At 33.9% G+C, this 102,168-nt stretch overlaps 9 protein-coding genes, 1 long non-coding RNA gene and 2 other non-coding genes across 18 annotated transcripts; 5 read left to right on the top strand and 7 right to left on the bottom strand.

Moving 5' to 3' along the window:
- Positions 1–4,167: 4,167 nt before the first annotated feature.
- On the bottom strand, positions 4,168–7,317 carry LOC108485635 (uncharacterized). 2 transcript variants are annotated; one of them, XM_017789488.2, is made up of 9 exons: positions 7,082–7,317; positions 6,401–6,739; positions 6,185–6,218; positions 5,852–6,076; positions 5,616–5,705; positions 5,025–5,090; positions 4,835–4,926; positions 4,706–4,753; positions 4,168–4,467 (listed from the first exon to the last, which is right to left on the bottom strand). In XM_017789488.2, coding segments are annotated over exons 1-9 (1,008 nt in total). In that variant the 5' UTR covers positions 7,084–7,317; the 3' UTR covers positions 4,168–4,355. The 2 variants fall into 2 exon arrangements, with proteins under 2 accessions (XP_017644977.1, XP_017644978.1); XM_017789489.2 differs by lacking the exon at positions 7,082–7,317 and having other exon boundaries at positions 6,401–6,986.
- A 1,342-nt stretch (positions 7,318–8,659) lies between these two features.
- On the top strand, positions 8,660–9,329 carry LOC128293982 (uncharacterized). Its single transcript, XR_008284146.1, has 3 exons — positions 8,660–8,718; positions 8,814–8,862; positions 8,949–9,329. It is a non-coding gene; the product is annotated as an uncharacterized LOC128293982 (long non-coding RNA).
- Positions 9,330–22,737: 13,408 nt separating this feature from the next.
- On the bottom strand, positions 22,738–22,810 carry TRNAE-CUC (transfer RNA glutamic acid (anticodon CUC)). Its single transcript has one exon. It is a non-coding gene; the product is annotated as a tRNA-Glu (tRNA).
- Positions 22,811–40,486: 17,676 nt separating this feature from the next.
- LOC108484049 (heme oxygenase 1, chloroplastic) lies at positions 40,487–44,121 on the top strand. The gene is made up of 4 exons (XM_017787668.2): positions 40,487–42,199; positions 43,087–43,310; positions 43,555–43,662; positions 43,790–44,121. The coding sequence occupies exons 1-4, from the start codon at positions 41,767–41,769 to the stop codon at positions 43,880–43,882; spliced, it is 858 nt and encodes a 285-aa protein (XP_017643157.1). The 5' UTR covers positions 40,487–41,766; the 3' UTR covers positions 43,883–44,121.
- Positions 44,122–49,199: 5,078 nt separating this feature from the next.
- On the top strand, positions 49,200–49,272 carry TRNAR-CCU (transfer RNA arginine (anticodon CCU)). Its single transcript has one exon. It is a non-coding gene; the product is annotated as a tRNA-Arg (tRNA).
- A 381-nt stretch (positions 49,273–49,653) lies between these two features.
- Positions 49,654–52,550, bottom strand: LOC108486297 (protein BUNDLE SHEATH DEFECTIVE 2, chloroplastic-like). 3 transcript variants are annotated; one of them, XM_053029679.1, is made up of 5 exons: positions 52,395–52,550; positions 52,209–52,306; positions 51,576–51,639; positions 50,665–50,761; positions 49,654–50,020 (listed from the first exon to the last, which is right to left on the bottom strand). In XM_053029679.1, exons 1-5 carry the CDS (start codon positions 52,450–52,452, stop codon positions 49,918–49,920), a joined length of 420 nt encoding a protein of 139 aa, XP_052885639.1. In that variant the 5' UTR covers positions 52,453–52,550; the 3' UTR covers positions 49,654–49,917. The 3 variants fall into 3 exon arrangements, with proteins under 3 accessions (XP_052885639.1, XP_017645757.1, XP_052885640.1); XM_017790268.2 differs by having other exon boundaries at positions 49,654–49,996; XM_053029680.1 differs by having other exon boundaries at positions 49,953–50,226.
- Positions 52,551–52,644: 94 nt separating this feature from the next.
- On the top strand, positions 52,645–55,413 carry LOC108486295 (uncharacterized). Its single transcript, XM_017790267.2, has 9 exons — positions 52,645–52,832; positions 53,000–53,127; positions 53,330–53,402; positions 53,904–53,986; positions 54,225–54,263; positions 54,515–54,585; positions 54,659–54,773; positions 55,018–55,148; positions 55,226–55,413. Exons 1-8 carry the CDS (start codon positions 52,784–52,786, stop codon positions 55,084–55,086), a joined length of 627 nt encoding a protein of 208 aa, XP_017645756.1. The 5' UTR covers positions 52,645–52,783; the 3' UTR covers positions 55,087–55,148; positions 55,226–55,413.
- A 98-nt stretch (positions 55,414–55,511) lies between these two features.
- Positions 55,512–57,652, bottom strand: LOC108486294 (uncharacterized). The gene is made up of 2 exons (XM_017790266.2): positions 56,827–57,652; positions 55,512–56,186 (listed from the first exon to the last, which is right to left on the bottom strand). Exons 1-2 carry the CDS (start codon positions 57,439–57,441, stop codon positions 55,827–55,829), a joined length of 975 nt encoding a protein of 324 aa, XP_017645755.1. The 5' UTR covers positions 57,442–57,652; the 3' UTR covers positions 55,512–55,826.
- Positions 57,653–60,510: 2,858 nt separating this feature from the next.
- On the top strand, positions 60,511–64,992 carry LOC128294171 (uncharacterized). Its single transcript, XM_053030168.1, has 2 exons — positions 60,511–60,685; positions 61,601–64,992. The coding sequence occupies exon 2, from the start codon at positions 63,578–63,580 to the stop codon at positions 64,166–64,168; it is 591 nt and encodes a 196-aa protein (XP_052886128.1). The 5' UTR covers positions 60,511–60,685; positions 61,601–63,577; the 3' UTR covers positions 64,169–64,992.
- A 480-nt stretch (positions 64,993–65,472) lies between these two features.
- LOC108485845 (uncharacterized) lies at positions 65,473–66,868 on the bottom strand. 3 transcript variants are annotated; one of them, XR_001871368.2, is made up of 4 exons: positions 66,655–66,868; positions 66,363–66,449; positions 66,051–66,267; positions 65,683–65,970 (listed from the first exon to the last, which is right to left on the bottom strand). XR_001871368.2 is itself a non-coding variant. In XM_017789692.2 (3 exons), exons 2-3 carry the CDS (start codon positions 66,380–66,382, stop codon positions 65,727–65,729), a joined length of 561 nt encoding a protein of 186 aa, XP_017645181.1. In that variant the 5' UTR covers positions 66,383–66,449; positions 66,655–66,868; the 3' UTR covers positions 65,473–65,726. The 3 variants fall into 3 exon arrangements, 1 of the variants encoding a protein (XP_017645181.1); XR_008284407.1 differs by having other exon boundaries at positions 66,122–66,267; XM_017789692.2 differs by having other exon boundaries at positions 65,473–66,267.
- A 3,425-nt stretch (positions 66,869–70,293) lies between these two features.
- LOC108484848 (protein NRT1/ PTR FAMILY 6.2-like) lies at positions 70,294–73,045 on the bottom strand. 2 transcript variants are annotated; one of them, XM_053029929.1, is made up of 3 exons: positions 71,734–73,045; positions 70,894–71,384; positions 70,294–70,802 (listed from the first exon to the last, which is right to left on the bottom strand). In XM_053029929.1, exons 2-3 carry the CDS (start codon positions 70,973–70,975, stop codon positions 70,303–70,305), a joined length of 582 nt encoding a protein of 193 aa, XP_052885889.1. In that variant the 5' UTR covers positions 70,976–71,384; positions 71,734–73,045; the 3' UTR covers positions 70,294–70,302. The 2 variants fall into 2 exon arrangements, 1 of the variants encoding a protein (XP_052885889.1); XR_008284319.1 differs by lacking the exon at positions 70,294–70,802 and adding an exon at positions 71,462–71,662 and having other exon boundaries at positions 71,072–71,384.
- Positions 73,046–73,354: 309 nt separating this feature from the next.
- On the bottom strand, positions 73,355–76,721 carry LOC128293835 (protein NRT1/ PTR FAMILY 6.2-like). The gene is made up of 4 exons (XM_053029384.1): positions 76,596–76,721; positions 73,954–74,065; positions 73,506–73,720; positions 73,355–73,444 (listed from the first exon to the last, which is right to left on the bottom strand). The coding sequence occupies exons 1-4, from the start codon at positions 76,719–76,721 to the stop codon at positions 73,355–73,357; spliced, it is 543 nt and encodes a 180-aa protein (XP_052885344.1).
- Between the last annotated feature and the right edge of the window lie 25,447 nt (positions 76,722–102,168).

Genomic DNA, 102,168 nt, shown 5'->3' with positions numbered 1-102,168 from the left:
CATACCATGTGTATTGGTAGTAGAAACAGGAAGAAGAAAGACACGCTCAGCAGGAACAACTAAAGTAGCGGGAGCCTCTTCTTGAACACCAGTCCCTGAGGGAGCCGCTTTTTGAACACCAGTCCTTGAATCATCTAGTAAATTTACAGAACTATGAGGAGAAGCATCATACGGAGCAGAAGAATCACGCATAGCAGAGTGATCAGCAGGACTTCGTAGAGCACCCTCCGGTGGAGGTGCAGAAGGCAAACCAGTGTTCGTAGTGGTAAACGATCGAACAACAGGAACATACATAGGATTACCCGGAGACGGCTGAGCACTAGTAGGAGACGAGAGTGGAAACAGAAATCGAGTTTCATCAAACACAACATGCTGAGAAACAATAACCTTATCATCAGGTGTTAGACAAAAATAACCTTTATGATGCGCACTATACCCTAGAAACGTAGATGGTTGGGACTGAAACTCAAGCTAGTGTTTAACAACCAGGCGTAAGTGTGGAAAACAACAACAATCAAACACTCTGAGATGATCATAAGTCGGTTCATGACCAAACAAACGTTGATACGGAGATTGTCCAGTCAAGACAGGAGTAGGCAAGCGATTGATAAGATGGACAGCACCACAGAACGCATAACCCTAGTACTTCATAGGTATATTAGCCTAGGCCAGAAGAGCAAGACCAGTCTCCACAATATGTCTATGTTTAAGCTCAACGACACCGTTCTGCTCAAACATGTAAGGACAGGAAACACGATGAAGAATCCCCTGACGAGCCAGCACCGAAGAAAAAACACGAAACTCACCACCCCAATCGCTTTGAAATTTCTTAATACACTTCTCGAACTGAGTGTGAACCATCTTCTGAAATTGACCGAAACATTCTACAGCTTGAGATTTGCGATTTGTTAGATACACCCAAGTAAATCTACTAGTCATATCAACGAAAGAAACGTAATACAAATTCCCTTCACATGGAACCACAGCCGGGCCCCACACATCAGAAAAAACCAATTCAAACAAATCAACATACTCAGTACTGAAACGAGGAAAAGACAATTTATGAGATTTTCCTTTCTGACACGCAACACAAATATTATCAAGACGATTTTTATTTACAGTAATATGACACAATATTAGGAGCAGGATGACCCAATCTCTTATGCCACAAGCTACAAACATCATCCGCTGTAGAGGAACATTGAACAACAGCACTATGAGCAGACGGAGACAAACTACTCGATCCTGCTGAGAACTGATAGAGTCTATCACGAACTTGGCCTCGCATTAAGATTTCCTGTGTCTAGATGTCCTTAATCACACAATATGAGGGGTGAAATTCAAAAAACACATTGTTATTAGTAGCAAACTTAGATACAGACAATAAAATTTTCCAAATGCTTGGCACACATAGCACATTCGAAAGATGGAGTAATTTCAGCGTCGTAGGAATAGTTGTACTCCCAACAGATGAAATTGGAGTAGACACCCCATTACCTATTAAAAGAGATGAATTACCTGTATACGGAGTGGTTCCATGCAAATCCGAAGCATTGCGACACACGTGATGAGTAGCCCCCGAATCCGGACACTAGGACGTGCCTCCTACCGGAACATAAGAATTAGTAGAATTAAAATTAGAGTCATTCACAGTAGCACCAGAATAATCAGAAGCGTGCAACCCAAGAGTCTGGGAGGAAGCCTAACAAATTGAGATGAATCATATAGAGACGAGGCAACACTAAACACACGAGCACGCGATTTTGTTCGCCATAGGGCCTCACGAACAGTCTGCCAAGAGCGGTCAATATCAATACAATTGGCAGAGGGCTCAGGCACAAATTGTCCATCAGTGGGACGGGAGCGAACGGACCTACTAGGCCCACGTGGCCTAGAATCCATGTTACCACACAATCGGCCCAAAGCCTCATTATTAAATTGGAACCCCATGGCATATTGTCCACTATCAAATTCACGCCCATTACCAAATGAATTTGGGCCAACATTATCATACTGTCTAGGTCTATGGGAAACAAATGGATTCCCTGCATGTGACCCACGTGGGACACCACCATCAAAGTCAGAATTCGGCCAAATAGATGGCCTCCAATTTTGACCAAAACAATTTGCTCCAAACTGACCATCATTTCGATCATCACTTCGCCCAACCATTCCAGGCACAAAACCACCCCGTCGAACCATAGGTGCGTCGATCGACGATTACTCATCACGAATGTACCGATAATAACACCTCTGCACAAGATGGCCATACCTACTGCAAATTTGGCACTGGACTCTCAGACGAAACGAATGCCCTCGACCTCGAACAGACGAATGGCCTCCGCCATGAAAGGGACCATCCGTGGGTGGAATGAGCGGCCCCTCCACCACATTCGCAGCAACCAACACCTCTTGAGCGGACCGGACTTGGCGGGCTTCACACTCAAGCAAAGCATCAACGATGCGTTGAAAGGACAACAGGCTCGTGGAGAGAGACACAGACGAAATGATAGCATCAAACTCAGAGGAGAGACCGGCAAGAAGAACCGCCGTCTGTTCATCCTCCGAGATCTGAGATCCCGACGCTGCAAGAAGAGCACACAAGCTTGTGATTTTATTCACATACGAACGAATTGAGAGGCTACCTTTACGGAGAGAATGAAGCTCATGGTGCAACTGTGATTGCTTCGCACTGGAATCAGCCGCAAACAAATTGGTCGCCATGATTCAAACATCACGAGTAGTGCGAACATCCGTGAAAGAGGACAGAAACGAAGAGCTGATCGTCAATAACAACTAAGAGGTAAGTAAACTGTCTTGTTGATCAAAGACCGAAACAGCCGGATTAACAGCAAGATCTCTATCGAAGGATTGAACAAATAGCGCCGGAGCCGTCAACGAGCCATCAAGAAGTAAACAGTCCGTAGAAGCCATCAACAAGCCAAACTTGCTGCTGCCATTGGACAAACGAGCCTTCATCCAGCTTGACCACCTCATGTCGAGGAAATGAGGTGACCACTCGATCACCAAGAAACACCGAGCCATGAGGCTCAACAGAGTCGGATTCAGCAGAGTGCGTGTTAGAATTGCCCAAGGATCACCAAACGACTGATACCATGATAAAATACTAGAAGAACAGCACGATAGAACTATAGTAAGAAGAAGAAATATTCTCAAGGTAAAGAATTTTAACTCTGGTCTAATCTGTTTACAATACAAGGTTATATAGAAAAATGAAGTCTAAACTGCTACTAACAGAAATATAACAAATACCAGCTTTGTAACTGTCTGCCTAACCACTAAGCTATTTACACACTAATCACATGTGTATTTGATACTATAACACTTGGTCACCCTAAGTTATCTTCCATCTGAACATGAAGCTTTCTTGTTCAAAAGTCTGACTGAAGAAGCAATATTTTGATCACATAAGAAAAAAGGTCCAAGAAATTTCCAGTAATCAACACGCTAAAATCCATTGATACCGACTGTTGGATCTGTACCGAGGAACACAACTAAGTCAATCAGCCAGGATCTAGCAATGCTACGTTAGGAACATCAAAAGATGCAATGGTCATTTCAGAACCGGAACCTGGGGAAGTCAACAGAGACGCCTGTGGCACCAAGGTTGGCACAAAGGCGAAAAGCAATGTACTCCAAGGAAGTTCCGGTGGAGCAAATGGAGATTTGGCTGTTTCTCCCAAAGTTTCAAGCACCAAAACTGGCACATCATCCTTTCAAATGCTATCATTTGATATTTCAAAGGTGAAGAACAGCAAGCATCTAACAGATCTTGGAAGCTCTATCCAGGATGGTCGGAAAGACAAGCCATTTCCAAGTGACTCAAAAAGGCAGTGCCGCTCACTGGCCTCTACAGACCAAGCCAGGGAAGTAGACTCATTTCTTGGCTTTCAGAGTGTTTTTTCATTCCTCTGATTTCTTTTTACCTTTCAGCCCTACAAAATTGGCAGTTGCGTTTTTCTAATTTCTCAATTTCATCGGAAAATTTGTAGTATTTCATTGCTCTTTCTATCTTCATTTTCTTTAATAGGACTGAAAACTGATAAATGAAACTTGGCTGAATCCTGGTAATCGCGTTTTTTGTCGTGTTAATATAGTCAAGAACAGGCTAAAGTTCAGTAATTTTAATCAAGCACTAGAAAAAAATTACTTAAAATAAACTGAGTTTGTCTTTTATATACATTGGCTCTTGTTTCCAAAATTTTGTTTTAGTGCAAAATTTGAAGATAGTAATGGTAGGCAAAAACATCTGCTTAAAAATTGTTTGAATCTGCAGAGAAACTTCGGCAAAGTCCATCAGCCTTTTGACAAATACAAAGCACACATTTTTTATATTAACATCGGTATGACTGAGGGAACCATTTTGACAACAGGTAATGCTTGGTATTTACTATTAAAGTAAATATGCCGTAGCATGGTATATGCATGATTGCCAGCAAACAATACCTGCCAAAAAAGGGGGAAAAAGAAAAAGAATGAGAGAAGCTTAACATAATTAGATACCTGAACTATACATCTTTTAACATTTTGTACCTAAAACAAAAAATCAACAATAACTTAGCAGATTATCCCAAAGGACTAATTCTGTAAAATACTGATGTGAATGCCATGAAGTATATTTGACAAGATCTGAACCATTTAAAAGTTCATTTAGAAGTAGAACTTTAACTAGAAAGAGATGTACCAAAATGGAGCACTAGGTGACGACAAATCAAGAAATGGGTATGGCCACCTGTAACAGAGAATTATCACAGTTCTTGGATAAGAAAGTTTTGTGCATTATTTTGAAAGATAATAGTAAAACCGACATTACCAGATCGAGACACAGGCATGAACAATCCACTGGAAAATAACAAAGGCACCCGTCCATAAGATGAAGTAAGAAATTCGAAACCAAGGGAACCGCTGGAAGGTAGTTGATAGATATACACAATTCAATGTTATTATGATGAAAAGAAAAGCGGTATCAGTTAAACAAGATTGAAAAACAACAAATATTTTACCAGGCTATTCAAGGCTGTATCACCGAGAAGTAGGATGACATTGAGTGTATGCATGTTCACGGTCATCTGAAATACAGAGACGTGGATTAACTTTTGTCTTGGTAGACTACAAGCAAGGAAGAAAGACAAAACAAGTTCAAGTTGAAACATCAACCAACAGTTTTGATATAAGTATTATTAGAAAAATAATGTACCGAAAAAAGGTATTATTACAAAAAAATAGAATGAATGGATCTTCTTTTACTGGAGATGAGGAGATATAGAGATATGGCTATGAAATCGTCCTCTAAACTTGCGTTACTTGGATTTTATTGCTAGTGTCAGACACCTGTACGTGTCTGATTGTATTTGGAGGGTCTTTGAAGGATCATATCCTTATACTCATGTTTGGATATGCACTGAACATGGGTATTTCGAGAAAAAAATGAAGAGATGGAACAGCTTAGTATGATTCTATGAACTTCAACTACATGATGTGATGATCATTTCTAAACTTTGGATGTGATTGAATTCCTATTATAACGAACATGTTCGTATACAGGCAAGATATTGTAAGCAATAACCAGATGAACAAAGGGATACAGAACTCACAAAATTCAATGCATAATCTTCGATGGTAAGAAAAGGAAAAATAAGGCACCAATAAATGAGGTCAGTAAGCATCACTGCTCCAGCATTCATCTACATATGAAAAATCAAAATGAGATTTAACATAAAAGTTCTGAGTACTGTAAAAGCCGCATGAAAATCTCAAAGGATTTGCAGTGCTACAAAAAGTGATTTTAGAGTATCCGTATGGTTCTGTTGAATGGCGAAAAAGAATTTACCTGGAATATAACTTGAAAGAGATAACTAATGACGCCTGCAGCTTGTGAAACATCGCATTGTTCCTGCAGATTTAAGGCTTTTCTCCGTACATCAGCATCTTTTCTATTAGTTAAAGGTGTGTAGTATCCTTGCTCGGTATCTAAGTTAACATGCTGTTCATTAGAACCGCAGCTGCTCATTTTATGATGCTGGTAACACCCGTAAATAGAGAGCATTGTTCCGAACTGCAAAAAAAGAGGTGAAAATCAAACAGTCATATGGATACAACAGTTTTGTTGTGGAAGCAGAAACATTGGCACAAAGACTAGGAAAAGAAAAAGTGTAAGGCATACCCCAAAATAAATGGTAACCAACGTAAAAGTCCACCTGTCCAGAACCGAAACTTGAAGTTAGAACATTTTGTTTTACACCCTCCAGAATTAGCTTTTTGATTCTAATCGACATGAACAATACATTGGATTTAAGCTCATTCAATTTAAAAGCTACATTAAATAAACAGTATAAGTAACTTAATACAAGGCAAGTTCAAAGAAGAAAGATTTGCTTACTGAGTATAATAGTAAAATATGCGACCTCCATTGGTGATGATTTTTAAAACAATGGTTGCAAGAGCTAAACAAAACGCAACGAACCGATAACCCAGCAGCCAAATGGGATGGATTTGTTGAAGACAAGGCCTCCAAACATCATCATCGTATAACTCATCGACACTTAAATCTTCATGTCTTTCTTTTCCATCACGTTTAACTTGTTTCAATCCTTCATATTTCCAAATTATAAGCAATGATACGACAAGTGGTGTTGAAACTATAAATGAACATATCAAAACCCTCCAATTCAACCAATAACTCAAGCTCGTTGTATCTGAAGTAGTCAACAGCTGCATCCTGCTAACCCCAGTATAAGTAGCATCATTTATATTAAATTTGTTACTACAACAAAATGTTCAGAAAGCAAACTAATTCATAAGCTTCGTTGCTGCATGGCTTAAAATGCAGTTCTTGAATTCCATTTGTATGTATTCATGAATCAAAACAGAAACAGAAATGGGCATTTGAGATCAGTAACCATTTAATTGATGAAACCCAAATCAATTAAATTAAAAACTTCATTACATATTTCATCAAGTGAAAAAAAAAAACCAAACAAATTTTAGTTTTCATTGCTATTGCATCATATTCCCGTAAACTAAATGAAAACGAAAAAGAAAAAGATAAGAGATTACTTACATAAAATACAAAGAAACAAAATGGTTGCTTTGATTAAAATGAAATCTCAAAATTTTAGTTAACAAGAAGCAATGAGAAAGAGAGGCGTGTTATGTTGAGGAAAATGGATAATTTAAAAAGTCGGTGTTGGGGAGCGGCGCAAAGTAGGAGGTGGCGGCATATGCTGACTTCTCTTGCTTCACTAGGATGTTATGATTACGATGAATTTTTGTTCAACTGATAACGATGAAATTGTGTAGATTACTCTCATATATATATATATATATATATATATATATATATATATTGTGAATCCACTATATTTAGATTTTTTATGGAAATATTATGATTATCATTTCGTAATAGATTCTGAGAGGATTCATATGAGTAATAATTTTTGCATTTATTTTATTTTATTAAATTTGTTTGTTCTATAAATTTAAATATCCTATAATAATGTTAATTCAAGAATTTAGATGTTGTCATAGGTAGGAACATACAAAAATTGACTCGAAAAAATTGAAAAAATTTTAAATTGAGTAAATCAAATTGAGTTATTTGGTTTGTTTGAGTAATTCAAATAATTAATCTATTTTTAGTTCGAGTCGAGTTAAATTTTACAATTTGGATCACTCAAATAACAGATTGGTGTAAATATTCATTTGATTTCCATTATTTAAAAAATAATCAATTTGATCCCTTACAACAAAACTTACAAAATAATTTTCAAGACTTTTAGAATAATTTTTCAAATTTTCATAATTTTTAAAAATATGAAAATAAAAATTATAAAAAGAAATTCAAAAGAATATAAAAAGTTTTTTTTAAAAAGAATTCCAAGATAATAAATTTGAGGACTTAAAGAAGTGAATTACTAAATCAAATTTATCATACTAAAGTATATTGTCTTATTCTCATATTTTGCTTTGAAAGAGTTTTTAAATATATATGATTTCAAATTTATGTGCTCTAAAATGACATTAGTTATATTATAACAAAATTGTAATTTAACATGTTTAATTTTTTAATTTAACTCAATTGATTTAACTCAAATTTCATTTCACTCAACTCAATTTGAAAAAATGAGACTCGTCAATTCAACTAATTCGAAAATTTTCATTTGATTTAATTCAACACTCACCTCCACTTTAAAAATTATATCAATTGAGTTATTTTATTAGTAAAACTATTAATTTTACACTAATACAATATATATGCATTTAATTTTTAATTTTAAATTATTTCACACTAGCTAAAAGATTTTATCATCCAATATTACTAATCACATCATATTTTTATCAAATTGATTAATATCATGCACTTTTGATTACTAAATTAACTTTATTTAACATTTTAACCCAGTTACTTTAAAAGATTTAATTATATTACGCTGATAATAAAACTAAAAACTTCACATCAAGTGGCCCTTAAAAATATAATTTAAATTTAAAAAAAAAAACATAAATAAGATACGAGTCACTATTTTAACTTGCGATTTTTTATATCATACATATATTTTAGTTAGAATTATTATAAAAATATATTATTGGGTTAACATATTTTTGTGTGAAAATTATCGGTTTTCACTCTTAAAAACTTATGTAAATGATGCATACCTCCTTTCATTTCTTCTAGTCTGAGTTCTCTTCTACACCAAGGTGATTTTTTCTTGGTTTCTTATCTTTTCTTTTTTCTTTTTTCTTTTTTGCCTTCGGTTTTCTTTAGTTTTTATATTTATTTCTTCTGTGTGCAGCCCCCCTGAGTTTATCTTCCACGAAGCATAGAGGTTGACGAACCACATTGTCGGTTTCTTTCTTCATTTCATTTCCTTTTTATTTGTTCTTTGTTTCTTGTCTAACAAGAAGAAGCGACGTGCGGTTGGAATCAGCTTAATGGACCCAGACTCGGACTCTGAGGACCCTCTGACTGAGTCGGTAGGGTCAAATGATGTTGATGTTGGAGACAGAGAGCACTTGGATATCGTTGATGACCAAGAGAATGCGGTTGATGTTGCACAAGGGCAAGATGATGTTGCTGAAGAATAAGAATCTTCTTGATGGCCAAGAGCCGAAGTTCCTTTTGGAGCAGATCGGTAGGAATGTATACGAAGATGTCAAGCAAAAACTGTGGTATTCCGTGTATGCCATAGGTGCTGTAGTGGTTTGTTCTGCCATAGGATACTGCTTTTACTACAAGAAGTACACTTGTTACATGTAGATTACATTTTTTAGCGGATAAAGAATAAATTAAATACTGTTAAGGGAAATAATTTAGCATTCAAAATGTTGTTAATTCTATTGCTTTCTTTGTTTCTGTTGCTTTATAGTTAAAATGTTGCGTTTAGGAATGTTTTTTAATGGAATGGTGAGTTTTGAGGGTGAGAGCGAAACGGGACATTTTGACATTGACCATAACAACTTTTAACTGAAAATCAAAATCGTGCTTTCACTCTCATGTTTAACAACAGGGGAAAAGAAAGAATGGTTACATGTTATGGGGCTAGAACTTAAGTCTAGCAAACCACATGGCTTTAAGCGATTTTTTCACTTCAAATTTGTCTAATTCAGCCTAATCCTCGAAATTGAGAATTCTCTTAAAAATTCTCTAAGACATCGAAAAAATATGGTGGAAGTTACTTAAAACGAAAAGAGCAACAAGAGAGAATTGAAAAGCCACAAGCAAGTAATGTACATAAAGTGTTTGAGTAAATGCTCTTAATATATTTTTAACTTAAGAATAACTGAATACAATGTGATAAGTACAAATGAAGGGGGAAGCCTTTATTTATAGTTGAGCTCCCCTAAAACCAACGGTACAGATTAAGTTGCATTGATGGTCAAGATTACAGCCTATATACTATTGAGTGTCCTAAAGTATTTAAACTCTATACATCTTATCCTTTTAGGATTTACACTATTTGCCCTGGTAACTCTAGTTTTATTATAGTGTTTCACTGGGCCACCAAGGCTTCAAGTAGATAGGCTTCTCCATAGGTTCTACGAATCGATTCAGTCCATGGCTTCTCCACAAGTTTTGTTTGCAATGGTCACGGGCTTTGATCCATGACCTAAGACATTCTCCCCTACCCATTCTTGCAACGCCATTGTTGCATCCTCGGAATGACACTAGTTGGACTCGTTTTAGAATTGCCTCAATGCCTCGACTGAATCCCAACTCGTCTCTCTATTAGGAAGTTCTACCCCTCGAAACATTTGTCTTGACGTCGCCTAACTCGAACCTTTCATTTCCTTTGTACATATTGTTTATAAGAGCTTGCTGCTCTTACTTGCATTGATTTTTCCTTGCCTTAATCGGAATCTCCTTGATCCACACAAATAGGCTTCGATACCTCCACATTTAACATCGGGTTAACCTTGAGTCTCGCTGCTAACTCTGGTTTGTAAACTCTTCGGCTTACTTGCTTTCGAACACTAAAAGGGCCCTTATGTCCTTGCCAAGCCAACAAGTCAGAATGAAAACACTACCAAAGTGTTTGAGATGTACCTCACTCATTTCATTTACTCGTTTCAGTTGCCCAATTTGCATTTCCACTTTTTCCTTAAAGTCTAATGTACAACCCACCTCTCATTAGGTGGTAGCCCCACTGATAACTCAATAAGCTTCATATTAGTCTGTCGCTCCTCTATCATTTCTAAAGGGGTTTTTTGTAGCAATCTTTCGATCTACCGAGTCAATTTTATTTCTCACATAGAAATCCTCAGCTAGTTGGATTGCTGACAATACCTTCGTTCCGTCCTTCATGTTTCAACTTACCGGTATAATGCATTGTTGTTGTCTAGTATCCAAGATGTACATACAGTCGACAAAAGGAACCAAAAAAGTATTAATCTTATCAAGAAAATTTAAGCCAAGAACAAAGTTGTAATCATCCAAGTGAATTACCTTTAAGTCTTTCTTGCCTTTCTATTGACTGATCTGTTGCTCAACTTTTTATGCCACGTACTCCCATAGTTGAGACCTCTTTAGAACTAACAATCTTGATCTTCTTAGTTGATTCACTAACTGAGAGACCAAGTTTACCCACGACTTTTTTTGATATGAACAAGTCTGATGCCCTCGTATCAATAAAAGCACTCTTCCTCTGACTTGTGATGTTTATGTCTACATGCATCAACTATTTCTACTTGTGATCCCTCTTCACTTTCACAGAATTGAGTATCATTGATCCAAGCTACAAATCGTCACTCTCTAGCTTCACTTCCACTTCCTTACTAATCATGGAAGTCTTGGATCGCTCTGGACAATACCACATCCTATGCAAACCACAACACAAGAAGCATTTGATTAGCTTCTTCTCATTCTCTTTAACTTTCTTGGCTTCAGTGGTACGTATAATCAAACCAAGTCTCATCGATGCTCTATCTGGTTCATCATCCCATTTGATAACAAATAGCATGGATCATTTCAAGCAATCCTTCACAATATGCAGACCTTTGTAAAGGAAGCGCCTTACTGGCCCATTTGGTTTGCTATTGGGCTTCCACTTCCCATTTTGTGGTTTCCTATTACCACCATTTTCATTGCTATTCTCAATCGGTCTTGTAACACCCCTTACCCGACCTGATTGTCAGATTTGAGCTACAGGATATCACATTTGTCATCGGAGCAACTACAAGCATTTAACATTCAATTTGATTCACAGCTTAATCCATGCAAACATAACATTTCCAAACCATAAACATGACATACAACCTTTCCCAAGTCTTATACAAACCTATGTATGATCTAAAGTTAGTTCGGAATTGAACAAGTATTAATTTACAACATTTTCAAAACTTCGGGTCGACGTCACGACATAAAGGAGTTCCTCATCGAGACATGACATATTGACTTATCCGTTGTTGTGACGACACCACATACAACACCGATGAGCCATCTAGCTGAACAATTCGGCATAGAGGCTTACCTTGAGTACAATATCGTATGCAACTATGAGTATGAAAAGGTGATAAGCCATCTAGCCGAACAATTCGACATAGAGTCATTCTAATGCCCGTAACCTTCACCATTTTGGGCAAACCTTATCCAGCACAACCCAACCAGCACAACCCGAACCATCAACTGCTCGAGGAAAAGAGCTAAGAGCCATCTTGGACAAGGGAAATGACTCCGAGGAGTTCGATGCTGACAACCTTGCTGACGGTTGAAGGAGTGAAAACATATATAAATTATTATATATATTTTTTGTGTGTTTTCCTTTTCAGCATAGGAACCCTACAAATTATGAGACACTACAAATTCGAGCCAAAACCACAAGGAAGAGACAATCCCACCATTTGCAATAGACTTTCAAAGCTTATCAGGTAACCTCTTTCTTTATTTTTTATAGCACATTAGGGACAATATGTTGATTAAAGTGTAGGGGTGACAGAGAAAATTTTAGTAGTTTTTAAAATTTTTATTTTGTGTTTTGTTTGTGCTCGAGCTTATAGAAATACAAATGATTGATTAGGAGAATGTTAATAAGATTTTATGCTTAATAAGATTTTATGCATAAATTGTAAATTTAGTTTGATAATAATTTATTCTAAATTATTTATTTTTAGACTAATTAGTTCAATTTATTACACTGTGAAAAGATTTAAGATGTTAAGTATACCACATGATAAATAATAACATGCATGTTTAATTGAACTATAGGTTATAGAAATTGATAGGCTTGCCTAATTTAATCCATGTATAGAATTACCTAGGGATGACCTATGGTATTGTTTGTTAGACAATTTTTTGAGCCAAAAAGCTATCCCGTGAATATTTTCCCTAGTACATATTTTGAGCCCTAACCCATTTTCTTGATGAACCATAAATGAAACTTTAAGCCTATTATATATTCTATTTGATCCTTTATTTCTTGGTCCTTGCACGGATTTAGATGTCTGACCATTTATATAGAGGGATTAGGTAGATACATCACTAAGGTTCCAAAAGAGAAAAAAATGAGTGAAGCTAAGGACTTGTATGGTATAATGAGTATAAGATTTCTTGAACTTGTAGAAAAATAAGCCAAAGTGGCAATTGAGAAAATCTCGAAGAAAAAGAAAAAAAAAGATAAAGTGAGTTGGAAAAAAAGTATGCTCACATTTGTTTGGAAAAAAATATGAGCTCAGATAATTTTACTCATGAATACTATATGAGTCCCTAGTGATAGAGAGAAAAGGAATGTGAGAGAAGTGGATATAAGGTGGTGATTTTATTCAAAATTGAGGGAGTATCAAGGATAATATAATGTGTCAAAATACTTTCGTACGTGATTAGCCGTTTTGTCGAGTTTGTTCTTTTAATTCCAAGCCAACTTAAGTCGCAGAACATTACAAGACGAAAAGTCCTATGTGACTTAGGTAGTATCGTATATGGATGAAATTGTGCTGAGTTTTGATGTTTTTACCACTTATTTTCATTGGAACATACGTGTATATTTGTATATATGTCTTGATGGAAACCTATACTTAATATTCTTTTATTTGTTTGCCTTGTAATTTATTCAAGTAAACCGTTTAATTTTAGAAGTTGTGAGTCAATTATGTATCACTCTAGAATTATATGTTTATTTAAATTATCGTGTTAATATATTTCTATCCAATTTCCTGTATTAAGTTAGCTCAAGTACATTTCTTTTCTTACATGTTTATTTTTTGTTTTCAGTTTGTTTTGTTTTTTGCTTTTATTTTGTTTTTGTTTTGCTTGCTTGAGGATAAGTAAGGAATTAAGAGTGGGGATATTTGACCTGACGTCAAATGTAATAGTTATTTTGGTCTATTTCTACACTTAATGAGCTTGTTTTCTAACACTTTTAGTTTTAATTATTACATTTTCAATATTAGTATGTTAGGAATAAAATATTAATAAAATAAGCATTTTTATGTATTTTCTACTATTTCGATGACCCATAAGGTCGACTCGGGCCTCGTGAGTGCCTAATCGGCTAATTAAGTGTGTAGGATGCCAATTCAGGTTTAAGAATACAATGGATGATGATCATGCCGCGAGATAAGGAAGCTTGATAGAGCAATGAAGCCGCCAAGGCCAAGAACCTTGTTACGACGACACGATGATTTTGGGAAGAAATTCACCGTGGCAATGTCTTGACAAGGAGTCTTCCCACGTCACGACGACGCGACGATGGCAAACCAAAATATGGTTGATTCTTTGGACGACACTTTTGGGATATTTCCTTATTTGGACCCTAGCATTTAGCAGAATATTGCATTAATTGGTATCTAATTGTATCTAGGGTTAAGTGGTCACCAAGTACTCTGTTGCCTATATAATCAACTGTAGGGTCACCGAAATTGTGGGAAGACTTAGACAGACAATTTTTTCTATTTAATTTTCTTCATATTTTCTTTTCATAATCGTGTAGTCGGAACTTTTCTATTCCAATATGAAGACAATTGCGAGCGAAGATTGCTCCGAGATTATGCTTCAATATATATTCATAAGCATTCTCTTATCTTTTTATTCTATTATTTTATTTATATTTCGTTGATTTGGCCAAATAATATTCGTACGAATATTAGAATAGATTATTGCGCTTTACTCATATCTTGTATGTTTTGGTTAATAAACTAATTTACCTGTTAAGTGATTATTTATCTGAAATTGGTTGTTTATTCAAGAGTGCTTAGTATATTAAGGAATGACGCCACTAATAGAATATTTAGATAGGTGAGACCGAAAGGATATCCTATCGTGTGTAACTTGTACCAAGCGGTGAGACCAAGAGGGTACCCGTATGCCTAGAAAGATACCGGAAGGGTGACTTAAGTGGTAATCCTTAGTGTAGAAGAGGCCAGAAGGGTATGATCTTACTAAGGGTGATTAATAACTCAATTTAGGATAATTAATCATTTAATTAGATAATTAGAGATTTAATCGATCATAGGTTAGAGGTTTGCATTATCGACACTAGGATTAGGAAATTCCATTAGGTTAATTTAGTTCTATTAATTTAATTTGTTTAATTTAAAAATTAGTTTAGATTCACACTACTAATTCGTTGACTTGATTAGATTAGTAATTACTTTCTATAATTAATTTAATAATAATTTCTTCAATCTTAAATCTCTTAGGTACAATCCTCGAAATATTTATCAGTGTTTTGTTGTAAACTTTATTATATTACATTTGACCTGTATGCTTGCGGACACCGCCGACTTAATTTTATATTGTCTTAATTTTATATTTTTTCATATGATATTTTTACTATAAATTATAACAAGTTTATAGATTATATCTACACAGATGATGGAGCTCAAGTCAGGTCAATTTCAAGGGCAACTATAAGCGTTTTATACTTGAAAAGGATCAACCAAATCCAACTCCAAAATCAGACCGACAATGGAGGTGGATCAAAAGTGTCAAATCCAATGACACCCAAAGTAAATGATTGCATGCAACTTATTTAACGTAAATGATGCTTGTTTCTGTAAGCTTTATTATTTAACGAAGTAAACTGGCAATGCAGTCTTGTTCTCATATGTCCTTTCCTCTTCTTCCTAGATATCCCTTGGTTAACATTGTTTTCAACAATGTTGCATAAGTTTTGCATAGTGGTAACAATTCTATTCTTATAATTTCAGAAAATAAATGCAATAAATGCTAGTATCAGTATTCAAGCACCGCTTGCCAATCACAGAAATGAGTTCCTGCAAAAGGAATCTCTTGTACGCCAACAACAATACGAGCAGGCGATGATGGACTATTATCGTCATAGCAGCGTGGCTTCGGCTAATACCATGCCAACCGATAATATTTCTTATGGTTACGGTAGCGTTGCGGATTCCGCTGCTATTAGAGATGGACAGTAAGGATATAACCCTGAGAACTTTGACAATTGACTCCTACAAAGGGAAGTCTCGATATCTTGGGGCCGGTAGAGGTTCATACCAGAGGAGCGTCCGCGTGATGCCAGTTCACGTTATTACTGACTTTGCTTATCTACATCCTCAAATATAATTTTGATATTTGTACCCCATGCATGGATGCTGGTGTGCTATATCCTTAAGTTTACGTTATATTTTCTCCAGTTCTCTCCCACCTGTTGGTTTCTTCTTTTTGCAGTTTCTACAGTTGTAATATAACTGATGCTCCATTTCAATATCTTAATAGCATCTCTTTTTATGAATGAGACATAGAGATCACGATTAATAGATGTATGGTAAAGTTATTGCAAAAATTAATTTCACTCAAATTAATATTTTATATTATATATTCAATATTTTTTATCCGTTTTATTATTTATATTCAGAATTCGTAACCATTGTTATTGAATTCTTTTAAAATTGTAATTGTATTCTATATGAACCTGAAGCAGCAGCGTAGTTTCTGTTTTGAACAGGCGTAACGGTTCCAGCAAAGCATAACAAAAATTTTACTTTTTTTAAAAGTACATATATATATATATATATATATATATATATATATATATAAAAGTAAATAAATAAACTATCTACGCTAACTGCCCACGTAAAAGAAAAGTTGAAAAGGAGCTTCTCTTTTTTACTCTGCATTTCCCTTTGACCTATTTCCCTTGTTCTCGAAGACGAAAAACGAAAGAAGGATTCAGTTTGAAGAGAGCAAGAGACGAAGTTAATCTGAAATGCATGGGGGGCGAAATGACTAAGTACAAACAATTCCTTTTTCTTTTTTTTTTCTTTCTTGATTCCAATCAAGTAATAGTAATAAATAAATTGTTCTTCCTTTTTTTTTTTTTAATAATTGTTTGAGCAGTTGGAGTAGTAGGGTGGCTGAGAGGCTGCTTCTGTTCATTGCCCGCTTGTTAATTTTAACACCATTTATCATGTTGGCATTCAGTATACACTGTAACATATTCAGTCCCTCCTATACGCTTACCATTCCGATGACTGACCTTGTATATTACTCCACCTATTTCCGTATCTACTACATAAAACGAAATCCGTAAGTTCTTTTTTTTTTTCTTTTAATTATAACCTTTTTTTTTATATTTTACAATTCTTTTTTTTCTTGGTTTGGATTATTTGTTAGAATCGATCTTGAGCTAAATCTGTTCTGCTTTGATGCTGATTGTTTCTTTTTTCTTTCTTGTGCTCCATTTTGCGTTATTTAAAATATATGAAATTGGTGTGCGCTTTTCTTCTACAAAACTCACAATTGCTTTATTGTGTGAACTAGGGGATTACTTCGATTCGTGATGGAATTTGCGCTATCAGTAGCAGTGCTCGGCGTACTTCACATCAATGGGGCATTGCGTTTATTTGATTAGTACCTTATTCTCACTTCTAACTTCTAAGGGGTTTAAAGGGAAATTAATTGTAATTACACTTGGTGAATATTGCAGGGCTCCCCTACAGCCTCCAATAGTTTGAAGCTAAAAGAGTGAGGAAGATGAACAGCCGTTTTGCTTTTCAAAAAACCCTAGTTTGTAAATATGCCTCAACTCTTTTAACTATCTTGTGGAGGAAATGTTTGATATGATTCACATTTTGTTTTGGCTCATTATTGATATCATTCAATTGATTGGATGTATCATAGGATCTGATCCTTTCTTCAATTGAGTAACAACACTATAATAGGTTTTATGGAATTACATTCTTTTTAAATATTATTGGTACAATTGGTTAAATTGATTTTTTTTTATTCTTAATGTATATTAAAAGTTTTACGTTTTTAATAATTAAATTGGAATAATAGATTGAATATGACCAATTTAACCATCAAGTAACATTAATTTTCATTAAAAAACATATTTTAGGTTGGTATTTTTTGTTGTTTATGATTATGTAAACAGAAAGAATATTATTTGATACATAAATGTTGGAGTTTTTTAACTTGAGGTTAAAACATTTCTATGTGTCCCATTTATTTATTATTTATTTATTTTTAAATATCAATTAATGACATGTGATGGCATTGAAATTAAAAAATTTACTCTCTATCAAATAATTATCTTAAATATAATTAGGAATGAAAATTATTTGACACATGAAATGATTTACAAATATAATTTTATGATGTTAATCATGTTTAAATGTGTCATAATATATTTATATTATTTTTATATTTATTAAATAAATTTTATTTATGTTCCCTTATCTTATAATAGTTTAATTTTTCAATTTTCTTAAATAGCATTAGAACTTGGAAATAGGAGAGAGATTAAGCTGAATTTTTTGATTGGTTGGATCGATTTTTAGGACGTGATCGACTATTTTCAAATTTAACTGATTAATTGACTGATATAAGTCTTAATGGATCTAATTGAGCTAACTTAATATTTTTTGATTTCGTCAATTAAATTTATTAACCTACTTTTAGTTGTTATGTTTTACTAATAAAATTAATCATATATAAAAATTTATTTCCAATGAAGTTGTAACAGCCAAATTTTTCAGTGGTGTCGGAAACAGTGATTCGAGATCACTAAATCCGACGAGTAAGTTTAGAAATTTTAACAAATAATAATTATAGGCCAAGCGCGAACTTAAAAGAATTATTTTTAATTAGTGAATTTTGCGATTTTAAAAGAATTAATCAGGTAAATTTGGGGTGAAAACGAGGTATCGAGACCTCGGATTTATAAACCGAGCCATAAATATTTTTATAAATATTTATGGAGTATTATTAAGTTAGTATTAAAGTTTCGTTAGAAAATTTTAATGTTTGGATAGTCAATTAATTAAAAAGGACTAAATTGAAAATAGTGCAAAATTTATTAAATTGTGATTAAATAGTTTAAGTGATTAAAAATGAGGGATTTAAAAGGTAATTGGACCCAAATTGTATGGGCTGGACGGTTGGGCAAGAAAATCAGCAAAAAAGACAAGGAGAAATAAGGGCAAAATGGGAAATTTTGCAAATTAAACATATAAAACAAGACAAATTTGAAAAATCTAGAGATATCATCATTTTCTTCAGCAAAAACGCCATGGGAGGTCTGAAAGCTGCTGGTTTTTCATACTTTGACATATGTGAGTTCAATTCTTACCCTTTTCTTTGAGATTTTTATGTTTTTGTAACTTTTACAATTAGGTCCAAGTGTTTAATTCATTAGTTTTTGATTTTATGAACAAAATTAAAAGCTATCATTGATAAGTGTTAGCTGTTTATGATGAAATAAAATGAATTTGAAGCTTTGATTTTGTTGTTTGTTGATTTTATCAAGTAATTTCAATAGATATTAATTTTACGACCTAATTGTGAAAAAGTTGTGAATTAAGGTTTAGTGTTAAAATTCTGATTTTCAAAGATTGTGTAATAGTTTAGAATGATGGAATAAAATGTTAATTGAGAAAAATTAGCTTAATAGATGGGCTAATTGAGTAAGGACTGAATTGTATGACCTTTGAAATTTAGAGGAAAAATGGTAATAAACATCTTGAGCTAAAACAATATTGGACAGCAGAAGTAGACTAACTTTGAAAAATCACCTTAAATTTTATAAATCGAATTAGAAGATGAATAAAATATGAAATTAAAGCTTATTGAGTCTAGTTTTTCATAGAAGAAACGGTGTAAGCAATGGATTTGTAAATTATGAGATATAATGAATTTTGTGAGACAATGTTAGAATGAATTCGGGTTCCCCTGTTTTGACTTTGTAAAATCACCAAAAATTGGAGAAAATTAATTAGAGTCTCAAATGTATATGCTTAGAATCCTTAATGAGTCTATTTTCAATAGAAATCAATGGGAACATTATCCGAGTTTTGTACTGTGATATAATTAATTTTTAGTGAAGAGAGATCAGAACTGTTGGATAGTGAAACAGGGGAAACTTAAATGAATAAACTGTACTAATTGGCTAAACCATAAAATTTTAAAAAATTCTTAAAATTTTATGGTGGAATGATATGTGAGTCTAGTTTTAGGGAAAATTTACGGATCTTAATTTTGAGCTCTGTAGCTCAAATTATAAATAATTGAGTGACTATGACTCGTGTGAACAGATTGATGTGAGCATTAATAAGTAAATTGTGAAATCGTACTTACAAGAATGTTATATACATTAAGGATGTGGAATGGAGAGGAGGAGGAGGAAAAATATATATGAATATTCAGTTAGCATGGCTAATTTGCATGTTTTAAGCTCATAAACTAAATTGAATAAAAGTAAAACTTTAGGGGGTAATTTTGTAAAAATGTAAAAAATGACTAAATTGAGGGAATAAATTGTTTTATTATCTAAATTAATAAATTGAATGAAATTATCAATTTAAGATTGGGTGAAATTTGGGAAAATGGTAAATTACTAATATGCCCCTAAATCTTGGTATTTTTGCAATTTAGTCAAGTAGGTTCGGATACCCTGAATGAGCATGTAAATATGACAATTTAAGTATTGTATCATATTTTATATGATATTTTGAATTGAATATATGAAAAGGATGTTACATGAAACATGAAAATGAATACCAAATAATATAAATTAATTAAAATTATTCTGAAAATTTCGATAATGCCTCGTATCCTATCCCAGTCTCAGGTACGGGTATGGGGTATTACAGAAGTTAAGTTGTATTAATCAAGAAACGAGACAATTCTTGATTACAAAGTGTTGATACATAATATCAACAGAAGTGGAGAAGGAAAGGGGCAGTGTCGAAGGAGGTTGGTTCACTTATTTTAGGCCAAGAGCCGAATAGTGGAAGTACTCAAGATGACTGCTTAGCTTATTAGAGATTTGTGTAGAGAGGATTCCCCCTACTAAGCGGTATCTTGAAGTATTTGTAGGAGTAGTGAGGGCCCAATGGAAGGTCCATAATAGGTTAGGACTCAACCGAGTCCAAATTGTGGTATGGATATAACAATAGTCCCATTCAGTCTAGAGGTAGGTTATAAAAGTGACTGTGCCTTGAGACTATTCGCAGAGTTTCCTCGTCTTGTAGTTGTTGCAAATGAAATAACAGGTGGTCAGTTGGAATAGTTTACCTTTATAAGGAGAAGATTTTCCCTTGATGAAAGGAAAGTATGGGAAAATGCTTCCATTTTGAAATTTCCAAAAACTTCAATTTGTAGTTCGATGGGAGGTACAATTATCTTTAGGTGGTCTCCACTTCAAGGAAAGCGCATTTGCTAATAGAGGATGGCTTAACGAAGGCTCCAATTAGGTGATAAGGATAGACGATCATTTCTCGCAGGTGATATGAGGCATGCAGGTAGTCGATCACTTAGTGACCTTTTGGTAGGGGCGGAGGGTCACTTGCAGGTTTCTTTTTGGTTTGCTTCTCATGTTGCCACGTGTCCTAGTTAGGTGGTGGGAAAACAATAGTCCCCCCAATTGAGAGGTAGTTTATAAAGTGACTGTGCCTCAAGAACATCCTCAATATGTCCTCGTGGGTCATAGTTGTTGCTAATAAAGTAGCGAGGTAAAGGGTACAATTTGTCGGTCAAATGACTTAGGAATATACAATACCTTACGAGGCAATTAAATTCATGCCTACCCCCTTTAATAATTCGCTTTGCGGATGGTATTTCTATTCATAGTTAACTTATAAATTTCGTTTTGTGATTTAGCAGGTAGATGGTCATTGGCTCGACAATCCGAAAATGTATGACATATACTTGAGTGGTGCAGTTGTCAATTAGAGGATCCGAATTTATACGACGACGATGTGACGTATATATATCGTGGGTGAGATTATTAGAAAATGTAAAATAGAGGATGTTCAAGCAATCCATTGGTAATATAGAATGTAAGAGATGCAACCCATTTATTGATAATATAAAACATAAGAAAATGCATACTATCCTTCGGCGATATAAAACGTAAGAAATGTGTAAGGCCCATTGTACATAAGAAATGCATAAGGCCCATTAAAATGTGAGCAAGAAGACTATTCATTATTATAAATATAGTGTTTGGCCCTAGTTTTTGGAACAATCGGTTTTTAGTGGTACCAAAAACGATGGTTTCGGAACCCCTTTTTTAATGATTGAGCCCGTAAATATTATTATTTAATATTTACAATTTAATTATAATATTATATGAATTGTGGTCTGATGAATTTGCTAATTGGAAAGTTAGTCAAGGTATGTGTATTGACCTTAAAGTCAATGGTTTTCGAAAATGCGATATCAGGACCTTGTTCCCGTAAACCGAGCCCGTAAATATTTTTGTTAAATATTTATGAAGTTACGATATAGGTGATTTGAATTTTGGATAGGTAATTTTACCGGATTAGTGACTAATTAAGGTATAAGGACTAAATCATAAAAAACTATAAAAGTTAATTATTATGAATTTTTTTAATTGTATAAGGACTTATAAGGTAAATAAAAAGGCCTAATATGGCGTGTAGACCATTTTAGGAACTTGTATGGAGGGTTGGTGAAGGATTTTATATTTTATAAAGGTTAAATTTTAGTTAAATATATTAGAAAAAGTAGAAAGTGGAGAGAACGAGAAAGCATTTTATTCTCTTTTATCTTCACCACCGAAACACCATAGCCAAACCTTGAAGAAGAATCGGTCAAGGGCTTCCAACTTTATGCTTAATCTGGCTCGTTTCTTGTAACTTTAACTCCTCTGCAAATAGAGACATGGAACAACATTCTTGTTCTTGAACATGCAGTCACCCAATTAGTTTAATCTTAGTCTTAATAACCTATTTCAACTTTCTGGATTTTTGTTTTTGTAATTGTAGATTTTACGTTTATCTTTTATGCAAAAAAGAAAATTCCGTTGCCGGGCCTTGAACCCGGGTCTCTAGGGTGAGAGCCGAATATCCTAACCAACTAGACTACAACGGATTTGTTTAGATACTTTTCTTTTTTACAATTTTGAATAATAAGCTTGGTGCGTTTGGTGTCCCAACAAAGTGTATACTACTTTAATGTATACTAGTTTTCAACTGCCGTGCAACGAACGCGATTTTATGCATTTATTTTTATAATTTTAAAATATTTTCTAATTATATGAGAACAGGTTTAACTTATAATAAAATTCTATTAATTTTAAAAATAATTGAGAGAATAAAATAATATTTTAAAAGTAATAAAAATGAAAACAATCAATAATAAGAATATTAAGTAACTAAATAAAATAATTTTTCATCTAAATATGAGTCATAATACTATTTCACAACACAATAATAAAGCGTTCATAATGTAAATATTATTAAAACAAATAATAGTAAAACTACCCAACATAAAATAATAACTAAACATCTCAAATAATAATAAAAACTATATCTTTTTGGTGAAGGAAACAAAACTAATTAAATAATGGTAAAATATGATTTAATTATTTAGATGTTATTTTGAATGAAAATGTGTTGGTAATGTATATATATATTTATAATGATAAATATTAGTTTTAATTAGTTTATAATTATAACATTAATTAAGTGATAATTAATTTAAAATAATAAAATTCGAAATTTAATTAAGTGGTAATAATTATTGTATCGATAATGAAAATAATATTTATTTTTATTAGTAATTTATTATTAGCATAATTTTATATTTAAGATTTAATAGAATCTTTCCTTATTTTGTTGATTTTGGAGAGAGTACGTTGTAATGAAATTTCATTACATTCATGAGTTTTAACTTATAGAAATGGCTAAGTGGAAATTAATATTAGATTTTAAATAACTATGTGAAATGGTTAATGATAAGGGCAGTTGTGGTTAAATATTAAGAAAATGACATGCCTTCAATAATATGAGGAGAAATAGTATTTGTTTAATGGAATAAGATAAATAAGATTGGATTTGAATTTTATTATTATTCTTTATGAATCAATGTATTTAAGAATTGTCACGGAATATTAAAGAAATAATTAATGAATCTATATATATACACGTGTATATGAGGTTTATTATAAAACTTTTAAATCGTACAAATGATAAATAATAAGAACAATCCTTATAAATTTGGGAGTATAGTTAGGATTTGATTGGTATACTAATAAAGATTAATTAGGTTCTTGAAAATATGATATTAGAATAGAGATATAGCATAGCACTTAGGTGGATATTAGGAAAGCAAACCGATTTCAAAGAAAGAAAATATGCCTAATCAGAGCTTTGATACTCGGTTCACCAATCTAATGTGCCAAAACAAATACGTGCTCTACATTATCACTTGCTACAATGATTTTTCGAAAGCCACTAGTCCAAGCAACATGGAGACACTAATTTATTCGCACCATCGGTGTTGATTCTAATCCAATCATCGGATGGCGGAAGCCATGTCCCTAGCTTCAGTATAGCATGTTAACGTACTCAGTGTAACATCTCGATTTTGGGCCACGTCAGAATAGTGGTTTCGAGACCATAAATCTGAAGTAAAAATAATTATTTTATGAATATGTTGAGGTCTATGATATGTTTGCATGACTGTATGAAAGTTTCGTTAAGAAATTTTGTGGATAGGGTGTCCAATATGATTTTTAGGACTAAATTGAAAAAGTAGCAAAATATGTGATTCTAGAAGCTTTAAGCATGAAATAGAAATGGATTATTAATTAGACGTGCTTAAATAGCAATTTGACCAATTTCTATTTTTATGGACAAAAATGGGCATGAATAGGTAAAATTAGAAAGTTTAGTAAAAAGGGCATTTTGGCCATTTGGTTAATAAAAGAATTAAAAGGGAAAATGAAGTAAAAATCTTGTCCATCTTCTCCATCAAGTGCCGAAATTTCTAAGGAGCCATAGTTAGGGTTTCTTCACTTTCCAAATTTGATAGTAAGTGCATCCTAGCCCCGTTTTTAATGTTCTTTACATTTTTGAAGTTGTTATCAACCGGTCTAGCTATTTCTAGCCATATTTTGAAGTAGGGTTCATGTTTGAAATTTGACCCATGTGTGACATGCATGTATTTTGATGTTTAATGGAAGAATATGAATATTTGATGCGTGATAAACATCTTTTACTAAGTGATTTTTGATGAAAACACCTAAAAATGACCATTTTGTAAAAGTTGTAAAAATGGGTTGTAGAAATGTGATTTGATGAAAAATGTGGGCTGGTACAAGCATGACATAGGTTCGGCTAGGCTTGGGTAACAAAGAAAATGAGTACATTTCATTTTACGAGCTTAGGGTCCAATTTACAAATATGTAAAAGTTTAGGGGAAACTATAATTTTGCCAAAGTATGGTTTTTTGACTGATTTGAACAATGTAATAATTAAATGAGCTAAATTTTCTATTATAGATCAAGAAAAACGGAGTCCGGATCTAGACCGGGGAAAGAACGAAATTTTAGACTAAATCGAATTAGTTGTCCATATTTTGTACCGAGGTAAGTTCGTGTGTAAATAATGCAACTTTATATTATGCATTTAATATTTTGATATTGCATGAATTGTTTAATTATTGTTATGAATACGATCAATAAGGATTCGATGTAGTAAAATTCACGGTTGAACCTTAGGAATAGATAGGATACAAATGTCATGACATTATGGTTATGTGTGATTTCGAGTAAGACCATATCTGGGATATGCCATCGATATTTGATTTCGTGTAAGACCATATATGGGACATGGCATCGATACGAGATATCGTGTAAGACTATAGCTGGGCTATTGGCATCGAAATATGTGATCCCATTTAAACCATATCTTAGGATATGGCATTGGCATATTATTATGTGTATGAGATTTTCCCGGGTATCCTTTAGTATTCCAAGTGATTCAACGGGTAATTTGAAGATTTTGCCAAATATGTGAAAGGTTATGATTATGTTATGAAGTGGTACAAGTACGTACGCAAAACTCATGAGATATGAGCTCGATTTATGATGCATTATTGGTAAGGTTGCAAATGAGTAAGATATGCCTACGATCATTTGATGATTATGTGCAAATTTATAATATGCTATGTGTATGTTAATTCATGTTTAATGTTGCTTATTATTTACATGCACACTTACTAAGCTTAAAGCTTAACCCCTTCCTTTTTATTTCCTTTTAGTGTCGCCAAGCTAGCTTAGGGATCGGAAGTTGTCGGAGTATCGATCACACTATCAACTTAGTCATTTGGGTATAATTGGTTTTGATATTTTGAATGTGGCATGTATAGGGGACTTGGTCTTTTTGTTTATGTGTCATATTAATTTGGCCCAATGCGTTGGCTAATAATAATTTCACTATCCATTTTGTATATGACCATGAGATATGGTTCATATTGATTGTTAGGGGTGTAAACGTATTCATATATCCATGCATGTGCTAAGGTCATACATATTGTGGTTAAAATTGTTTGGCATGGTTGAATTGTGAATGTGATCATGGATGTTGATGATGGAATCGTGAGTAAATGGCATGATGACAAATAAGATATGAATGTGTAAAATAGAGTAAATTGATGTTATATAGTGCATGTGATTTGGTAAACTTGACTTAACAAGGTATAGTAACATGAGCATGTATAAGTTGAGATGGAGTTGCCATGAACATGACTTAATTGATGATATTTAATCACTTAATTATACCATGTTAAATGCCTTTGAAATTATGTATGTGTTTGAGCAAATAAGGGTGACAATCAGCTTGGAAAATAACCTCAAAGTTGTCCACACGGTATGCCCCCATGGGCATGTGATCCTGCCGTGTGTCTCCTACACCTTAGTTTTGAGAAATAGAATGGCCAGTAGTAAGCACACGAGCATGAGATTCAGTCGTGTGTCTCGGCTGTGTGAAAGACATGGGCGTGTGCCCTGGCCGTGTGAAGTCTGCATCTTATTTATGAAAATTCATGAAAATTAAATTCGCCATACGGCCTAGCACAAGGGCGTGTGACTTGATCGTGTGACCTTATTTTGTTGATAATGTCATAAACAGTGAGTTATACGAGCTGAGGACACAGACGTGTCCCAAGCCATACGGGCATGTGAGACCACACGGCCTACTCACACAGGCGTGTGACCCTCCAAAACGAGAAAATTTTCTAAGTATTGTACAAGTTCTGAAATTCTTCAGTTTAGTCCCGAACCACTCCCAATATATGTTTTGGGCCACGTAAGTTAGTATAAGGGACGATATGCATATGTATGAATGGTTTTAAATTGGACGCATTTTTATTACCCGGTTTGGTATGAATGTTTATGTTTAAGTCTGGAAATGCCTCGAATCCTATCCCGATGTCGGATACATTATACTCAGTTGAGAAGTAAACTGACTTCATTTCACTCTGCAAAAGAAGAATAAGCCGAGTATTTAATACAGAAAGTCATTAATGAACTGCTAACTGACTAACCATTTAACAACTGAACTCAACTTACTATCTTAACTAACTTTTACAATTAATGCTTATTGTATTCCATAACATGCCCCATGCTTATCGACTTCTCCTACTTCTTCATGTCATCACCTCTTGTGGAAACAACTTTAAGCCTTCTTCTAAATTTGTCGAACAACCCTACTGATAAGGGCTTGGTCAAGATATCAGCAATCTGATCCTGTCCAGATACATGACCTACTTGAAAGGACCCATTTGCAACCTTTTCTCTGACAAAGAATAAGTTCAATTCAACGTGTTTGAATTTGGAGTGCATGACAAGGTTGCTTGTTATAGCAACCGCGACTGAGTTATCACACCAAACCAGTGCTTTGTTTTGAGCTAAAACACCGAGTTCAGACAAAAATTACTAAATCCAAACTATTTCTGTAGTGACATGGGCCAGACTTCTATATTTTGCCTCTGCGGTGGATCTCAATACCACTTGCTGCTTCCTAGAGCTCCATGAAATTGGATTTCCTCCAAGAAAGACACAAAACCCTGAGGTTGACCAGCGATTATCAGTGTCTGTTCCCTAACTTGAATTGGAATAGCCTTCAAGAAAGAGCTTTGAGGTTCGGGTGAACCGTAACCCATAATCTAGTATCCCTTGCAAGTATTTTAGAATCCATTTGACAGCTTTGAAATGTGTATCCAAGGGTTTGTGCATAAACTGACAAGCCTTGTTCATAGAAAAGGAAATGTATGGCCTCGTTATTACCACATATTATAAGGTACCCACAGTACTTCTGAATAAGCATTCATCCTCAATCGGGCTTCCTTCATGAGCTGACAATTGATAAGTGGTCATTATTAGGGTAAGAGAAGCTTTTGACCTATCCATGGAAGCTCGTTGAAGTAAGTCCTAGATGTACTTCTTCTAACTTAAGAAAACACCATTCGGAGTACGAGTTACTTCAATTCCAAGAAATAGCTCAACTAGCCCAAGTTTTTCAAAGAAAAGTGAACATCAAAGTCTTTGACAAACTGATCAATGCTAAGAGAGCCAGTACCAGTAACTATTATGTCATCAACATATACTAAAACATAGAGTAGCTGGGATCCTACTTGTCGAATGAAAAGAGAATTTTTAGCTTTAGAGGCGACAAACTTGGTAGCTAAAAAAAACTCTCTTAGTTTTTGAAACCATGCTCGAGATACCTATTTAAGGCCATAAAGAGAATTTCATAGTCTGCAGACAAGCTGTTGACCATCAGTTCGTTGTTGCTCAAATCTTGGTGGTTGTGTCATATAAATCTCCTCATTCAGGTCCCCATTCAAGAATGCGTTGTTGATGTTTACTTGTCTAAGGTACTACCCTAGAGAAACGGCAAGGGCCAGCACTACCCGGATCGTTGTTAGCTTGACCATAGGGCTGAAGGTCTCTGAAAAATCGATACCTGCCTCTTATTGATAGCCCTTAACAACCAACCGTCCTTTGTATCAAGCTATTGATCCATCTGTATGTTTTTTTACCTTGAAAATCCATTTGCAACCAACAGCTCGACTGCCTGCAAGTAGAGGTACAAGGTCCCATGTGTTATTGGCCATTAAGGCACCATATTTTGCTTGTGTAGCTACAGTCCAGGCAGGACTTTTAAAGGCCTCAACAATGTTAGATGGCTCCTTTTCTTCCAAGGTAGAGGAGAAAAGTTTTGGTTTAAAAATACCATTCTTCGATCGAGTGCGCATAGGATGGCAGTTGACAGAAGAAGGTGACCTTACAGGAACGGCATCTGAAGCACCGGATGCAGGTGAACTAGCCATCGTAAAAGAATCCCTAGGTGAAGGTAATGAACTAGGAGATCGTGTGATAGAAGGAGGCTGGGTTGAAGTTAAGGCATGGAGAGCTTCAAGTGGATGTAAAGAACTAGGAGAAGGAGGACTAGTCAATGCCACCATAGGAACATGAGAACTTTGATTAAGGAACCTAACAGGAGCCAAGGCTGTTGGTAAAAAAAAGCCAGCCTGAAACAAAAAAGTGTCTCATCAAACAGGACATGACGAGAGATAAACATATGACCATCTTCAGCAAGGCATTTGTAACCTTTCTAGTTAGAACCAAACCTGAGAAAAACACACTTCTGTTATCGGAATTGTAGCTTATGGTGCTGAAAGGGCCTTAGGTAAGGAAAACACGCATTCCCAAACACTTTTAGTTGAGAATAGTCAGGTTGAGCTTTATATAGCCTCTCATAAGGAGTTTGATTTTGCAAAACAGGTGTTGGTAACCTGTTGATCAGATGAGCTACATGAGAAAAGGTAGCTGACTAGTATTCCAAAGGCATGGATGTCCAAGCTAGTAGTATGAGCCCCATGTCAACGATATGTCGATGTCTCCTTTCAATGACCTCATTTTGTTCTGAGGTATAAGGACAAGTTATTCGATGTTGAATACCAAGTTGAGAGAACTTAGTGGACAAGGAATGATACTCGCCCCCCAGTCTTCTCTGTCATTTTGATAGACTTTCCAAATTACACTTAAACCATTTTGTGAAAATGAAGGAAACAACAAAGAACCTCCGCCTTGTTTTTAAGAAAATATAGCCAAGAATGTCTGCTATACATATCAACAAAAGAAACATAATAAGAGAAACCATTTGATGGCACATGTGCTGGTCCCCAAACATCGGATGCGACTAATTCAAAGGGAAACAAGTACATTGTTTGTGAAGCACTGGAAGGCAACTTGTGAGATTTGCCCAATTTACAATGTGTACACATAAAATGCAAGTTGCTATGTTTGATAGACACATTACAAAAATGCAAAACACGAGCAAATGTATTATGGTAGGGACGTCTAAGTCTGTTGTGCCACAGTTCAAAGGAGGAAGAAGCCTGTACGTTGTACAAAAGAGGAGACCCTGAGCTTTGAGCAGGACCAGGCTTATGTAAGGCAGCTAGAAAGAAGTCAAACCTATACAAGCCATTATGCATGTGGCCCTCCAGTAGAGTCCTCCTTGTCCTTATGTCCTTCACAAAACACAGAAAGGGATGAAACTCAAAATAGACTGAATTATCTCTTGTAAACTACCCTACAGATATCAAATTTTTACAAATTGTAGGAACATGTAGTATATTTTTTAGGTGTAACAACCGAGAACCAGCCATAAAGGTTGATGAGCCTATATTAGCTATGAAAACAGACTCACCATTGCCCATGGAGACTTGACTTGTACCTGTGTAAGGAAAAGCATTGGTAAGACTAGCCATGGTCGGGGTGATATGGTTAGTTGTACCAGAATCGGGGTACCAGGTTTGAGTAGGCAAGGAGGAATATAGAGCTCAAGAGGACGGGTGAAGAGCTGCAGAGGAAGGCTGTGAAAACAAGCCACAGCAGTGAGTCGATGAGAAATGGGGTGTAGGAGACTCATTAAGCTGATGATAATTGATTTACATTTAGGAACTCGAACCAAAACCAGAAAAATTCTCGTCAAATCTGTGATAACACGTTTGCACCATGTGTCCTATTTTACCACATAGTTGACACTGTTGTTTAGATTTAGACCACCTACGACCTGAACCACGAGCTCGACCACGAGACCACCCATGACCTTGACCCCTGTGTCCTTGATGAAAATCACGACTAGAATCTGAACCAGATTTCATGTTGTCGAGATTACCTTGCTATGACTGAGACACTAAGTTAGCTTGTAAAGGAACTTCTGTCAATAGGGCCATTTGTCGTGCTTCACAACCAAGAAGCATTTTAGTGACCAGTTCAAGAGTCATGCGAGTGGCAGAAGCAAGTACTCGAATGGACTCAAATTCGATGAGGAGACCTACCAAGACAATGCTGACCTATTCTTGTTCAATAACTAGGCTCCCAACTGCAATCAGACTGTCACTTAGACCCTTGACCTTAGACAGGTAATCTTTGATGGTAAGATTTGTTTTCTTGATCGAGTATAATGCATGGCGCATACTCGAGATCTTAATATTGGACTTGGCACCAAACCTTCTGTCAATGGTTGTCTAAATGTCAAAGCTGGTCTTGGCCACTATTAGATGCACTAAGATTTTATCCGTGACTGTGGACAAGAGCCAAGAGGCTAAGAACTTATCCTGCTTTTTATGCGCAATGAACGTAGGATTATCAACAAGTTGACTATCGGTCCCAAGTAGGAAAGCAGAATGAGGAAGAGTAGCACCTAAGACAAACCCTTCAAGACCATAACCTTCAAGAATCAATAGCAGTTGGTGCTTCCACAAAAGAAAATTATGTTCACTGAGTTTAATATTATCATGTTTGGAAAAGTAATGAACATCCGATGAAGAAATATTGCCAGGACCATGCTGATAGACTGCTTCACCAATATTAGTAAAATACCCAGGCTTGTCAACTGTTGAGACGGTATCTGTTGCCATGAACACGAGGAACCAGGAAAGAGAAGAAAAAAATTTATACCAAAGAATCCATGGCTCTTGATACCATGTTAATGTACTCAGTTGAGAAGTAAATTGTCTTCATTTTACTATGCAAAAGAAGAATAAGTCGAGTATTTAATACAGAAAGTATTTAACTAACTGCTAACTGACTAACCATTTAACAACTAAACCCAACTAACTATCTTAACTAACTTTTACAATTAATGCTTATTATATTCCATAACATAGCAGTACCTCATCACTAACTACCCTATTTTGAAGTATAGATGCTACTTGCCCAAGCAAGACTAACAATAATAATGTTTCTGCTACATAAGTTACCTTGACTGAACACAAAGTCATTCATGCTTTTCCATATTAACCAACAAGTAATTTCAAAGAAAATACTCCAATCTCCAGCATCTTTGAATTCCATCAATATTTTCAATATTCTAAAAAATCCAACCCTCCAAATTTAAATTGAAGAACTGAGCTTTAGCTCTATTTGGCAATAAAGAGAACCAAGATGATCTTGCAAACTGACAAACTTGCATTGAATGTAAGCTATATTGCATCCGCATAATGGCCATACTACCTCATTCGACATACCTCATCGAACTCGTTCCCCATCAGTAAGAAGCTTATCTTTATGAATAAGCCACTCAAGCTGCTTAAACCATTGAGGATCCCCACTTTTCCATAGCAATAACCATATTTTTTTTCCTATTCCCAGTTACTACTCGTAATGTGCTCATACATAGCTGCCACTAAGAACCAACCAGCTCAAGACCATTTCCAGACGATTCTATTTGCACTAGGATTTTCTCTTAGAGGAACAATCCTAGCAATTCTTAATAACATTTCCAGTGGCAATAAATCACAAAACATAGACCACTTCTAGGAGGCAGTTGAATCTGTCATTCCCTAACCGTAGTTGCTAAATTCAACGAAGCCACATCTTGAATATATTCCTGAAGCAGATTTAACTTAGGAACCCAGTGATTTGTCCAAAGGCTTACGAGCATTCCATCTCCAATAGACCTTCTAACCCTATCAATTACTTGCATCCAAACTCTGGACAAAGATTTCCGAATAAAAGAACATTTGGTAGGTGATATATATGTTTAATTTCACAAGACAAAAAGGTAAGTTAAGTAAATTCCATGAATTCTTACAAAGTAATTTCTCTTAATACGACGTTGTTTCTTACACATAGATTAAAGTTGATCACAAGAAACCTAACTCATCTTTTGGATCACATCACCACCTCAAGGCATTGAAGAGTATGATACTTTAGCATATATAGTAGGTAGTTTCCTAATGGCATGTAATTAGGAGCTTAATTTATGTTGTATATATATATATTGATTTCATATTACTTTCAATGATTTTTTAGAGCTATGATCGAATAATCGTCTGGTACTGAGATGGTTGCATGGATTATGATTATATAGCATATTTTGTTATTTGATTTGGCATGATAAGCTTGAAATTGTAGTTATTTCATGTTGGTTGAATATTAGATGTGTTTTGGTGTTTAAAATTTGGTCTTATGCTCTCAACTCTCAAGATATGACATTTAATCTCGAAACAACTGAAATAAGTAGTTTAATTTAACTTTAGGAGATCAAAGTCTCAACACGCGCAAGTGAATAGGCAATTCACTATAGTTTCATGGTCTTATCTCAAAACATAGACTCAACATCTCAAGACATATAGCCTTTGTCTAGAGACATGCAGTCATTGTCTCGAGAGAATAACCACTGCACCTACAAGTTTTGTATTTTTAGTTGTTTTGAAGTATCAAAACTTTGTTTTATGTATTCACTTAGTTCGAACACCATGGGAATAATGTCATATGTTTCTAAAATGTTTTCAAACCACTTAAGATGCTAAAATTGACTAAAGAGAATTATATTAAATTATAAATATTGATTAAAATGATCATTTTTATTCGTGACAGTTGTCAAATCTGATAAAAAGTGTCATAAATAGCAACAAGAAAGCAATAAAAGAAGCAAATAAGTGGGTAAAGAAAACTACACACATGGAAATCTCCTTTAATTAGCGTTAAGCATCCTTTTCCTTTAATTAATTTCTTTAACTGTAAATCCCTAAAATCTCAATTAATTAAATGAGGTATGAATGACATGTAAAAATTAGCTGACATGTCACTAAATGATTGGAAATGGATATAGATGACGTGACATCACTGTTTTATATAATTATTTCCTCACTGCTTGTTTAATTTTAGAATGGATTTATGTACTAAAAATAAAACAATCTTTAAATTACAACAAATACATATTTAATCAAGATTGCAACAAATAAATTAAATGGTTGTAAGAAGAAATCATAAATTAATAATTTAAAATTTAAAAACATTATAATTAATACAATTTGAAATGGACAAGTTTAAGTAAAAAATAGGTAATTTATAAAATTTCATAAAATCTTATTTTGACCCTTCAAAATTTTTTATATTATAAACACTACCTCTATTACTCATGTAGCTTCAAATGGAGCTAATCTTATAGTTTGTTTGGCAATGCTTTTGAAAAGTACTTTTGAGAAGTGCTCTTGAGAAGTGCTTTTGAAAATTTGAGTGTTTGGTATTGCTGTCAAAAAGTGCTTTTGAGAAATAAAATGTCCATTTTAGACATGATATTATAAAGTAATAAATATGTATTTAAATAATGTTCAAATTAGTTAATATTATAATATTTTAGCAATAATATAAAAATAATTTATTATAACTTATTGTAAATATTTTAATATATAATATTAATTTTAAATTTTTATAAGTAATTACTTTTAATTATTTATCAAATTTAATTAGAATATATAAACTATATTTAAATATTTAAATATAATAATTAAATATTTGTAATTAGATATTGACACAATTATATTATTTAAAAATAATTTTTTATTTTTAATTAATGCATTTAACACATTTGTATTATTTTATTTTAAAATGTACTTTGAATATATAACTTATATTAAATATTAACATAACATAGAAAACATAAACCTAGTAAATTAAAATATTACATATATTTGGATTAAAGTTTCAAAAGGGATAATATTTATATACCAAATATAAATACTAAAAATTTTACAGTAGCATTTACAATTTAAAGTGAATTCATTAAACTAGAAGCTATAGCATCTCTTGTTAATTCCATTTCAAAACCACTTAAATTGTTTGATTCATCGTCATTATCATCATCACTTTCTCGACCATGTGCATTTTCTGAATCAATAATATTCTCATATGGCCAGTTAATATCTTCGTATTCCATAAAATCTGTATCATTTTGACTGACATGTTTTCGGATAAAATTGTGTATCGTCATTGTAACAACAATAATCATCGTTTGCTTTTCAAAACTATAACTTGGCATATCCCTTAATATGGCCCTTTTTTTTTTCCAAAACACCAAAAGTTTGTTCAATGACACTACGTAATGATGAATGTGAATGATTGAATATCTTCTCTTTACCAGATACCGGTCTACCTCTACGAAAGTCAGATAAATGATATCGCTGACCTCTATATGGTCCAAGATAACATTTCATTTTAGGATATCAGAATCAACAAGATAATATTTCCTACATGTCATAATATAACAAACAATTAATTCAAGAATTTTTTTTTAAAAAAATTATCGATTAAAGAACTTATACTTTATTATTTTAAAAATAAAGAAATAAATGAAATATCTAACCATTTGGTGGGTGCGGGAATTTGTATTTTGGATCTCGAATTGTATCAAGAAATATTCTAGTGTCATGTGCCGATCCTTCCCATCCAGCCATGACAAAGGTGAAACACATATTAAAATCACACACTACTATAACATTTTGAGTCGGGATACCTTTTCTTCCGATATAAGGAATTTGTTCATTTGGTGAAAGAATAGCGGCAATATGAGTACCATCAATTGCACCTATGCAATCCTGAACAAATAATCATATTAGTCTCGTGCATATTTTTAGTCAACCAAAAATATTAAAATATAATAATATAAAATTAAATTTTAACCTTAAAATGTGGCATATATCTAGAATCATTACGTATTTGTTCGGGTACTGAGCTAAAAAAAAGATCTTCGGGTGCAATTAGATCAGTGGCCATCCTTGAAACTTTCTCAAGCACAATTGCAAAGTATCAACTTATTGTTGATCCAGACCTTTGAAATCTTTCTCGACATTGGAAAACTTTTGCACCGGTGCCCAAGATGTATAAAAAAATTCCCAACATTTCACTAAAAGTATGTTTCTTGAAGTTTGCAAGTTGTATCTTGTCTGCAAAACTCTCAACAAACTTGTGAATATCATTTTAGACATCCTAAAATTAATCATACAACGTGATTCGTGACCGTCAAGGATCTCTCGGATCCATGTCTCACCTGTTTGTTTTGAATCCATGCATGGTTGCTTCAATATATACTTCTCATAATATAATTGCATAGAAGAAGATGCAACAACAAATAATTGGTTAAAACATTCCATGCGTTGTAAAATTCTCTTTCTTTTCCCTTTCATCATCACTTTCATCACCGCTGGAATTCTCAACTATACTCATCACCTGTGAATAAATTTTATATCCAAAATCATATATAAACAACTATTGGTAAAAATAATTTAGTATAAATAAGTAGAACATAAATTTAATATCCAAAAATCAAACATAATCAATTATTGATAAAACTAGTCCTAAGCATAAATAAGTAGACCATAAATTCAATATCCAAAGACCAAATATAAACAGCTATTAACAAAACAAGATTTCACATAAATAAGTCAAACATAAATTCAATATCCAAAAACCAAACATAAACAACCATTGATAAAACTAGATTACACATAAATAAGTAGAACATAAATTTAATATCCAAAAACCAAACATAAATAACTATTGACAAAACTAGTTTAGCATTGTTGTTTAGTAACATAATAGATATCTCTGAACCCTAGAAGATCAGAAAATTTTCAACTATCCTCCATTTCCTTCTTAAGCCACAAATCTCTAATCTTGGGATTAATTGATAAAAACATAATTCGCTTGTCCTTATTGAGTAATAATTTAAGTGAGAAAAAGTATAGCGGACTAGCTTCTGGAACTTCTTCTGACATGCTGCCAAGCACTTTGACTGCTTGTGGAATACCATATGGATCCATAACAAGAGTCAAACTAGATGTGGCTTGACTCATATTGTCAGTTGCATTGCATATTTTTCTATTTGACTGGACAATCTTGCAGCCCCTCCAATTTGCTTTGAGGATTTCATTCTTCCAGTTTTAAAATGTGAACTTGATATCTCAGGGTTTTTTCTTTTTTAACCGTTTCCATCAATTTGAACACCATTTGAAATGTGAACATCATTTAAAATGTGAACATCATTTCTCACATTTTCTTCTTCATTCTCTTCAGGTATTTCATTGTTAACATCCTCAAAAAAATCACTACGGAGTGTACCAGAAGAAGGTGCCCATGCTTTATCACCTGTTGCAACTATCCCCATGAACATTTAGTTCAACTTCCCTTCGAATTTAGGATCAATGCCCAATGTTCTAAATTTTTGAGCTTCCGGCACAACCTATATATAAAATGATAGTTTAAAAACATTAATTATCAATAACCTCATAAATAAGAAGAAAACAAAAATATTCAGAACTATTAATGTACCTTTAGCCTACTTTCCCACCAATCATCTGATGCATCAACGGTTCTTTTTATAGGATTCCACCCTAGACCAGTATCTTCGCCTTTAAGTTTCTTCCAAGCTTTCCATTCTTTTTTTAGAGCATTTCACCTATTTTTAAGTTGTCTTTGTGAAAAAGCCTTGCCCGTTTCTTTCTCAAAGTTGGTCATTATTTTCAACCATCCATCTTTTGTGAAATGAGTACCAGGCCTATTGCCTTTCAATATCTCTTTAATACAAATATCACAAAATATTTCTGTCAATCTCTTATCCCATATTGCTTTGACTTTTTCACCACTAACTTCAACTGCTGAAGTACTCATCTATTGTGTATACGAACAGATTCGTTTCAGCCAGTAAAACAATCAAGAAAATCAAATGTCATATAAATATATTTTTTTACATGTGTATCAAAATCAAGATAGGATCCTAAGATTTTTTTCTCAATCAAATTCAACTTTTCAAGACCGGAATAATAACCAAGAAAGATAACACAACTAATAATAGCATCAAACACAAGTAAAAAGTCAATATTGAATGAAACCGATTGAGTTATTAAGATTGTATAGTGCACACTATGCCATAAGGCTGATAATTTTTAACATCATGTTCACTAGTTATATGGTTGCATCAACTTTTTCTCACAACTAAAGATAAAAATATTCTCCATATAACTTGGTATTTACTCTTAATTTACCACATCTAGAAAGTTATATGGATATTACAGACCAAATCATAAATCATTAAACCATGCAACTTCAATGGCAAAAAAAGCATACTAATAAAACATAGAGAGGCTGTTTAATGCTAAAACATATACAAGCTAAAACTACATATGGTCAATTGAAATCATCTATTAATTTACAATTTATGCAATACTTTTGAAGGAATAAAACACCAAATTAATACTGCATAACATCATGAAATGACCATTTGGAAATGAAAAAAAAAAATCACAAAACAAAGATCAAAATGAAAATAAAAAGTTGAGAAATCTACAACAATATTAAAAGAGTATAAATCAAACAAACCCAGAAGTAAAGGAAAAAAAATTTATACAACTTATATAGTACAAAATAAATATAAAAATTCAAACTTTCGTCTATCTATCTGTCTATATATATTACTTTATCTCGTAAATCCAAATTAGCTGAAAAAAATTTACATTATCATCCATATAATTCAAGCAAAACTATCCTAGTTCAGAACAAAAATCAAAGAAACAAATAACTTAAATCCACCAAATTTTAAAAAAGAAAATCTTGACAAGCAAATCTTTATGAACCCAAAATTTTGTTCACTAATAGTAGTAAAGCACCATAAAAACAAAATCCTCAACCTCTAAACATAGGGGTAGAGAATCCATAAAAAGTTCACTCATAAATAATGAAAAGAAGCATTGAGAAACCAAATAATATTAAACTCATAAACAAAGCAAAAACAGAGTATTTTAGAGGGGAGAAAGCAAGGAAAAGCCAGCAGAGATATTTACATAAGAAAACAGTTGAAATCTTTGAAGAGAAAAGATAACTGAAGAAAGAAATGGGAGAAAAACAGAGACAGTAGATGGGAGGGGAATGAATTACGAAGCCTGTGACGGTCTTTTATAAATATAGAGACAAAGGCCATTAATGTTTTTTTTTTTACTGCATAATAAACATTTAAAGAGAAGAAGAAGAATAGAGAGACTCACCTGTGGAGAAAAAGAAGAACCAAAGGAAAAGTAAAGTTCATACAAAAGAAAAAAAAGGGGAAAAATGGGTTCTAACATCTGAAAAAATGGGAAAAAAAAAGAAGAGAACAAATAAGGTTAAAAAAGTAATATTAGCCTCAAAAGTACTTTTGGCTGAAAAAAGCACCAAATTTCTGCTTTTTCATCTAAGAAAAAGGACTTTTCTTAAGTTGGAAAAGCTTCTACTTTTTACCTCCGTTCTTTATTATTTTTTATGTAAAAACACGTTTTTCCCTAAAAGCTCGTTTAAAAATCAATACCAAACACAACTTTATATTTTATATAGGTATAGAAGATAAATAATCAATTTAGCCATGTGTTGTTCATAAACTCAAAATTAAATGTTAGAAAATAAGTGTTAAATTTAATTTATAAAATATATTTGATATATTATTTAAAATAAATATAAAATATAATTAAATTATTTGATAAAATAACATTTTAAATTATAAAAGTAAAGTGTTTAAAAGATTATATCATATTAAATGAAAGAATAGAATAGAATAGAATAGAATAGAATAGAATAGACTTATTTTTATATTTAAATGATAAATAGTTCATCATCTACTTATTGGTAGGTGGAGCAAAACTCAATTTTTGAGTTCTGAATCGATTTGAATTTTATAATTTAAATTATTCGAATAATTTGAATAATTTAAATAACAAATTGATATAATACCCTTTATGTCCTTGATAGTTTTAAAATTTACAAATTAATCCTTTTCAATAAAATTCAAAATAATTTTCAAAAATAAAATATTTATAAAAATATTTTCCAAAATTTTATAAAAATAAATATAAGTTAAAAATAAAATTTATTATGAAATATTAAAATATATAAAATGCTAAATTATAATTTTTCCAAAAATTAAAATGATAAATTTGAGGTGTTATACAAATAAATTATCAAGTCAAGTTCATCATACTAATTTTGTTTTATTTTATTCTAAAAGAATTTTCAAATAGAGATGGCATTTATTTTTTCTTTTATTTTATTCTAAAAGAATTTTAAATACATATGATATTTATATTCAAAAATATATATAGTATCTATGTTGGTTAACTTGAAATTTAATTGTATTGTTAAAAAAAAAGCACTTTAATATGATTAGTTTAATTTTTTAATTGAGATAATGACAAAATTTACCCATTTACTTTAACAAATCTTTCAATGTGGTACTTTTAATTTCAATTTATCCAGTATGATATCTCAGTTTTTATTCCTTCTATCATTGCGGTACTTTCCTCTAACAATGTTAATTTCAGACATAGGATGACGTGTACCCCAGTGAAAGAGTGCCACGTGGCATTCTGGTGAGAAAAAAGTCAATCGGTCAAACAGAGGGGCTTCAAAACAAATTTCTCATTTCTTTTTTATAGTTATGAAGTAAAAAAACATAAATAATACATTAAATGCAAAAAAAAAAAATCTGGAAAAATAGCTGTTTTCTTCTCTCAAATTGTCATCTAAAAAATCCTATTCTCAAATTTTCATCTTATTCGATTTTCATCACCATTACCAGATCAGCTTCATGTCTCTCTTAACTCACCATCATCATCTCAAAAGATAGCCATCATCCATGCCAAAATAATTTCATCTCAAAACTCAGATTTGGCTTCTTCTTCTCTCTCTCTCTCTCTCTCTCTCTCTCTCTCTCTCTCTCTCTGCTATTTTTGGGCTATGGTTTCCTAGTTCGGTGGGGTTTTATTGGTTATGGGTATAGATTATTGATGGTGGGGTTGGGTTATCGATGATGTAGATTGAGGTGCAGAAGATGGTGGTAGTGGGGGCTCAGGGAGGGAGGTGGTGTGGAAGCTTTGATGGGGAGGGTTAAAGGGTACTGAAGAAGATGGGTTTTCTAAACATTTTGTTTTACATTTTCTTAAATATTATCGGACCATTTTCATGAATACAACAGGGATTGCAGTTAGCCGAAGGATATTGTTGTCTTCCTTTATCAACGGTGACAAATCCTTTCTTCTCCTTGAATCGGTCTTCACAGGTGCATCCATGGTATAGCTCAGCAATCTTTCAACTACATCTTTCAAGGTTTTTGTTATCCAAAAGCTATAATGGTCTCAATGGAAACTTCAACCAAATCTGCTACTTTGGTGGTTGATTGGGAGAAAAATAAAATGGAATTATTGCTCAAATGTCCCTTAGCATTTTGGTCAAAAGTCAACAAGGAATACATGTCATCACCTGAAAGATTGCCACATCATGAAAGATTGGTACTACCAAATTGATTAACTGTGAAATATTTTCACTCGGAGTCAATTGAATTCAATATTGACCCCTACTTCCACATCTGGTGTTTGCTCGAAATACTTGTAAGGTAATATATATTTTTTATTTAGATAAAACAATAAAGCAAGGTCCATGAATATGGCAGATTTTCATTTCTCCCGGATAGGCACAATCGAGAAGCAACCCATACCTTTGCCCATTATTTTAAGCAACCCCTGCGTTTTTTTTACTCTCTAAAACAATTTTTTTTATGAACACTGTTTGTTTAGTTCCAAGACAAGAGTACTGGAACCGCTAATTCAAGCCTTCTAATATATTGAAAACTTGGTTCTCCTTTTTTACTTCTTCTTCTTCACAACAACCACCACCACCACCTAAACAATCCCATATAAAAACATAGCAAGGAATCTGCGTTTCAATGGCGTCTCTGACCCCTTTTTCCCACTCCCACTCCCACTCCCTTCTTAAAATGCCCAACGTTAGACCCCCTCCTCCTCCCAGTTTCTTTTCCAGTTTCATCCTCAAGGATTTCCCATATTCCAAAACTCTGTCCCTTAAACTTCCCAGGATGGTTACTAGGAACGTCGTTGTATCAGCCACGACGGCGGAGAAGCCCAGGAAGAGGTACCCTGGGGAAGCTAAAGGGTTTGTGGAAGAGATGAGGTTCGTGGCTATGAAATTGCATACTAAGGAGCAAGCCAAGGAAGGAGAGAAGGAAGTGAAACAACCTGAAGAGCGGCCTGTTCAGAGATGGGAGCCCAGCGTTGATGGGTACTTGAAGTTCCTCGTGGATAGCAAGTTGGTTTACGATACGCTTGAAGGAATTATTGATAAGGCTCCTTTCCCTAGCTGTGGGTACCCTTTTTCTATTTTTATTGAATTTTTTTCTCTGAATTCTGGCTCCTACATATGTTTGTTTTTGGTTTTTTTATTTCATTAGATCATAGTTGTGCATGTTGAATTGTTTTTATACTTATTGTACTTAGTTTTGTTTAGGTGAAGAGTTGATTATATGATTTGACATGGGCTGAATGACATGATCTTTTTATATGAAGATGGATTCAATGTCATGGCGTTTTACTAATGCTATATTGTTGCAGTATTGTGATTGACTTTAGAATCGGATCATGTATGAAAAGAGGAGTTTAATGAGGGAAAATAAGAAAAAGAAGGTAGCTTGAAGTTTTTCACGCGATGCTCCTTAGATGTTGTTCACAACACCAGGGACTTGAAGTAATTAGACTCAATTCCATGAAAAATCTATAAGAATTCATTAAATGTGTGTTTTCTTTTTAAATGGAATCAGTTATCTCCTCCTCCATATGGGGATGATAAATTAAGAAAGCAGATTGTATGCTATTGCTATGTCAGGGTAACTGTAGTGCTTTTGAGTGCCAAGAGTTCTTTCTTTTTTAGTTTTCCTGCTTCTGTTGTCTGGTCTAATGAGGTCTGATGAAGGTAGATTCGATAGCCTATCACAGAAACACCAAAGCACTTTTACCATTAACTTAGATGATGGAACTGTAGCTTTAATTCTTGAAATGAATGCCCTTAAATGCATGATTGGTGCTAACTTTGTGTTACATCCAAACTTTCAGATGGTCTGTAATGCACCACCCTGGTTCATAGTTTGGTCATGTCATGTATGGGTTTGTATGTGTTTCTTGTGTGTGGTATTTTATGGCTTTATGATAATGCTAGAAAAGTAAAGTGATAAGCCCGATGTGGTCTGCTTCAGATGCTGAATTCAGAGACACTGGACTGGAAAGGTCTGAAAAATTGGCAAAGGATTTACAGTGGTTCAAAGAGCAAGGCTACACTATTCCAGAACCATCTTCTCGTGGTGTTACGTATGCTGAGTATCTCAAAGAATTATCTGAGAAGGATCCACAAGCATTCATATGCCATTTCTACAACATTTATTTTGCCCACTCAGCTGGCGGCCGGATGATTGGGAAGAAGGTAAGCAAGATATTAGCTTTAAGTGTGTACCGGAAAGTAAATTACTCGATCCTGATCTACACTGCATAGAAGTAATCATGTGCTGTTTTGCTCCATCTTTCTTCGCTTCCCCATTTCTTTCATTTTAACATTTGTGTCAGTTCAGCAGTTTCTTCTTATAACATGTTAAATGCATGCACTTCCCTCGATTTATATGAAATGTCCTCAAGCACTCAAGCTCCTTTACCCCCACTGGGTGTAACAGGTAGCTGAGAAGATACTTGACAAGAAGGAGTTAGAGTTTTACAAATGGGATGGTGACCTTTCCCAACTGTTACAAAATGTGAGGGACAAGCTGAATAAAGTTGCTGAGGTAATTTTCATTGTATCTTGTAAACTCCCATTGCCATTCTGTTTCTTTCTCGACTACGTCCTTGATGTATAAGTTTATAGCAGTGAAATATGTTTTACTAACACCTATGTTATTTTTTTTATTAAAGAGCTGGACTAGAGAAGAGAAGAACCATTGCTTGGAAGAAACTGAGAAATCATTCAAATATTCTGGGGATATCCTTCGACTGATATTGTCATAGTATGCCAATGCTGCTTTCTTCTTCTGCTTTTTCTGTTTTCGAATCTTCACTTCTTGTGTTTTCATATGGGATTCCAACTCATAATCAACAATGTGGACTGAACTTGTAAACATATTTCTGGAATTTTTTTTTTTCCTTTTTTAATACCATTAAGCTACTTGTAAAGTTTCATTTGTATTATTTTGATGAATATTGATTTGGGTACAATATGGATAAACTTCAAATATTTTTTAGTATTATCTCATAATTTTTTTTTCTTTCACTTTATTTATGCACCCCTCACAATGCAAACAATCATGATAATCGTTCGGTAGGAGCAAGTTCGGTCATAGGGTTCTTCATTTTTGGATTTTTCAAATAATTCATTGTAATTTAGTTGATTGAAATATGCGATAATTAGTTTTACAAATTTGGAATTTAGCTCTTTTATTTTTACTTTTAGGAATTTATTCTTTTCAAATTTTAAAATTCAAATTCAATTGTCAACATTATTATTATTATTATTTTTAAGTTTGTTAGTGCGAGATTTTGAAATTAAAAAATTAATTGCTTGATAACCATGTAACTAAAAAATATTATTTTTAATGAATTTGAATTTAACATAATAATTTTAGTAGTATTAAAAGTTGGGATTGAGTTTTGAAATTTGAAATAGTAGAAAAACTAAATTTTACAAATAAAAGTATAAGGACTGGATTTCAAATTTACAAGTACATGGCTTTATGGCATATTTTAATTTAATTTAGTTTGGTTCAGTTCTCAATTTTTAATCTTAATTTTGAGTTTTAGGTTTTGGACTTATTTTGATAAAATGAATTTGTTTTATGACTTTAAAATATTATTTGGTTAAATTTTTAAGTCTTTCATAGATATTTTTAGAAAATTTATTTTTCAAGTAAATAAAAATAATCAACAGTTCTTATTTAGTATTTTTTAGGGATAATATAAATTTTGGCCCTTGAACTTGGCAACTAAGTCCACTTTGGTACATATACTTTTTTGGTTCACTTTGATACTTGAACTTGACAACTAGATCCATTTTGGTCCCTAAACTTAGATATCGTCAAGATTTAATGTTGTGACTAGTGTTCTTGGAACATGGCTAGATTGATTTATCGAATTGATTGAATCAAGAATCGACCAGTATACTGGTCCAATTAAAGGGGTTGAATCGATTGAATAGGAAATTGCTCAAAACTGATAAAAATCGAAAATTGGGACAAAAATCAGCAGTTGAACTTGTTGAATTGGTTTAATAAATTTTTTATTTTTTTAATTTTAATTATTTATCTAATTATTGTCGATCTTGTAGTTGAATCGATTAAATTGAGAACCAATGGACTAACCGATTCAATTATCGATCCGTCTATTAGAACACTATATGTGACACTCGAAGATTGTACCACGTCATCATTTGAAAAAATATTTCTTATTTTCAAGTGATCATGTGGCACAATCTCAGAGTTTCACATTATCAAACTTTTATATTTTCAAGTTCAGAGACCAAAATGAATCTAGTTGCCAAGTTTAAGTACCAAAGTGGACTTAATTGTCAAGTTTAGTGGCCAAAAACTATATCATCCCTATTTTTTTAAAATTACATTAATCATGTTATAATACAAATATAGAAGGTGGTTTGTGATGACGGTTCACAACGTTAGAGGTGTGATAGTTTTTATTCTTAGAGAGATAAGGAGAAGATGAAAGAGGATTTTTGTTAAGTAAAGTTAAACGTGTTATCTTCCCTCCCCTATTCCCCTATTGTTGGGAAGGTATTTATAAGAAAATGAAGATTGGCTGTGAGGCTTATCTGTTGAGCGTAAGTTTTGTGGTAAAGTGGCGAGTATCAACCTAAGGTGCATTCAGACTTGACTTGAAGAGACTAAAAGAGAGGATTGATGGATATGAAGGATGTCTTTGGGGGTAGTCCTAATATATTTCTTTTAGATCATGTAGGTCTCGAAGATGTGACATTTGGGTGAGGATATGATGTTCGAGTTCAAAGGAAAGGGTGAAGTTTGCCAAGCTTAGGCTCCAAGAGCAAAGAAAGTTTCCAAGGGCAAGGTTTGCCAAGTTTAGGTTCCATGGGAGAAGCTCATTGATCTTGGACTCCAAAGACATAATAATATGAAGGTTATATCGACTAAGAGATATGAGAGTTATGTCCCCATAGGTTAGGTCAGATGGATTTGAGCCTTTTTGTTATTGGGCCTCTCATATAAAATATGAGGGTATAACAATTATCTTCCCACAACCAAAAGGTAGATTATAAAGCGACTTAACTTGAAACATTTGTGTTGTCAATGGAAATGCTCGTTTGAAATGACCATTGTTTGGAACCATCATTATTACTTCTCTAATTGTCACACTTGTTATCTTGATCTTATTGATCTCATTTAGACGAATGGTAATCTACAATTGGTGTTTGGGCAAGCTATTTTTTCTTTTGCTTTCGTTACTTTTGGGCTGATTGATTCATTTTCCTCTTTTTTCCCTATAAATAAAGAATTGATCTTGAAGTAGACATATTAATTTTTTTCATTTTTATTTACTTCTTTTACATTTTTGTGGTTATTTTTTTGTGCTAATTTTCTGTGTCCATTCCTTCTCCCCTATATGGAAGACAATTCGTTGATTAAGGATGTTATGGTGGAAGGTGAGGAATTATAAAGTACAATAATGACGAATGCGATTGTGTTTATGTTGCGACTACGATGTTTTTCACTGTCCCATTATAAGTATGAGTTTGCATGTCCATCGAGTGTCCATCGTATAAGTAAAGTGACGATGGAAGAGACTTTTTCTTTCTCCTAGATCTATTTAAGGCATGCTTTCATTTGCCCTTTTATCCCTAGTTCATAAGGATTCTGGAGGTTTACAACATCGCCCCAAGGCAACTATCAAGGACATCTTGGTATTTCATGGTGGTGTATTTATTGAATTGTATGAAGAGATTAGAGGATCCTTCTATGTCTAGCTTTAGGAATCTAATTATTTTGGCCTTCAATGACTCTTGGCATAGGGGAGTTTCTTTCATGAAATGAGAAGTTCGAGGTTTACCAATCTCCCAGAGATACTATTTTTTTTCCTCACAAATATATCATGATAAGGAATAAATTTTGGGGCTTCCTTTCTTCTTTTGATGAACCATTCTTGCTTTGTTAAGCTTGTTAGCTAAGGCAAAATGGTATGAAGGTTGTAATACCCTGAAAATCTTTACAGTAATATATTATCCTTGATATAATAAAATAAGGAAATAAAGTGATAAAAAGGGAAGTTTTGAGTTATGGCAACATTGGGAAGTAAATTATGATATCTTGATTCAGGAAAGGACTAAATTGTAAAAGTTAGAAAAGTTTTGTTACCTAAGAGTAAATACTCAAGACTTAAAGGGTTAAAGTGTAAATATGAAAAAGTTGAAGGACCAATAGTGTAAATATTTTAAGGGTAGAATGATCTAGAAACTAAGGAAAATGGATGAATTAGGACCAAATTGAATAAGTGAAGAACTATGAGGACTAAATTGCAATTTTACCAAATTAAATGATGACTCAAGGATGGAATTCTAAAAGATCATGAAGGGCAAAATGGTCAATTAGTAAGAGAGAGAATTCTAGAATGTAATGATTATGTTAATGATATTTTAAATTAATTAATTAGATAAATATTATTTTATTAATATTTTATGAGATATTTAATATTATTTTATTATTATTTATTTAGTATATAAGGAAAGAAAGATGAAGAATTTTCATCATCTTTCCTTTCCATGCAAACTAACGTGAGAGAAAGAGAGGAAGAAAGAAAGTTTTACTTTCTTTACAATTTGGTCCTTTTACCAAAAATTCACCATTTTCACCCAAAAATCAAATGAATTTCCATAGCTACCAAGAGAGAAAAATGTTAAGGAGAACATGGGGAGTTAGAATATCAATTTGGATTCAAAAATAGAAGCTGAAGGAGAGAGAAAATCAAGTTAAAGATTGGTATCAAGAGAATAAGGGGATTTAGCCTGGACTGGTAATCCCGACAATACTCTATGAGTTTATATTGCAGGGGATTTAGCCTGGACTGGTAATCCCGCTGCAAGGATGAGGTTCGCGGGAGTGTGCTCTCTGATATGAAATGTGTAAGACCATGGTTGAAAGATACCATGGCAACCTGAGTGTAAGACCATGGTTGAAAGATACCATGGCAACCTGATATAAAATGTGTAAGACCATGGTTGAAAGATACCATGGCAACCTGATATGAATGTGTAAGACCATGGTTGAAAGATACCATGGCAACGTGATATGAAATGAACAAGACCATGGTTGAAAGATACCATGGCAACATGACGAAAATGAGTAAGACCATAGTTGAAAGACACTATGGCATCATGTCAAAGATAAATAAGACCGTGGATGGGAGACGCTCTAGCATCTGTTGAACAATTGATATTCGGTAATATGTATCGATGACTAATGGTTATATGAAATAATTATGAAGATAGATAAACGAAATAAGTACAAGTACATGAAATATAATTTATGTTAAGTTTGATATAAGCTATTACCTAATAAATATACATAAAATATATAGAAATGATGGAGCATGAAATATTGATATAATGAAATAAATGATATATGCTTATGAAGAAACGGTAAGAGCATGATATGTTTCATGACATGTACATATATGATTATCTTTGATATGTTGATACAAGGAAATTATGTAATTGAGACTATTATTAAACTCAAGTGCGATATGTCGAGAAAATAGATATATCAGTGTTGAATTTATATGAGATATGTGCAAGTATACTAACAATGTTGCTGTTTGATGCTTATACAACTGTCAAACTGTTGATTGAATGGTAATATATTTATTTATATGATGCATTGAATCGGTAAGTATTTAAATTTTTTTTAGTGATCTGTAAATGGTAGTAATGCTCCGAAACCCTGTTCTGGCAGCGGATACGGGTTAGGGGTGTTACAAAGGTTGTGTCTCCATAGATTAGGTCGAGATGAGTTAAGCCTATATCAATGGGCTTTTCATATAGAATACAAGTAAGATTAGGTCGAGATGAGTTAAGCCTATATTAATGGGCTTTTCATATAGAATACGTAAGAAAATATAGAAAACAATTATAAATTAAATAAAATTCAAATTGGTTTGGGTAATTGTGAATTTTTAACTTGTATTTAAAAAATTGTTTAAATATCATAGTTTAGATCGATTTTCGGTTTCACAATTTTTTATTGGCCTTGTTGACTAGGCGAGAATTATACTTTTATCAATATTATATTTAAAAATTAATTAACATCCAAGTGCGCCCGTAGCTCAGTGGATAGAGCGTCTGTTTCCTAAGCAGAAGGTCATAGGTTCGACCCCTATCTGGCGCGGCTTTTTTTGTTTATTGCCTTTTGGGTAGATTTTTTTTGGGTGCATTCGGCATTTCCAATCCATCATGGGTCCACGTGTCCCATTTTTGTGCTGCCAATTTTATGTGGATACAGCCGCTGGCTGCCTCCATCAGTGTGAAAAAGTAAAACTTGGTCCCTGTTTCTATGAGAGTAGTTGAAGCTGAGTTTGAAGCCTCACAAATCAGAGTATTACATGTGGATGCCACCTCACCCATTTCACCACCACAAATTCAGTATCGATTTCAGAGATTATCACTTTGGAATACTTCACCACACATGCATGCATGAGCATCTTCAATGAATTTGAACTTTAATATTATGATGATGGTCTTGGGATAGAAAAAGGGATTATCCCCAGACTAAAGACACTTGAATTCCATATCCTTTATTTACTTATTTTACTGATTTAGTGACTTTAAACAAAAGAAATTGCTATGAGCTTGGCCTGTAAAGTACAAAAAAAAGGTTCTCCCCCTTTTTTTGGCTAAGTATATAACAAACTTGTGCATGCCAAAAACACAACATGAGTGAAGCAAATGTACTGTTAATCCAAGAAACAGGACGAGATTACAAAAGCTTGTTATGGTAAATCTCCTTTGGTGAGACAAAATTGTAGCTTATATATCAGTCATCCAAGGTGCTCATAAATCCACCAGTAAAGCCAGCTCCATTACAATTCCCACATAAAATCTCCCTTTTCCCCCTGCAACAAAAACACACATTAATTCTATCAAATGCCAATTGCTAATACTTCTACATTTTTCATCCATGGGATTAGAATGCTACTGATTCACTGAAATAAAATCACTTCCAAGAATTTTGATGCTAATCCATGGTTGCAGGAAGATTAAAGCATGAGTGCATCACCATTGCCTATATCCTTGAATGACTTTAGTACTTTCTTTGGAACCAAGAATGTGCCAGTTTCTACAACTGGAAATGACAGATTCAACAGCCCATAAGTCCTAATACTAGGTATCAATTATCAATTACTTTGTTTTGCCAATAGAAAAGGTAAAGTACTAAAGTCATTCTCTTAGAGATCTAAAGAATCTACCAGTGAAAGAAAAAAGACATTTCAAGAATCTGGTCTGCGCTAAACACAAATTTCAGATAAGAGTACTATGAATTGTGCTCAGTTGAATTGTTCATAGATAAAAATTCTATTTTCTTTTAGAACAGAAATTCAACATCAGTATTCTATCTTGTTCTCAATGCCAATTCAAAAAGGAAATTGAATTTCCAATCCTTGATGAATGCAGACAACGGAATAAATAACAAACTTTGAATGCGATCATATCCGGAAATGACACAGATGATATTACTGCTCATTATCATTATCAGGGTAGTTAAGGGAAAAGAAAATGGTACCTGCAAAGCCAACACAGCCCACCAGCTTTAAATTGTCCATTGAAGTGATCAACTGAATTAACCCCAGTTCCTTTGCATTGAGAACATTGTTTTGCACCTGGTAGTTGGATATAGAAACTAGTTATTATTTGTCTGTTGGTCGTTTTAGAATAATAGAACTCAAACAATGAACTCTTGAGTTGAACATTGAAAAACTTTAAGAGCCTAAATGTTGACTTGAACATTCGTTAATAAAGGAAGTTGTCTGGAATAATTATCCAAAAAGTTAAAAGAAGTTAGAGAAGACAAAGTATTCACAACTGATAAACATTGGCTCATAATGTGGAAGAATATAAGTTAATCAATAGGAATAAATTTTTTTTTTAAGTTGGGTCAAGTGGAAGAGTGAATTGAGAGAGAAACGCTTCTTCCACACTTGAGAAGAAATGAAATTGTTGTTCATTCTGTCCCTTCCATCAAAAGGAAACCATACAGCTCTGCAGCCCCATGTAATCAATCATTATGAACAATGCAACACCTAAGTATATCTATGTTTAACCAATCTAAGATCCTTACACGGCATCGAATGAATACAAGCACCATAGGCTACATATAAAAAGACGTGCTGGATGCTTAGATCTGCTTACTCTTCATATATATATATATATTATATAAAGAAATTAGAATCATTACTAAACACTCTTATAATTGGGAGTTCAAACCATCCTTCTAGATTGATGTTTAAGATGCCATATTGCCATACACAATATTAACAGCACAGCCTTAAATTCTAACAGTTCAGTCGGTATCAGTAGATATCAAGAGAACAATGATAATCAACAAAATCTATAGTTATATGAAAAAAGAGACCTAATTTCAGGAAAAAAAAAAAAGCCCAGACAAAAAAAGTAATTACCCAAAATTTTCATTACCATTTCCTTCGCAATCAGCACAAACGATGCTAGTTGGTTTAGTACTCTGATTCTTTTCAGCAGCCTGTTAAACAAAAAGCTATGTGAACTTAAAAAGCAGAAAATTGCAGAAGGATAAGAAGAAATTAAGAACAGAGATCCTAACCATACTGAATATCCAGCTTAATAGGTGAATCAATTCCATATTCATAATCCCATAGCTGAATAGGTTAATAATGATATGTATTCACAATCTAGACCAGGTACCATAAAGTTGAATGTTGCATTATTTTTCCTTGTTCTCTATGTTATCATTCTTCTCTATTATACCCAAAATCCTTAGCCATTTCCAGAAATCATTCATCTTAGATAACAAAAACCAAGAATTCCTGTTTTCAGTCTAGACTGCAATTTCCGTACTTTTACCATGTTTTCCCCCAGAAGATAAATATTAAATCCTATCCAAAATCCAACTTAAAAAGCCATTAGCATCTGAACCATCCCTTCACAGCTCCCACCTTGCAAATTTACGAAGGGATTGAACCCACTGCAAGAATTCCACAACTTCACTAAAAATAAATGCAAAACTAGGACAGCTTATCAAATGGAAAGTAAAGTAAAAACCAAAAAAAAAAAAAAAAAAAAACCTCTTACCTTAGCCTCTAAAGAACACATTCTGGCACTCCTGGAGCTCTTAAACACTTCATTTACCACAAGAACCTTCCTCGGAAAAGAATTATCAATAATTATCCCTAAAACCAATGAAAAAAAGGAGATTAACCGAAAAAATTGGTCACCTAAGATTAAACCAATATCACTAAAACATCCACATTAGAGTACCCGGCTTATTGCAAGTGTTGAAGGAACAAACAGAAGTGAAAGATAGAGAGTTTGCCATTACAAAAAGAGTTTTCGATTAGTTTATTTTCACTTTTGTGAAGCCCCTTCGTGTTAAAATCCTTTGAACGGGTGGATATTTCAATTGTTCTATTAGATAAGGAGACATTTGGTTTCAGTGAATTACCCAAACGCCCTTTACACAGCAGTTTAAAAACCATTACATTATGTCCATTGCTAATCGGCAATAAGGGGCAATGGGGTCAATTTAGTCTAAAAACAAGCGAACCATCAGTTAAATTTTTTTTTTCTTCCTTTTTCTTCTCGAAAACCCAGACAAACAAAAAACAATTTCTTTGGGCAAATACAGTGAGCAGAGCACAAAGCAGAAAATGGCTAGTGGATTCCTGTTGACTGCTGCTCCATTTCTACCTTCCCAAAGTAAGCCCTTTCTGAATCCAAGTATAGAATTCAATAGTTTATACATAAAAGAAATTTGTGGGAAAAAAAATTGTGGCTGTGGATAGTGAAATGTGGAGCGTATATTTATCTTTTCATTGAGGAGAGATAAAATAGTAAAGAATTAATTACATGCTTATTTCAAACAGGAAATGAAATGAATGGTTTTTTGGGACAAATGAGGAGCTCATTCCATGGCAAAGTAGGATATAAGCAAAGTTTTTTAAGAAGAGAATCCAATAGTCCTCGTGGAGGCAGACTTGTTGTTGCATCTGTGGTTTGTCTTGTTGAATGAACTTTGATATATATATTTTTTGCTTGTTTCTTTAACATTTATTTCCCACCTTGAATGCTTAAATTCTTAAATATCCAGGTTGGTGGCAGGAAGTATGAATTGTGATTGAACTGATTTTGGGTTATAGTTGGGGTTTAATTAGTTGTAATTCATGGTTTGAGATTGCTACTTTGATGCTTGGCAGCTAGGAAGGAAGGTCCAAAAGAAAGAAACTGTGGTTCCTGACCCAGATTATCGCATACCCTTTGTCCTACTTGGTGGGTTCTCTGTATTTTCCATACTCTGACACATCCTTTTTTTTTTCTTTTGGTATCTTGGATGGTCTTGAATGATATTCATATGAACCTAACTTGTTTATGCAAGTTTGCCTGTTTTGTTTGTAGATGAATATACTCGATCAACACTAGGGCCATAATAGTTCTTCAATAATTAGTTGTTTATTGTCTGGAGATTGGGACCTTTCTAACTATATATGATCCAAACTGCATTTTGGTCTGTGAGCAAGGTTGCATTTTTAGTTGCGTATGGGTTTTGCGCTAGATTGCGAGCAATTGTTTATCGCTGCCTACGTCGGTGTTTGCTTCTTTAGAACGTGCATGCTGAGTGTATTATGCTATTATAGACTATCCATATAACAGTCTTTTGATTGATCTTGATCTTTATAAAATTGAATGGATAGGCATTGTCTGCGGTTATCATGCAAATTGTCTTCCCATCTTTCTAAATTATATTCCCCAAAAATTTGTTTTTTGAAACAGGTCTAGCCGGTGGATTGGTTTATACTGACAACCTATTACCAGCTGCACCTGTTGGTTTACTTGGGTTGCTCCTGTTGTTCCAGGTATCAATCCCAGGAAATAGATTATATCATTGAGAAGAATCCAAATTGCCACCATCTGAACAGCTTTGATCCCTTTATTATATACAAAGCAGTTTTCAAGATACCATTCTGATGAGATCCACAAATATCCGATTTATAGATTCACTTTATTTTAGATTATATTTCTATAATGCAGTTTGGTTTGTTTTACAATTCAATATTTTAGCTCAAAGCAGCTGACAGTTTGTTCTTCTTCCAGACTACCAGAGTGAGATTTGTCTTTGACGACGAGGCTCTGGTTAGTCCATTCTTGTCTCAACTTTGCTATTTCTTAAAGCAAGGTGTTTGCATGATCGTTCATGGCTAACAATTATGTGCAGAAACATCATTTTGAGTCAGTTTGCATGAGGATGTTCGTAAAGTTCATTTCTGAACTTAAACAGCATTGTAGATATCGAATTTTGGAATATTACAACTTTCTTCATCCTTGTGGATATGGCTAGAATTCTTCACGTGCACATACATGACTGACAACGTTTCTGGTTTTAGGAGGTAAAAGTAGGAGAGCAGCTTGAGGATTCAGGTGAAAATGTCTTCGTGGGCGGAAAGAACCGTTGGAAGTAAGTAGTCTTTTGAACTTCTATCCAAAATTTGAAAGAGTAAGCAGCCACTTACTGATCTATTTTACCATAGGTACTCAACTTTTGTGAATTGGGAACTTTGGTGGCCAAGTTTCCCAATTCTGGTGTATTTTAAGGAGACACAGACAAAGCCTGAAGGACAAGTTCACTTTTTCCCAGTCATTTTTGTAAGTAAAATTTTAGATTGTTTTCTATCTTTTTGCTTGTAACTCCATGGTTGTCTAGTCCCCTCCTAGATTGCTACTGTATTTGGTTTTGACAAAAAACACAAAAGGTAAAGGATATCGGACAGTTAATCGAATCTTATAGCTGTTTATTTCTACTTGGTTCATGAAACTTCAGGCACAAAATACCCAAGTGTTTAGTGAAATACTTGATTTTGATCCTTCTATTAAATTCTGTTGCAAATAGAACGGAAAGCAACTCTACGATGTAATGGTAGAAAGAGCTGGTCCTTCAAAAACTAGCGGCCCGAAATAATCCTGAAGACTTGGAGTTACATGATGGGGAGATATTCAGATATTAAACTTCAAGAGCATAAGGTATGACATTTTCCCAAGTCCAAGAAGCAAATTTTGTAATGATCTTTACACGTATGTCTTTAACTCTTGCTATACAGGTTAAAACTAGTCATACCCATCATTTGAAGCATCAAAGTGAATATTTTGTCTCTAGATTGCACATGGTTTTCATATCAGATCTATCACGTATTTATTCACAATCTGTACAATCTTGCAATTGCAGACAATCAACTATAAATGATGTAAGACTCAAGGGTGTATATATTATATAGCTCATGTTTTTGCAGTTTGTAGAGGTATTATATTTGGCCAATTGTAATATATTCTAATTACTATGAAACAGATTTTGTGGGAAGTTCAAAAAAAAAAAAAAAAGTAAAACAGTTCTTTCCTAACTCAAGGTTTGTAACCTTAGCTTCAATTTGTTCACTAGAAATTTAATCAAACAACAGATCTATAAATGGAAATTACAAAAGAGGAAACTGCCATTAACCAGCCAATTGCGAAGAGAAAAGTGGGTTGACGATAGAACCTTTTATCAGCTTCAGTTCAACTTCTCTATCATAAAAAAAAAAAGAAAATGAAGAAATTTGTATTGGGATGAACTGCATTCCACTGTCTGAAAGCCGAGAGAAATGGCATGCAAAACAACTGATTTGCAGTAAGGTTGTCATCCATGGAAAATTCGTGCTAATTGCATTAATTCTTGGTGCAATGAGCATCTGTACCATGCTGGGTGCAATGAGTATAACCCAAACTACTTAGAAAATCCCGTATCTCTTTGGCGGTAGTGTTACTTGCTTGCAACAGTCGTTCATCTTCCTCGTAGATTAGATAAGGGGCTTCACCTTTTTTCCTCGATAACAACTTTTTGGCTCCCTTCAATACATGGTATTCCCATCCCTGTACATCAATTTTAAGCAGAAGCACTGGCTCTGACTCTGGGATAACTTCATCGAGAAGTATGGATCTCACTTGAACTGCTATTTCTTCATTGGACTTGAATGCCAACTTTGCACCAACAGCAGAAACGGCACTGTTGTCAAGCCGGCCAACCAACTGGAGAGAACATGCAAGGATTTCGCATGAGAAGCACAAAGGGGAATAATATAGTAACAGAAGGAAGCAACATATAAGAAAGGATAAACAAAAACTATGGCCTTACACGAAAAAAGAAACCACAAATACCGAATCTGAATGGCAAAAATGATGCGACAACAGATGATCCATACAGCAAACACCCAGAGATTATCAAGTAATTCCCAGAACTTACAGCCTCTCATTCTTCCAAGCAGAATTTACCAAGATGTCAAGTAAAGTGGTTTGCACTTGCAAAATCATAATACATATCACACCAGTTTAACTTCAAGCAGAGAGCACAATTACGTCTCATAACTGAAATTGTGGCTCCCTCAGTATCCCCAGACTAAGGCTTCCTTTATTTGAGCATCTTTTGGATCTAGGTGACATTAATTTAACCATTGATTCGAAATATATTTTAAAAAAGGCAAGTATTATTGGTCAAACTGGATTCATTGAAGCAACTGAAGCACCTAGCCTACTGGACTCATTGATGTTATGAATTCAACAGTGCCACCAAATTCCCATTTTAAACACCTTATAAGCTCACTAGTTTCAGAGCTAGATTATAACAAATCAAAATCAGCCACAAAAACCCATAAAATTAGAAGACTCGTACCTTATGGAAAGTAATATTTACATTACGGTCAGATGCGGCTGCTTCAAACACAGTAATCAATTCCTCAATCCTATTAAACCAAATGCCATCACAAATCCTTTGCAAATTCTCCAAAACTGGCTCAAAAGCCAACACCCTGAACCCCATAACAGCTGCTGCGAAACTGGCCATCCCGACATTGGCCCCGACATCCACGAAAAAACCATCCCTGTTTTTCCCTTCCAGAAAATCCTGAACAGTGGCAGAGATGTCAGGCCGACGAAAGGGCTTACCTTTAAGAAGTCTGACGATGTTCTTGTGAGGCTTGTCAGGGAGTGAGCCTAAGTCAGCCAAGGAGTAAATAAAAGGGTATTTGAGATTTTCTACTTGGTTGGCAATAATGGGATGAGATTGCGGGGAGTTGCGGCAATTAAAAGGAGGGATTGGGAAATTTTGGGTAGATATTTGGGTCTTATAAGATGCAGTTGTGGGGATAAAGGTGGGGTTTTTAGGGGAAAGAAAAGAGAAACAGAGGTAGAAGATGAGGATGAGGATGAGGATGAGGAGGGAAAGAAGGGTTTTGGGTGAGAGGAGCTTTTGGGTTTTGCTGTGTTCTCGCTTCCATGCGTTTGCCATGGGAAATGAGTTATTTTCTCGGTTAATGGATTTTCCGGGAAAAGTGTGCAGTTTGATAGATCGGATCTCTGGTTGTGGGGAAAATTAGAGTGAGGTTTCGAGTCATTGAGTAAAGGACTTGGAGAGGGAGTGTGCTGGTTACCAATGATGAGTTGCCACGTCTAGAATAAAGGAATTTCTTTTGGGTTCATGAATAATGAATAATCCAAATGATGGAACTTGTAGCGATATCAATATGAGTGGAATGTGAAGCCCAGCCTGAGAGGCTTCAACAAAATACAATACCCAAAAAGCCCGGACCAACTTGGGAGGAACCCAAATTCTCCATTTCAAAGGAACCAACCACCACACCCGCTAGAGTTTCGGGACAGAAGACGGCGTTGCCAACCATGGAGACAGGATAGGAAAATGGAAAGTGAAAGGTTCCATTGTTGAAGTGGCAAACAACCTAATAAGCGGGAGGTATGATTAAAGAAAAGCTTGTTCAACTTTGTTAGATGTTTTATTATTGAAGTAACTCTTTTTGAAGTGATTGTTGAAGTGTCAATGGTAGTATCTATTATTGCTAGCATTGCGATGGGCAACATAATTTTTTATTTTTAGAGTTGGTAATCTTTTCAATAAAATTAATTGGGCAACAACTTGGATGATTTTGTGGAATTTGTTGGCTCTTATTTGAGGATTCATATTTTGAAAATCTATTTTATATATTAACAAGTATTTGAAGATTGAATCAATCGGAATAAACTTTCATATATTAGATGCTTGTGTAAGGTAGAAGGTAGTAGTTTATATGGCATTTATTTTTTTTATTGAGGAATTTGTATTTGAGAGGGCATTGAGAGTGTAAAACAAGTTTATTGCTTAGTTTTGTTCTCAGGGGAAAAATTAGACATGAGTGATATAGGTCTCTAGGTACAAAAGTAAGGTTGCTAAAGTGGAGTGTGATACAACTTAAATCACTTGTTGTATTGTAATTAAAGATAATTTATTTTCTCACTCAACTAAGCTCTATAGATGTAGGAAAACCAAACTGTAGTAAACAATTTCACGTGTCCTGTTTTTAATGTGTTTATTGTTGTGCCATCTTCAATGACCATTGCAGCCATCACTTACACATTTTGTTTTTCTTAAGTAATTATCATCCGTAGATTCAAACAGATTTCATAGCCTTAACTTTGTCAACAATGTCAACAATACATAGCTTATGATGAAGCACAAACTGCTTTCGTCCCTAGGCAGATGATTACTGATAACGTTTTGATAGCTTATGAGATGCTTCATGCACTAAAACGAAAGAAGGCTAGGAATAAGGCTCTTTTGCTTTAAAGCTTGATATGAGCAAAACATATGACAGAGTCGAATGACATTTTGTGGTAGATATGATGAGAGCGATGGGGTTTGTGGAGAATTAGGTGGATCTCATCGTGTATTGTGTTTCGACTGTTACGTATTCTGTTACTACGAATGGGTGACTAGGAGATTTGATAAAACCAACTTATGGTTTATGGTAGGGAGGCCCTCCTCACATATCTCATTTATTGTTTGCCGACGATAACATCCGTTTTGGGGAAGCTACAGAATTAGGGGCTAATACGATGAAGGCTATTATCAACGAGTACGAGATGCCTTTTGAGAAAATGGTAAACTTTGAAAAATCTCATATATTTTAGTGACAACACTGGGGATTCTATGTAGGGCTATATTACCAATATTCTGGATGTAAGGGTAACGTGTAATCCTGAACTCTATCTAAGCTTACCAACTATGGTGGGATGCGATTTGAAACTAGTGTTTTAGAAGCTCAAAAATCAACTGCATGCAAGGATTAATAATTGGATTACTCGCTTATTATTGTTAGTATCTCAAGGCTGCAGCTATTTTTAAAATAATAAGACTAAGTCTTCGGGGGATTTGTTAGCTTGTTAGTAGGAGAATGAGTTGTTAGCTTGTTAGTAGCAATTTGAATTTATTTCTTGTTAAGGTTGTTACTTGGGACTTGTATATAAGGGCTGTTTTGTTAATCAATTAAATCATCCCTTCATTTCATCTTTAGTCCTATATTTCATTTAAGTCTTTACTAAACCAACAGTGGTATCGAGAGCCATTTTTCTTGAGGGACTTGTGAGAAAAGTTTTGTGAGAGTTTTGAGCAAAAAAATTTGAGAGATACACTTGTGAGGTTTTTTTTTTAGGAAAATGGAATCGGGATCGAGTAACCTGTCCATCTTAGCCCCACTTGTGTTTGATAGAAAGAATTATCAAGTATGGGCCGTGAGAATGCAAGCATACATGAAGGGTTGTGATTATTGGGAAGCTATCGAGGAAGACTATGAGGTGACTCCACTTCCTAATAATCCAACTATGAATCGGATCAAAATACACAAGGAAAAAACCACCAGGAAGGCTAAGGCAAGGTCTTGTCTTTATTCTTTGGTTTCGCCAGCCATACTCAATAGAATTATGGCTTTTGGATCAGCGAAGGAAATATGAGACTACCTCAAAACTGAGTATCAAGGAGATGAGAGGATCAAGAGCATGAAGGTGTTGAACTTGATCAGAAAATTCGAGAGGCTACAAATGAAGGAGTCTGAGTCAATCAAAGAATACTCAAACAAGCTGATAGATATTGTAACGCCCCAATTTTCGGGAATTATGTGAATGTTGGCAAAATTTCATGCTTTAATTTTGTCATTTGTGAGTGAAATTATGAAATAGGACCTATGTGAAAATGTTTGAAAATGCTATAGGCTAAATTGAAGTGACCAAATAAATAGGAGTGCAAAAATAGGAGGATTTGCATGACAAACCTCCCATTTTACATGAAGTGGCTAGCCATCATGTTGTTGTAGACAAAATGTACACTTGATATCCATAATTTATGGTACAAATTGATACAAATTGATAATAGGTTAGGTAAATGTTTCATGATAATAGGTTAGGTAAATGTTCCATGATAATAGGTTAGGTAAATGTTCCATGATAATGGGTTAGGTAAATGTTTCATGATAATGGGTTAGGTAAATGTTTCATGATAATGGGTTAGGTAAATGTTTCATGATAAGAATTTCATGTCTTTTGTATTAAAGAATTAAATGGATGAAATATGAAGTTTTATTAAAAGAAAAAGGGGTGAAAAGAACAAAGTTTTGTCCATCTTTGTTCATCATAGCTGAAAGTTAGAGAAGAGAAAGGAGAGGAGAAAGCTCTTGAGTATTCGGTCATTAGGAGGAGGAAAATTGAAGGTAAGTTCTTGGTACCTTGCTTCTATTTTGAGGTTCATGAGTTCTTCTTGATTCTACCTTAACTCTTGAAGTATATTTTGATTTTTAGTTGTGTTGTGAGCATTTGGTCATGAATTAAAATGAAGGAAATGGTTGTTGTTTCATGTTCTTTTGATGAAAAATGGAAGATATGTGAAGTTGAGCCAAACAAATGAGCATGCATGTGCCATAGATGCTAAAGGGAAAAATCGGCTAACATGTTGTGCTTTGAAATGATGAAATGGAGATTATGTTTAAGTAAAATCATAGATATGTGATGATTGATTGGTGATATACATGTTTAAATAACATGCATGCAAGATAGGTGTATGAAAGAGTGATTTGGTAATAAATCTGCTTGGGACAGCAGCAGTAACGTGACTTTGGAAAATCACCATAAATTGTGGGAGATGAATTAGAAGCTGGATAAATTATGTAATTAAAGCTTATTGAGTCTACTTTCTAATGAAATAAACGAGAACATATTTTGAATTCTGTACAATGAGAAATTTGATTCGTAATGAAGGGTGGTCAGATTAGTCAAACAGTGAAACATGGGAAACTTTGAGAAAATTCTGGTATTGATTGGCTAAACCAAAATTCTGAAAATTTTATGGATAGAAGATATATGAGTCTATTTTCAGGAAAATTAACGGAACTTGATTTGGAGTTTCGTAGCTCCAGTTATAAATGATTTAGTGACTGTTGCTCAGGAAGACAGCTTGCAGTGAAATTATGATTATGTGGTAAACATTAACAAAAATTTGTTAATGAGTTGCTTATTGATTTCTTATAAACTTACTATGATCCATAGGTGTGGTTGGCGAATATTGTAAGGGGTTAATATGTAGTTTGTATTTGAATAGTTAGATTAACGTGTTAGTAATCCAATTGTAGGCTGTTCGTGTGTGGATCTCGTCAGCATATCGTCGCAAACTGTGTGTAACTAACACCCTCTTTCTTAGTCTAGATCGGCAAAAGCCGAAAAGCCGAAATGCAAAAAATCGGTATTTTATAGATTTTCGAGTGTGCGAATGCTCGTGAGGTAAATCGATTAATGTTTTTGGTAAGTTGCAAAATTTGGACTGCAAAGTGTATGATTTCTGTGCCCTCGATATTTTTGGGCTTAATGGGCCAAAATTTGAAATGATGGGCCAACGGGCCCAATTCGGTAAGAACCCTCGGTACGTGATTCTGTAGTACGTGAAAGGTAGGAATATGCATGAAAAACTCTAAAATAGATAATTACTGAAATACCTTTAAAAGTGGAAAATTTACAGTTTTACCCCTAGGAGATAAATTACCAAATACCCCTAGGGTTAAATTGACTTAAATGCATGTTTGATTGTTGTTATTTATGCATGCCATGTTGTTATCATCTGATGCATGAGATTGGGATATTGACGAGGAAGTCTCGAAAGTGGCTTGTCCACGTCTTGGAGGCTTTGCCTCAATTCTTCGATAATCGAGCAGTTAAGGTCAAGAATGTGGAGTGTTAAATGGGTGGGTTGAGCTATTCCCACATGGAGTGTATGGCTGGTACGGGTGGAGTGTAGTGGTTGGTGGGTTGAGTAGTCTTCCCAAATGGGCTTGCATATGTTTCTTGATGTTGCATGTATTTTGAAATGGGCCTATGGGCCATCATGTTATCTGAATAAGGGCTAAGGCCCGGTTTATTGTGATCTGAAAAGGGCTCGCCCAGCATCTTTATTACTGAATGGGCTTAGGCCAATAGGCTTGAGTGACTTGGGCTTTGAATGGGTTTTCCTTACACACCGAGTTTCCCCAAACTCACCCTTTTATTTTCATCCATGCAGAAATCCCCAACCATAGTGGGCTTGAGTCGTGAGGAATTTGAGTGGCCACCCGCTCGAAAGTTTGATTTTCTTCCGTGAACTGGACATCCTTTTATTTACGTTTGAAGTTTTGGGCTTTTAAATGTAATAAGGCCACTTAATTATTTTGATGGTTTTAATATGTATTACTAAGATAGGTAATACTTATTTTAACTGTTGAAATTGGATAGCTTTAGGGCGCGTTTTCAAAAACAACAATTGATTGCAAAATAACACGACAACAAGCAAAGCTTCCGCAATAAAAGTATTTTCCAAAATTAATCACTTTTCCTAAAAATGACTTAATCAAATCGGTTTTCCTAGAAATATCCATGACGTTAAGGTGTGGCAATGGTAGTATGCATGTCTAGGATTGGATCTGAAGGGAGCTTGGTACTTAAGCAGTCCGATGGACTCACCACCTCTTTTTCGGTTTCCTACCTGGTGCACAGCTTCCATTCACTTTAACCCTTAATGAATTAATCTTTTGAACATCAAGTACGATTTTCTGGACTTAGAATGGAATTTTTTTTAACGTTTTTGATGTGGCATGCCGGATCCGGCCTTAACGTCTGGGTCGGGTTTGGGGTGCTACAGATATTGCCAACAAGGTAAGAGTTCTTAGGGCTGATCTCTCTGATTCTAGACTGGTGCAAAAGATACTTGTCTCCGTGCCTGAGAAATATGAAGCAACTATTGCCTCTTTTGAGAACACAAATGACTTGACTCAATTGAGAGTAGTGGAGTTGATTAATGCTTTACAAGCACAAGAGCAGAGGAGGCTAATGAGGTAGGAAGGAAGCATAGAAAGAAGCATAGATAGAGCATTAAAGGCTAAGATGCAACAAGGCGAAAAAGGAGAGGAACAGAAGTGGAATGGGAAGAATAGTGATTGTAATAGCGGTTCAGAAACTGTTGCAAAAGGTAATAGTACTGAAAGTTATAATAAGTATTTGTCATGTAAGTATTGTGGAAAACAGAATCATCCCATTTCAGGTGTTGGAAAAGGCCAGATGTGAAATGCAGAAGGTGTAACTTGATGGGGCACATTGAGAGGTTCTGCAAGGAACCGAGAAATCAGCAGCAGGGTAGAGCACATGCTGTAGTTAAAGAAGAAGAGGACCATTTGTTTGTCGTCTCTTACTTCTCATCAAGCATTTTATGTGACAGTTGGTTAGTTGATAGTAGTTGTACCAACCATATGACTTATGGTAGGAAGCTGTTTAAAGATCTTGACAGGTTATTTAAATCGAAAGTAAGGATAGGAAATGGAGAATACCTAGAAGTGAAGGGAAGATGCACAGTAGCAATAGAAAGTTGTGCTGGAACTAAGTTGATTTCAGATGTTCTGTTTGTACCTGAGATTGATCAAAACTTGTTGAGTGTAGGGCAATTGGTAGAGAAGAGATTCAAGGTTATGTTCAAAGAGGGAATGTGTTTGATCCTTGACTCTAGTGGCAATGAATTGTTTAGGATCAAGATGCAGAAGAAGAGGTTCTCATTGAATCCATTTGAGGAGGAGCAAGTGGCATCCAAGTGTCAAGAAGATAATCCTATCGTGCAAGAACAACTGCAAATCAAGTGTTTTGAGAATGGGGAGTTGCATGCAAAGGTAACTCTCTTGCAGTAGCAAGTGACATCTCTCTCTGATAAACTATCATCTTTTGCACATGAAATATCTGAAGAACATGCTGAGAAGCCACGGAAAAAGAATCTATCTCAGGAGATCAAGAGTAATGTGCAACTTTTAGAAGAGAATAGTGGGTTATGTTTCCAAAATCAAAAGCCAACTGAAGAAGCTTCATATGCGAAAGAATTGAATATGTAGATGTTGTTGAGTTTAAGAATTTAGTTTGTAAGGTGATTAAGCTTTCAATGCAAAATACAAAATTGAAAAAGGAATTATTATTTACGAGAAGATTGGTTAATCAAACTATAAATCGTATTAATAGCAAGTATAGTGACAACACAAGATCTTGGAAGAAGGGAAAGCACTCTGGCCACTCTCGTGACTTTTCTAGAGCAACTTGTGATGATTTTGAATTATGGAATTTTGATTTAGATGGCATTGCATGCTAGGAAACAATTAAAGCAACTTTTGAAGCTACACTAGTCGAGAAGGAATTTATAGAAGGCGAATATTAAAGAAACTGGTTTTCAGAGATCAGATGACTGATATTTTACTACATTTTTAATGTTAGTCGTTTTGAGTTTCTTAAGAATAAATTTGGTGTCTGCAGCACTTGAGTTAGGAGGAGAATGTTAGTATCTCAAGGCTGCAGCTATTTTTAAAATAATAAGACTAAGTCTTAGGGGGATTTGTTAACTTGTTAGTAGGAGGAGGAGTTGTTAGCTTGTTAGTAGCAATTTGAATTTATTTCTTGTTGAGGATGTTACTTGAAACTTGTATATAAGGGCTGCTTTGTTAATCAATTAAATCATCCCTTCATTTCATCTTTAGTTCTATATTTCATTTAAGTCTTTACTAAACCAACAATTATTACAAGGTGGGAAAGAAACTTTTATTAAGTTCGTTTTACAAACAATTCCCACTTATACCATAGGTTGTTTCTTGCTACTTAATTCCCTTTGTAAGGATATTGAGGCTATTATTGCAAAATATTGGTGACAAAAAGGACATGGTAAAAGGCGCATTCATTGGTGTTATTGGGATACCCTTTGTGACCTTAAGGAAAATGGGGGCTTGGGATTTAGAAGCTTAGCTCGGTTCAATATTGCCTTATTAGCTCATCAGGCCAAGTATTATCCTAACACCACTTTTATGGAAGTTAGATTTGGTTATTACCTTTTATTACCTTGGCGTAGTATTTGGAGCGCAAAAGGGCTGTTGGAAATCGAGACAATATGGCAGATTAGTAATGGCAGCCGAATTCGAATTTGAGAAAATAATTGACTACCTAGAGAACGTCATAATATGGTTTGTACTCCTCGTCTTAATCAAGACATTATGCTGGTAAAGGATCTCTTTGTGCAAGATACAAAGCAATGGAATGTAACTCTAATTAGAGAGATTTTTTGTGATGCTGATGCCTTGCGTATCATCAACATCCTAATTCCTCGAACTGAGATTGAAGACACGATGGCATGGTCAGGTGAGCCAACAGGAGAGTACTCAGTTCGAAGTGGTCACAAAAAATTATAGAGATTTCGCTTTAAAAGTAACATTCCTAGCTAATAGACCTATCTACAAACATTTCTACAAAGCTTTGTTGGACACTGCAGTTCCCCCAAAAGTGAATATTATAAACTGCAGATTTTTTAACAACAATATTCCTAGCTATCATAATTTGCAGATTAAAAGGCTCAGGAACATAACTATTTTCCCGAGATGCAAGGTCGGTGTTGAAACAAACGAGCATATTATCCGTGACTGTCTCAGGAGTATTTGGGATGTTTTGGGGTTGAATAGACCTGCGAGGAGAGACAATGAAGACTTTAAATCTTGGTTTATGAGTTGGTTCGAAATCATGAACAGTTCGAATGTCAGCTACCACATTATAATCTGGGCTGTTTGGTTTCCCAGAAACAAATTGGTTCATGACAAAGTTGCTCAAAATACTACCGAGGTCGTCACATGGATTAGGTCTTTTCAAGAGGAATTTAAAATTCATAACACTGTTGGAGCTAGGAATGACGACCAGTAACTGACTGTTTGGAAACCCCCAGAGAGGTCGTGGGTTTGTGTTAACTTCGACGCGTCTTACGATTCTGCAACCAAACACTTGGTTTCAGGTATAGTTGTGAGAAAGGAAGATGGGATTGTAGTAAAGGCTGGAGTGATAACAAATTCGAACATTACTGACCCGTTTCTTGTAGAGGCCATTCCATGCAAGGAGGCGATGGCTCTTGCCGTCTCGTTGAGAGTTCATAGCCTCGAGGTTGAAGGAGACCTAAAATCCGTCATCAAAAGAATGAAAGCCACAACAGACGACAGGTCAGTCCTTAGACCAATTATTGTTGAGGGGAAACAAATAGAAAAATCGTTTGATAATTGTAAATTTAAGTTTATTCCAATAAAAGGATATAAACTTGCCCACCAAATTGCTCAGGAAGGCCGATTTTTTCCCAGAAACACTACTTGGTGGGATGATTTACCTTTTCGATTGAAGAAGTTTGCTAATGAGGATCGACAGAGATCCAATCCGCCATTGGGTTGACGCCTGGAATCGTTAATTAAGGCTTCCCTTGCAAAATTGGTTTTTAACAGAGGGTGGTAGGCGACATTTTGTTACGTGGTGGTAGCTTTTCGGAAAGTGAAGTGTTGAGGACTGTTTTTTTCATTTTATCTGTTCACTTTATTGTTCTTTTATTACTCATTTTTTTAATAATATGTGAGCTACAACTAGTTTCTATTAAAAAAGAAGAAGAAAAAAACACTTGCTATAATTTTATATCATCCTAGAATCAATTGTAAATAAATTATTGCTATAATTTTTTTACTCAATTGAAGGTGGGCAAAATAATTCCACATTTTACTTTATCAATAATTATCATTTGGAAAATAAATTATTTAAATAATTATATATTTTAATTTCTTTCACCAATATAATTAGTGTGACATTGGACCATTTTATCTAAACTATAGCTTCACTGAATTATACATTTTGCATATGTCTAGATTTTAAGTAAATAAAGTTTTAATTGATTTTTTAAATAATTTTATTATAGGTTATAATCATATATGTTATTTTTGACACAATGCTTAAAAATATTTATAATCCTTTCTCAACCCATAAATAGGAGGATAATAGCTTCAGCGCACTTAAATTCACATAATCTTATATCGACAAAAATATTTATACCACTCAAATTAAGATTCAATCGACAACTTTATTAAACTTCTATTTATACATTTTACCTATTTGTTACATTAGTTGTTATATACAACCATATAGAAAAATATATAATTCTAGTTTACAACACTAACAATAACAAATTTCAGAAAAAAAAAAAATTAAACCTCCAACTCTTTTTCTTTATCATCATTCCAACAAATTTTTTTCCTTAAGAACCATCAATTAATAATCCTCACAGCAATTGGCATAAAATTTTTCAGCCATCCATTGGGATTTCTGGAACTTCGAAGGCAAAGAGTTTCTTGTTTTTTGCTTTAAGGAAAGCGAAAAAAAAATAGAGAAAGTTAGACCTGGAAACGTTACTTCTCGCTCTCCGCATTGCATTTACACATTCTTAATTCCCTTAATTTGTTGCTGACAATTCTTTCCTTTTTCATAATTTATTACTCAAATTAAGGAGTAAATAAATGTAATTCTTTGCTTATGTTTATCAGCAAATGAAGGTTGATGTCTCTTGTTTGTCTCCTAAACTTGCCAGAAATCAAGTTCTTTAAATTCTGCTGTCACTTGTAATGTAAAATTAACTCAACTTTACATTGTAGTTTAGTTCATCAGAGGGAAATTTAATACCATGGTGAGATTTTGTTTTCAATCTTTAATAATAATAACTGAACAAATAGCTTCCTAAAAGCATTAACCACAAGGAAGCCTAGTTGTTTCTTTGCATTTGCATGTCACTTCTTTTGCCTTCTTGTTCTGATATTGTGCTTATATTGTTCCAATATTGTTTACAATGTGGTCGCCATGAAATCAGAGATTGTTGATATATCAGATTTTGGTGCTGTTGGAGATGGCACTGCTGATAGTTCTAAGGTAAGTTCGGTTCATTCTAATTCAATTTTCCTCCCTTGCTTTTGCTTCAAGTGAAAGTTCAACATATTATTATTATTATTTTCATTTTTTTCAGGCATTTTTGAAGGCATGGAATTTCGTATGCAGTAGGGAAATAGAAAATGGTGTACGGGTTATATTCGTCCCAGAAAACCAAACGTTTTTGTTGCATCCAGTCACTTTTAACAGTCCATGCAAAGCTAAAGAGATAAAGTTTCTGGTATGAGCAAAATGATCCCAGTTTTTTTCCAATAAAAAGACAACATGATTCTTATGATGTTATCAACAGATAATGGGAAGAATAATTTCACCGGTTTCACCCAAGACATGGGAGGGACTGGACCAGGCCAAATGGCTAACGTTTTACAAAGTTTCCGGGCTCAAAATCAAGGATAGCGGCGAAATCGACGGACGAGGCTGGGGTTGGTGGAACCAATCATGCAGGGATCATCCACACCTGGTTGCTACTTGCTGATACTCTTTCAATTCTTTGTCTCATCCTTGTTTTCTATTTCCATTTTTCTTATTTGTTTTCAACTTCTCCAGGAAGGATGCACTTCATTGGCACCAACTGTAATTAGAATTTTCGATTCCCCTTTGCTGCTCATCACCATTGTTGTTTTGTTTAATGTATCTGGTGAACCGCAGGCTATGATATTCGAGTCCTGCAAAACCAGCAGTCTCGGCCAGGTTCGGCTGATAAACAGCTCTCAAACACATGTACTAATTAGAGGAACTGATGGTTTTATCGTCGACCATGTGAAGATAACAGCTCCGGAAACCAGCCCCAATACTGATGGAATTCATATTATTTCAGCAAGCAATATATTCATTAGAAATAGTATCATTGGCACTGGTATAATTTTTTCTCTTCATATAGGTTTATATTACATGAAGTTGCAACACACAGCCCTGAGCTTGTGAATGAAACAGGAGATGATTGTGTCTCAATTGGAGATCACACTACTAATATTCATATATCTCATGTAAAGTGTGGACCTGGACATGGAATAAGGTGAAAACTCATTTAATTGATGTATTGCTTTCCTTATAAACTCATAGGAAAGCCTCTTTGAATGATATGCAAAGCTCTCTCTCTATTTTTTTTTTTTTACCTTGGAACAAGAGTGTTTGTACTTGTCCAAGGTTTCTCAACTTCCAAGCCAGGTGCCTATTCATCCACTGGCTTCATATGGTCACGGGAGTTCATGCAGGCAACGTAGTTTTCAAAGCACTTGTGACTACTGATGGTGATATGCTTTTGTCTCTCTTTTTTCTCTTTGTTTAAAAAAAAAAAAAACAGCATTGGAAGCTTAGGAAGGTCAGGAAATGTCGTGCAAGTGCAGAACACTCGTGTAAACACAGTTACCTTCAAAGGAACCACAAATGGTGCTCGAATCAAGACATGGCAGGTAAATATTGATTCTTAAAATGTATACATTGCTATCTTCCAATCTAACATTCACTGCAAATTCTTAAAAGGTTGGGAAAGGTTATTTTCGAGGAGTTATGTTTGAGAACCTATTCTTCAACTCAGTGAAAAACCCAATAATCATAGATCAAAATTACTGCAATGTTAGGGGAGCTTGCAAGGAACTGGTAACTCAGAACGAGCCCTTGGGTCATTTTCAAAAAAAATTAAAGCTGAAAGTTCACCAAAAAAAAAACAATTTTATGTAGGAAACTGGAGTTCAGATAAGGGACGTGGTTTACAGAAATCTATGGGGAACATCAAGCACTGAAGTCGCCATTACATTGAACTGCAGTCGTTCAGTTTCATGTACTGGACTGTTACTGCAATCTATAATGCTTAAGTCTTCCATAACTGGGAAGAATGTTAGGTCGAGTTGCATTAATGCCCATGGTGCAGCTATTGGAGTAGTTCAACCAGCCCCTTGTTTCTAAAATATTTTATCATTGAAGGGCCAGTTTTTTGCAAAGTTATGTTACATATTTTGATCTTTGTTTTAATGTTATTGTTGTTGTTATTATGGAATCCATCAATAATAGCATTTGATTTTGAAACTTGGGAAGAACAAGAAATTGCTATGCTATGCTAGCTATGGTATGAAGTTTCTTCTTTAAGGATTTGGCATATACATTTGGCGCATAGAAGAAATAACCCCAAGTTGATGAGGCTTAAAACAGCTAAAAGTCCGTAAAATAAGTCGAGTCTGCCATCATTGATCCTATGAGCCAGCCAATAATGACCGTCATTCGTTCCAGGAACTTCCCTCACTATTTCAACGAGTATGGTGCTTAAAAACAAACCAAGAGAGATGGTTGCGAGGAAAAGGCCAGTACCTATTGCTTTCATCCCTCTAGGTGACTTTGTTATGAAGAAATCGAGCTGTCCTGCATAGATAAATGCATCTCCAATCCCGACCAAGATGAATTGTGGAAGCAACAAGAAGCCGCTCACCGGTAGGATTAAGGCAGTGGTTCTGCTGCTGGTTTTAGCGACTGACAACCTTTTCCTTTCTGCCAATGCTGCACCCACCATAGCTATAATTGAGAACAAGAGGCCTAACCAGATTTTTTGCAAACTTTTCAAACCTGAAAAGAGTTTATATGAACAACCAAAAACAGGATGGTGATAAAGTAATACACAAAGCAAACATGTTCACAATCAACAGATCATCAGTACCATGAGAGTATCTTGTTTTCCTGAAGAGTGGCATAATCAGGCGGTTATGGATCGCAAGAGTGAGCATTATAGATCCAATCATGAAAACATTGAAAGATGCTGCTGTGTTAAGGATCACTTAGCTAGGCTGTTAGTCAGTTAATAAGCTGTTAATACAGCTAAGAGTAGTTAGGAGCAGTTGGTAAAATGCCTATAAAAATAGATTACTAATCTGAATGTAGTCAAGCTAGTTTTCAAGATTCAACAATAGAAATCAATATGAGGTTACAAGTTCATCATCTTCTCTATCAACCTCTTATTCTTTAGTCATCTATTTCAATATTCTTACCTAGTTTCTAATATGGTATCTTTCGCCGGTTAATCTTGGGATCCATGGCCACCACGAATTCTGCTGATTCCACCTCGGTTGAGCCAAGTATTGCTGTCTTCAATGGTAATCGTGTAGTCAACTCATTTCCGTGTCATGACATTGTCAAGCTTGCCGATGAAACCTACATGCAATGGCAACAACAAGTAAGGTTAGTTCTTGATGGATATGAACTCCTCGGGTTCCTTGACGGCACATTACCTCCACCGCCTCGGTTAATCCAAACTTTTGATGGATCTTTAGCTCTGAATCCATTGGCTCCAGTCTTCAAACAATAGGACTGGCTTTTAACTTCGTGGCATCTTTCCACAATTAGTGCGCCACTCTTGTCCTCATTCACAGAAGCTAGATCGGCGTGCGACATCTGGACCACGGCAACGGATCTTTTTGCGGCTGACACCGCTGCCAAACAGTCGCGCCTCCGTCATGAGCTACATTCGTTAAAGAAAGGTAATATGATTATCAAAACTTACGTTGCTCGGGTTAAGACTCTCTGTGCCCTTTTTGAGATTTCAGGGTCGCGGATCTCAGACGAAGAGAAACTGGAGATAATATTTGCCAGACTGTCGTCGGAGTTCGAGGCCGTCGTCTCCTCCGCCTACATGTCGATCGGCCCTATCTCCCTCCAACGCGTTGTCAATGCCCTCGTGGAGTGCGAAAGTCGACATCACCGCACGATCCAGGAGATCTCTATTCATGCGAACCTTGTTGAGTCCGCGCCGTCATCCGAAGCTTTCCTTAAAGTCACACCCAGGAACCTGGGAGCACCCTTTGGCTACCAATCTGGCTTTTCGCCTGGCAATGGTACCGTCAAGATTTCTCTTACTCTTGAACAGCCATTTGCATCCAATGACCTTGCGATCTGGTGGTAGAGGAACCAGTTCCCAAATGGAGTTCCGAATAAGTGCGTCATACTCTGCTTGGGCAGCAGCTCGCCACTCAGCAGTAGAAAATGCTTCCACAATTGTGGATGGTTCCATGACTTCAACGGACATAGATTTAGGCTTGAAAATACCTGCCTTAGCACGAGTCACCATGGGATGAGTGTTGGTTCCAGCTAGTATGTGGTTCGGAACACGAGACGCCGAGGGAGCATCTTCCATAAACCGTGTGGACTCAACAGTATCACCAGTCAGAGGACTAGGCTCAGTGCACCATTAAAACTAGCCGGAGACCATCCGACAGTATCACCAGTCAGAGGACTAGGCTCATGTGCACCATGAAGACCAGCCAGAGATGATCCTAACGGAGATGACAGAGCCGGTGATCTTGTAGAGGGTGCCACAGAGCGAGAGGAAACTTCCTGAACTAGAGGAACAGTTGTTGAGATAGTCACACTAGATTCCAAAGCCGGACCTTTGCAGTCAACTTTAGAGGACAAAAACTTAGTCTCATCAAACACTACATGTCTTGAAATAACTATCTTAGCATTTGGTAGAAGACATTGATATCCCTTATGTTGAGTGCTGTAGCCCAGAAAGGTGGAAGGTTGTGATCGAAACTCCAATTTATGTGTCGCAAACGGTCGTAATTAAGGATAACAACAACATTCAAAAACCCCTAAGTGGTCATAGGTAGGATCCTAACCATATAGGGCCTTAAAGGGAGATTGTCCTTGTAGAACAGGAGTGGGAAGGCGATTTATAAGATGAACCGCACAGCAAAAACGCATACCCCCAGTACTCCATGAAAAATTTGCTTGGATGCCCACTTCTACAATGTGACGATGTTTGCGTTCAGCTACTCCATTTTGTTTGAAAGTATACGGGCACATCAACCGAACAATTCCTTGAGACGCTAGGACATAAAACCGGAGCAAATAACGTACCCCAGCTTCGACCTACCTTGTCTTGTATATAAACCAGAACAGTAACAGCTAGCAGGGTCCCTATGTTGATAATCAAGTAGAAAACGTTGAAGAAGGTCGCCATTTGCAGGTTTTCCTTCTCATCATTCTTATCAAATTGGTCTGTTCCGAATCCAGAAACGCTTGACTTAATCCCACCAAGTCCTATTCCGTGTAAGTACAGAGCAAAAGTATAGACACCCATTTGCAGGCTGTTGGCCTCTACACACTCATTGGATTGAGCAGGGTTACAAGGCGGTGGACGCAGCTTCGGCAGCCCTGTTGAGACTGCTAACAAGCAAGTACCCTAGTTCATCATATAGCCGAGGTTGTAAGCGCTATCAAGTAAAAGAATAGAACTCCGGGAAAAAAAGAAAGCGAGATGCTTTAATTGCTTACCATTGCATTAACCACAGCAAAAATGGCTATGGTTCGATATCGAGTTAAGAAAGTATCTGCAAGAATCCCTCCAAGCAAGCATAGCATATATGATGTGCCCCCAAGGTTTGTACTGATATTTGAAGAAGTAGAACTAGACAGATGCATTGTGCCAACTAAATATGTTACCAGGTTCAACACAATTGCCATTGTTGAAAGTCTCTCAGATAACTCAACTCCAAAAAAGAGTAATCATAGCAATGACAGTTAATTCTCATGTGTGGAAATGAAGTCATTGGAGTGCTCAGAAAATGAAATATATCATCAATGTCAAAAGATCAAATGGCGACCAAAACATGAAATTTACAGCATATCCGTAGTAACACATACAAAACCACTGCATGCATAAATCTGGAAAATGAAAGTAGTTTGATTATAGAGTACGTAGAGAACTAGTGAAGAAATTCACCCAGAATAAGAGTTGCTGTCACCCAACCACCAGAGGCGGTTCTGTCGGCAGGGTTTCCCTTGTAGTCAATAGCATCGGAGACAAGTTGCCTTTGATTTTCTTCCATGAGAAGCTTATGAAATGGTGAAAAGAATGATAGAATTTACTGAAAAAAATGCAAGAAGAAAGGCAGCATTGGCATTGACTAGAGCTGGTGTTTATATTGTTCCAAGATCAGTTGAGGCATGCAATAGTTGTTATCACATCATGCATGGGAGCATATATCTCTCAGATCAGGAGTAACGAATTATTTTCTTTATTTTTTTTCCAAAAGTAGGGAAAAACCATCCATTTAAGGAAAGAATTGCAATAGGGAGGAGATTCTTGCAAGATGAATGCTTGCTTCCTAGAATAGGAAAGGTTTTCAGACAAAAATATATTGGTCTTGTCTTATGCGTTACAGGCAGCACATTCAGCTTCTCATTATCGTAATGAGTAGTTATTATTATTATTTTTTGAATAAGAGCAATTATTATTATTTGGTTTAGAGTGGAAATTTACTATAATATATGGAAATTTGTCATTATATTTTATTTTATTGATATTTGTTATTATATTTTGAAAATATGAGTAAATTTATCATTAAATTTTATGTGATTAAATTTTACTACTATAATTTGAATTTTCTAAAATTTTCACCAACTTTAATTATTTAATTAAAATTTACCGGCTCAATATTAATTTTGATAATTTAAAAACATAATTTAATAATAAAAATTCCTTCAAATATTTTATTTTAATAGTTAACAGTAATTTAACTTATAAATATTAAAAACTAGAATTTCTATTTAATGAAATAATAACTTTAAAAATAAAGCTACATATATCATAAAAAACAATGGCAAATAAAAAAATGTAATTTTAGTTACAAAATTCAATCAAATAAAAATAAAACAACAAAATTCAATATAAAGTTAAACTAAAGTGGTAAATTTATCTTTTATCTTATAAGTATAATGACAAATACTAGTAAATGTGAAGTATGATGGCAAATTTCAATTTCCACTTTAGCGACAATTTTGCATATTATCATCATCATTATTATTATTATTATTATTATTATTATTATTATTATTGGTGAGTAAGGAGATTCCTTTTCAAGTGTGAAATGAGATTTAAATAAGCATAAAAATTCGATTTGAAAATGGTATTTAGTATAGAGAAAAATCAAAAATTTTTAAATGGAATTTAAATAGGTATAAAAATCCGGTTCAATAATGGTTTTTACACAATAGAAAAATAGAAATTTTGAAAACCGAGTTAATTTGTGTTATAGTAATAAACTTTTTCTCGAAATAATAAATGTGTTTTAAGTGAAACGGATCTTGAACTTTTTTGGCTTTTAACCAAACAACCTTCTCTGTTATTCTCTCCAAATAAATATTATTTATTAAATTAAATTTTTAATTAAATAATTTTTTCAACCCGATTCTAATTCCGTTAAAATCATGACAACATTATCATAAAAGAATCTATGAGAAAATCTATTTAATTTCTACATTCAATGGATTTATAATGATTAATTAATTTAATTTCAGTTTTGAACTTCAATTAATTAAATATTAATTCAAAAAAATTATTTTAATCCTTAGGTCATTTTCATACTTAGTGAGAAAAAAAATTTATTTCTGACTGTAGCTCGTTTCGCTAACTTTATCATTTCTATTCATTTCTGTTCATTTGATTCAACATGCAATTCATTTCTGGTTTCAACGAGCTAGTGGAGGGATAGATCAATTAGGGTTCAAATGATTTATAATTAAGGCTCCGTTTATTTGCCAGTAAAATGTTTTCCGGAAAATAATTTCTGGAAAATGATTTACTTTTCTAAAAATTGTTTACTTTTTTTGGTGTTTGGATGAATCTGTGAAAAATATTTTCTGTTGTTTGGCAGATTTCCTGAAAATATTTTCCTAAAAGTTGTTTTACATATATTAATAAATTTATATATATATTAATAAATTTATATTTTAAATTATTTTACATATATTGCAATGATTTATTTATAAATAAATAAATCAAATTAAATATATAATAATACTCAATTATTAAGCTAGAATATTAACCGTTATAAATTGAAAACAACCAAAGTCAAATAAATTATTTGTAATTGTGTTATAAAAAATAAAAACAAGGATTGAATAATTATAAATTAGCTTCCAAACCACAATTAATACTAGAAAATAATAATATTATCCAAATACATAATTAGTAGTACACCACATAATAACAACAACATTGTGCAACTGCATAACTAATATTTCACCACATTAAAAGTATCAATATCTTCAACCTTGAGAAAATTTTTGAAGCTAAATTTTTCTATGCTTCTTAGTTTTAACTAAAAAAGCTTTAGTCTCGGATTCATGACTCACTAAATAATCAAACACAGAACACAGGAAGACATCATCAAATTCTTCTACCTCCATCAACATCACTTCTTCGTAAAGATGTGGTGTCTTATCCGCAATAAATTGTTCCAAAGCATTAGCAATTTTGCCAAGTTGTTCACCCACAAATTTAATTTGTTCATCAACGACACTTTCTTGAGCATTTTTTCTTTTACGTTTGGATGTGCCAGATGAAGATACTTTTGTTCTTACCTCTTTAGTCTCTTCATTGTCCCAGTCTATATGCACTGAATCTTGGTTATCATCATCCAAATCTATGTCAGCAAATGTTCTGGCAAAACTCCCTGTTGCCATATCTTTGCCAACCAACAAAGCCATTTCATCATAATGATCAATATTTTTATTCAAAAATGGTTCATACTTCTTGTGTGCCTGTTAGATATTATAAACAATTAGAATAACAAGTAAAAAAACAATTGAAATATACTTAACATATATATATACATATATTACCATCACTGCTACATCATATGTTGCTCTATCACATGTGATCATTTTCATGTTATCATCCCATCCAAAACCACTTTCACCCCGAATTGTGCATATAATCCTGCCACTGGTTTTTTATAGTCCTCAAATGATTTTCCACATGCTTCGCATCGCATTAGACTTGAAATCTTTCTGAAATAGCTTCGGTAACTCGATTAATAGAAACTGCTTTGAAAGATTTAGAAGGCTTATTTCCTTTCTGGGCCTCCTCTACTAGAATTTCAAGAAAAAGATGTTCCATCGGTTTGTCCACCTGAATTGCTTGGAGGTCCCTTCTTTGTTGCCCTTACCTATTCTACATTAATAATTGTCATTGTCAATCATTTCAATATCCAACAAGCTTAAAACATAATAAATTCAATATGTAACAAATTCAAGACATAATAATTTCAAAATCCAACAAACTAAAATTTCAATATCATTATCTAACCAACATTAACAAAAAAAAAAATTTTTAATACTAAGACATACATAACATAGCAACAATAACCCTAAGCCTTAAACCTACCTAATATTCTAGCCATATAATCAGTCCACATAGTTTGTGCAATTTCATCTCTCTTAATAGACCATTCTCTTGCTTCTTCTCTTTCTTCTCGCTCCGTAAGAGTTGGTATTATCAAATTAGACTCAGGCTCCTCGTATAATCCTTGATTAAGTAAATCACTAGGATCAACTCCTATTATATGATTATGAAAGATACAACAAGCCAAAACTATATCTATTTGAGTTTGAAAATTCCAAAATGGTTCAGCATCTAATACACAAAACCGTTTCTTCAAAATCCCCAAAACATGTTCAATAGTGATTCGCAATGATGAATGATGAAGATTAAAGAGCTCCTTTGCATTTTCAGGCCCCTAAGCACTAATCTTTTTTAAATGATATTGGACACCACGATATGAGGTAATATATCCATTTCGGATGCCATATCCAGCATCAGTAAGATAATATTTACCTACAATTTGACAAAACATAATTATTACTAATAGATTATGAGATTACTAGAACTATTTGGTATTTAATGTTTTATAATTCTTACCTTCTGGAATTCTTAATCCTCTTGGGCGTGAAAGTGCATCACTTAAAATACGAGAATCATGTGCACTACCTTCCCAACCAGCTAGAACATAGGAAAATTTCAAATGAAATGTAATGGCAACCAATACATTTTGTGTTGTCCCCTTTTTACGGCTACGAAATCTTCCTTGAATGCTAAGTGGAATGGATGCACGAACATGAGTTCCATCTAATGTTCGAATACAATCTTTAAAATAAGGATAAAACCTTGGATTGTTTCTGATTTCACTAGGAACAGGTAATCTAATAACTAGCTTATACAATTTCAAAATAGCTCTCAATACAACCCTAAAGTAACAGTGAATTGTCTCAGTTGATCTATAATATTTAGATCCAATCACTCGAAACCTTACATTATGACCAATTATATGTAAAAATATAACTACTTGCTCCCTAATATTCACCGATTTAGTTGATTGTAACAAACTATTTCTACTAAGAATATCACACAAATTAAAAAAGGCTATCGGTCTTATCCTTATCACATTAATACAATGCTGGTCACCACTATATAAAATACTATTAATATAATTTTCTCTTTCATAATCTCAATTCACACGAGGGTGAGAAGTAATTTCCTTCCTAGTTTTTAATTTTTTAATCCAGAGAGCCCCAAAAGCTAAAATTGAAGCCACGACTCCGACAATTGCATTTTGATCTTGATTACGATCCATCTACACAAAATAATGCCACATAAATATTTTATCACTACAAAAAAAGATGCAAACTTTTCATAAGATCACATATATGACTAAAGTTACCATGACTAAAGTGCATACATACATTTATGAAAGTTTCTTAAGCAATGACTCAAGCAATGACTAAAGTTACCATGACTAAAGTTACCATGACTAAAAGGAATGGAGTTAACTAACCAACCCCAACTTAAATAATAACAAAAAAGGCATAATTAAAGACATATTCATCACAAACTGTAGTACCTAATAGAACAAATTTTGCATAGAACCCCCCCAAAAAAAAACTTCTAGAAACAAGGATCTTATATATAATCGAAAAAATGAGATTTAACCATATTTCTATTACATTGAATGGCATATATAGTTTGTACACTAGAAACACTATAAAATGATAAATCTCAACAAAACCATTTGTTCTCGATTATAACATTAATTCAACCAATTCAAACATAAATTGATAAATCATACAATACAATAATCCAACCTACACTTAATACTTTACAACCCATTTTTATCTTCCCCAATGTTTTAGAGGCCCAAGCACCACTATTTTTTTAAAATTTTAACATACTTTTTATCTTTTCCAATGGTTTTTTAGAGACCTAAGTAGGTTAGCAATGCAACACTTATTTTTCTTTTTCATTTTATATTTATATAACATTTTAAAAATTAAAAAAATAAAAATAAAAACTAAATTATATTATAACCTTAAAGACATCTTAGCATGGTCTCCCTTTCATTACCTTATCATTTTTTTTATTTGATCCACTCTCACATGCATCTTCCTTTCATTCACCTAAAATAATGTGTCAATAATATCATTGTGAAGTGACCCCAGATCCCAGTGAAACTAAGCACCAAGCAAAAAAAAAGAAGAAGTGAAGAATCTAGTACAAAGAAGTAGGACATACGACAATATATATCTATTTACACACACACACAGATATATATATATATATATATATATATTTACTTTATTCCCAATGAAAAAGAAAACAGATGAAAGTATATCAACATTATAAACAATAGTTACATGTATGTCCATATTTGGAAAGGTGCAACAAATGCTTGATTATTTTATTTTCTTTCCAATCAGTCACATTGTTAAAAAGTTCTAATACAGTACATGAAAGAACAGGAAAATCATCACCATAAAAATACGATAACAACATATGTGATAAGTTTTTCAGAACATTAAAAAGAATAGGGGGCTACACTGCACTGAATTTTACAATAAGCCAGATTATTTGGCGGATTTCAAAAAAGAAACATAATTTTACTAGGGAAAACATGATTTTTTTTAGATTGAATCATGCAACAAAGAAAAAGCTTAGGGTAAGCGCAATATGGGTGTTTTTAGTTGGAGAAATATTTGTTCTATTTATTAAAGAAAAACAATGGGTGGCCAAGGTGGTTTACTACTAACTTCTAGCCTACTTAATTTATTACTAATTTATCCAAAATTATAAAGAAAAAAAGAGAGAGAGGACTGTTGTAGAAAGATTTAGGAGATCAAAACCTGTGTTTTTTTCGGATAAAGGAATAGCTACAGAGGAGGGGGGAGTTGAACAAAGGCAAACATAAACAACAAAGCGAGAAACTGAGACTCATACTCAAGTTTGTATGAATGAAAGAATGCTGAAAATAGAACATCCAATACAAACAGATTACAAACCATAGGATACAAACTCTGGCTACACTGATTCCGTTCTTACAATATCTTAATCTCTCTCCACACACACACACAAAAGGATACAAACTCAATCATTCATACTTCTAAAAAGCCCCATCAAACACTGGGAATAAAATCTATTAAGAAAATAAAAATCTTGTAATAAATTCCAATAGAAAAGCCCGTAAAAATTTCACCTTGAATATCAAGCCAAGCACAACAAATCCATTCTCAAGCATTTCGAAACAGTACTTCGAACTAAATAAAAGAGCACCAATAATCAAAGTTAAAACCCTTTTCCACCAAATCCAAACATTATCCCCCCCAAAAAAATCCCAGAAATTCAATATAACCTTCAAAGCTCTATGAATCGAAAAATAATAACAAAATTTCACTGATAATCGAAAAATATGTCGAAATTTGAGAAATTACCTGAAAAGAGAGGAAAAAATAGTGTGTATTGCCTGAGAAGAGAAGATATACGACGAACTAAGGAAAAAAGGGAAGAGATATATAAGAAGTTGAAGAACGGGAGAAGGAGAGAAATTTTACCTGGATGAAGAAGGAGATGGAAAATGTCTTATTAAAAAGAAATCGGTAAGACATTTTCCCTAAATTGCTAGTCATTTTACCCATGTCTTGAAAAACATTTTCCAAATGCAAAATGTTTTCAAGCTTCCAAACACCGTAAAACCAGGAAAACATTTTCCAAAAAATATTTTCTTGGCTTCCAAACGGACCCTAAGTTCTAACTTTTCAACTATTATAAACTCATTTAGTCACTAAGTTATTCCACTATAGTATCATGATTGAGCTCTCCCCACTTACATACCATTACGAAAGCTAGTCGATCAAGGCTTGTCCAATGACCTTGTCATAAGTGTGTTACCCTCATAGGATATCCTTAATCTCTTTGGGATAAACCCGTTCTCCTAATATGATCCTATTTTATTTCATGGTAATTATTACATCCTCCTTCACGAAAAGTCAATTACTATCAAATAGTAATTAATTCATTCATCACAAAGACAAACGATTTATGGTCACATTTGCTTTTCATCTGTCATGTAATGTGAATGAGAGGATATCATTTACTCATGTATTGTTCTATGAATTCCCTCTATTGAGAACGATGCTACATACGGAAAAATCCGTATATCCAACGCTCTAGGTTTCAATTCATTATCTATTTGAACTCAGGATTTTACTTACATCAAGGCATACGAGTCACACATACATAGCTCATCATCCACTCAGGATTAAGGTATGTCACACTATGAATGTCACAAGTGAATAAATCCATAATTGGATTTAAGATCTATTTTACTTGGGTCCTGTCTAATCTACTGTCTGTCTAGTCAGTCACATCTTGATGGTCGCTAAACTAACTAAAAATTCGACTAAGGCAAGTGCACCTATCAAACAGTAGTATAGTTATGGTGAGACCGAAAATATTGTATCCACAAGGACTAAAAGTACTAGTAATTACTATCTTTTTATTATCTAGCCTAAGAATTAAAGGGATGTTTTTAAACTAAGATTAACTATCTAATTAACTAAGAACACAATAGAGATTAAAGTTGGAAAATACTTTTGAAAAACCGCTGGAGAAGATAATACCCAAGGAAGAATCCACCTAGACTTCACTTATTACTTCTGAATTATACGATTTATTCACTTGACTTAATTCGTAGGAATCCCTAGTTTATGTTAATATCTCTCTCGATACTAAAAACAACTGACTCTAGGGTGATTAATTGAAATCTCTTTCTAATTAAAACCCCTATTGTCGTATTAACTCGATCTATGGACTCTATTATTAGAGTTGACTCTAATCTGGCAGATTTATGTCGTCCTATCTTTAGGATTGTATGTAACTTCGCTTAATTATGGAAGATTTACTCTTAAACAGAGACTTTTGCTCCACTGAATAAGCAAATCAGAACATGAATTAATATCCTGGAATATTAAAACAAGGATTAAAACTCATAATTAAGAATAAGACAAGTATTTATCATATAATTCCAATAATAATAAGATCTATCTTAGGTTTCATCTCTCTCAGGTATTTAGGGAGATTAGTTCATAACGATAGGGGAAACATCTCAAAATTGGGAAAATAACAAAACATAAGAATCCTAAAAACTTCGGTAGAAATTGAATGGAGATCTTCAATCTTGGAGTAATTCCTACTTCCGAGCTGATTCCAATGGTTGTCTTCGAGTATTTTTTGCCTTCTACTCTTCATGTCCTCCTTGATCCTCTTTTTGTGTGTTTAAATAGACTTTGAAATGCCCAAAATAGCCCAAAATTAGCTTTTTTCGAGTAGAATTAAAATAGGTCTTGACAGGAACACGACCGTGTGGCACGCCTGTGTGGTGGTGCTCAAGCTGTGTGTAATTCTGATATGGTTTTAAGTCGACACGGCCATTATACACGAGCTTGTGGTATGCCCTTGTGTCAAACACAAGCGTGTGGATTACCCGTGTGGAAGTGTCTAGGCCGTGTGCAGCACTGAATTTGGTCTTTTTTCTCGCACTTTTCGCTTTCCTATGCTCATTTGGATATAAAATAGGAAATTAAAGGATTAGGAGCATCAAATTCACTAAATCTTATGATAAATCATCCGAAAATATGCCAAGCATGGGATTAAAATATGTTACTTTTGAGGTTTATCACATCTATGTCTCTATCTTTTGGGAGTCATCCGCTCTGATGCTCAAGACAAAATATCTCCCCAATTGGACTTAATAGATGTCATATCAGTCTTTCAATCGATTTTCTCATTTTCGATTAGACTAAGGATATGTTTAGGTTCATCTACTAATATAAGCTATATTTTCATATTACGATCTGACCACGTAATGTCGTTTAGTATTAGTTAAATATTAGATAACCAAAAAGCTAATATTTGCTTCTATTTTTCTTTGCATAAAAAAACCATGGAGGTTAATATACAAATGTTATTAATTTAATTCATGAATAATTTTATTGAACCAATCTGTTCGAAAAAAATACAAGTTTACAAACCAATATACTACATTTAGGGAACTGAATCCAACAAAATTGTCATCCCGAACAGGACCAAACCCAAGGAAAAATGCGAGTGCGATGACCCTATGAAGTGGAACAATTTGGGAATCTACACTCAAAACAAGTCTTAGGCGTGACACAAAACGAAAAAAAATAGAAAAGTGACTCAACGACTAAGACAAAATCAGGAACCGAAAACTGATCATAATACCTTCTCTTTTCCCTAAAAGATTGGTAAAAGATAGAAAAGAAAGAAATGAAAAGGAGATTTTCGAAACATTCAAGAAAGTTGAGGTAAACATACCCTTACTCGATGTTATCAAGAAAATCCATCATTATGCAAAATTCCTTAAGGAATTTTATACTAATAAGAGAAAACTAGTGAGTAATAAAAGGGTAAGTGTGGGAAACATCTTTGCGATTTCAAAAAAGAAAATTCTGCCAAAGTGTAAGGACTAAGGTATGTTCATTATCTCTTGTAAAATAGGTAATGTGGGCATTAAAAAGGCCATGTCTAGTTTAGGTGCTTTTATTAATGTTATGTCACTATCTATTTATGAAGTACTTAATGTAGGTTTTCTGAAAGAAATATGTGTTATAATTCAGTTAACAGATAGATCGATGGTCTACCTAGAAGGAGTCTTGGAAGACATCTTACTTAAAGTTAACGAAATAATCTTTCCTGCAGATTTCTACATTATAAACATAGAGGATGATAACTTAATAAGTCCTTTTGGTACCCTACTCGGGGGACTATTTTTAAGTATCGCAAACACAAATATTGATGTTCAAAGTGACATGCTCCCTATGGAATTCAACATTGAAATCGTCAAATTTAATGTTTATGAGGCTATGAACAATCCTAGTGAAATGTTAAATGTTTCCAATGTTGACATCATTGAAACTTTAACTCAAAAGGATACTGATTTTCATAACATTAATGAGTTGAAAACTGTGCTTTACAAGAGTATTGATAGTGACATTGTGAACCAACTTGAGAAATTTTTGATAATTGAGAAGTTGTTACGTGAAGTTAATAGCGACATGGAGGCACATCAACCTATCACACACCAAAGTAACAACCTTGAGTTGTCTTCTTCTCAAACTAAAATTTTACATTCTATCTTAAAGGCATAAATTTTGGAGTTAAAATCGTTATTGAAACACCTCAAGTACGTCTTTTTGGGAGAGAAAGACACTCTTCTTGTAACAGCCCGATTTAGGGCCTCGTCAGATAGTGGTCTCGGGACCAAAAATCCAGAGTTGAATAAATTATTTTAGTGTTATTTTGGAGTCATTGCATGTTTATATAAGTATATGAAAATTTTGATGAGTTAATTTTGACGTTTGCTAGTCCAATTGCGAGAAAGGACTAAATCACATAAAATGAAAAAGTCCTAAATTGATAGCTAAAGGTGTCAAATAGCTAGAGAATAAAAATTGGAGGTCTTTAAAGGGAAATTAGATCCTATTGTGATAACTTGGCCCGCCATGGGAGGTAAAAATGTTGAAAAGTCAACATTAGGTAAGTTGATAACATAATGTATGATATAATAATGCCCTAAGCCTAGCTATCATCTTTTTCTTTCATTATTTCTTCTTTACCAATGATTTTTCAGCCATTTTTAAGGTTTTGAGCTTAAAAAATTTTAGCAACTCATTCCTCTCGCAAGTAAGTAATTTTTATGAATTTTGTTGAATATTTTCGTACTTTTGAGACCCTTGGAGCATAAGCTTTCAAATGAGGGTACTATTTGGAAAAATGAATAAGCGTTTAGGGTTTTGCCATGAAAGGATTTGTAATGTTGCTGAGTTTTTGGTGGAAGAAAATGAGTCTTGGGTGTCTTATAACTAACTTTTGTGAAAGGTGTTAACATGAAAACACCTAAAAGAATCATTTTACGCAAGTTGTAAAATAGATGTTAAATATGTGAAATAGTGAGAATTTGGAGTTGATATAATAGTAAAAAGGGTTCGGCTAGACTTAAAATGTGAAGAAATTCGAGAAAAATTGATTTTTGGGCTTAGGGGTAAGATGGTCATTTTACAAAAGTCTAGAGGCGAATTGATCATTTTACTCAATTACGAATTGTAGAGTGCGTAGATTGATAAAGTGACTAAATAAGTGCATTTTTTTTATTATAGATCAAGAATTACTAAATTCGAACCTAGACTAGAGGAAAGCCAAGCAAATCGACTAAATCGACTAATCGCCACATTTTGTAATCCGAGGTAAGTTGTATATAAATAATACAACTACAATGTTAATGTATGTGTTGAATTGTACTTGAGATTAATATAGCATGAATTGTTTGATTGTGGAATTGAGAAAGCATGATGGCAATAGAGATAGTAGAGTTCCCGTTTGAATCTAGGAAATAAATTAGATATTCATGCCATAACATATGGGCTATTGCGAGCTAGTGTAAGACAATTCTGGGACATGCATCGGCCACATTATGAGAGTCAGTGTAAGACCATGTCTGGGACATGGCATCGACATTGAGACGAGTGCTAGTGTAAGACATGTTTAGGACATGCATCGGCTACGAGATGTGTCAGTGTAAGACCATGTCTGGGACATGGCCTCAGCACAAATATACTAGAACTTGTGTAAGACCATGTATGGGACATGAAATCGATGTCTAACCCCATATTAGAGGCTAAATGAGTATCTGATAATGTTCTAAATGGTTCAACGATGAAAGTATGATTTAAAGTTAACTAGGAAAGTATAACCGTGTTGTGAGTGGTACAGGTAACTATATGGTATGTATGAAATGTGAGCTCAATATATGCTATATGATATGTAATGAATATTGATGAGTAAGGTTTTGCTTATGCCACTTGTGTATTATGATACTTGTTGATGAATGGCAAGGATATGTTGTATATTTATTTATGTGCAACTTACTAAGCTTTATGCTTACTCCCTTTCCTTTTCTATTTTCTTATAGTGCCGCCTATCTAGTGCAGGGATCAACGGAAGTCAAAGATATCGATCACACTATCAATCTAAGATTTCGGTACAGTTTGATTTATATTTTTGAATATGGCATGTATAGGGCTTAGACTTTGCTATTTTTGTGTCTTTAAAAACTGGCCAAATGTGTAGGCTTGGGTTGGGAACCCGTCATTCTGTATTAAGCCTTGAATGATGGCTAATATTCATTTTGATTTATATGAAAATATGTTATTTTCATACATGAGTAAAATGCACAAATGGAATATTGTTTATTGTGGCTGATTTGGTTGCATGGGATAGTCTTATCTTGATTCTGGTTGCTATTATGCAGGTTGTGTAAGTAAGGGTGGTAAATAGGCTTGGTAAATAGCCTTATATTGTCCACACGGGTAGACACACGGATGTGCGTCTAGACCGTGTGGGACGCACGGTCTGCCCCATAGACGTGTGGTCCTACCGTGTGTCCCCTACATGTAAAAATTTCAAGTCAGTATGCATGATAGTAAACACACGGGCAGAGACACGGTCGTGTGTCTCAGTAGTGTGATGGACACAGCTTAGCACACAGGCGTATGCATTGGCCGCTTAATATTTTGGGGATGCTGACATCAGAAACAGAATGTCCATGCTTTTACAAACAGGCTAGGACATGGGTGTGTCATGGCCGTGTGAAGGGCACGGGCCAGAAACACGGGGGTGTGCCAAGTCGTATGAAAACCCCTGTAAGTGTGCTTTTAGAATTATTTCCATATAGGTGTAGGACACGGGCGTGTCCTTATATTACCTAGGCCATGTGAGCCACATGGGCCATCAACACGACCATGTTGAAATGGTTACATGGGCGTGTTGCCCCTCTACACGGGCGTGTGTCCTGTTTCAAAGTCAAATTTTCTATAGAGGGTTTAAGGATCCGGGTTGATCCCGAATAGTTTTCAATGGTCGATTTAGGGCTCGTAGGCCCATAATAAGAAGTTTATGGTAGAAATTGAAAAAGTTCTAATTTGGTTCAAGTCTCAGTGACTTGGGGAACATTTGTGCATGAGATTGAGATAAATAATGCCTCGTATTCCGCTCTAGCGTGGGTTCCAGTATGGGGTGTTATACTTCTTATTATAGTCTTGAGTAAGCTTTCAAAGGTGGAGGAAGAAAATTTAGTCTGTGTTCTAAGGGACTATAAAGTGGTGATCAGATGGACAATAACTTACTTTACAGGTTTGAGTCCCTCTACTTGTATGCATATAATTCTCAGAGAAGAAAATGTTGGAAAAAATTCGGTTTGAAAATGGCTTTCTTGCACAGCGAAAAATAAAAATTTTGAAAACCGACTCGATTTGTGATATTTATAGCAATAAACCCTTTGCACTTATGTTTTCGAATAGACGAATCCTTATCGTTCCCGGCTTTCAATCAAACAATCTTATCTGTTATTCTCATACAACAAACTGCTTCGAGCGGAGGCTCGAACGAATTGAATTAAACAAAGAACTAGAAAAAGTTTTCTTTTCTTTCATGTGAAAATGAAAATATGTTCTCAAATAGAAACCAAAAAATCATTATTTCAAAAAATATATTTATTTCTTAGAGAATAAATCTCTCTATTTTTTTTAGCAAAATAACGATATATGAAAGTTATGTAAATAACCCTATTAGTGTCATGCACTTATAAGGAGAGAAGGTAGAACCTTATTGAATTGTAGACGTTTATTTCAACTAAAAAAACGAACTCCTAGTCTAACTAAAAGTATAGGTGGCGACAACCCTAGTTAATATTACTAGGGTTTGCCTTCACCTCTTTAACATGAGGGGCTTTTGGGCCTCTCCCATATTGGGTCATATTATAAGTACTTCCCGAGTTTTTTACCCAATATTTTATAATTCGATCCAACTTGATATTTGTTTTTCTATTTCCCAAAATAAACTTCAATATATTTCCAATTAAATAATCTTCTCAACCCAATTCTAATTCTGTTAAAATCATGACTAATTTACCATAAATATATTTAATATGTCTTCATTCAACGGTTCATTATAACCAAATAATTTATTTTCATTTTTGAACTTCATTTAATTTGAAAAATATAAGTTCATTTTTCAGGTCTTTTTCATTTTTATTTTGGAGAAAACCACATCCATTTCCAAATGATTTCATTTCTCTATTTTCATTTTCATTTTGGAGAAAACCATAATCATTTCCAAATGTTTCCTATTTCTCCATTTTCACTATTTCTATTTATTTCTGTTCATTTGATTCAACATGCAATTCATTTCTAATTTCAACGAGCTAGCAAAGGGATTGATTGGACATATGAAATTGAAGCTCAAAGGATTTATAATTAAGTTTATGCTTTTCACCTCTTAATTATAAAATCATTTAATCACGAAGTCATTCCACTATAGTATCATGACTGAGCTCTCCCCAATGGCATTCCATTACGAAAGCAACTCGACTAGTATTCGTCCAAAAACCTTGTCATAAGTGTGTTGCCCTTATAGGATATCCTTAATCTCTTTGGTATAATATTCGTTCTCTCAATATGATTCTATTTTATCTCATAGTAACCATTACATCTTCTTTCATGAAAAGTCAATTACTATCAAAGAGTAATCAAGTTATTCATCACAAAAGACAAACGACCCGTGGCCATGTTTACTTTTCATCAACCATGTACTGCCAATGAGACGATATTATTTACCCATATCTTGCTGTATGAATTCCACTATTGTGAATGATGCTACATATTGCAGAAGTCCTACACCACCAGGTTTCGGTTCCTTATCTATTCGAACTCAGGCTTTTACTTACATTAAAGTATACGGGACACGCATATATAGTCTTTCATCTATTCAGGATTTAGGTATGTCACACTATGAATTTCACAAGTGAATAAGTCCACAAACGAATTCAAGATCTATTCTTCTTGGGTCTAGTCTGATGTACTATCAGTTCAGTCAATCACATATGTCTCTATCTTTTAGGAGTCATCCGTTCTAATGTCTAATACAAAGAATCTCCTAAATTAGACTTGATAGATGACATATTAGTCTTTCAATCGGTTTGATCATTTCCAATTAGACAAAGGACATGTTTAGGTTCGTCTACTAATACAAGCTGTCTTTCTGTATTACGATCCAACCACGTAATACCGCTTAGTATTAGTTTAAACATTAGACAACCAATGAACAATATTTGCTTCCATTTTGCTTTGCATGCAAAAACCACATGAGGAAAATTATATAAAGTATATTAATATAATCAATAAATTTTTTTATTAACCAATTTGTTCGAAAAATTACAAGTTTACAAACGAACATACTACACTCAAGGTACTAGATCCAACAGAAAACACAAAACCAAAGAAGGAAGCCCAAAGACAACTTAATTCATCAATGATAGAGGTTGTAGAGAAGGTAATCCTTAAGCTACTAGATACCGAAATGATTTACCCAATTTCGGACAGTAATTGGGTCAGCCTGGTATATGTCGTGCCTAAAAACATTGACGTGGAAATAATGAAAAACTTAGTAGGCGAATTAGTTCCCACCCGAGTCCAAAACGAGTGGTGAGTTTATATAGATTACATGACGTTTAAGTCATTTACTAAAAAAATATCATTTCCCATTTCTTTTTATTGACCAGATACTTGAATGTTTAATCGGTAAAACTCATTATTTTTTTATGAATGTTTAGGTTTTTTCTAGATTCCAATTGCACCGAATGATCAAGAAAAGACGACTTTCACATGCCCCTTTGGCATGTTTGCTTATAGAATGATGTTGTTCAGACTTTGCAATACATTGACTAGTTTTCAAAAATGTATGGTAAACATATTTTGCGACTATGTTGAGAAAGTCATTGAGGTTTTCATGGACGACTTCACTGCATATGGTCATTCTTTTGATGAATGTCTTGTCAACCTTACTAAGATATTACAGAGATGCTTAGAATTTAACCTCATTTTGAATTACGAAAAATGTCACTTTATGGTTGATAGAGGTTTACTTTTTGTTCATATTGTTTCTTTTGAAGGAATTGAGGTCGATAAGACCAAAACTGATGTGATTAACTCACTACCATACCCAAAAATTGTGAGGGAGATTCATTTTTTTCCTTGTCCATGTAGATTTTTACAAATGTTTCACAAGGATTTTTCGAAGATTTCACAACCATTTTGTCCTCTCTTGCAGAAAGACAAAGAGTTCGAGCTCGATCAGGCATACAAGGACGTGTTTAATACTTTAAAGAAAAAATAGTTTTTGCTCCTATAGTGCAACCATTGAATTAGAACTTTCTGTTCGAAATCATGTGTGAACAAGTGATCATAGTGTAGGAGTCGTCCTTGGACAAATAGTTGGAAAGGAGCCATATTTCATTTATTACAACTCGAAAACTTTAGATGTCACCCAAAGAAACTACTCGACTACTGAAAAAGAACTCTTAGTTATTGTATTTACTTTGGATAAATTTAGATCTTATTTATTAGGAACTAAAGTATTTGTTTTTTCTGACCACGCAACTTTAAAATTCTTGATCGGAAAGAAGGAAGCAAAACCAAGATTGATCATATGGATCCTACTTTTACAAGAATTTGACCTTGATATTAAAGATAAGAAATGGTGCAAAAATTTGGTGGCCGATCATTTGAGCCGATTGCTGATTTCGAATAATGAGATCCTACTAAAAAATAAACTTCCTGAATGAGAATCTGTTTTCGACACAAGCTATTTATCATTAGTTTGCAGACATGGTAAATTACATCGTTACTAGTACTATTCCTTTTAATTTGCCACGTTCTGAGAAAGATAGAACTAAACAAAGATTCTTGATATTACATTTGGGATGACCCTTATTTATTGAAACACTACTCCGATTAAGTAATTAGAAGATGCATAGTAGAAACCGAGGTACAATCCATTCTCATATTTTTCTATTCTTATGCTTGTGGAAGTCATTTTGGCCCTAAACGTGCTACACATATGGTACTCGAATATGGATTATTTTGGCCAATAATATTTCGTGATGCATATATTTTCTGTAAATCTGTGAAAAATGTCAAAAGATGGGTACCTTGAGCTGTCAAAATCAAATGCCCTTTACACCTATAGATATATGCAAGATTTGCAATGTGTGGGTCATAGATTTCATGGGACCTTTCATCTCATCGTTTGGTAACCTCTGTATGCTCTTAGTTATTGACTACGTTTCTAAATGGGTAAAAGCTAAAACTACTCGTAATAATGATGCTAAAATTGTTGTGGATTTCCTAATTTTTTTTTCAAGTTTGGCACACCTAGAGCATTGATTAGTGATCAAGGAACACACTTCTACAACAAGGTCGTCTACGCGCTTATGAAGAAGTATGGGGTGAAACAATAGATTGTTACCACTTACCACCCACAAACAAATTGTTAAGTCAAAGTTTCAAATCGAGAGATCAAATCGATCTTAAAATACATCGTTAAGTCAGATAGGAAGGATTGAACTCTACAATTAAACAATGCACTTTGGGCATATCAAACAACTTATAAGGGACCTATTGACATGTAGTTTTACAAACTTGTTTTCGATAAATCGTGCCATCTCCTTGTTGAATTGGAACACAAAGCCTACTAGGTTGTAAACAATGCAATATGAAATTGGAAACAATGGGCGAGTCTCGAAAATTGCACATACAAGAGCTTGAGAAAATTCGAAAAGACGCGTACAAGAATGCTTGAATTTATAAGGACAAAGCCAAAATGTTTCATGATAAAATGATTGTCTGTGAACAATTTTCAGTAAGACAGAAAGTCTTAATTTATGACTCTATCCTAAAAATATTTTTTGGTAAGCTTTAAACTGAATAATTAGGTCCTTTCATTGTAACTTAGTTGTTTCCTCATGGTGCAATGGAAATTAAGAGAGAAGAGTGAGTGAAGTGTTTCAAGGTCGATAGTCAAATGTTGAAATCTTTCTGCGAACAATTCCAAGTACACAAAGTGGACAAGTACATTCTCGAAAAATTGAGGGTTTAAATTCAAAGGTCGTCGAGCTAACTACGTTAAAAAAAAGTCCCCGTGGGAGGCAACCCATAAATAAATTTTTTTATCTTATTTCATTTCCATCATTTTATTCCATTAAAAATATTTTTTTTTATTTTCTATATATTTTATTATTTTATTTTAGTTTTTTCTTGCAAAAACAATGGTACCCTAACCCTGACCGCCCGTTCGTTGACTTTACATGGGGAGTATTCTTTCCCCTTACCTTGCATTTAATTTTTGGTAAACATTGAGGGTAACATGGGATACGTAGGGAGAATTTTGAAATAATTATAATGATTGTTGCTACTGATTTTGTTGCTTATTCCGATCTCGCATATCTTAATTTCTATCACTTGATCGTTCTTTAATCATTTGAATTGGGTTGAAACTCCACTGCTTTGTCGATCTAAATGTTTGGGTATTTGATAATAGTTTCTCATAGCTTAGTTTGTGTGATAAGTGTTGGGCTCTGTTGGAACTAAATGTTGTGTCACAATTTATCTTTCATGAAATTGATTATTCGTTAAATTTGCTTGGATAATTTATTCTTATAAATTATGTTCTAGTTGTTCTTTTAAAAATAAAAAAGAAAAAAAAATGAATAAACTACTCCGCTAACAACTTTAGTTTTGGTTAAAAGCTAGAGAACTGTGATCAGATTGAGTAACTAGGATGAGGTGTTTGGGTCGTCATCTCATTTCGCATAAAAAAAATCTGAGTGACATGCCAAGTCTTGAAAGTGCTTTGCTAAACCGAAGCCACCATGAGTAGAGTGAAAAGAACAATTTAGAGACAAATCAAACTGAGTAACTGGGATGGGGTGCTTGAGTTGTCATCTCATTTCGCATAAAAAAAAGATTCAATTATGTCTTAAAATAATTTGAAAAAAAAAGGAAAAAATGAAGAAATTTGTGTGAAAGTTAAGAACAATTGCCCTTGCAAGTTTGGTCAAGTATTGATGTCGTGAATGTTTGATTTTGTGAATTGGGAAAAGTTTTTCAACAGTTGTTGCTTGAATTGACTCACTTGATAAATTATTCATGTTATACACGATTATTTGAATTGTATAAATTTGTGGAGTAAAACCTATTTTTGAAAATTGTTGAATGATTTTGGTGTAAGAATGAACGATATGTTTGAGGACAAACATCGGTTAACTAGGAAGGAATTTGATAATAGGCCTAATTTACATATTTATTGTGCTTAATTTTGATTAGTTCTTAAATTAAATGCCACTAATTTTGGGTTTCTTATTTGATTTTTGATTAGGTGTACAAGTAATGCTAAAAAATCAAAAAGAGTTAAAAATTGAGTTGTCACAAATGTTTTGTGCTGAAGAATTAATTGAAGGACCATGATATTATTTTGAAACTTTATTTTAAGATTTATTTGTAGAAAATAATACTTTTAATTTATCTTTGAAGATGATATTTTAATTTTCTAATATATTGTCTTTTAATATTTTTAAATAACTCTTTAATATTATATTAGATTACAGAGTTTAACTAGGTTAGAGTTTGGTTTTATTGTTATTTATTTATTGCGTAGATATTTTGCTTGCCCGTTCTCAGTTCCGTTTATTTTCTTCTGCATAATATTGCACAGGCCATCCCCCCCCTTTTTTTTTCTTTTGTTTCATTCTTTTATTTAATTTTTGTTAAATCCCTCGTATGAATTTGCTTAATTTTATTATCCACCGATAAATAATTTGGTAGAGAGTCGTGAAAACCAAATTAGTATTTAAAAACATTCATTTTGGTATTGTTGTTTCTTCGTTTTAGGAGATAAATTTCACCACCTCACAAAGCTATGTTGGCATCCAATAAAAAAGAGTTCGTTGATTGGATGTTAACAAGCGTACAACTAAAAGTATTGAGTCGATCATTTGTTGTATTCAGTTTAGCGAAGAACACATTGGTATATCTAATTAAGTAGTTATTTGGATTCTATCAAGGAAAATTAGCAATCAGATCTAAACAACTCACATGATTGAGGTTGTTGGTTCGAATTGGACCCTTCTAGTTCACAAGACTACTGGAGAGCTAAATCGTAGATGCGTGTTTCATGGTTGTTCATTTGGTAAATGCTAGTTGTTAAGCGTTCCTACAATTAATTTACACATGGAAGAGTTAATGGTTTGAGGTATATTCGTTATCAAGTATTGGATCGAAATTAGAGCAAAATTAAGCCTAAAGCTGAAATTTCTTATTATTGTTATTTTGGTTCTGCTATTTTTATTGTTATTTTTTATTTTAATTATTTTTACCTCTATTATATTTAAATTCCCATTTTATTTTTGTACAATATTACAATTGTTTATACACCTTAGACTACTATTTATATACTATTTCTATTTATATACTATTTAATGATGGATATATAATTATTTATATATATATATTTTAAAAAATATTTATAAGGATAAACTACTTAGTTAATCACTTAACTTTTAAGGCGATTTCATTTTATTAAAAAATCCTTTTAGTTTCTTCATCACTATTAGAGAATATTTTTATTTTAATCACCCAAACGTTAAATTCTCCAATGACGACTTATTGTACATGCCACGTCCTCATTTTAAAATTATTTTCTGACCCTTACCATTGTTGATTTTCTTCTTCCTTAACTCATTTTTTTCTACGCTACTCTTTCATGCCCTTACGAAACTTATAACTCATTTTGTTTGCTCATGTATGTAACTTGGCAACAAAATTATTTGGAATACGGGTCATATGTTACTTCAAAAGAAACTGTTAGAGTTAAGTGGTCCAAATCCTTATTTAAATAAAATATAGTGGTAAAATAAAATAAAATAAAATAAGAATCCATATGGAATTACACTTCTTTTATTTTATTTTAGAATAAGGTTCTTTAAACCTTATTAAATTCCATCTATTTGATATTGATTAGAATAAGGTGTTTCAGTCTTACTAGAATATAACTTTACAAGCCTATAAATAGACAGTCTATTCCTCTTGTAATTATTCGAATTCGACATAGTGAATCTTCTTCTCCTCTGCCTGTGATTTTTTTCCGAAAGGGTTTCCACGTAAAAATTTGTGTGTTCTTTATTTTATTTTATTTTATTTTATTTTCACAAAGTGATATCAGAGCGTCTGGGTTGTTCATTTTGATCACGGTAATGGCGTCTTTGAAGTATGAAATTTCGCTATTGGATCACAACACCAGATTTGTGTTGTGGCAGATTAAGATGCAAGCAGTTCTTGCATAAATGGATCTGGAGGATGCCCTACTAAGGATAAATAAGATGCCTTCGACATTAACAGATGAAGAAAAGAAGCATAAGGATCGAAATGCATTAACACAATTACATATGCATTTGTCCAACGGAATTTTGGAAGATGTGATGAAAGAAAAGACCGCCATTGTATTATGGAAGAGGCTAGAAGAAATATGTATGTCAAAAACTCTAACAAGCAAGTTGCATATAAAGCAGCGTCTTTATGCTCATCGTTTGGAGGAAGGTGCGTCTATACACGAACACTTAACAGTGTTTAAAGAAATTCTCTCAAACTTGGAAGCCATGGAAGTTCAGTATGATAAGAAAGATCTAGGGTTGATTCTACTTTATTCGTTGCCCCCATCTTATTCAACCTTTAGAGACACGATTTTTTATAGCCGCGAGTCTCTCACAGTTGATAAGGTTATGATTCTTTAACCTCGTATAATAATATGAAGCATCTTGTGGTTAAACCCGAGTCTCAGAGAGAAGGTCTCATTGTTTGTGGGAGACAAGATTGGAATGATGATGATGATCGTGGAAGGACACAGGAACGGGATCCTCGCGGTAAATCTAAGGGTAGATCAAAGTCTTCAAATAGAAGTAAAACTTGTAACTTCTGCAAGAAGAAAGGCACATTAAATCTGAGTGCTATAAGCTACAGAACAAGATTAAAAGGGAGGCTACGAATCAAAAGGGAAAACAAACAGAAAATTTCGGTGAAACTGATGTTGTAGAAGACTACAGCGATGGTGAACTTCTAGTCGCTTCAGTCAACAATTTTAAAGTGAGCGAGGAGTGGATACTTGATTTAGGCTGCACCTTCCACATGAATCCCAATCGGGATTGGTTTACAACTTACGAAACAGTGTCTGAAGGTGTTGTTTTGATGGGAAATAATGCTTCGTGTAAAATCACAGATGTTGGAACAATTAAAGTTAAGATGTTTGATGGATTTGTCAGAACACTCAGTGATGTACGACATGTTCCAGAATTGAAAAGAAATTTAATTTCGTTGAGTACTCTTTATTTAAAAGGGTACAGATACACAGCTGAAAGTGGGTTTTAAAGATTTCCAAAGGTTCACTTGTTGTGATGAAAGGGCAGAGAAAGATTGCCAAGTTATATGTTTTGCAGGGTTCTATTGTTACTGGTGATGCAGCTGTCGCTTCCTCTTCCTTGTCAAATGATGATATTACTAAACTTTGGCATATGCGTCTAGGGCATATGAGTGAAAATGGCATGGCAGAATTGAGCAAAAGAGGACTTCTTGATGGGTAAGGAATTTGCAAACTGAATTTCTGTGAGCACTGTGTTTTTGGAAAGCAAAAGAGAATTTGATTCACCAGAGGAATACATAACACGAAAGGAACGTTAGAGTATAGTCATTCTGATCTGTGGGGGCCATCTAGAGTGCCTTCGAGAGGTGGAGCTAATTATATACTAACCTTTATTGATGATTTTTCCAGAAAAGTTTCGGTGTTTTTCTTGAAGCAGAAAAGCAATGTGTTTTTGGAAAGCAAAAGAGAATTTGATTCACCAGAGGAATACATAACACGAAGGGAACGTTGGAGTATAGTCATTCTGACCTGTGGGGGCCATCTAGAGTGCCTTCGAGAGGTGGAGCTAATTATATACTAACCTTTATTGATGATTTTTCCAGAAAAGTTTGGGTGTTTTTCTTGAAGCAGAAAAGCAATGTGTTTTTGGAAAGCAAAAGAGAATTTGATTCACCAGAGGAATACATAACACGAAGGGAACGTTGGAGTATAGTCATTCTGATCTGTGGGGGCCATCTAGAGTGCCTTCGAGAGGTGGAGCTAATTATATACTAACCTTTATTGATGATTTTTCCAGAAAAGTTTCGGTGTTTTTCTTGAAGCAGAAAAGCAATGTGTTTTCCACATTTAAGTCTTGGAAAATTATGATTGAAAAACAGACGGAAAAATAAATAAAATGCCCCTGCACAGATAATGGCTTAGAGTTCTGTTCTGATGAGTTTAATAGATTGTGCAAGTTAGAAGGGATCGTGAGACACTTGACAGTTCGTCATACTCCACAGCAAAATGGCATTGTAGAACGAATGAACAGAATAATTATGGAGAAGGTTCGATGTATGTTGTCAAATGCCAACTTACCAAAGTCGTTTTGGGCCGAAGCAGCCTCTATTGTATGTTTTTTGATCAATCGATCCCCATCCGTTGCCATTGAGCAAAAGACTCCACAAGAGGTATGGTCTGGTAATCCTACTAATTATTCTGATTTAAAGATTTTTGGGTGTCCTGCGTATACTCATGTTGATAATGGAAAATTGGAACCAAGATCTATTAAATGTGTTTTTCTTGGTTATAAAGCTAGTGTAAAAGGGTATAAGTTATGGTGTCTCTAAAATAGAAAAGTTGTGATTAGTAGAGATTTTATTTTTAATGAAACTGCTATGCTACCTAACTTATCTCTTAAAGACTCTTCCAATAAAGAAAATCAAAAGCAGGTAGAGCATCAGATTAATACAGAGCCGACTCCTTAAGCCAGTACAAAAATTAAGAATAGAGTTACTTCTTCACCGTAATACTCTATCGCCAAAAATAGAACTAGAAGAGAAATTAAACCTCCAAAGAAGTATGCCGAGGCTGATCTAGTTGCTTATGCTTTAAATGTGGCTGAAGATATAGATACAAACTAAGAGCCATCTAATTATTCTGAGGCAATTAGCTGTGAAGACTCAGAAAAGTGGATGTTTGCTATACAAGAAGAGATGGAATCACTTCACAAAAACAGAAAATGGGATCTTGTGAAACTTCCTAAAGGTAAAAAGGTTATTCGTTGTAAATGGGTATTTAAAAAAAATGGACTCTAAGAGTTGAATAACCCAGATATAAAGCAAGGTTTGTTGTAAAGGGTTACAGTCAAATTCTAGGAGTAGACTTCACAAATGTGTTCTCCCTAATTGTGAAGCATAGTTCGATTCAAGCTTTGCTTGGTATTATGGCCATGTATGATTTGGAGCTTGAGCAGTTAGATGTAAAAACTGTATTTTTGCATAGAAAACTTGAGGAGGACATTTACATGCAACAACCAGAGGGTTTTACAGTCTTAGAAAAGGAGCACTATGTTTGCTTATTGAAAAAGTCCCTTTACGGTTTGAAACAATCACCAAGATAGTGGTACAAAAGGTTTGATTCCTTTATGACTTCTCATGATTTCAAAAGAAGCAATTTGACAGTTGTGTTTACTTTAAGAAAAATAGTGATAGTTCTTTTGTGTATCTATTTCTTTATGTTGATGACATGTTGATAGCAGCAAAAGATAAAGCAGAGATAAGAAAGGTCAAAGCCCAACTACGTGAAGGATTTGAGATGAAAGATTTAAGACCAGCAAAGAAGATACTTGGTATGGAGATTCTCAGAGATAGAAAAACAAGTAAATTATACCTAAGTCAGAAGGGGTAGATTGAGAAAGTTCTTTGCAGGTTCAATATGGAGAGTGCCAAGCCTGTTAGTACTTCTTTAGCAGCCCATTTCAGACTTTTATCGGCTTTGTCTCCACAATCAGATGATAAGATTGAGTACATGTCACATGTTCCATACTCTAGTGCAGTGGGATCTCTCATTTATGCTATGGTTTGTTCATGTCCAGATTTATCATATGCAGTCAGTGCAGTTAGCAGATATATGGTGAATCCCGGTAAAGAACACTGGAAAACAGTTCAGTGGATTTTAAGATACTTACGAGGTACTACTGATGTTTGCTTACAGTTTGGAAGAACTGAATATGGAGTCATTGGGTATGTTGATGCTGATTTTGTTGGAGACCTTGATAGAAGAAGATCTCTCACAGGTTATGTCTTTACAATCGAAGGTTGTGCAATCAGTTGGAAAGCCACTTTGGAAACTACAGTCGCTTTGCCTACCATTGAAACTGAGTACATGGCAATTACTGAGGCTTGTAAAGAAGCTATTTGGTTGAAGGGACTCTTTAGTGAACTCAATGAAGACCTTCAAATCAGCACAGTATTTTGTGACAGTCAGAGTGCCATCTTTCTTACAAAAGATCAAATGTTTCATGAGAGAACAAAACACATTGATATTCGGTATCATTTTGTTCGTGATATTATTGCTCGTGGTGATATTGTTGTGAGCAAAATTAGTACTCATGAAAATCCTGCAGATATGATGACTAAGTCACTTCCTATAACCAAGTTTCAGCACTGCTTAAACTTGGTTGGTGTTCATTGTTGAAGTTAAACCCTTAAGGGATTTTATGGAAGAGGTGGAGAACTTGTTCGTTGAGAGTTCGCGATGAAGAACTTGTTCATTGAGAATTCGTGTCAATGTGGAGATTGTTGGAATTAAGTGACCCGAATCCTTATTTAAATAAAATACAGTGGTAAAATAAAATAAAAGAAGACACTTCTTTTATTTTATTTTAGAATAAGGTTTTTTAAACTTTATTAAATTCTATCTATTTGATATTGATTAGAATAAGGTGTTTCAGTCTTACTAGAATATGGCTTTACAAGCCTATAAATAGACATAGTCTATTCCTCTTGTAATTATTCGAATTCGACATAGTAAATTTTCTTCTCCTCTGCCCCTAGTTTTTTTCCCGAAAGGGTTTCCACGTAAAAATTTGTGTGTTCTTTATTTTATTTTATTTTATTTTCACAGAAACAATTGCCATTTATACCACAACTGTGAATTAGTTGGAATCAAGAAAATTTTCTCCTATTCCATTTCTTACTTTTTCTTACAATGTATGATACGAAGCTACTTATTCTTGCTCTAGAAAGGTTAAGTGAACCTTATAGTGTAACGGTAGGTGTAAACCAACTCCAAAGAGAAGAATTGGGGCTAATTAAAGAGGATTATGATAACCCTTGTTGATAAACGGTATCAACATAGATTAAAATTGAATGTCAAAATAAAGGGGATGGTGTTTTGGTCCAGAAAATAGAGAAGAAGCCCCCTCAAATGAAATGATCGAGGTTACTTAAACTATGGGTATTTCGGATTAAATAATCGGGTCAGATCCCTAGTCAAATTCTTATATATTTTTTATAGTTGTATAACAATTTGTTCCCCATCTTATCGAAGAAAAGTTATAAAGTGAGATAACTATAAAAAATATGTAAGATCACAATTATGGGTAACTTTTATTTTGCATATGAACTTCTTTATATTTTATATCTTATTTGCAGGTTGGGATAGAGTTCATGGATTTTTGATTTAATTTTATATTATTATTTTAATGATTTTATATTTTTATAAGAGGTGGGATCCATTTATACCACTTTTTAATATATTTTTGTACAATTAATATTTTAACGATGCAACGTCTGAATTTATTGATATAATTGCACTTGTCATGCATGTTAATTTTCTAATTGATTCGTTATCTCTATCATATCGATCTAAAATAATGTATAAATTAATGTTTATTGAATGATTAAAGTTTTCTTTTACATAGAACAAATAGTTAGAAAATTTTAATTTATGTCAAATTTGATATACATAATCTATATGAATAGAATATGAAATATGATGTTGGATCATTAAAATATTAATCGTATAAAAATATATGATAGGATGTAAAACTTGTTTAGTGTTATATTGATGCAAGTGGATCTCTTCCTTCTTATAATGTTATTAATTAGTCAAAATAGTTAATATAATTAACTATTTCAATTAATTTTTTAAATCCATGCCAACTATCGAAATCATTTAGAGTGTTGATTATTTGGACTAACTAAAAATATTTTAATAATAGAGGGACCAAATTAAGTCAAATAAAATATACAAATTAAACCATAAATTTTAGCATAGTAAGGTGATCAATACCATAATATAGTCATTGAATGTATAATAAAAATTTAATTATTCAATTTATTTTTCAGAATTTATATATTACATATTTGAATATTAAGAGTGTGTTTGGTAAATAGAGCTTTGAGACTTTTTTAGTTGATTTGGGCACAAATGGAGAATTGGGTAGTCAAACCCTCTAATTGTAGTATTTGGTGAATGGAGATTTATAAGAGCTTATTGAGCTACAACCTCCAAAACAGAAAACGTAGGGATGGATAACTTTTTTCATAGTTGATAAGGGATGAGATATGTAAAATGACATGTTTAACCATGCTTGCTAAAAAATTACTTCATTTACCATATGCTCAAACCTAATAGGGGTGCCAAGATATCACAGCCTCCATTATAAAAATATTCACTAATTAATTTATATACTCCTAATTTATTTTCAATTTACTTGTATAAGATGATTTCTTATATAACTTAATTTTTTGGTAATAGTGTTTTATTTCAAGAATTTCACTCAATAAAGACTAAAGCATTATAAACAAATAATACTTAACAATAAAATGTGTCATGCCCTTATTTGTCATTTTACACATATCAGCTTTCAGTTGTCAACTAAGTTTTACCAAATATTTTTAGATAAACAGTTGGTCAATCCAACCATTGCAATCAACAATCAACAATCAACTAATTGCCAAATAGGTTCTAAATTTATTATTTGGTATTAATTTATAGTGAGTAGGAATATAAGGCATA

Source organism: Gossypium arboreum, chromosome 6, assembly GCF_025698485.1.
Source record: "Gossypium arboreum isolate Shixiya-1 chromosome 6, ASM2569848v2, whole genome shotgun sequence".
NCBI classification, from domain to species: Eukaryota; Viridiplantae; Streptophyta; class Magnoliopsida; order Malvales; family Malvaceae; genus Gossypium; species Gossypium arboreum.
Note: the sequence above shows the minus strand (reverse complement) of the source record. Positions and strands in the feature narration are given on the sequence as shown.

Bases quoted from the DNA above. Each gene is read 5' to 3' on its own strand.
- LOC108485635 (XM_017789488.2), bottom strand. The intron at 5,706-5,851 runs GTAAATTCTTTT...TTTCATATGTAG, and splicing joins TCTTTCAAGTTATATTCCAG to ATGAATGCTGGAGCAGTGAT. The intron at 4,468-4,705 runs GTACATCTCTTT...CTTTTTTGGCAG, and splicing joins TCACCTAGTGCTCCATTTTG to GTATTGTTTGCTGGCAATCA.
- LOC108484049 (XM_017787668.2), top strand. From the start codon at position 41,767: ATGGCGTCTCTGACCCCTTTTTCCCACTCCCACTCCCACTCCCTTCTT. The intron at 42,200-43,086 runs GTGGGTACCCTT...GGTCTGCTTCAG, and splicing joins TAAGGCTCCTTTCCCTAGCT to ATGCTGAATTCAGAGACACT. The intron at 43,663-43,789 runs GTAATTTTCATT...TTTTTATTAAAG, and splicing joins AGCTGAATAAAGTTGCTGAG to AGCTGGACTAGAGAAGAGAA.
- LOC108486297 (XM_053029679.1), bottom strand. From the start codon at position 52,452: ATGGCAAACTCTCTATCTTTCACTTCTGTTTGTTCCTTCAACACTTGC. The intron at 51,640-52,208 runs GTAAGAGGTTTT...TTTGTTTAACAG, and splicing joins TGTGTTCTTTAGAGGCTAAG to GCTGCTGAAAAGAATCAGAG. The intron at 50,762-51,575 runs GTAATGAAAATT...TCCAACTACCAG, and splicing joins TGCTGATTGCGAAGGAAATG to GTGCAAAACAATGTTCTCAA.
- LOC108486295 (XM_017790267.2), top strand. From the start codon at position 52,784: ATGGCTAGTGGATTCCTGTTGACTGCTGCTCCATTTCTACCTTCCCAA. The intron at 53,987-54,224 runs GTATCAATCCCA...TTCTTCTTCCAG, and splicing joins GGTTGCTCCTGTTGTTCCAG to ACTACCAGAGTGAGATTTGT. The intron at 54,264-54,514 runs GTTAGTCCATTC...TTCTGGTTTTAG, and splicing joins TCTTTGACGACGAGGCTCTG to GAGGTAAAAGTAGGAGAGCA.
- LOC108486294 (XM_017790266.2), bottom strand. From the start codon at position 57,441: ATGGCAAACGCATGGAAGCGAGAACACAGCAAAACCCAAAAGCTCCTC. The intron at 56,187-56,826 runs GTACGAGTCTTC...TGTTCTCTCCAG, and splicing joins TAAATATTACTTTCCATAAG to TTGGTTGGCCGGCTTGACAA.
- LOC128294171 (XM_053030168.1), top strand. From the start codon at position 63,578: ATGGGGCACATTGAGAGGTTCTGCAAGGAACCGAGAAATCAGCAGCAG.
- LOC108485845 (XM_017789692.2), bottom strand. From the start codon at position 66,382: ATGGCCTCTACAAGAAACGG. The intron at 66,268-66,362 runs GTCAGTAATGTT...GTTTGGTTGCAG, and splicing joins ATGGCCTCTACAAGAAACGG to AATCGTAAGACGCGTCGAAG.
- LOC108484848 (XM_053029929.1), bottom strand. From the start codon at position 70,975: ATGATTGGATCTATAATGCTCACTCTTGCGATCCATAACCGCCTGATT. The intron at 70,803-70,893 runs GTACTGATGATC...AACTCTTTTCAG, and splicing joins GAAAACAAGATACTCTCATG to GTTTGAAAAGTTTGCAAAAA.
- LOC128293835 (XM_053029384.1), bottom strand. From the start codon at position 76,721: ATGGCTTTGTTGGTTGGCAAAGATATGGCAACAGGGAGTTTTGCCAGA. The intron at 73,721-73,953 runs GTGAATTTCTTC...TCTTTTTTGGAG, and splicing joins GACAGCAACTCTTATTCTGG to TTGAGTTATCTGAGAGACTT. The intron at 73,445-73,505 runs GTAAGCAATTAA...TTTACTTGATAG, and splicing joins TTGCTGTGGTTAATGCAATG to CGCTTACAACCTCGGCTATA.